This window comes from Vanacampus margaritifer, chromosome 19, assembly GCF_051991255.1.
Source record: "Vanacampus margaritifer isolate UIUO_Vmar chromosome 19, RoL_Vmar_1.0, whole genome shotgun sequence".
Taxonomy (NCBI): Eukaryota; Metazoa; Chordata; class Actinopteri; order Syngnathiformes; family Syngnathidae; genus Vanacampus; species Vanacampus margaritifer.
The window spans coordinates 5865021-6009199 of NC_135450.1; the positions used below are offsets into that span (position 1 = coordinate 5865021).

Below are 144179 nucleotides of genomic sequence, written 5' to 3' on the forward strand. Positions count from 1 at the left end.
GGTCAAGTTATTACACACTGTAAGTCACACTTTAGCATCCCATCATTATTTTGTGAATGAATACCAGTTTGCGTAAAATAGGGATGTTCAAACTTTTTGACAGTAAGGTGGGGCTTTAGGACCCAGATGCGGGAAGGCAGAGCAAGGAGGCAGAGGTGCAGTCCAAAAGAGGTTTTAATATCAAATCAAAAAAAGGCTAACTTCAAAGTACAAAACAAATGGAACTAACAAAACCTGAAGCAAAACATGAAAAAACAACTAAGGCGAGACTAACAACATGACATGGATCCGGATAAGGCAAAGAGGTCAGCGTGACGTGGCGAAAGACTTACGAACGTGGCAACAGCAAAAATGAACCGACACAGACAGGGGGGAGACAACCGACTAAATACACCAACACTAATGACATGACAAGACACACCTGGCTGAGGGCACTGATTGGATGACACATGAGGGTGATGGGGACACAATCAGGGTTGACACAGACACCACACGAGGAAGGGCAAGTGACCAGAAACGAGAGGAGTAGACGTTTCACAATAAAACAGGAAATGACAAGACAAGGGGAACACACAAGGAAAACATGACAGGGAGTAAACAAAACTGAAAATAAACATGACACTTTTTCCTTCGAGGGCCGCATCCACAAGGATTGAAGGATGCAAAGGCTCCTTTAAAATTGTTCCGACTTTATTCAAAACGCTAAAACTAATCAAAAGTACACAAAAATCAGTTATTTGTGCTAAGTACACAATTTGGTATTTTTCATGATTTGGGGGTGGCTCACAGCCCTGCCTGTACAATAACTCACTAGAACAGATCTTCCCCTGCCCTATAAGCAAGTGTCCAGATTCAGAACCCAAGCAAGGCTAATCTATAATAAATTGACGTTTAAATCATGATCTTAATCATTAATGTGATATGTTCACAAATAAGTCATTGACACAAAAGCAGAAAGTGGAGGAAAATATGTTTGCTTCTGAAACTGAAAAAATATTTTAACTTACAAGGCGTTTCAAAGACACATTCTGTTCTATTATACAATAGAGTGTCAAAACTGTTTTTGTTTTGTTTTTTTATACATGCTGAGGGCCGCTAGAAAATGGACGTTGGGCCACAAATGGCCCCGGGCCATAGTTTGGACATCTCTAGGTTACACATTTGCTATTTGTAATTTTTTCCATTTTTGTTTTTGAGTGATCGTAAGCAAGAAAATTCATGAGAAATGTGTCTTGTAGCAAGAGAAACATACTCAACTTAACTGAGGGAGGTCATTACTGTAATTAAGTTAGAAATAGACATAATGTTCTCATGTCAATGTATGATGTTTGGAGAAGAAGCAATGTATTTTTAAAGAAAAAATCATTAACCCCTAGGCGTTATTGTGACCATTTTTTGACTTTTTTTTGGTTCTGACCAAGCCATTTCAAAATAAAATACGTCCAACGGGTTGCATGGTAGCAATATTTGGTTCCCTTTCCACAGCAATGTTTTAAGCCCCATAGACAAAGTTGCCCGTTAAAAGTTTCACCACATACAGTATCCACAGAGTTCCAGAAACTTTTGCTGTTTGTCTGCGTGAGCACTTGTTGCTCGGCAGAATTCATCGGGCTCAAGTATAAAGGCCTTTCGGCTAGTAAAGAAAGTTGTCAAATGCAAGTCATACCCACCAGGCTGAATGTCAAGCTAAGGGCGTATGGAGCCTCACCCCAGGAAAGAGAGCCAGCGGGAAGATTAAGAAAGACAGTTGCACACGAAAGAAACTAATCAGAAAAACCGTAAGGTATATGAGACAAGTTTATATAGCAACTTACATAAGCGAATCAATCTGGTGGGTCAATGACACTCCAATTTAGAATGACAACTAGTATAGCGACATAATGTGGGTGTAACATGTAAACATCATGCATGGTATTTATATTCCCTAAGCAACTTGTGTAAACAATCCAATGCAAGTATGGCGCTATTCATGCCAACAGTTAGGTAATTGCTGTCCGTGTAAACATGGCCCCGTGATGAAACTCATTGCTTTGGGGTGTATTAACTATGTTGTGTTTGGCCTTCAAAACCAGAATGTATGTCAAGTCCGTGCTTGTATATGGTTCCCTCAGGCTCTGTGGGCTCAGACCAAAAATATAGCCTGATTCATAATTTATACACGAAAGGTGCCAGATGAAAAGTTAAGACGACATGAATGCACAGTCCGTTGCAAATGTTATATTATTCCCTTAAACTGATGAATGGGTCAGTAAGCTTGAATAAGCTTCATGGCAGTGAGTCTTGATGAAAGCTTGGAGCTTTCCAGGCAATGTATTTGCGTGCCAATCCTAGATGATAAAGATTTGGGCTTTAGGATTTTTTTTCACCACTTTGAAACAAAAACTCCTGAGATTTTTTCAAGGGTGGGACCGAGTGATTAGAATACGTTTGAGAGACTGCTTTCTGTAACTTTTTTCACTGCTGATAAAAACTGTCTCGAAATGTGCTCTCTGTCTTCACCTCACAACCCTCCAAAAAGAAAGATACAACCGCACAGACTAGCATTTGATGGATGGCTGGAACAAGAAGGCCAATTACACCATGTGAAAGTCTTCCTAATTCAAAGGGTGCTCCAAAAGAAGCACAAAAATGCATGTGATTTTTAGTAGACGCACTATTATCATATTTCACGGACCATTGGGTGCACCATATTATTAGGCGTAATATCGTTAAATTAGTCATTTTTAAACATTTTCATATTTAAGGTGCATCAGGTTATCAGGCACATTATCTTTGAGAAGCATTATATGTAGCAGGCTTTACATGAGCAGGATTTTCCAGGTTTGAAAAAAAAGTATAACCGATCAGTCGACCGCCGCCATTCGCGGGGGATAGCGACTGGCCCGGCCCACGAATAGCGAAAACCCGCGTCAATGGAAATGCATGGGAAGAATAATGTTTTTTAAAAAACGCTAATTCCCTGGAGAACCCACGGGGTCAAATGTGGCCCCTATAAATTCTGCTACTCAAATAACAAATACCTTTTTTTTTTCCAGCAGTGATTTTGTCCCTGTGTTCTTGTTTCCATTGGCCAAAGTGTGTTTGTACATTCAAAATCCAGTTCTAAAATGCAACAAATAAAACTAAAAATATATATTGTTCAATGTAGCTGTGTATTTGATTGATTATTTTCTTAAATTCTAAATAGTTTACTGATAGTTTTTGTTATTCTGATTTTTCGAAATGATACCCCTAAATCCCAAAAGGGTCAAATTTCGCCCTAATCCTAAATTAGGAAAATATAGGGTTAAAATTGAAAAAACATATATTTTGGTGTTCAGTGAATTTATAGCAGTCATTTAATGTATAATTCATAATTTTCCAAAGAAGAAAAGGGTTCTTGGGTTCTCCAGGGTTAAATATAACATGCATCTTATTTTGTGGAGCCGATCAATGACATAATTAATCTATTGGGCAAATTAAGATGATTACAGTTGATCACCGATTTTGCATAAAATGCAAAATATTGTCTGATCCCGATCTAGCCGATCACATCGGTGTTAGGTTTATTAAATAGTTTATTCTAATTGTACTGTATGTTTTTTTTGATAGTTTTTCTTTTGAAGCATAACTAATGCTGTTAGAGACACTGAAAACTCTGAAAACTGAATTTTGAAATGAAATGAAATTGCATTTGTTACATCGTACATTGTTGCCGGGGTGATTGACTCAGGAGCCACACATGTTGTTGCTATTTGGACAAATAACTTTTTGCACCACTGCTATGTTTCAGGAGAGGAAGAATGGCACTCAGGTGACGGCACATATGTGTCTCCACTGGGAGAGTGTTGAGTCTGAAGTCCTAAGAGCTTCTCCTCCTCATTTGTCCCTCATTTATCACTCCTTACAGCAATGGAATGTTCCCCTCTGCGTTCAGACACATTCACCAGCTACATAATCCAACCCTTTGATGGATTGAGAGCTCACTAAGTGTGTGCGTGCGTTTCTGCATGAATTTGTGTGGGCCTTTGCCATCTCCCAGGCTTTGCATTTTTATTTATTTTTTAATTTGTGTCAATGTCTGTGCATTAATCTCCCCGCTCCCTCACTCACATACAAAGGCCTCTCTGTTGCTCTTGGAAAATGTATCACAGTTTCTAGGCGAGGACGTGACAAGACAGGTGTGAAAGGCTGGTGGCACCGTCTGACATAGGGGGATAGTGTAAACAGCCGAGAATGAGATTCTTATATCACAGTAACTGATTTAAGAGAGGGGTTTAGGTGTGAGAGGTCAGTCGCTGTACTGAAACAAAATATATGAAACCGTATCTCTGTGACAATCAAGACCCACTTAGGTTGCCTTTTTTTTAACCAATCGTTATTGTCAACTTGTCATGGAGTAATGGGGCTCTTTCAGTCTACTAGAGGTTCATGTAAACCATCTGTGTCCAAACTTTTTTCTTTGAAGGCCACATCCAGAAAAAATGAAGGATGCAAGGGGCACTTTGACATTGTCTGACTTTATTAAACACACTAAAACCAATTAATCAAGCCATTATGTATTATAGTTATATTATTGTTTTTTATTTTTTTGTTTATTTGCTTGTTTTTATTTATTTTTAACACATGTTAAGGGTGATAAAGCAGATTGGGATTTGTCATGATTTTTTGCCCTGTATCCCACTAGAAAAGATCTGACCCTGTCCTGAGCTGATCTCAACTTTCAGACCAAAAGAAAGAGTAATTAGTAGATACAAAATTCCTACAGAAATTTTGAATGGCATTGCTGACTCTTGCAAGGTGGAAAGCTGCATGTGCCGAACAGTTTAAAGTTGGAATGTTATGAATCGACCAGGTCATGTGGCTATGGGATATACTGTATGCCACGGAGGAGGCGGGACTTCCGACTTCCTGTTTTTCACACATCAGCTTTGTTTCCGTTTCCTGTTTGCGACGTGTGGGCCGCCCAGTTCTTTGGCTTCCGCCTTTGTACCCCTCTGTTGCGAGTGTGTAGTGTGTCTGTCTCAGATGTTAGAAACATTTCAGAAAGTTTTTTTTTTTTTTTTTTTCCTGGAGAGCTCAGTATTGTTCATTCGGTAATTTTACCGATTTGACATGTCATCATCATTGCTCTCCTTTTTTATTTTTGTATGTGTATGTACGTGTGTGTGTGCATTCACTAGTTCACCTAAAACCTATTTAAAAAATCCCATACCGTTCACCTAAACCGAACACTTCCAGCCAGAGTCGTGAGGCCGTCAGGAGACCCGAGGAAGGACCAAAGAAAAGAAAGGAAAGTGAAAATCCAGCACCGACCAGACACCACCCACCAGGCCACCAACCAGAGTCCTTCACCAACCCCAGAGACATCTAAATTCCAACAAATCAGGGAGACCTCAAGAGACCAACATTTCAGAAAGTTGATGGGTGGGAGCGCGCGGTTGGGGAGGCACGAGTGTTGGAACGCGGCCATCAGTGGCTGGAAACGACGTTGATGTGTGAAACCCGGAAAAGTGGGGAGTGCGTGGCATCTACCCGATTGCAGGTAACAAGTCGACCAGGCGATGTAGCAATTAGGCTACAGGTAAAAAGTCCAACTTTATAAATTTGGGGCGTTTTATTCAGTTTAAAAATGTTCATAAAATCATAAAATGTTAAAGAAATTAAATTTTGAAAAAATTATGTATAAATGTGAACAAACTTAACGTTTTAAAATTGGAACGGTTAGAATCGGTCACAAAATGTGGATGTTAGAGGTGTGTCAGCTGTCATTTAATACAAAAACAAATTTATAATGGTTTTCAACTGAGTTATATGAGAGCGCACACCTCAAATAAAAGGCTCTCATGATTGCATAGTTAAAGATACAGATTCCACAAAGGACTCATTGGATAGGGAAGGGTTGGTTGGACGCGAGTATGGTCTCATTGTTTGAATCAGATTTTAAAAAATCAGAGCAGGTTAAAACAGCAAGTTCAACAAAAAAATTCAGAACAAAGCGATGAAATTAACATTGTGGTCAATGGAGGCTTTATGTGACCTCTTATCGCTTTAAGTCAAATCAAAGGTACTAAATAACGCCTTTGCCACACAAAAGTGTTTTTTTCCACAAAAGCGAATTGGGGAAATACTATGGACACTGTAATTAATTACGATAATCTTAGATTTTTAGAACAACTTTTTTGTCACGTCCCACTCTAATTTTAATGAGCCGCACTCTAGAAAATGCAAGATACACTCAAACTCTTTTTTTCCCTCTATTTCACTCACTCTCTTTAATTAAACACAGACAGGTGGGCGAGTGTACATTTCTAGAAAATATTTTTGGCACTGACCTGGATTTGTCGATAGTTCCCTTGCTCTCCATTCACTTGATTTTTGTTTTTGTTTTGGTATGTTTTTGGAGGGGAATTGCATCGCCATGGTGACACAGAATTCAGATTTTTTTTTTATCAAGAATACACTTGAAGATATAATAACTATGTGTGAGAATAAGATGTGACTGCTCTAATTGTTTTGTTGTATTTGAGATTTTAGTTCATATTTAATGTGACATGTTCATAAATCAGACCTTGACAGACAAGAGAAAGCGGAGGAAAATATTTTTGTTGCTAAAACTGAAATATATCAATTCATGAGGCATTATATAGAGATATTGTTGTTACTGTCTTAGTTTTAATAATTTTCTTTGCATATCTCGAATAGCTCTTTAAGTCAAATTATTATAAGTAGTAGTAGTAGTATATGCTGAGAGCCACTAGAAAATGGGCGGCTGTACTCCGACGTAATGGGTATTGACAATAGAACATAAGGTAATGTGTAATTTTGGCTGAACTGCACATTTTGTACTCTTAATTCGATGATGAAATTTCTTTCTGCAGTGCAGCACAATAAATTGTTGTCATAACATGAAACATTGTAACTGGATACTCAGTAGTGCAGACCTCCGCCAAAACAAACATGCCTAATTTGGATTAGTACCAGAAAGTGAACTCCTTACATGAGTGTTGCTAATTTTCATGCGTGACTGCATCCCTCTGGTGGAATCGTTGTCAGTTAACCATCCTCAGAGAGCTGTGACACGAAACAGGTCACACTTTTATTTGGATCACACAAACTGGAATCTTTGGTACAATGTTGTGTTTCAGATTACATTGTTATTGTTTGTCTTGTTGGAAAACCCTCATGGTACATAGGATGTTGATCGTCTGCATAGAAACACATACGTAGAGTGGGACATTTTATTTCATTTCCACTTCCTACATCTTTTGCAGTTTCAGATTCTACCACTCTCTTCGGTCTGCACTTAGCCAATACATTTCATTACTTCCAAAAGGAGACATAGACATATTTTTGACTAACTGTGTGCATGGGTGGGGTTTTCCATTTTTTGGGTATTTTGCTTGACTAGTGCATATACTGTAGAATAAGGGATTTTGCCCATTGTGCGCCATTGTCAGATGGAATTCAGCCAACTTCGGGCCAATCAAATCGGCTCCCCTCATTCTCATTAAAATCAGGGTGGTGAAAGCACATATTTATACATATTTTATACAGGTAAAAGATCCCCCCTTGCTGATGATGTGGTCGGCCGCGTATGTGATGTGGGCAAATGGAGGGGAGTGGGGTGCTTTTAAAATATTTTAATTAAGATGGCAATGAAACAATTCACAGGGATTTGTCTCACGCAGTTGTCCTATTTACAAATGAATCCAATCCAATTCACTTTATTTCTTTTGCACGTTTTATAAACAAGCGTTTCCAAAGTGCTGCACATTGAGATACGCACACTATCGTACATATAAAATCTAGTAAAACCATCTATAAAAATAAAAAACAGTCACTAAAATAGTAAAATACAATAGGTAAAAAAAATCTATACAGTATACATATATATATAGATACATAAAATAATTGAAAATAATGAAATGTGATGACAAAAATCTGCATGTGACTGGTTTAAATCCAAGAAAATCTCGTTACCCCACTTCTTAGACCTGCTTTTCGTGAGTCTAAAATCGAGTTTACTTTTTGTCACCAAATTACAAGATGCGCCAGAACGCCCAGTGAGGTGTAGCGTATATACCAAATTCACAAACACGCTAGACTTGAAGATATGACTGCGCTTGTCAATAGACGGGTTTCCATCCAATTATTATTATTATTTTTTAAAATTATTTTTACATACATTTGATGACCGATTGTTGGTTTTAACACTACTAGTTACAATAGATAGAATGTCAAGACAATTCAGACATTAGAGCCAAATCAAATTTTCACAAGCATAAGCAATATAATTAACAGCAAAAGTTCATTAACAGAAACTACTGAATCTACTTAGTCATTGAAACTTGAAATGCAGTCTTTGTCATTTTAATCTTTAAAAGTAAGAACTTTTTTTAAATTCAAGTCCAAAGAAGTACATAAAGCTATTTTGGAGTTATTTAGGTTGCCGAGGGTCTCGCACACACTTCATCTTCTTTTTAGTATGAAACACAAGATGATTCCGGAGGATTTCTTGTTGAACCAACAAGAAAAAGCAAAGCAATCGCATCTTGATGAATCTCCTGGGCTTACTGGGTCATCTGTTTGGACTGACAGAGCAAAAGGGCACGAGGATTAGTCACTTATTAAGTAGCAGAAGTTGCTCTTTAATCACTCGGCATTGGGGAGGAGATGGAAGATGTTGCCATGCGCTGCTGTTGCTACTTCTAACCTTGTCCTAAATGCGCCTTCAGAAACAGAAAACCAAGGATAATACCGAATGAATAACATATTCGAATTTTGAAGTATTGTTCTAATGTATTCATTATTAAGTGCTTTCTTTAATGAGTATAATCTACCCACCTTATCTGGTCAAAGATTGTATGCAACTCATTATCTTTACAGGGTCACTCACATCTTGGAACTGGGGTGAAAACACGACCTAGAAAAGAGTTATATGACACAAAACAACATGAAAAGAGCTTGTTATTTTTCCCAGTAGAACCTCTATTGTGGCCTCTCGGCATTCATGTGTACTTCCGATTGGTCCTTCTGCGAGTCAGTTCCTCCCACAGATGCTATAACCCTTGTCACATCTGGTGAAAGTCTCAAAACATCTCATTACCAAGAAGAAGATAAACAAAAAATGTGGCAGTTAAAGACATTAAGATACCCTTTCTTTGGAACCACATGGGGTGGCGGATATGTAATATTTTTTTTTAATTGGGTGTAATGGGGATTGTTCAATTGCCACATTCTGTGTTATGACAGAGGGATTGAATTAAGTTCCTGTACATGGCTCTGCAATGGGCCCTCATCTGCAGACATAAAATTTATCTTTTGAAGTGTCATCTATCATCACATATTGCATTGATTGGTTTACAACTCTCCTCACACAACCAAGACAACTAGGCCAAAACTTTACATTGTTCTGTTGTTCACTGTGATAGGGAGGACCCAGTTCTGCGGCAAATACTGCAAAATCCACAAATGTTCATCCTATCTTGCCTACTGTAGTGCAGTGGTGACCCCGGTCCTGGTCTCCAAGGGAACCAAGCTCCACTTTGTAGTAATGACATAAAACTTTATTTTTGCCCTTTTTAGTTTCAAATGACTTCAAACCCTGTGACTCATTCCTCAATGGAAAGGGCGTCCTTCAGCAATCGGCCAGGCTGTGTGGTCTGGCTGATTATCGGCGCCAATATTGGGCATTTTGACGAATATCGTATCAGCCTTTTCTCAAAATCTGATGGCCGATAAACGTCAGGCTAAAACCATTTTAATCAGGAAATTATTTATTTAAATTTTCAGTTAACTTTCTAAGAGATGCTGCTGACCCTGGGAACCTTCTGTACCTTTTGTTTTAGTTCGATATTAAAACTAAGAAATGTGAAAGCTTAAGAATTCAGTTTTTTGTTTTTTAAGGAAAAAAACTGAGCTATTTACTTTTTTAAGTGTCCATTTAACGTTTTAAGACATACTGATAACCTTGGGAGCTTCCTGAACATTTTTTTTTTAGAAAGTTGAAATGAAGTATATTGTTTTAAGATAAAAAAAAATTCTACATTTTGAAAAGTCTGAAAACTTGTTCAATAAGCATTAATGGCAATATTATTTTCCCCTTTTTACTGAAAAATAATATCGGCTTCAAATTCCGTTATAGGCCTCCTCTACTACTAATAATCGGTATCGGCCCTGAAAAAATGGTCTATCTCTAATAGAAAGGGCCAGACATTGGTTCCGGGCATCGCAAATATGGTTTTAAAATGATTAAATATAGTTTTGATGCGTACATTTTTGTGTCGACCAATTTTTTGGGTCACCTTAACCAAGTTATACAACTTTTTTCTCCCAGCCCTAATCTGAATTAAATTGTACAGTTTGGTGGAACCCATTCCTAAATTTTCCACTGCTTTGATGAAAAGAAGTTTCTGTTTACCAGATACATTTAAAATAACTGAATTTTCAAATTTAAGACGATACCGTAAAAGCAGTTCAAAGTGCCCGATTTGTCTATATACAAATATTTTCAAGCGACCCATTTTCCAAATCACATGTTTACTGGAAAAAACAATCTGCACTTAAAAAACTAAATGCGAGTAAACAACAATGCCAATTCAGGAATGAAACAGGATTCTTTTTATCTGAAGATTTCAAACTCTATGCATTATTTTTCTCTTCGCAATGCCTGACCCCAATCTGAATCGGGACACATACTTTTCTTCCTTTTAAGTGATTTCCATGTTTTACTTTGCCTCTAAGATTCAATTCAGCATTTGTACACTCTAAGGATAACCGGGTCAAAAATGTGGTAAAAATGGACTGATCTGCAATTTGGGTCAATTTGACCCAAATTTTATTTTCTTTTTCTTTTCAGTTTTTTGGGTTGTTTAGTTTGATACAAAAGTACCTTTTTTGGGTATTTTTATACAAAACAATCCGGTAAGTATTTTTTACCCGGTTGTTCTTAGAGTGTACAAAGTACCTTGCAGGTGTTCTAATATCAAGTTTTTGTAATACAGAAAAGAAGACCAAGACAAATTATTTCAAAACAATTATTGTGGCCCATAACCTGTACACTAATTTGAAAAACAAATCTTGTTGACAAAAACTGAGATAGTAATCTGATCGCACAAATGCGCACACACTCTTATAATTTCAGATGTGGCTCTGTTCACAATTAATCAATCACATCCAAACTCCACTTCAAGACCCGCCAAGAGGATGTGCACACTTATGCAACCACATTGTTTTCAGTTGGTTAATTTTTACTACTCATCTAAAAATAAATAACAACGTAATATATTGAGTTCTGCAAGTTATAGATCAAATAAAGGGTGGAAAAGTTTTCAAATAAAGTGTAAATGAAATTCTTGATATTTAAATAGAAACCTGGCATTTGATTACGGGTGTGAGCACTTTTTCTATTCACTGTACATTGTGGTACCATTCCAATCATAGCATGTTGTTTTGCTGAATACATACAGCCTACCGTAAAATCATAAAAAACGTGAAAAAAAAGTTTAGAATACGATCCCCCGATTTGCTGGTAGTGAATAATATGAATGAATAAAGATTCAAAACATACCATTAGTGTAAATGTTTTTAAATCCAGGTTAAAAACTATGCCCTTTTCCCACCCATATGAGGTCTTTCAATGTATTTTTTCTGAAACTCTTGCTCTTGCACTGTGTGATCTTTTAGTAAGCTTTTTTTAAATGATTATTATTTATTGGCTTTTAAATCTCTTTCACTTTGTTATCATTATTATTATTATTATTATTATTAATTATTTATTTATTTATTTACAATCCTTAGGTACCGGTAAACGTCTCTAACCAATGTGAATCATTTTTGTATCTTATTAAGACCACTTTGATAATTTTTTCCCCTTTTGAGTATTATTCACAGGATTTTACAGTAACAAAAATAAAATCAACTATTAATAAAAATCAACAGCAATTTCTAACATTACTGAAATTTTATATGATCCATTTATTTTATTTTTTTTACAGATACATAGCAGAATCCAAGTGTAGTATGAGCTTGTTCGACAATTTTTAATAGAAGGCGCCGTGCGTGGCTGGCCTGTCTCCTCTCTCGCCGCATAGTCACTCACTTTGTGTGCAGTTTGGGCATGCACATTAGTGAAATGCTATCCTCGTGGCACTTCAAACCTTCAAAACAGATTTTTTGCGTGAAACTAAAGCCAGAAAGCGAGTACCTGCTTGTCGGCTGATGACTCACTCAAACTCAAGCTCACTTAGCCATCGACCTTGATATTTAATGAGAATCCACTACTCAGGTGAATTAAGAAAGTATTTTGATTTATATATATATATATATATATATATATATATATATATATATATATATACAGGGTGTCCATAAAGCCTCTTTACCATTTAAAAAAAATATTAAAAATGCAATTGATTAGATATTTTATTCAGATTTGTTCTATTGTATTAAGTGTTTTATTAAAGTTTTTTATCACACTGCATTTGTGTGTTTCAGGGATCCTGTTTGTCAAAGAGGTGATGTTGAACGAACCCCTACAAAATTGCTACCCCTCAAGAGAAGGCGCAATGTGTCTCATGGTTTATTGAAACAAAATCGGATAGGCAGACTCAGCGAAACTACAGAACTAAGTATGGAAAAAATCCACCATCACGTCCGTCAATTCGTGCATGGCACAAGAAATTCATGGAGACAGGGACAGTGTTAGATAAAGGAAGGAGTGGGCAACCTTTGACCTTTGACAAACAGGATCCCTGAAACACACAAATACAGTGTGATAAAAAACTTTAATAAACGCTGAATACAATAGAACAAATCTAAATAAAATATCTAATCAATTGCATTAAAGAGACTAAGGTAAGGTAAAGAGACTTTATGGACACCCTGTATATATATATATTTATATCCATAAAAAAAAAAAAAGTATTTTGAGTGTGAGTTGCAAACAAAGCAGGAAGATACGGCTTGAACGCACGTTTGCGTGCCGACGGCGATGTCGCAGCTTCCATTTTCAAGAAGGCACGGCAGCGGTATGGACATCAAAGTGCAGGTGGAGAGTTAGCAACATATGGGCTGGAGGATGAAGGGATCACAACACCAACAAGAAAAAGACCAGGCATCAAACGCAAGCTGAAACAAGACCGTCACATTTCTTAAGGCCCAGATATCTGTCACCTGTTACACTATGACTTTCGAAAGGTCTCGTTTTATCTACAAAGTGTCTGGTGGTTTGAGTCAGGCGTGGAATTGGGAGGCTTGCGTGGTCCGTGATACATCTGTTTGTGTTTTTTTTTTTTTTCAGTGTCTGTGTACAGCGGATAAAAGATAACTCAACAAAGCCGATACGAAAGGTGGCAATGTGCGTTCCATCTAAAATAATCCCAGCATGCTGTCGCTCGGCGGTTATGCATAAGTTGATACCTTCCGCTCACTTTTGCCTGCTCTTGCTCTATATTCTTAGTGACTCGACTACTCAGAAGCTTTTGAGCCTAGACAAAGGCAAGCATCACATAGAAGGGATAAGTGTAGAGCCACGTGTAACCAGAATTGATCCCACCGTATTTTGAGATGTTCTATTTTATAACACAGCCTGAGAGATACGTACAGCTGTTTATGCCTCTGAATTTTTACGTTTTGACGCTGACAAATTGCTGGCCTCCCCCTTGGAATTATTCATGTTTCCGTGCCGGTAGTTCGGTAATAAATAGATTACAGGGAAATTTTTCCCTGCCATTGACAGGATATCCTCGTCATTTATAACTAGTAGCATGCAGAGGGAAAAAGTATTAAGACGAGTGAAATGTGATGAGGCACGACTACTCCCTTTTTTCTTCATTTGTATGTTTGTGTCATGATGATCCGGGTTTTCGTTGACTTCGTTTTGATTTAAATTTAGTTTCCTTCCATGTAATGTCATTTTTCTAGGACGGTGTATTAGGTGTCATTTTTTAGAGGGTGGCGGCAATATTCCAAGAAAAAGCTGCGAGAAAAAAACTCAGAAACTTACTAGAAAGCACTACTCAGTCTACTTTTCGGTAAGGTTTTCAAATAAGGAGATAGATGGTTGGTGCCAGGTGGGTGGTGTCTGGCCGGTGTTGGATTTCACTTTCCTTTCTTTTCTTTGGTCCTTCCTCGGGTCTCCTGACGGCCTCACGACTGGCTGGAAGTGTTCGGTTTAGGTGAACGGTTTGGGATTTTTTTAATAGGTTTTAGGTGAACTAATGAATACACACACACTCACACGCACGCACGCACACACGCACACACGCACATGCACATACTCACCCACATACGAAAAAAAAAGAAAAAAGAGAGCAATGATGATGACATGTCAAATGGGTAAAATTACAGAATGAACAATACTGAGCTCTCCAGAAAGAAAAAAAAGAAGAAGAAAAAAACAAAAAACAAGAAAACAAATGAGGAGATAGTAATTGCTTTAGCAGAGATTACCCATATGATGTTAATCATTCGCTCTTTGAAGCGTTGGGTACGGCCAGCGAAGATCCACACCCTGAAGATTAACCATCAAGGAATTACATCACGGAATTTTAAGACCTTCCACAGTTCACTATAGGCATATAATGATTAATTAAATCTTACCTTCGACACCATGGCAATGTAATTTTTTATGAAATACTAGGCTATTTTTCTAAACGGAAGTAAAACGTACGGTTCAGTAAAACCCCGCCTCTCCCCGTGTCGTTACCATGCCCCTCTCGTCCGAGCCGGCTGCTGTGTGGCCACGCAAGACCGGCCAGCCCATGTAGTACAACCGCGTCTTCTTTCCATGTGGAAATTGGGTGGATGTTTAATTCCTCAATAAACATTTATAACAAAAAGGCTCATTGCCGCAAGAAATTGTAGTAGAAAAAGAAGGGTGAAGAGAAGGAAAGAAAAAAAAGAAGGGGGAAAAAAGATGACCCTGAGTGGGTCGCAAACCACAGACCTGCTGCTTTTAGAGCAAACACGCTAGCCAATACACCATTTGTTCAGTTAGGTTTAACAGCGCAAAAAGTTTAACTTGTAAAAAAAAATATATATATATATATATATATATGTGGCCCGAATATGCCGTCGTATTTTTCCATGTGTTCCTTTTTCAAGGCTTTTTTACTCGTTAGAATTTCGTCTCTCTCTATTCTCGTCAGCTACTTCCAGTCACTCGTCTTGTCCAGGTGCGCCTTATTTTCTCATCAATTTGTTTATATTCAGTTCCCTGGTTTCTGACAATTGATGCCGGGTTGTTGTTGTGGTCCTGCCTTGCCTCCCTGCAGGTTTAAAATGTTCGGTATGTTGCGCCGTGCACAACACAAAGCACCTGTCTGCAATAAGAACCAGCATACTATTACACCACAGCAGCAGCGCAGTATTAAAGTCTAGTACCCTCTTGAGGCAAATGATATTGGACTCAAAGCAAAGATTATGGAAATAAATGCTCTTTTAGATGTAAATGTTGTGTTTGAATGAGCAGTTTCCAGATTATTGCATACTCTTGGGTCCATATTGTAGCTTTAACATTTTTCGAATTGTTCTTGACATAAATTTTACACTTCTGTGCACTTGCTTTGCAGCGGCGGCAGTTTGTCCTTGTATTACTGTGTACGGAAGTATTTGAAGCAGGTGTGATGAAATCCCTTAATGGGGAAATTCAGTTTACGCTTAAAGCTAGCTATGTCAAAGTGAGGGTAATCCACAGAGAGGTTGTAACTGGGATCAGTTAGGGGTTCAACTGCTACCTTCAAAGGAAGAAGGGGAGCTCAAAAAATGTTGCAAAAGCTGTTTTGCTTGTTGTCATCTTAGTTTGACAGTTTAATTCTTCCTACAATGTGCCAGTGGCTCAAAAGAAGCCATTTTTTAAGCTCCATTTATAGCTATACTTATAACTAACTTATACGTAACCATACTTAACGTAACAATACAAGACATAGTTAACATACAAGTTTGAATTGGCATTCTTGTAGACTGAAATATGTTTTAGGCAGACACAACACATGACATGGCAGTTGAATCTGAGGTCAGGAATGTTCTGCCTCTTCTGACTGTGAGTCGCACATTGATAAAACCCGCATTTGTTTGTGCCATGCTTCACATATATTAGTCACTTGGAAAACATTTCTTCTTTCTGCGGCTGCAGAGACTTTATGTGTGGCCATGTGACTAAAATAGATAAATACAAATAAAAGTTAGTGAAGTTCTGGTTCAAGGACTCAAGTGCAATTTATCCAAAAGGTTAGGTAAATAAACGTAATGGAGTATATATAGCATGTTACTACCCACGTCTGAGTAGAAACAGATAGTTGATAAAAGTAAAGGATATCGCTTGTAAAATCCAATTATAGTGTCTCATATGTTACATCTAAAGCTGAGCAAGTCATAAATTGATATAGAATATGATATCATTGTTACACACTTGCATCGACAGTGTCGAGAATAGCACACTAAAAAGTCACACAATTGCAGTATCCCTTTTTGCTGCAACATAATGTAGTATGTACCTTTTACTATAGGACCATTGAATAGTCACAATGTCACCATGTTTTCTTACGTTATTCAATAATCTGAAATAAACTTGAAAATAAGACTATTTGCAACCGATGATATACTGTGATATAAATTTTAAAATAACTGTAACAAGTCAACATTACATTGGTGACAAAAAGTAGATTAGATTTATATATTACATTTTCAAAGTCACTTCAAACCTGTTAGCGCATGCCATTGAAGAATTTACTGTGACTTTATTGGTAATGTGATCAACTGTTAAAACTATTTCAATGTCACCATGTCTATTTTTGCGTGCCTACAAATCCGCAAACTAGACATTTCAATTGAAGACCCCCCAGCTCGCTCCGTTGCTGATACACGGTTCCCATGCATCTTGTTCAGCCCCACTACCTTTTCCATATTGTTGCTTTCATTACATTTCACCCAAATCAGCATAACCTGAAGTGACTTGGAATTTCCCAACGGCCGCTGAAAACACAGCATAGCAAAGGCACTGACAGGTTAACCTGCACTTGACCCATGGGTACATAACTTTGATTGACACAAAACAACCACATGGTGACAGCCTACGCTGCTTTCCTTGCAGCCATTGGATAAAAGCCCGATTGTAGTTGTAGAGAAGCGTCTATCCTGACTTTTTGAAAAAAAAAAAAAAGTAGACCGTGTGGCATCGTCTCTCACAACGTCGTACGAACAATGATGTGCACTCCTGCATATAATGATGCACATGGTCCCTCTGTTTAATGCCTCAGTGTGTTCATTCCTCCCTTTAATCGTTGCAAGCATGCTAACATTCACTAACTGTTAGGTCACACTCAATGAAGGGTGATGGAATTATGTTTTGAAGAATTTCATGAAATGTCATCTATATGTAAGTTAATTTATAGTGATTAATGCTGATGTATTGCAAAAAAATTATAAAAAAAATCTCCAACGCAATGATTAGCTTAATGCCTTTGGGTTTTTTTCTTTTCAGCAAAACGCTACTCAGGATGTTATCGTCTAACAAAGAAAGCCATTTTTAATGAAGCAATCCCCTTCACTCCCGGCTGTATTACTGGATTTTGACTGATTTTGCAAGGCACACAGACTATTGTGTTCTATTGCTATAAAAACATGGAACCTACCAAAAGAAAGATTAGAGTCTTTTCTTTCACCAGAGAAAAAATATATATTTCTATCTGTTTCTGTTTTGCAACAATTAGCATTAGAATATAGCTAGGTTTCATCATTATTCACAAACCTGCTGAAAACACTGGGGGAAAGAGTTTGTTGCAACATGGCCCTGGTTGATCTCTTATACTCTGCTGCCACCTGCTGGACGTTTTTCGTAATAACTACCATTGCGTTAAGCGACCTCTTCAGGTCAGAGGCTGTAGCAAAGCCTTCTGTATGCTCTAGCGTAAAAAAACATAAACAAATATTTACGTTTTTGGGACCACTATAAAATTTAAAATAGAAAAGTTTTTGGGAGCAAATTAGTTAAATATACCAGTCAAGCCAACATTTGAATCCTGTTAGTCACTCTTTTTTTCTGTGTGAGAACAATTGTTTTAGAACCTATGTATTTGTCACTCCTAGGTCCTGTATTTAGGTTTTGTATTGGTCAATCTTAATTTGTCATATAGGTCTTTATTCCCTCATATAGAATGGGACATAGTCCTAGCTGGGCTTTTTAGCCAAGGTTTGGTCAAGGTTTCTTGGGCAAGATTTTTCTTTGAGGCTATTTTCATCCAGCCCTACTCTTCTTGGTAACTTTGTATTTTCGTATAGTGTAGTGTAGACTGTTTTTGGGTCCGAATTCCACACCTCTAGTGACAATTTTAATAGGAAGCCTTGTGAATTATGATCCTTTTTTATTTATTGAATACTACAATTGCCCCACTCGTAGCTAATGCCAAATCAAATTGAGTTCAAATAAAGCTGTTTCAATCTCTAGGTACATCTTGAAGATAGCTTAATGTAGAGTGGTAAAAGTACGGATAAGTATCATTGAGGTCAGCAGGTTGCCACCCTGCTTCGCCCTTCATGTTATAACCTCTGTGTCCCACTATGGACTCCGCATAGCAACGCTCTCTTTTTCCTTGAGTCAGGTTTACGAGTGGCTGCATATCATCTGACTTTATCGTGGTAACCAATTGTTGTCATTGAGTCTGAAGCAAAGCCAGTTGCTATTATTTATTTATGTTTTAAGATTTGCAATAGTTTTTTATATATAGTTTTTTCCCCCCTACAGATTGCTCACATTAGTTGAAAGACAATGTCAGACTGTTGATGGCTACATCAACATGGTATCCAACTATACACAGGCACCAGGGCAGAAATGAACGGCTGGTAGAATTAACCATAAATGATTAGGCCATTCACCTTGCAAGAATAAAGTGCAAGGTAATTGGATCATATTAGCTTTATCTGTAGGCTACAGTGCCACAATGTTGGGGATAACAACAACCTTGTGGGCCATGAATGTGTGAAATGTGAATTGCAAATTATTCTTGATGATGCCTTGAGTAATTCAGACTAGAACACAATGATCTTTAGGCCAACAAACAGCCAGTCTTAATTTATCATCTTTTTTCCAACTGTATGAGGAAATGATGAGAGGGAAGGAACACATAATGAAAACTTGTAATACCCTGAACAATACAATAATAATGAAAACAGTAAAATAATAAACATAATAATTATAATTTGCCAGACAACCATACAAATTATGCATAAACAGTGTTTATTTACTTAATTTTAGAACCCATTAGTATAAGGGCAAATTAAAAAAATATCCTAATGTGCGCATGTATGTGCAAGTCAATACCTCGTGGCTTTATTGGAAAAAAATGCAACATTTTTAGCCTTTAGCCTACAAGTACAGTATATTTGAACGTATTTGCAAATGCATTCCAACATATTTAATTACGGTTAAAAATATTTGCAAATATATTTCAACATACTTGCAAATATGCTTGAACGTATTTAAATCTGTCTAAACGTATTTGCAAATACGTTTGAAGGTATTTACCAATCACAAATAATTACTCCGCATTGGCAATCTCTATGTGTCTCTATGCAATACCTTTAATTTTCTTTGTATTGTGCATAGAAACACTCAATGAATAGTTTTTTTTTTTTTATGTTTTTTTTTCTTTTTTTTTCTTTTGGAAGAATTGTTGTATCTTCAAACATTCATTGAGTAGTTGTTGTATCTGTTTTTTCCTCACCCCAGTTATTTCCCAAAAATAAATTCTTATTTTCATTTACAATCCAGTTGATTATTGTTCTTGGCCTGACAGTGTACAGTTCGCATGTGTCTTCCGCATATGTAATGGTGGAACAGCACATACAGGACGCAGGGCCTGTGTGTGCTAAACGGTGGGTGACTGACCGTAATGGTCCGTAATGATGCTCCTCTCTGTATTGCTCTGTGTGCAGCCTGACATCCCCCCAGCAGCTATGACCTGTCTCAGCACTTATTTGCCATCCGTGATATGGGTAGCTGTGAGTTGTGACTCGGAGGTGATAGGAAATAAGGTCAGGGGAAAAGCATTAGTGGAGGGGTGAACAGTTTAGGGTGAAATATTATAGGATAAAAAGTTGCAAGGATCAGAGGATTTGACACATCGGCCCCCTTTCAGTGGTGTGTATTTTTACTTTTAGCATACTAAAAGGCTTGACAGGAATGGTGTTGGACCTGGCAACATTATATTACAACTAGACAAAGTGCAATTTCTGCAGAAATTGCGTGCTAATGCTGAATGCTATTAGCTGAATGCGAAGATTTGAATGCATGTGCTTATGAAGTAAATTGAATGATAAATTATGGGAATTTTTTTTTTATTATTGTAGTTAAATGGCAAATAAATAAAAAGAAAACTTGAACTGCAATCCGTCTAAGGTTGGCATGTAATCATTTCTGTGAATATTAATATAATCCATTTTCTGATCTGATAATAAGTTGGCAATCAAACCATCAAATGTGGTCCAAGCGGGATTGAACCCAGGTTCTCCATCATAGCAGGGAATTGCTCTAACAACTGAGCTAACTTGACTTGTGTGGCGTATTTATTTTGAAAAGTGTCATCTGATGCTGAAAGCTAACATGCATTTAATCATTCGGTAAAATTATTATCCATTTCCTGATATGATAGTCAGTTGGTGTACATGTATATCACTTAGCATAACGGTATGGATGTATTTTCAATGTTGGAGGTGGGATTCAAACCTGCAACCTCCTGGTTACTGGACAGTGCACTTTACCAACTGCTCCACTGAGTAGGATCAGTCATGTGGCAATGATGATCAGTTGTATGTATGGAAGTGGGCGTGGAAAGTGGGACTTAGAAAAACTTCAATGTCAGTCCCATTGAAAAATGAATAGGGGAAAGTTGATATTTAATGTTAAATTGTGCAAATACTGTAAGAAATGTGGAATCAAACGATACATACCCCGAGAGGCATGAGTTTTTGTTGAAATTTGAATGGTGTAAATGGTTAGTATTATGTGGGAGTTGTTTCACGGCAAAAAAGTGTGGAGAATAAAAATCACAATAATGTATGTGGGAATGCTTCACCCACAATTATACATTTTATCATCGCTCCTACCCCTTTCCTTCCTGAAATGGACTGAAAGAATGGAAAAATCGGTCTCATGCTAGGCACCGGAGGTTGGTAACAAAACGGCAAAATGAGGCCCCCTGAGCTTTCCAGTGTACTCTCTAGTGTTGTTATGTAAATTGGTCACCTTTCTGAGACCAAGACGAAGGAATGCCATGGATGTGAAAAATCTTCTTGACCTGCATTTTTGATGTAATCCCCGTTCAAATCCACCAAAATTGTGTTACGCCACCTGTGCCACTACTTAGACCTGCTTTTTGTGAGTCTAAAATCTAATATACTTTTTGTCACCAAATTGCAAGATGCACATTTACGACGATATGTTCAATGAGTGCCTGGTTATAATGAATTATGATGTTTGAAAATGTTGAAATGCATTGTTGACATCTATCGAAATTCAGACACAATCTGCTTCTTCCTCTGGTCGTTGAATCGGTGGAGGCTGGTGTCTGTGCTCACTCTGCTTCGTCTGTCCTTCCTTCCTTTCCTCAGTCTCACCTTTGGTCTCTTGAGGTCTCCCTGATTTGTTGGAATTTAGATGTTTCTGGGGTTGGTGAAGGGCTCTGGTTGGTGGCCTGGTGGGTGGTGTCTGGTCGGTGCTGGATTTCACTTTCCTTTCTTTTCTTTGGTCCTTCCTCGGGTCTCCTGACGGCCTCAAGACTCTGGCTGGATTCTGAAGTGTTCGGTTTAGGTGAACGGTATGGGATTTTTTAAATAGGTTTTAGGTGAACTAATGAATACACACTCACACGCACGCACACATGCACATACTCACCCACATACAAAATAAAAATTTATAAAAATATATATATATATATATATATATATATATAATAAAATAAAATAAAAAAGAGAGCAATGATGATGACGTCAAATCGGTAAAATTACCGAATGAACAATAATGAGTTCTCCAGGAAAAATAAATAAATAAATGCATTGTTGACAACTGTGTTTTATACTGACTTCCTTAATCTAGACTGTTGCATATGTTGGCTTGTTGAATCTTAATTATGTTAATTGTAATTTATCTTTACTGTAGTGAATGTCTGAAATATTATTAAATAATACCCTGAACAATTGGTCATATTTGTTTATCAGAGTGAAATTAATGGATTGAGAGAAATATCTGGACTTAAATACGACTTATAGTAATCCTATATACCTTTTCCAAATTGTAATCAGAGCTTTCAACTACATTTGTTAATCATGTGCTGTATGCACTACAATGGGAGCCGCAGTATGATAAAGGCACTATTATTCTATTAAAGACCTCAACATTTTTTCAGCAAGAGAGTTCCTTAAATTGTACCTTTCTGTTATGACTAAATTATTTTGGCTCCACTGATATAGTAGTTCCTTCCAAATTCAAATTTATAATGGGTATATGACGGAGGCCAAAAGTGTAACTAATGCAACCCGAGCACACCTTTGCATGTATGTATGATACATTATGATACAGTATGAAACATATTTATTTTTAGTCTGTAGAAATGTTTAAAATATGCAAGTATGCAGTGGCCAACAATTCCCAATGAAAAAAGATGTAAATTAGTTATTAAGACTTTTTTTTTGTGTGGAGGGAAATGATAATGGTAGCTACTATGCTTATCCAAACCATGTCATTGTTGTTTTTATTAGTTTTGTAAATAACATATTCAAGTACAAAAATTCACAAATAGAGTACACATAGGGAAGTTAGAGTGCAAGTAGACAGTGAAGTACGACGATAAATTACCTTCTGATCTTTTAGTCATCCGCTCCTCTCTCAACTTTTTACCTTTTCGTTTGTTTGATATTTGCTTTATATGACCGTGTCTACGTGTGTCACATTGGGTTGAAGGTTATGCTGTGCACGTGCCAAGTATGCAAGATGCTCTCTGTCAGTGTTTGATGTATGAGTGGATGTCCAAACACTGACACTCGAGGTTTATTGTGAGAAGAATGTGGAGGCAGAAAAACCTACGGGGCACTTTCTCATGGTCCCTAATGAGCTTTGCCAGGAGGTAGATGAAGGGGAGTGATGGCAGCAGGGGAGGATGGCTTGTCAAGAGTCACACGGAAAAGGAGGAACTGAAAGGACACACTTCAGATATTCTATTTAAGGCAAGCAATTTAACTAAAGGATCACAACTACAGAAGTACTTAAAGTGTAGTATGTATGTATGGATGTCTAGACTTAAATAACTATCACTTTTTTATCATCTCATTTCATTTAACCAGGAAGAGTCAAGCGGCAGACAGCTGCATAACATTAAATGCTATGCTAATGATTTAATGCAACATTTTTAAGATTACACGCTCCGTGGTTTTCTAATCTGTCACTTTATTGTCTTCTTTATCTAATGACTTCTTCTTTCTTTTTATTCTTTATGACATGCAGTTTTAGTTATATGAACAGCTATTGGTGAGCTAAACTGTGGAGTTAACGTAGCTAACTTAGCTTAACGGGTCACACAGCTACTTTGCCTGCATATAGTTTCAAGATTACACTCTTCGTGATGTCTAACTTTATTGTAGTCATGAGTAAATGTGGAACCAACATCAAGTTTAGTTTGTATTTGACCAGCTATTGGTGAGTTTAAACTGTGGAGCTAAACTAGCTAACTTAGCTTCACAGTTCACACAGCTATCTTACCTGCATCTGTCAGATGAAAGTAAATATTGTAGTAACATTGTTGTGTCGAGTTTCAAACTTTGCATGTTGCGATTGTTTTTTCTCCATTTTTAATCATTTTAAAATAGAAAAACATTGACAGTGTAGATGTCATGGCCAGGTGTCGTAATAAGTACAATCATTAAAATAATTGCTTTTTAGTTGTTCGCGCTACAACAAAGAGTGCGTTTATGTAGGGAGCCATAACTGACACCACCCAGTCATCTTGCCCTGAAGCTTTTGAATTCAGTTCAACTTTTAAGAATTTTTTGCACTGAATGAAGTTCAAACTCTCAACATTAGAGCTACTTCATACATTCTTTAGAATCAATCACTTAATTGGTACTTTGCCCCAATGGGAGGTTAATTCATTTCACATAGCAACATTTGTGTTCAAGTAAAGAAAATAACCATAATAACAGTAATTGCTGCAATAGACTTAATTACTGTGGACATTACTTCACACTCACAGCACCACTTTTGTTGTGTGGCATGAGTTTACGCAATGAGTCAGCAATGCAAAAGGTGAGCTTCCCTCAGGCAGATACTTTGACAGCCTCAACTCTCACTGCTATCAAAATACATCGGCTTTTCCTGAATGTGGCCCGACGGCAAAACATAAGGCAAAGTCTCCCAGGCTCCGGCATGAAACATTATACAATTGCCAATAAAATTTTAACCTAAGCCTTAGCCTTAAAAACTTAACACATAGACGTAAAATGACCTCACTTGTCAGGAAACACCCTTTTAGCACCAGTGGGGTGAAGTGAGTGGGTGGGAATGGGTTGTTGAAGTCAGTCAAATGGCTTTCCAAGGATTAGTTCTTCCTAAGTAGGAAAATACTTGGTCTATTTAGTGCTCATTAATAGGCGGCTGGTCCAAAATGGCATGTGCCATATCATATTGATTTGTCCTACGCAACCATTATACAGTAATACAAATGACATGTAATTTTAAAGAAAGACCTATATATTTTTTCTTAAAATTACATGAAATTAATGGCAATTTTCTATTTTTCTAATTTCTGGTTCCTGGTTGTGAAAGAGCCACAAGTGAGTGGCCGATACTCTTATCGGATGCCGTTGCGAGTATCTGATAACTTAAAATAAGGCTGGACATCGGCCCGACACCGATACTTAGTATCGGTACTTGCCAATCCCTAGTGATTTTACTGTATATGTCAGTTTTCAATCTCTCAATTCTGGATCAAATACTTGTTTTCACATTTTTGCTTTTGAGTTACCAATCATTTAAAGCTTTTTTTAAGCACATTTCTTTAACTGTTTATTATTATTATTATTATTATTATTAACACTTTTCAACCAATCCTTATGAAAGGGCTTTTTATTTCACCAATACTGTTTGGAAATGTCAAGATTTATTTATTTATTATGTAATAGGCATATTCAACTCATAGGGAACAGGGTTATTATAGGTAACAAAAACGGACAAAATAACTAAAACAAAAATTTGAAGAAAAAAAACGATTTGTTAACAAGATGAAATAAAAACAAACCTGCTTTTTTTTCCTTTTTTTAAAAAAAAGAAAATGAACTGAAACTATATATTATGTTTATCAAACTAACTATAATTATAGTATAAATCAAATTTGCAAATTAATATCATACATAACATTTTCGGGTTCCTTTTAAATTTATTTATTTCAATATTGCTGTATACTGTATCTGTAACTAACAAGAGGAAGTTCAAATAATTGTTTGAGAATTGTAGTTTACTTTACGACACAATACTTAGTAACCTTTTTTTTATTATCTTGCACTCGACAAACACTCCATATATTAAAAACAAATAAAAAGCAAAACTAAAACAATACTAAAACTACAAGCTAATCAATAAATAAAGCATTTGGAAAAAAACAAACCTAAAAAAAAATGAATATAATAAAAAATCCAACATTTTTATAAGCTTGATTAGTATTGTGCCAAATTGATTTAAATGCCAGTGCTAAGCAGTGAAACACTTTTAGCGCATACCCCGCCCCCCACCTTGTTTTCCCTTTTTGATGATTTAATTTGTCACAAACTGATCAATAAATAATTTATCAATGAATATATTTTATGTGACCATATTTTAATATGATAAAGTCTATGTCCTTAATTTTCTATAGTGTGTTTGCAACCTCCATCAGAAGTGTGGTAATCCTGAATCCACTAAGTGAAGAAAGTGAACCTGCCTGCTGATTTAACCCTCCGAAGATCTGTGAATGGCACGTGACATAAAATGCCTTCATGCCATATGCTCTCATGAAATTGAGACTTGAAAGCTTATTAGACACAGCCATCTTTCGAGACTAACATGGGTGCGTCACGATGGTGCCGTGGGGGAGCATTCAGTGTGTCAGAGCAAGAACAGTAAATCAGCCCGGACGCTTCTATTCTCTGCACTTAACAGGATTGTTAAATCACAAATTCTGCACTGATCTCATTAGAAGTTATGCTAATCCTTTTATAAAGAGTGGCAATTACATTAGAGTTAGACAGTGACTGACATTTATCGTGACGTATTTGACGACTTGATGGCTGATTGTTGTTTATTGGAAAGATAATCGTTTTTCTATAAATTGAGTTTTCATTTGGAAATATCCCCAGAATAACCTGAAATATGCCAACGCTTAGATGAAGCGATCCAATCCGGTGCCAAGTAAGGCAGGTAGCACAAAATTTTATTCTGTCTGACCTTGCTCGCTTTCACGCCAGCAGCTGCTCGGCTTGTCAGGCTTTTCTGTTGGTGCCATGGCGGCAGCTGAGGAGCCATTTTGGCGCCTGATGCATTCAACAGCTGGTGGTGCCAGGCCCGGGGTGGGCGTAGGGGAAGACGAGGGAGGGGGGGAGTGCGAGGTCGTGTGTCGATCGAGCCGTGAAAACATGGAACGCGGCGCGTTCTGGATGGGCATGCTGCCAAATGGCAAAATGATGTTTGCAACAACAAAAAAACAGCACTTCACAGGCATTACTCTTCAGAGATCTGGATCTGACCTAAAATCACTTTTTAAACTGCAGCTTAAAGAACCCCATCTGCATTCAAGCCACTGTGTAATGCAGCCTCTTTTTTTAGAAGGGAGAGAAGAAAAAGTTGGCTCGAGTTTACAGAGCAGTTCCCCCTCTGGGCCAGGTATGCATGTGCGAGGTGAGGCAATAAACCACTTTTGCATTTTTCAGACATGCCTTTCTGTTCACTGCAGTGTGGAAAATGAATACAAAAAAAAAGAACGGTACCTGATGCACTGCAATCATGTGTTTACTATTAGAGTTCAACATCAGTGGGGTCACCTATATTGGGACCTGTGAAGTCGAATCCATTTATGGACGCTTGTGGACCACTTTGCATTCTTCTTAATGGTCATACAAATGTAAAAATACTCACCACTCACCAATAAGTGAATGTAAAAACTACTGATTTTTGATACTACTTTTTTCATCCGGTACCAGTATAAGTACTCAACTCTTGAGTAATCACCGATTCCAAGTTCTGATGCCATTAGTACTTTTGATACATAAAATTCCCCAAATAAACAATGACAGTTTATTTTAAAGGATATATTCCAATATGCCCTTCCATGAAATTAATGGTGATTCTTTATTATTCTAATTTCTATTTCTAAAACGGCCACAAGATGGTCGATACTGATACTGATACCTTTAAATAAAGCCAATTATCAGCCCGATACCGATACCTGCTATCGGTACTTCCCTTTCCTTAGTAAAAACTATTGTTTTACTTTTTTTACATCCTGCAACTTCTGGTTTACAGTGTAGTAAAACAAAAGAAAAAATCTAATTAAGTCCTAAAAAATTACTTTACAGGCTTGGTTTATGCCTTTACTGCACTCAATTGATTGAAAATGTACTTTTTAATTGATGTATACAAATCGATCTCATGTGACTGGAATTAATCAAATGCATTTAGGAGCCTCATTCCCCCAATAAAGTGAACAAGCTAAAGCTGTAAAACTGCCCCCAAACTGTTTCTATTCCCCCATTATTGACATCTTAAGTAGATATACCATTTTCAAGGGTTACCTGGAATCCAGTCATCTGACTTGACAGAAGCAATATTATGCCAAGGCTAAGGTGCATAGTGCTCCAGTGTTGGCAAACATACATTAGCATTAGCAAACAGCGTTACCTTATAACTTCCACAAGTTTCTTTGTCCATGTGGCCGCCACAAAGAGTCCAGTAACCAAAACTATAGTATAGTTCTTATACACAAGTAAATTTGACTTTATTTAGACTCCGTTTTAGAATAATATTTACACTTGGAAGAGAGTAAAATAAAGAATAAAAAAAAAATAATACAAGTGACTCAAGGGTTGAGGAACGAGCTCACGACCTTCAGCTTGGTAGACAGCCATACTACCACCTTAGCAATGCCACTCCTACTGTTTGCATATATCCAAGAGGAGACCAAAAACGTTTTTGGTCTTGGAGTTACAAAGATTTAAGCTAACACGAGCAATATAATAGCACACAGCAGGAGCTGCGTGGTTCATGGAGTAGATCGACTAACCCTAACCTGAAGGTCATGAGTTCATTCCTCAACCCTTGAGTGACTTCCATCTGTTTTTCAATTCTTTATTTGAAAATATTACTCTAAAACTGAGTCTTTTTAGTCCCACTCTAAATAGAGTCAAATTTACTCTACAAAATTTACTGTGTACAATTCACACCTCCTACTTTTTGTCTTGCTGAAATTAGCCTGTTTTGAGGAAGGTGTCCAGCAAACAGCCAAAGATATTTCCTTGTCATTTCCCCTTTTCATTAGCATGTGTTGAGGATGAAAGTTGAAAATATGCAATTAACTCATTCACTCCCAGACATTTCCACTGAAGCAACCCCCTTTGCTCCCGGCTGTTTTACTGGATTTTGACTGATTTTGCAAGGTCTATAGAATATTGCATTTTATTGCTATAAAAACATGGAACCTACCAAAAGAAAGATTAGAGCCTCTTCTTTCATCAGGAAAGAAAAAGTATATTTGTATTTGTTTCCATTTTGCAGCATTTAGCATTAGAATATAGCTTAGTTTAGTTCAATATTAACAAACCTTTTAAAAACCCTGGGAAAAAAAGAGCTAGTTGCAACATGGCCCTGGCTGATCTCTTATACTCTGCTGCCACCTATTGGTCATTTTTTGTAATAACTACCATTGCTTTAAGTGACCTCTTCAGGTCAGAAGCTGTTTCAAAGCCTTCTGTATGCTCTAGCTTAAAAAAACACATACAAACATATAAATATGTTTTGGGGAGTACAGGACAAAGTATTAAAAAACATAGTTATACGTTTTCGGGTTTGAATAAGTCATATTAACTACAATCAACTACAAGTTTTAGAATTGCCTATAGGTGCCACACTATGGCACCGAAGCAACACTAAATACGTTCATATTTTCATAATTCTGCTGATGAAACATTGATTTACAGCTAAATTAATGAAACCTCTGTCATGGCCTGAGGGGGTCTGTATCATTTTTACTGCCACGTAACAACTTTGAGGTGGATGGTGTGAACTCTGCCACACACAAAATAACTACAAACGTGCAGACTGCTTTACGGCATATGTCCTTTCCTCAGTCGTTCCAGACGGAAGTTGAGTCAAACGTCTACGCGCAATTACTCTTATCATGCAGAAGCTACAAAACACCCCAAGAAACCAAGATTTTTGTCTGAGGCAACAATAATAATGATGATTAAAAAGCCTACCTGGATCTGGTTCAAATCACAGTGCAGGATTTTTACTCGCTGGAAAGGCAGAAAACGGGGACTCTAAGACGCTGCCTTTGCAGGGACTCGGCTCTTTTTAGAAGGTAGCTTTCCATGCTCAAAAAAATAATAATTATGCTAATGTTAGCTATTGGAAAATTGCGTCGTAGAAATAAATAGCCATCAGATTGATAGTTCGCCTTTCCAAACTGACCCGACCAGCCACGCAACACTCAAAAGTTATGTTCTTTATTGTTTGCGAATGCTTGTGAATGCATCAAGGGAAGGGAGGGATGGGGGGAGCGCAGCTGTTTGTGTGTACAATAAAGACGGTAAGATCACAACCACCGTCTGCTGTTAACATACTTGAGAAACATTACAGTGCTGTGTAAAGAAAAATAGAAAATAGCCACTGGAAACAATGTAATTCAGTCCAACTGCGGACGCCTTGGACGTCCGGATTTCACGATGATATGCGCTTGGCCTCATGAGAAATGTGGTTCTTTCAAGGAAAAACAATAGCGCTTTTGTCCAAATGTGCCGCCATAATCAACGAAAACCAAATGCTTAGTTCTACTACTTTAAAGAAAAAAAAAAGAAAATTTCAGGTTTTTGGCCTGACCACAAATGTTGAGGATTACGTCCATAAAAACATCCGCAAATAGGTGAAATTTTGAAATGCACCACTGAGGGGCTTTTGGTTTTAAAGGTTCCGCTAAATAAGGAATGCAGCGGGATTTGAGAGCCAGATATATTCTCAGTGGATAACATTTTAATCCTCACAGCAGCTCATAAAATAACTTGTGCTTGCTTGCTTGTGCAAATTCAGATGCTTCATATGTACATTGATGAAGGGGAATGTTTGTGTAAATTTGTTTTTCCCAGTGTCAGTCATCCTCCCCATTAAAAAAGAATGCACTCCCTTTCTGTTTTGCTCAATCTCACAACCTGATGCGTGCGCTATCAGGGCTTACTTTCCGTTCTGACGAATTATGTGCACTCTACACTGTGCTGCCTTTCGTTTGTGTTTTAAGGAGAGTCTGTAGAGATGACAAGACAGCTGAATAAATGAAGAAAGAGATCAACATTTGAACAGGACGCACCAGGTGGATGGAAGGCATCCAAGCCACGCTGTGATGAATCAGTCTGTCAGCTTTTGATACTGTTTTTCCCCATGCATCTCTGTTTAGTTTCTTCTCTAACCTCTCGGTAAACCCTTATAATTAAGTGATGTCATTTCTCGTCTTTGAATTAAAAATAAATCACGTGATATGAAATCTTTAAGCTCCTCAGGAAAGATACTGAAGAGGCTTTGAGCTGACATCTCTTCTTATTTAGTTTTTTTGTTTGGACACCTGATTAAAGCAATATTTCCTCTCCCTGCCATCTCCTTAGGGAAATAAGAGGCTATTTTGAAACTAAATGCTCCACATGTCAAATGTGTGATAGATGACATAAGATTTAAACCAATAAGGCAATTGAACTGTGGGCGGCAAAACCCAAACTATGACATGGAACTGATAAAATCAACACAACTACAGAGCCGGAAGGCAATTATTTTGTTGTCTTTGATAAACAAAATGCTCCCTTTTAACTTTTCCATATCCTATTTTCGTGTTTTTGGTCAAAGTAATTGCTTAATGGAAGTAACATGAGCTCAACAAGCAGCCAAGAAAAAATAGCAATCAGACAATCAAGGGAGTTGAGGTCAGAAAAGCACGATAATTATAGTCAAACATTATTTCAAAACAAGAAGAAAAAGAATATAATTTATTGTATTGAATTTCTACACCATGTTGGTTAACGCACCTGCAAAGGCACATGCTGTAAAAGCTAACAGATGAATTGATGTTTAGATTCTTATTTGTGTTGTAAACAAATTCCCTACGTGCAATATTATATAATAATGAACAAGCATATTTTCAAGGCGATTGGGGTGCTCGCACCGTGATATGTGTCCTTGTTTATTTGGTTATATATGGAGGTCTACCCAGATTTTCTTGGTTCCACAAAATCGCCTTTATAGATTTAACTGTCATAATGTGATCAGCAATTTATTGATAAAAAAATAAAATAACTCTGACGCTACCATAGGCATAAGGTTTGTTAATTGTTGAGAAGTGAAATTCTGAAATATGTGTAAAATGATACTAAGTAGTTATCGTTCCGGTATGTTGAAAACACGGCCGTTAGCTTTAAGATGTGGATGTATCCATTCCACCTCACTCATGACAGAACCATTAAAGCTTTTAGTATTTTTTTCGAAAAGTTGATATGTGAAGACAGTCAAGAAAGACTATTTTTGCCATGTCTTGGGTATCAAAAAGCCACCCTCTGGTGAACTCCAGGTGTCCTAATGAATATTTTAGCAGGTCAAAATGGATATGATTCCCCAGTCACGCATCGTGCAGTGCACATAGCCCGAGACATTGTGTTGGTGCACTTTACTTTGAACAAGTCTTGGGCCACCATGACCTTATCCACAGCCATTTAACATTGGAAAAACAGTAAACAGAAGGACAGATACTGGTGCTAACAAGACATTCACTGGTGTTTTATTTCACTTTCGGTTCACACTTGTGATTTGGTACTCTGGTCTGGACCAAAGCAGTCGATCAATCATAAAAAAATAAATGCAATCATGCATTTGGTGATTTTGTATAGCTCAGACTTACAAAACACCAATGCTATTTGTTGGGTTACATGTTCTCAATATTCAATATGTTGGTAGTTCTACCAGGTAATATCCAGGGGTGAAAGTGGGCCAGAACGATCCGGAACTGTGTTCCGATAAAAAATTGGTTCCGGTCCGAAAATATGATGGAAACTGTCAAAACCCCATGTTAAATAACTTGCCAGGCTGCCACCCAAGAAGAAAAAAAATCTACTAACGTCAGATTTACATTCACAAGTCACCAAAAGCGGGGGGCGCATGACGGGCATGTGCGTGGGGCGGCGCGGAGGACGCGTTTGGAGACACGATGCGGTATGGCGAAAATTTGCATATTCGTCCTGTCTGTTGTCACCTGCGTGCAACAACACGGGCAGCCATTTAATACCCCCGTAAAAAAATGGATCCCCTCCTGTGGGTACGAAGCATGTTTTTCAATAAATACATAAAGACACACGGGCTTTGTTTTGAAACAAGAAAAAAGTATTTATCGCGGAGAAGCAAAAGAAAAGCAAGCACTCACGCTGCATTCAATAACCACACACGCAGTAGGAAATCTCAGATATACATAGAAAAGCTCAGACGACTGAATGTTACTCTTTTTCTGTTTTGTTCCAGATGTTAGAAGGATTTTTTTTAAGAATCTCCACTTTTCTGTGATAAAAGTTATAATATCCCAATTTTTGTACGGGGGTAAATACTTTTGGCACGACAGCGGAACGCTTCCCCCTATTTTGGTATGAACATAGCATGAAGTGCTTCTGAATTGTTCCCGTGTGCTTGTGTAGCGTAATCCGTTTCCAACTATATCTATTATTTATTTATCCCACGGAGTTCTGTCCACCAGCTCCGATCTCTGTGTATCTGACGAGTCACGTCGATGTGTGCACGTCGGTGTTTTTGTTGTCTGCTATTTTGCACATCTTTTATTTTATTTTTTATTTTTTTTAACATTCTGGCTGTGCAGCCACCTTTATGTCAGGGAGTTCTGGCAAGAAATTCTAGCCACTTTTAATATCTATAAAAGAGCTCCTTCACTGACAGTTACAGAGAATGTCACTAAGGTATGGTGCTACATTGGGGTTAGTGGTGGCTATAATCAAAAATCTGTGTAACTTTTTATTTGATATTGTAAAATAAATGTATAAATTATTTTCTCAGTCTCCCCATGAATCGGTGTGACTTGATGCAAAATATGTCAGTAAGGCTGCCTGGCTGTAAAGCCTAATTGTGATTCTATCTTGGCAAGAGTAACAATGTTAGCAGATCACATGTTAGCATAATCCATGGTCAATAGAGACATCACATAGCATGTCAGAAGGTAATCTCTTCATACAATAATGATATTTCGTTTGAGCCCTCTTCCCGCAATTACAAAGCTGAGCGCAAGAGATGTCTATAGCTAACTAGTCATCACGCTAATGTTTTGACATAAATCACACATGAATGAATTAATCTCCTCGGGTCTCAATGTTCACAATGTTTTATAGCATAATACACATGGTGCAGTATTGTGTGTTTCCAGGAGGCCTTGCATAATGAATTGGAAAACATTTTCAAGATAGCACAAAACTTGTTAAATGACGCGGCTAATTTTAAAGGATGTGCAAGTCACACACCCAAATTTAGATTTGAGGGCCACCATTATCCTCAGTTGCTTCCCGTTTCCAAGCACCACTTTGTCTACAACGACATAGGGGGGCAAGTTTTCCTCATTTCTTTCACTCCTATTCATAGCAAAACGTGTTATCAAGGAGTATCCATCTCCTTTGATCTCCATTCACTTTCCTAAGGCTTTGAATGAGTAGCATACAGTAAATGATATTCCATGCATCTGTCAGTCGGGCTCCTGTGTAATAGGCTGGCACTTGCTGGTAAAGACATTTGCAAAGTAAATAAGGACTCTACAAATGTGTGCTGCTGCGGTGCCCCTTAGAGAATCATCACTGGCTCCGTTATGGTCGTATGGCTGTGGTTATAAGAGTTTGTGGTGATGAAAATGGATGGAAAACCAGGAGCAGGGTTTAGGTAAAGTTAAACCAGCAGCAGTAGATATAATGTAATGTGGTCATTATAGTGCTGGGCAAGTTACTTCCAAAATATAATACATTAGCAGTTACTGTCATTTGAAAGTAATTACACATATTAGTGACACTATATTGTATTATGGCAATCTAAAGTATGACATTTAACTTGACAACAGGGCCGGCCCACAGATTATAAATGATTCATTGTAAAGACCTTCAAGAGTTCATAAGATAAAAGTAATTCTGAAGGACAAGACAAAAAATAAAAATGAATCCTGAAATCCATGGGGAGCCAATGTAGTGATTTTAAAATTAGTGTAATAGGCTTCCACCTTCTGGTCTTAAACAAGACACCTGCTGCTGCATTTTGTCATAATTGTAAACCTGAAATATTATTTCAAAAGAAAAATGAAATAAAAATCAATGTGGCTCTTGATAAAAGCATGCATTAGTCTTTCCGTGCTTGAAAGAAAATGGGGCAGACTCTGGCCATGTTCTTTAATTACAAACCATTTTTTTGGGTATAATTTTATGAGCAACAAAAGGGAGTACATGGTGTAAAATAACACGCCTGTAAAGAAGGACTAAAAGACAGTCCTTGTAATACGGTTTCTCTCTCTGGGTCTCAGGATAAATGACTAAAACTTCAGTTTGTTCCTAGTTAACATGGATGAAGGAGGACCCTTTGGGATGGCGTCATGAAGAGACATGGAGATGTACAAGCGCATGTCATCAGTGTAGCTGTTAATGTTCAATCTATGCCTCCTGATGGCACTGCCCCGTGAGAACAAATTAAAACAGGACAGGGCCTACAATTGATCCCTGCAGCACACCACATTTTACTTTATGGATTTTTAGAGAGCCACACTTACCATGTCGAGGTAAGGTTTATGTACAACACCAGAGAGGCCAACCAGGTGAGGAATGGTGTGGGGTATACTGTATCAAAAGCGGTGCAGCATTGTTAAATTATGCCGATTAAGGCCACATTTTAGATGATAGATATACAGAAACTTCTGTAGAGTAAATTTGACTCTATAGTGGGACCAAATAGACTCAGTTTTAGAGTAATATTTACTTTTGGAAGAGAGTAAAATAAAGAATAGAAAAAATAAATGAAAGTCACTCGAGCAATGAGGTACAAACAACTGATGGACTGAGCCACGCAGGTCCTGCTGTGTGTTAATATAAAGCTCGTGTCAGCTAGAATCTTCCTAACTGAAAAGCAAAAATGATGGTTTTGGTCTCCTCTTGGAGATAAGCAAACAGTAAGAGGGGCATAGCTCAAGTGGTGTGTGTGTTATTCCAAACTGAAGGTCGTAAGTTCATTCCTCAACCCTTGAGTGACTTTTATTTTTATTTTCAGCTCTTGATTTTACTCTCTTCCAAATGTAAACATTAGCCTACTCTAAAACTGAGTCTATTTGGTCCCACTCTAAATAAAGTCAAATTTACTCTACATAATTTACTGTGTAATCAGTCTTTGTACTGTGGTTCACTCTAAAACCAGACTGATGCTTTAAAAGAATGTCACAATTTGATTAAAAAAATAATAAAAGTCAGTGAGATGAAGAAAATCTTCTCTAAAGAGGTTCTAACATTGTATATGTTTTTTTAATGGGTAGTGCTCGCTAATTGTTAAAAATCCATAAATCCCAAATTACTCTTCTTCAGATGCAACTGAAGCAACAACCAGAACAAAGCTGTCCAGTGTTTCCGCAGTTAAAGACAAACACTCAGATGTGTTTAAAGCCATGTTAAGGATAGATAAAATATTACATCTGTCAACTTTTGTTTTCTGAAGTTGTCTCCTTACAGAGAAAGTCAAAAGATGTTAATCTGGGTGTCATATAGGGCCAATGGTGGAAAATAAATCTCCATTGAGGCTCCATTTTTCTCTCTGCCACCTTACAGCTTTTTCTCCTTCTTCTTCTTTTTTTAATCAGTGATGCTGCATAAAACCATCGGCAGTAAGACCATGTAGGAAAGTTGGACTTAAATAAACTAAAATAAACTTAAATAAACTAAAATAAACAAAAAAGTGAGCCATAGCTGAACGCAAGAATTTTATTTTAAAGCCTCCCTGTAAATGTCCATGGATAAGAGAATAGCTCATCACACCGGATTGTATTATTTGTTTGGAATGCTTTAAATGAATGTAGTTGCACTTTGTAACTGTGTAACTTTTAGTTAACATTGGCTAACATAGTCGCCTATGTTTCTTTTGATTTATGATCTAGATAGAGTGATGATTGCTAAGTTTGACAAATCTCCAAACTTTCCATGACATTGTTTTGCTGTTTAGAGTGAAATCACTCAACAGGCACTAAAGGCAGTGCCACAAATGTGACACATATTTATTCCCCCATGCCAAGAATGCTACATTTAGCACGCTATTATCTTGTTCACCATGGTTGTGCAAAAGAACAACCTTGCTTTTCACATGTGTCTTATTTAGTTTAGCTGAATTCAACCAGTTTGTTTGGGCAGGTGTGAACACTGTGATCACGGTCGGGTGCATACCAGAATGAATGGTGCGAGACCTTGAGAGGTGGTCTCTGTCTGACAACAAACAAATGGTCTTATGATATGTCTGTGATCCCGCTTCCATGTATACACTTTAAGTAGTTGTAATTAGTAAAAGAAAATGCATGCAAAGGTTTTATTCTTGAAGGTTCTGTCTAGATCAGTGTTTTTTAAAAGGGAAATCAACCCCACAAAAAAAATATTGTCCGGTATTTTGGTTAATATTGTGTTAGTGGAATACAAGTTAACCAGCAAAATCCAGAATTTATTTATTTTTTAATCAATATCAGAAGGCGGCCATTTTGCCGTAATCTGTAATTGGTCGTTGCTTAAACCCTAAGCAACTGTGATGTCATCTTCAGTCGACAGCAAGTAGCAAAATGGCCGCCACCTGAGATGGATAAAAACGGCTGGATTTTGCTTCATAACTGATGTTTGACAAATGTAATATTAATCAGAATGTCATGTTTAGACTAGTGAGGTCACTTTTATCATATTATTGTCAAGAAATGTTTAACGTTGACTTCCCCTTTAACCTTGTTTGAGGAACTGAACCCCACAAGTTTCCTATGTGCATTCACTCTAGTGTTAATTTAGTTAACGAAAACTAAACATAAACATATTTTCGTCAACGCACATTTTCATCAGATGAAAACTAGACTAGACTAAAACCCTCATGAATAAACAATAACTGGAACTAAATCAGTATGCATTTTCATCGACTAATGAAGACGTGATGGACATAATGGACATTTTAGTTCATGAACAAAGACGAGACAAAATTGATATGATTGTGTAAATATCCTGTCTCTGCTACTCTGTCACTATGACACTGTCATATGACACACAGTGACACACCCTTTTTCAAATCTGCAGCAAGCGAGTGTAACATCATGAAAACATAGGACAAAAATAGGACAGGAAGTGGATTCACAGTGAAAGGTTAAAAAAAGTAAAAAAAATAGTATAACATAACATTAATCCAATGGCTATAACGTTCCAACAATAATATTAATCCGAGCGCTAACTAATGCTGGCTAATTTACTAGCTCGTATCATAGAGCCATAGCAGCCACTTGTTGATATGCTGTAATTGTGTGTGAAGTTATTTTTCATCAAAAAGATGAGAGAAAAATTTATGTGAAATAGTTTTAGATCCGAAATGTTCAAAATAATCTGCTGACAAAAAATATACAGGGGTAAAATGATTGACCTGACTAAAACTAGACTAAAACGTTGACAGTTTTTGTTGACTGAAACTAGATGGAGTATGTTTTCTTGGACTAAATTAAGACCAAAAAAAAAAAAGGTTCAATTTAACCAATCTAGCTGGTAGTTATGTGTCTGACATATCCTTAGGTTAAAACAACCACTCTAGAATGGTAGATGTTTTCAACCAATATATATTGGTGAATGGGCCAACCGATACAAATTGGTCATTCTGTCCAAGATATTGGTAAATCTGTGTTAGAGGCTGACATTTGCCACTGATTGTCACACCCACCTAAATGGGGTGAAACTCATTCTTTGCATTTGACCCATTCCCTGAGGGAGCGGTGAGCAGCAGCGGGGGCCACGCTTGGGAATGATTTGGTGATCTAACACCCAATTCCAACCTGTAAAGCTGAGTGTCAAGCAGGGATACAAATGGGTCTCATTCTTATAGTCTTTGGTATGACCTGGCCAGGGATTGAACCCAAAAACTCAGAGTTTTAGGGTAGACACTCTACCACTAGGCTACTGAGCTGGTCACGCTGTAGTGATCTAGACACACATTTCCATTTTTAAACACTAATTTAGAACTATATATTGTAAACACTTATAATGATAAATACATTTAGAATACAGCAAATTGATACAATAAATATATTTTCAAGTGATCTATTTAGATTTACTTTCTATTGTAACCAATTTCATTGGTTGTTTGGCTAACCAATAAAATTGGTATGCCCGTAACCACCCGAATGGTCAATATCTGACCAATCTATTGGTTAATCAAGCCCAAATGAGCTTAACCAACTAGATTGGTAGTTTTTTTTAACAAATTTTTTTTTTTAGAGTGTATGATAAAAAACTATCAAGCGTGATTGAAACTGGATTAAAACTGAGACAAAATTTTAAAATGTGTGATAAAATTAACACTAATTCACCAAACCGACCCGAAATTGAAAGTGAAGACATACGTTTACTGGGTTTATTGGTGAACAAAAAGAACATGGAGAGTAGCCTTTTCATCAAATCTGGTTCTTTTCACCTTGAATTTTAGAAAGTGTTGTGTTCTTGTATACCCCATATCTATGCGGCTTCATGAAGTGTTCCTTTAGTTTTGCAAGATAGCTTCTTTTTCAACTTGGCATTGCAAATTATGCAGTTAGGATGCTGACTCTCATCACTCAACTCAACTCTGTTTTTATAGAGCACTTTAAAAAAAAACACCACTGTTTTCTTAAGATGGAACCCAGGCTCAGCAGATATAATGAAAACAGCAGAGGCCCCGGAATTAAACCATGTGGAACACCATAGGTTCCGTTATACATGCAAATTCATTACTTTTTTTTATTCAACATAGTTAGTATGAAGTAATATAATAATAAAGAAATCACACTACATACCATCACAACAGTCACAAGTCACGCACCAAATTCCCTGCAGCAATAATAGACCACAACCAGTTCAGGGTGTACCCCGCCTACTGCCCGAAGTCAGCTGGGATAGGCTCCAGCGCCCCCTGCGACCCTTGTGAGGACTAGCGGTTAAGAAAATGGATGGATGGAGTAATAGACCAAGCAATGAAGCAGACGTGAGCATGGAACATATCTGGGACAGAGCAGGAATGGACTGGATTGGGTATGTGTTGATTGGGGTGTTGGGGGTACCTTACATAGTGGAGACCTGGTAATGGAGAGCATCACGACTGTTTTTACTTGTGAGCAGGTTTATGTTGTAGCTGTGCCATAAGCGTGAGCCAGGAAACGGGCTTTATTAATAGGGTTAAGAGCATGCCATGTCTTGGTGACTTATGGTCTATGTAAGCCAATGTGAAGATGCATTGTTGACAGGCTTTCTGCAAATAAAGCTGTAGGAGGGATGGAAAGAAAAACATTCTCAAGGGGCCTCTCAGGAGCAGGGGACCAACTGGTTTTCTGGCCTGGCCGCTTGGGAGGGTTGTATTAAGCAAGACCGTGCATTCCAGGTGTTGTCTTTAATTGGCAATTCCGCGTGCAATAAAGCATTTCACGTCCTTTCCCTTGTAAAGTGCTTTCATTCCAGCTCCAAATGATGTAATTACCCTGCTGTCCCTGGCGAGAGGGCAGGCGAGAGAGTACAGACGTTTGCTCTCAGCGAGAAGTTGTGTGAAGGCTTTGCTGAAATGTGTTTTGACTTAAGAAAGAAAACACTGTAAAGCGACATGTTCACTCACCCAATAAAGGTGCACTTTAATTTTATTTTGTGCCTCCCCTGCTTTAGCAGCGACAACAAAACATAAAAATAAAATGTTGATTTTGATGCACCGTATGACGGCTGTTCCGGAATGTTTTGCTTCCTTTTTGGTTTCATCATAGTTTGAGGTTTGACTTGAAAACTCTTTTAGTAGGTTTAAAATGAGTTGATCCAGTTTTAAATTTATCCAAAGCTCTCTTGCGCCATTTAAAATTAAAATCAGTTTAGTAAAATTCAGTTTAACTCCTTAACTCTTTGTCTTTAACTCTTCATTTTTTTTCATTTTTAACTGATTTGAATCAACAAGGATAATTTTGGATATGGAAATTAAAATTAATTGATGTTACATTGTTCCAAGCTAACAAAAAACGTTATGCCTAACGTTACTTAGTATCTTGATCAGCTACGGCAGAGAAGCTCAAACTTTTCTTCCTTTGAAAGAAACTTGCAGACCGAATTAATAGGACGACATGGGCAAACAATAGAAAATAAGAAAACAGACAACAGCACGGTAAAGAAGAAAGATAACCTACTGCTTGGCAGCTGCATTTCTGTCACTGCCATGTTTTGCAGTTTGTCCAGTCCTGTTCAGCTACAAAACCGTTTCCTTGTTAAACCGGTATCGCACTGTAAATTCTTTTTTAGCATCAAAATGAAGATTGAGCTTGTCTCTCAATTTTCTTAATGAAATTAATTATTTTGCTCTAGCAACATAACATCCATTGTTAACTAGGATGACAAAACAAACCGTTAAATGGGATAGTCCTCGTTTTGAGCCTTGTGTCCGCAGTTCTGGTGGATTTTACCAGTCCCATAGTTTTGTCTCACTTTTATACAGGTCCTATCGCAGTGTCCTGTTATTTTATTTTATTTTTTCAGTCTAGTCAGCAAGCCAGTTTGTTGGGTCAAACACACAGTTGTTATAGCGATTCATATGATAAACCAATTTAAAATAAAGAACTGTTAAATTGCTAGCAGGCATGTTTTCGTCATACCAGAACAAGAACTACTTCCTGCTTCTGTCTAAGAATCATGGGGAATGTAGTTCTGCTATCCGAAAGCTGCGGTCACTGGTCAGAACCAACACGAGCTGAGCTTTTCTGGTAGCATATTTCGAATGTTACAACGTGGGACCGGTGCGAGGTAAACACTGCTGGGACCGAGCAAAAAAGGTTGGGTACTGCTGAGTTCATGGATTTATTTACAGGTGTTGAACTCTCAGCAAAATAGCATTTAGCATTTGCTAAAGTAAGAACATAACCACATTGACTAGCGATAAAATTTGTCACAAATAGTTCCTGGTGAGAATTTATCATATAATTGTGCCGATTTTTAATTTAAAAAAATGAAAATGTGTTATCCTAGTTTATCCCATTAAGGCGGGGAGCGCATTACCGCGTTTCTGCCACTAGATCCAGGAGCGCTCTCGCGCTCTTCTACCTTCAAAGCTAGGAGAGCGGATACGCCATTTTGTTTTAGTTTGACCAATTCTCATGGCTGACGCAGATTCACGGGAGTTATGAAATAAATGACGGCGGCGGGAGGACTTCCAATTAATGTAACCAGTTGACAGTGACATATTGTTAAGAAATATGTTTGTAGACAATGAGGATGTTGAAAATATCAACGGCTTTGTAACGAAATGGATGACAAATAATTACCACTCGATCCCCCGAGGTAAATATACCCACAGATGCAACATTTGTTTGTTGATTTAAAGAAAAAAATATATAGAAAGTTTACAATAATAATAAACAGGTTTGTGTGAATGCCACAGGTGTAAGCTCTGAAATGTTTTTGGAATTATGTTTCTATCTGCTTCAGGAGCTGAGATATCAATTATTTAGTAGGTATTGACAATATTGTTGAATTTACAGGAAAACTTCAGGTTTTCTGGGTTGACTCTAAAGTTTTAGAGACATGTTTTGGCAGGAGCTTTTGGCCTTAATGAGTTAAAGAGAAGTTTAAGTTTAATCTGTTTTAGTTTTTGGCTTTACATTTAAATCTTGGTGCAATCCAGCCTTAGCAAGATAAATGATGGTCAATACTTTCGAATCATTTTGCTCTCATTTGGCGTCGCCATTTCATACATTCACAATGGCACCTTCACAAGTGATTTCCTGTATTTTCAGACTGGATACAATTACAAATATGGTAATGTTGTTAACTATCCCGCAGAAAGATCTTATCATTCAGTATTTTGTGCAAAATTCCTCCGTTTTAGATGGTGTTCACTTCCCCATGAGACGCCAAAGGTCAAAACCAATGGCAAGTGCTGGTTGGCCAACCGTGCGGAGACGTGTAACAGTAACCTGCGGTCGCTCAACCAAAGCGGATCTCATGATCCACCTGAGAGTTTTGGAAACCTCAAGAACAAGTTCAGCCTGTCAGTTTATGGTACGTAACAAGGACCGAAAGAGAGATTCCACAGAAGACATATGAACAAATAACTAGAGGAAGAAAGAGAAAATCTGACTACTTCCTGAGGCCTACCTGGCGAGGATTTAGCATATCAGACCAGCCCATTGTCTGTCACAGTTCCAGCACTGCCAACATTGCCAAAAAGACAACAACACAAAAACAAGCTGTTCACTATTGCCGCTGTTCCCATGGGAACGAGCCTTTAGAGGGTTTGTTAACATACCTGCCTGTACTCATCGCACAAAAACTACACATCATGCTTTTTTTCTTTGGGAACCAAGGCCTCATACAGAATCCTGTTATCAGTGCAAGCGATTAGTTGGCACCAATTGTGAAAAGTGCCACAAGGGGGGAAAAGGATCGGGATTCCTGAGATTGGGCTCGCATGGCTCATTCACACGTTTCCTGTCCTAATAAAGACCACACATGCCCGCCGGCATGAGCGCCGTTATGGAAGAAAAAGTGCGGTTTAAAAGAAGGGGGGGAAGTAGACCAGCATAAAAGTAAACACATTTGAGTTGTGTTTAATAAGACCCTCTTTTTTTGTTTTATTGCAGTGTGCAAGTGGGAATGTCAGTTTAACAATGACAATCGCTCTTTACTTCTCCTTGCCAAGTTGTGTTTTTTGTTTATTTGTTTGTCTGTTACTCTTATTGAACGTGTGTAAGGAAGTGGCATACGCCAAGAAACAAATCCATTAAAATTAGGTACTACAAAAATAGGCAAAATACAGAACGAGAAAGGAAAGGAATTTCTGTAATCATAGTAACAAAATGTTTGTGTGGACGATTTGATGCCAATTCAAGCTACTGAATGTGCCAAGTGTGAATCAATATCCTTCATATTGTGTTTCTTTCCATTGCCACAGTTTCCATATAATTTAAGTGTCAATTTAATTTTTTTAATGAGAGTGAATGTGGATAAACCATTAAATAAGAGGTCAGCAATATTCAAAGGTTTTTGCATTTTACTGGACAAAGCTGTTACTCTTAATACGTTCGATTGTAATGTAATCTTTTATCGTGGCTTTATGTGCCGTGTTTTTGCCAGGTTCATAAGGTGCCGCCCCCCCCCCCTTTCCTATGTTTTTTTCCCTCTCTGTTTTTTTTTTCATTTAAGAAACTTGGGGCGCTGTCAATTGACCCGCCAGGCTTCCCGTTCTGTTTCCCTATGTTGGTTTTTGTTTTCTTCATGTTTCTTGGACAGGTTTTGACTGGGGGAATTGAACTTTTAGTTACCAATATAGTAATCTGATTGTGACCAACAAATATAATAATAATGTAAAATAATTATAGGAAAACATATCAGACAATAAAAAGCCATTTGTGCGTGTGTTTGTGTGCGTGTGTGTGTGTGTGTGTGTGTGTGTATATATATATATATATGTATATATATATATATATATATATATATATATATATATATATATATATATATATATATATATATATATATATATATACTGTATATAAGGTGTTGACAAACCCTTCAAGCAGATGGTTTTCCCTTCCATTCATAAACTTATAAGTACTAATAAAATACTGACTTTTTAAAATTGGTTCAATGTATCAGTGAGATCTTTTTCTTTAATTTTGATTATGTTGTATATATATTTTTTTCATGATAAATGTAATGTCATTGTAAAGATAGTAAGCAGTTTCCCTTGATCTCATGTTATTACTGGAAACCAATGCTATACAAAATAATGGCTTTGCCAAACCAGTGCACACTTATATTAACTGATACCATCTCCGTTTTTTTTCCATGTTGTGATTTGACACTTATTTCAGTTTCACGAATAGCAAAAGTCTGCCCATGTTTGTAAAAGAGATCCTTCTTGTGCTGGATTCAAACCACGCGTAGAGAGAGAGAGTATAATATTGCTTTGCCTGATTCGATAATACAACCCTGCAAAAACAGCCAGATTCATGAGTCAGTTTAAAGTACAGTGGAATTTTTTTCAGTGTCAGTGTAAAAGATTTTCCAGTCACAAAAAGGCTGTTAGCGAAGATCAGGAAAAGACGCACATTTTTGTTTTGCGTCACAACGCTCAACAAAAATATAAAATATTCAAATTTAATGGGAATGTCTGCATAATGGTTTGCTGGACATTGGCGATGCCAGGGTTTTGGACCGTGTGAAGAAAACAATTATAATCACATCGGGCCCCGCCACTTAAATGCTACAAATAGAAAATATAATATTTTCTTGGGCCCCTATCAGTCATGGACACTTAAAATTGTCATCAGTTTTGTCCTCCTTTATGCTCTTTTCGTTGGTCCTCAACCTGGTGAGCAAAAACTGCACCACATTCTTTCGCTTATTCAAATTGCATTGTATTGCTTTTGTTTTGATGACATGACATTATGCACGGAAAATAGAAGGTTGATAAAAAGATGACAAATGCAAAAATGTGTTGTGTTGACAGAGGAAGGAAAAAACAGCGCTGTTACAAATGTGGGACAAAGAACATATGAATCAAGCCAAGTTTTTGTTTTCTCATGTAGAAACTTAAGGTCTGCGAACTAGGCCATTTTAGACATCACCCTAAATGTGAAGGCAAAAAAGAAAGTAAAAAAAAGGTACTTTTTGGGGGGGTCAAAACTTAATTCTTTTTGTCATTCGTTGCTAGATTATATATTCTTTGAATATTAACTATAAGCTAATCATTTTAAAAAGAAGATTTATTTCCTTACCGCCACACACAAGTGTGAAAAACCATCCTCAGCTATTTGCTTAAAAAGCTCACCTATTTGCATATTTTCATGCTCTTTCTGCGACACACTAAAAAAGCCCTGACTAGCAGCAAATGAATAATTGGTTGTTTTTTTATAATTATCAAGGTTGTTTTAGTTAACGAAAACTAATGAAATAAATGGAAATTTAAATAACATGTTCATTCACAAAACCAAATTTAAAAAAATGCTTTTAAAGAGATAGTGTTTAAAATCTAGTGGCTAGTGGTGAACTAATAGAATGCAATGACCAAACTTTGAAGCATGTGCATTTTAGAGCATGTGCACTACGGTGTCTCAGTGAGACTATACTTAGCGAGATTACCACCAATTCCTATTTTCGGACATACAAAAGCTCTTCTCCTTTGGTCATCCGCCGCAGGAAGATGTCGCCGAAACATGTCAGCCACCTACCTGTAAGGCATGGCACGACTAATGTAATATAATTAGAGATGACTAGACTACTGTTATATTTAAAAAAAATGTACATTGATATGATAGAACATATTTTTCTGCATATTATTGAAATAAATAGTGGATTTTGAAATTGAATGAATTATTAGTTCATCGCTAGATGGCACTAAATTCTACACATTCTCTTAAAAAAATAAAAAATAAAAAACAACAGTAACCAAAACTACATTTAGCGTTTACAGAACAAACTAAAACTAATTATGTCTAGCCAAAATGTCCCTCGTTTAAGTCTTTGGCAATTAATTGAGTACATGAGCCTTTGCCGTTTTAAATGGTATTTATTTCGGTGTTACAGCACAGACATTAACATATTTTATTTAAGAATTTTTTTTAGTTTTATCTTGTCCAAAATAAATTCACAAAATTATATATATATATATATGCTAAATAAATAAACTAATACTAAAACTAATGCTCTGAAAACAAAATAATGGTAATTAAAATAAAAAGTCAACATGAAATAAGAAGCTATAGTGAAAATGTAAAAAATATATTATAATCCTGCTAATAAATGCAACATACATTGATAGTTAAAGGTAATGGTGTAAGATGAGTTTGAAGTCAAATTTAAGTGTATAACCATAAAGTTCTGGTTGAAACTATTGATATAGGCAAGTCAAAACATTTGAAGGGTGGGTGTCAATTACTTGGAGTTCATTCATGCGATTCTCGTCAGGACTTGGTCCCGATCTGCCATGACTAGTGGGGGCTTATTCTCCCCTTCTCATGTTCTTCTCATAACATCTCTTGTTGAGACTGGACCTTCTTTTGGAATAACTGTAGCAAAAAAATCCAACAAAAAGGCAAAACAGACGTTCAGAGTTAATCCTTAAATGTTCACTGAACTGAAGTATGTTGAGTTGGGGTACGATTTCTGGCGAAGTCAGCGGCTAATCTTTCGGCATTGTTCATGTTGCAAAAAAATGCAAATAAAAAAGAAAAAGCCTTTTTTTCCCGTGTAAGAATCTCGTATGAATTCAATATGACAATAGGGGGCATTCAACTTGAGAGGTTCCATGGCACACGTTAGTTTGTATATACAGAATAAAGTATATTATATGACTAGTACTCTCTTGACAAAAGACAATTCGTTGAGGCAAACACCCGAAACGCTGAGTGAGCAATAAATCTAGCACTTAGGGGAATTTTAAGTGTCTAACTGCTGCTCAAGTCCACAGCCCCAAGTGCTGTCAAATGTTCTTTGGCCCCACGACATCCGCTGCCTGTGACCCCTTTAACTCCTGTTTTGTTCTCAGCACTGCAGGCCCCTCAGACTACCCCCCCACCACCAACCCCCCACCCTAAGACAGAAAACCGCCCTACAAGGCTGACACCCCATGAGACAGACCCCTCTTGACTGTGTTCCTCCACACTAGCCCGGTAGCCTTTGACCTCGGCAGCACCTCTGCCTCTCTGTGTGGCTGCCCTCGCATTCCAGTGCAGCTCTGAAACCGGAGCCGGCGGTGAGCTCATCGCTGGCCCGCACATTTTCAGGAGTTAAATGATACCAAAAAAAAGTAGAGGAAAGAAAAAAAAAACAAGGAGAGGGAAAAAAGGGAGAGGCATCCACCGGTGTAGGACAGGTCTGGAACTGGTTCTGTTTGTGTCTACTCGCCAAGGCACCTCAGGGGTTAAGTTACATGAGAGACAGCGAGGAGGAAGGGGAAGAAGTCGTCTTTGCTTGTTGTCTGTCTCCTTTTCCTTCCAGGGCCAGACTGACTGCTGCCTTCATTTTCCTCTTGACACGCGCTAGCAAGCCGGCCGCCCTCTCATATGTGCTTAAAATTTAACAACCTCATATGTGGGAGCTGTCCTGGGATGTGAGGGTGACCTGGTGAGCTTGCGTTTGCCACTCTTCTTCTCTGCTATGACCCCAAGTTGTCCAAAGGCGGTAAGTATCCCTCTTTAAAATGTCTTACAGTGTGTATTAAACAAAACGGGCCACATTATGGCCACATGTGCAATCTAGATGAGATGAAATGCAAGAGCTGTCAATGTTTATGGAGTAGTTATTTACAGTAAATATGGTATTGAGATCTTTAACGAATATTTTGACTCCCAAGTGGTAAAATAATTGAACCAAGACATACTGTACCTCACAATATAATTCAGTATATTTCTACATCCATAAAAATATAAAATGAAACCAGATTAAGCCATTTCTAGACATATTAAATGATATTGAATGGTAGTGTTTAAAATGCATGCATCGACTTATGTGGAATTATATTTAATTATATTGGAATTAGGTGCAATTATATTAGTGCCATATGTGAATGAAAATGTGGAATTGTTTGCTTGGAGATTTGAATGAATTTAATTGTATGGGATTAGGTGAAATTATATTGAATGAATTTTGAACAGGAACGATATGAGCCCTAACCCGAACCCATTCCCTCGAAATGCGTGAGGAATTTTGTTGGTCAAAAATATGCAGTATTTAACAAAAAAGTTGGATTTTCTTTGTTGCTCTGTGGGAGTTGGTAGGATGTTGAAATGTATCCCGAGGTGAAATGAATAAGCAGAAGAATTTCGAATGCGTGTAAATTGTTGAATGTGTCATTGGAAATGTATGTTGTTTTTTGTAGTGAAAAAATGTTGAATTGTGGCAAAATTGTTAATGTTAGGAATGAGAAATATAATAGCCCGTGAAGCGTGAATTTTTTGAACATATTGGCGTTGGAATGGTTTGAATTGGTCAAGAAATATAAATGTAGAAAGAGTTGAACAGCAAAAAAATGCGGAATACTAAATTTTTATTGTGTGAATGCTAAAATGGGGATTTTTGGTGTGAGAAATGTTGAATTGTGACCAAACTCTTAATGTTAGGAATGAGAAAAATAATAGCCTGAGAAGCGTGAATTTTTGGAACATGTTGACGTTGGAATGGTTTGAATTGGTCAAGAAATATAAATGTAGAAAGAGTTGAACAGCAAAAAATGGCGGAATACTAAATTTTTATTGTGTGAATCCTAAAATGGGGATTTTTGGTGTGAGAAATGTTGAATTGTGACAAAACTCTTAATGTTAGGAATGAGAAAAATAATAGCCTGAGAAGCGTGAATTTTTGGAACATGTTGACGTTGGAATGGTTTGAATTGGTCAAGAACTGTAAATGCAGAAATAGTTAAAAAGCAAAAAAGGCGGAATACAAAATTATAAATGTGTGAATGCTGACATTTCTCGGATTGTATCAATCAAAATTCTGAATTTCTGCATTATTGATCTTTCCTTTAAATAGGGTCTCATCAGACTCTGCAAATGGCAGTAAGTGTACAACTTGCATGCATGCAAATGGCTTGTGTGTAAATGAAACTTTCCAGTACCCGATAGAGAATCTTTCAAATCCTCATTGTGTTCCATCTCAGGATCTATATTGATGAGTGCTCCCAGTTAATCACAGCACAAGTAATTAAACCAATCAGTCTCACTCTCCTGCTGAGTTTGGAGGATGTCTGAAGAAAGTGAGCAAAGTTGAAAGAGAGAGAGAGGCTGAAAGCTCGAGTGAATGCTTCAAAGCGGGACCTTTTTTTTTCATGCATTATTCATGATTGGCTTGTTTCTTTCCTGCTCCCTGCCTGTTGTTTAGTGACCCGCTGCACTTGTCTTGTCAACCTTCTGCTTGACGTCTCTCTGAAGCTCGCTTTAAAACACTTACTGATGATTTTAATAAATGGCCCGAAATATAAAAGGAGGTGAGCACACACAGTACTACAAGACATAAGATAATTTTCGCATCCTTTCATGGTCGATACAAACAAAACAAAAAATAACAATCTGGAGGGATTTAAAGTTATAAATCTGTCACCGACATTTCCTCTCTATGTGAAAAAAACGTTTAAAGTAATTGCGAGCATTTTCATGCTATAACTTTAAAAAATGTCTGAGGTGAAACAGTGGCAATTATCTTGCAATGGTCTCATTATTTAAATGGGTTTGAAGTGCTCCATTGCTCTTGCAGGTAAACACACAATTCTTCTTGGGAAACAATGACGCGCCTTTGATGAAAAGCTTATATTTTTTTCTTTGCCAGGGAGAGGTGCCCCAATAACCTCCATTTACAAAGCCTATTCACAGTATTCACTTAACACACTACCAGCAAGCCACCCCTGCCAATGAACATGATTAATGAGTAAACATTACAGTGTACAGGGAATAGCAACACATAACATTGTCATCACCAACACATAACCCCAACACCTTAATGAATGCGTTGAGGTCACAGAGTGGCTTTATTGTCACGTGTTTGGCTTTTAGCTGGTTAATACTTACTGGAGCTTTACATTAAAAAAATAACAAGGAAACTAATTGGAAAAACATTATGTTATTACAAAAATATATCATCAGCAAAAAAACAAGCTGGGATGATTCACTGTTTTTCCACTATATTCCAGTTAAATGAGATCAAGCATCCTCTTAGTGGACGAACCTGCCCAGCGTTTGCAAGCGTGTTTGTTTTTATTGACGACGTGACAAGATTGTGTCATTAATCAATGTTTCTGTTGCTTTATTGAAATTTATAAACTGTAATGCAACCAATTGCGGTGGTAGCCAATGTCCAACCTCTCATTTATGTAGTCATTATTTTTCATTAATTAGCCAATTAATTGAAATTGCTAATCTAATTTTAAAGGCTTGTGCCACTGAGAATCTTCGATGCATTGGTTAGAATGTGTATATCTTCAAGTATATGCAATTTGTTTCAAGTGGACATTTTTAAAATCTGTGGTCATTTGAAATCGGATTCTACAAAAAGAGCCTAAAAGATGAGCAGTGCGTACATTGTGTATTATTGAGCTAAATCTTTTATTGTTAGGAAATTGAAATTAACATACTAAAATCAATAAACATAAATTAGAAGAGGGATTGACCGGTTTTCAACTGGGCCGATATTTGACATTTTGACAAATGTCAGCATCTGCCTCTTTTTTTTTTTTTTTTACAAATCTGAAGGCCAATAAAGTGGCAAATGCTTGCGAATGTAGCGAATTTGTGGGTTTTGTCATGGTTCGCGAAATGTTGCAAAAGGTTACATAATTTTGAACATGTTTAAAAAAAAAAAAAAAGAATCACTTTCTGCAATGATCTGTTGAAACCTTTTGCGAACCCTGACAAAACCCCAAAATTACTAGTACATCCGCAAGCATTCATCGTTGAGATACCAGTTTAAGAGATCAATTTAAAACCGGGTTAATTTTTATAAAAGATGCAACTGACACCCTGCACTTTTGATAAGTAGAAGTTGCATATTTCAGCCCTGGTGAAATTTTGGAAAACTTTTGCTGACACTGGGAAGTATTAGTATTTAATTTAGATAATGAGCCTGGAAGGTCCCTGTAATTTTTTGTAAAATTGCCCCTCATCTTTCATCTCCCTGATAGATCGTCTATTAGTAGTTAGTATTTAATAGTTAAAATTCTTCACATTATCTTCAAATCCAATTTTCAAGCTTTTTTTTTTTTTTTTTCAAATCAGAGAGCATGATTTGTGTAACCAATCAGATGGAGTTTCTGTAGTCATTTGAGATGTCATATTAAGCCTTTAGCCTTTTGGAAATTACATTCATACAAAAGATGAAGATGCAAATCATTCCAAAATCTGTATATCCCTTGATGAAAAGCATTTTCATCCATCATGTGCTATTTGATGAGAACTCAAATTGAAATTGTGAAATGTTTCACAGTTCAAGGAGAGCAGACAGCTAGCTAAGCATCACATCAAATAATAGAGAAAACCACTACTGCTGTCATTTCTGATATAGCTTGAATGTGTGTATGCAAAGAGTAGTGAGTTATAATGCATAATTAATAATTGATTTTGTTTTATTTACTATACCCATTTAAGGAGAAACAAAATCTAGACTCTGCTGTATATTATATGTTGCATTCCAGACAGAGAACCAGATCACACATGCAGGCATGCACTGAGAAATTGAAAGAGGCGTGCAAACAGTGCAGCACGACTTGATCTTGCTCAAGGGCACCTTGATAGTAGCTACTCTCCATCTAGATCCCTTTTTGGGGAGGGCAGTAGGATGATATTGATAATGTAGACGTTTAAAGCAAAATATAACAAAAATTGTATTGAGCCCAAAGCTGAAGTAATTTGGACTATGCTGAGGTCTGAATGCATGAATCAGACATTGTCTGGCGCTGGACATGACCCGAAGTCTGAGCTCAGATATGTAGAGAGGGAACAGGAGAGAGGTGAACAAGCAGAGTATTGCGAGGGTGATGAGGGGGGGTGTCTTCGTAGAGTAGCGACTGGTCCCAGGCCAACTGGGGGATCTAGCACAAGGAGAAGCTTGTTCTCGTTTTTTCTCCACTTCTACCACAAGGACCTAAAAAGAAATGATAATTCTGAAATACCAGTAAAAAAATGTAATTATAGGCAAATGAGGGTTAATTGAAGCTAAGTGTCTGTAAAAAAAAAAAAAAGAGTTAATATTTTATGTGCATATATACATATATGTAGGGCAAACATCCATTCTGCCAGCGGTGTAGAAGCCGAATACCTACTGCTGCTTTTAAAACAAACACATAATTCAGTAGTTCCGAAAGAATGCTTTAAGTGTATATTTTCTTGAAGATAATACCTGGCTATTTGAGGTCCAATCATTAGATTATAGTCAACTCTAACTTGAGATGAGAATAACATGTAGAAAACATGAAGCTGCCTTGCAGGGCAGAGAAAAACAACACCCCTTTCCGTGATGAATTCCACCGCCTGCTGTTTTCGTCCAACAATCATAATCTCTCACTTGTGACCGTCCATGCGGTGTTTGTGTGTGTATGTGTGTACAATAATTAGATGGTAATATTTACTGCATTCGTCATTCAATATTTACTGCATTCGTCATTCATCCGATTCTCTGATTTACGTCTCTGACATACAGGTTACATATTATTTTCAGTGATGCCAGTAGCATGTTAGAAGCAATTGCAATTGACCACTTGTGGGATGCAGTAGTGCAAAAGAATTGGTAAAATTTAAAACAATACATAATTCATAACCGCAGTGCCTACCTCACACAGACGTATTGTTCGTAATTACTACAATACTGTACATGAGTACTCCTGATTTTCAACACTATACTACTCACTAAAATCATTACACAAATAACTATATATTATAGAAAAGGAAATTCTGGTATTGAACATGAAAATGTATTGTGGGCGTATTCAAATTCCACATACCCGTCCGTCTGAGGAAGTGGCACTATCATTTCCGTGTACCGTGTCGGTATCTGCTGAATGTAGCTATTAAAACTCATTCAATCCCAAAAACATATAAATGTTTTTTAATACTTTGTCCTTCACTTCCAAAAAACGTAGTTATACATTTTTGTTATGTTTTTGTTTTTTTAAATGCTAGAGCATACAGAAGGCTGTGACCAGCTTCAGACCTGAAAAGGTCGCTTAAAGAAATGGTAGTTATTACAAAAAAATGGTCAGCAGGTGGCAACAGAGTATAAGAGATCAGCTAGGGCCATGTTGCAACAAGTTCTTTTTGCCAGCGTTTTCAACAGATTTGTGAATAATGATGAAACTTAGCTATATTCTAATGCTAACTGCTCCAATACGGAAACAGATACAAGTATACTTTTTTTCCTGATGAAAGAAGAGATTCAAATCTTTGTTTTGGTAGGTTCCATGTTTTATAGCAATTATACACAATATTCTGTGGGCCATGCAAAATCAGTCAAATTCCAGTAAAAGTAAAAGCAAAGGGAAGTGAATGGGTTAAAATAATTTGTAATCTAACTTAGTTGCTTTTTAAATCAAGTAATCAGAGAAGTAATTAAGTTACTTTTTAAATACATAAAGTGACTAAGTTACTTTTTCAAGGTAAACTGTGGCTACACCGATTCAGTGATTTATTCTCGAGAGAAAAAATGCAACCTTGACTTAAGATACCGGGTAGATGCAAATATATGGTGTTACATAATGGCTGTCACCCACCAAGATATGACTAACTAAAATTGTATACATACATACAGTATATGAACTAACCGTTCAATATTTTATTTTATTTTTGTAAATTAGATTACATACGCAAAATGACGTTTAGCACATATGCTTCATAGTCCTGGGCCGCAGGGTTCAAATGTGGGTTCCAGCCTTCTGGTGCTTATGTAGGTTTTTCTTCTGGAAAAACATGCATGATAATGTCATTAATAATAATAATAATTCATAAAATTTATATAGCGCTTATTTGGACACTCTAAGACGGTTTACACGAGAGTATAAATGACAAGAAAAACAATAACAAAAGACAACAAGATTAAAGAAAAGCCATTGGAGACTCTAAATTGCCCATACAGTAAATTCAAATATGTGTGTGAAAAGTTGTTTCCTCTATGTGTGTCCTGCAATTGGCTGGTACCCAAGCCCCGGCATGCCTGCCATTATGCGTTCCACTTTCACTAGCTTCGCAGGGAATCAAACACTGGGTGGCCCCTTTCTGATCTAATGAAACTACAACAAACCTTTGCAAATGACTTCCTCGGCTATTCATGCTGACTTAACCGAGGTATTCTATGCAGTTTTCAAACTCAGAATAAAGCAGCAAGGATTTGGAGGTGGCTTAATGATGAGGAGGCGGAACCCATGCTCAGCTTGACAACTCGTCAATACCCCATAATGAAACAATGCATAATGTGTTACTTTGATTGCTACTGTTCGTATTTTTTTAAACAGGCCCTTAGATTCAAAACACGAGCAGATTGTAATAAGAAAAAAAAAAAAAAAATGAAAAAAAGGGTGATCTGCTAGGTTTCTATGGTAGTTTGAAATAAGCAAACATGATTCACACGGCTATGGAGAGCGAACAGCGACTTGGCTGCAAAAGTCAATAGTGTGTTTTTTCCATAACCGTTAACCTAAGAACATAGAAACAAAATAAACATTTTTTTTTTAAAAAACACAAAATGAGTGAATGAAAGAGCTACTGTTACACTGTCAACAATAATCATCTTAACTGAATTAATCTGTTACATTCGGTCGTTTAACTTTGCAACAGGATGTCATAATCCCTTGATGTCGACTCAGATGTTCTACTTGAAGTGATGCAATTAGATTGAAGTTGAATTTAAATTGTTTGGCCTGTGGCTTATTTCAGTCTCAATGCAAGAGACTTTGCTGACATGATTAACCCATAGGTGAGCACTCAGTCAGTTATTCCTCATGTCTGCGAGGCAGTGGAAATTATGGGGTATTGTATGAACGGCAAGGACTAGCGGTCGGCTCCGAGTTTGAACAATCTGGTCATTTGCCATCACATCTGGACTATGAAAGAGGTCTTATTATGGATCCCACTGCTATTCTTGGCAAGCCACGCCCTGCATACCCTGCAAGTTCTAAGCCTGGCCGGAGACAGATGACTAGCAAGCTTCTTCATTGCCGGCGGATAAATTATATATCAGACAGTAAGCTTATAGTTTAGAATGAGGTAACAAGTGTTGTCTTTTCAAATATCTTTTGGAGTTTTGATTTGGGACTAAACTAGACTGTTGACATCAGATGACACTAGGGTTAATTTTATCCACCATTTTTTAATTTCGTCTCAGTTTTAGTCCAGTTTCAATCACGCTTGTTAGTTTTTAATATAGTGAACCTTATTCCACTTTTATTTAGTCCATTTTTAGTAGACTATAAATCTAGCATTTTAGTCTTTACTTTTTTATTCATCTAGTTTTAGTCAACAAAAACTGTCAAGGTGTTAGTCAGGACAATCATTTTACCCCAGTACATTTTTTATCAGCAGATTGTGTTGAACATTTCGGATCTAAAACCATTTCACATAATTTTTTCTCTCATCTTTTTGATGAAAACAACTTCACACACAATTACAGTATATCAACAAGTGGCTACTAAGGCTCCATGCTATGAGCTAGTAAATTAGTCAGCATCAATTAGCGGTCAGATTAACATTATTGTTGGAACGTTACAGCCATTGGATTAATGTTACGTTATACTATAATTTACTTCTCTTTTTTTCTTCTTTTTTTTTTACTTTTCCCCACAAATCCGCCTCCTGTCTGTCCCATGTGATTGTGCATATTTGTGATTGTGCTGCAGATTTGAAAGGGTGTGTGTCACATGACAGATTAGCAGTGACAAGATTTTACAATATCAAATAATTTTCGGCTTGTTTTAATTGACGGACTAAAATGTCCATAGATTTTAGTCCAGTTTTTATTAAGTGAAGTAAATTTTCATCTCGACGTAAGTGCATAGTCCCAGTTATTGTTTATTAATGAGGGTTTTAGTCTAGTCTAGTCTAGTTTTAGTCCGGTGAAAAATGTGTGTTGATGAAATTATTTTTGTTTAGTTTTCATTGACGATGAAACAACCTTGAATAGAGGCGTAAGTTGTTATTCCACAAATCACTGAAAAATTATTACAGTACATTTTTAGGTGATTTCAACGACAATCCTAAACCATTTTGTGAAGTACTGTGCTTCGTCTGCTGACGTCGGTTTGACATGTAAGTTTTATGGGCTGTGAGCGAGGCCGTTCGTGTTTGCTTTGGAGCTTTCTGAAAGAGGCCCAAAAAGCCCTCCTGAACTCTATCCAGACCAGCTGCCAGCAGGAGTACAGCACACTACTTGGAGCCTTGATTTTCTGCTCCGACCGCACTGAACTTTTAGCCGACTCCACGATGCAGATGCATTTTCGATTCCACGCAGGCCTCCGTCCTCATCTTCCCGCTCTCCTTCACACCTCATAAAAACACAATTTGTCTCTCGAATCTAATCTTTTGCAGTGAGCCCTTTTTTCATATTGTCATTTACAAGCAAAGTTTGAAGCCTATCAGCATTACTTTTGCGCTCCTAATGCATTCGGTGACTCATGTTACATGTTTCCAGAGCAGAACTAACAGAAGACATTGATTGGATTAGAAGAAGATTGAAGATGTATCCTCTCACACACTCACATCAAAGCGAAAGATGCCTCAGAGACTCGGAGGATTAATATGTACAGACATGTTTCATGTGGCAGAAGCAGTGCAAACTGTTTATGTTCAAGTTCTTTACTTCAGGTTTCACTATTTTACTTGTCATGATTTTGCTGGCAGTAGACATTTAGCCAAGAGAGAAGTCATGTAATTTTAAGCAGTCTCAATTTATATGCCAGATTCAAACTGTGCGTTTGTTTGTCTTTCCTTCGATTATAATCCCATCACAGACTCGACTAAAGTGGAACTAAATAAAGCTCAGACCTACACCAAGACCAGATGAGCCTAATTAAGCACCAAATAATACACTTTCCGAGAGGCACACAACCTGCATGTACCTCTATTTTGTCCATCCATGTTGTTTTCTGCAGACTTTGGTCAAAAAGGAGACTCAATTTTGTATTAGTATTCAGATAATTTAAGGAAAATCCTTTGAAATACAGTACACCCTTTATCATAATATATACCCTCTACAAAATTAAAGTAACTATTTTGCCACTAAAAAACAGTTTATTTTTGATCAGTATAATGAAACTACTTTGCATTTTCAATTTTATTTCTTTTGGAGAAATCAGTAAATATCAAGCTACTCCTGTAACGCATCTTTTTGCTCTGCAATATGGATTTCGTATGCAGTACTATCGTTCAAAAGATCACAGCTGCATTGGTTTTCATTACCAATGTATATGGAATAATGGCGCAAAACATCTGTGCTTGGTACAGTTCACAAATTACATAATCCAGATTAACATTTGTGGGACAAATTGCCATAAATTAGGTCAAATATGTTTTGCGGTAAATGGTAGACCTTTGAATACTTCACATTAAACATTACTGAGAAGAACTTTGAAGTTAATTGTCAGAAATATTCATCGGAAATCAATTTATATGTCGTTTCTCATTCTCATTGCTGTAGTAGTTGCCAAAATGAGACAAAAAAGTACTCTTAGTACAAATATTTTCATAGACACAAAAACAAAACTTAAATCACTACTGAGTTTTTCGGGGGGTTCATTTTAGGAGGATTTGGGCTTTTCCTGGTTTAAGTCCCACTGTGGCCAAAAAACGAAAATAAAATGTAAACATGGCAACTAGCTGTCAAGCTGCCCTTGAGCAAGGCACCGTCTTGTCACTCTGAATCTCTCCTTACATGCCTGCATGTGTTCTGCTTCTCCATGTGGTGAAAAACACATACAAAAATTCATAGCGGTAGTTGAGTGTAATTTTAATTTCCCTTGCGAGATTATAATGAGTATAACAAAAGAAAATCAAAAAAAAAGATATTTAAATCTTGATTACAAATATGACCTTCTTGGCAAAGGTAATTATGGTAGCTAAGACACATAAAGACAACAGGGCTGTTTTTGTCCCGATGTATCGATGTCTTATAAGATTTTCCTATAAATTTCTCCTTCATTTCTCAATCACTGCTATTGGCAGTTATACAGGATGACACAAAAAATGGAAACTTTTTAACAATCCAATAAAACCGAGAGTGATGGAAGAAAAATAATGTATTCATAATAACTGAAACCTTAAAACATGCCATTTAAGAAACAATGTTGGAATTTTCTTTTTTTAATTATGTCCTGTAGATGACATCCTCCTGTACAAATCCATTGAGATCCGCTGCTGATATTCCTCATTGACGACTGCAACATCTCACCTGGGATAGCTGGGATTCCATCATTGTTTGATTGTAAATGGCACGTTTTAAGGTTTCAATTGCTATGGATGAAATGTTTTTCTTCGATCACGCTTGATTTTATTGGATTGTTAAAAATGTTCCCGTTTTTTGTGTCACCCTGTATAAGTCCAAAATCAATTTTAACTGGGCTGGCAGTGATTGAGAAGCGAGTACACCCCTAAGTGAAAATGTCCAAGTTGAGCACTTAGTCCTGTTCCCTCCCCAGAAGTTACAGACTGGGAACAAAAATTCGGGCCGGGAAAATATTTGTTGACCCAATGGACGTGTCAAATCCTATTGGGTGACGGGGTTGGGGAGAGACGAGACGACAGACATGGGCCGAATCCTATTCCTCGACAGGTGGGAGATGGCGGCCAACATCTCGCGATTAATTTGTCGTGCGCATAGTGGCCGGCGACATGATCGCCCCAAATCCCTAGTGACTCGGAATGTATCAGGTATGTATCGGGAAAATAGTTCTTAAAGGTATACAAAGACCTAACAGACAACACAAACACTGTTGACATTCAGTAATTACATTAACTTCTTAGTTACTGTTACATTAAGCGCCAAGAGGCCAAAATATTTTACCATCTGATCTGGAGAGCTTTTCTTCATTGTTCAGCAGTTAGCTATGATTTCACTGTCATGTGGTCTGGGTTATATCCTGTGAGTGACGTAAAGGACAGTTAGAAATCAGATTTAGATATGTAGGCTAACTCGGAAATTTGATTTGAATCAGATTTCACACCACCTACAGCACAGCATAACTTGCAGTTATTTCTTGCCATCGCACTTGATTAAAAAGGGTCTGATTCCAATCTTGATCAGCCAAAATCCATTTTGTCAATGTAAACATAAGACATATTAGTCATTTTTGCCTGTTAATCCACTCCGTCTGGCTGTATTTAGCCTTTGTTTGACACTCTTTTCTTCAACCAGACAGTGTGACATCATCTTTTTAGTTATTGTTGCAATCTCCAAACAAAGCGACAGAGCAACTTCTCTTCTAAACTAAACACCACAAAGGCATTATGCAACTCCCCGGACTTCCTCTTTTTGCTCTCTTTAATAAACCTTACCCGTAGGATGATATCAAAAAATGAAATAGTTTTCATATGGGGTAAAACATAATTTTATTTATTATGTAACATTTTAGTACAAAGTGTACTTTATTTATATCTGATAAAACTGCCACAATTTTTTTTTCTTACCATTGTGTGTGTGGCCGTTTTCCATTTCTTGTGCATCAAGACTCTGGCATGTTACTGCACACCCTTATTTTATTACATGTCACTCGCTTATTTGCTTGCTATCAGGTGCACGCTGAATGATGCATTCCTTCTGTCTCTAAAGATTCACGGTAATTATACAGTAATTGCTTGTCCAGCCTCTCCGCCCACCCACTCTCTTTGTACCTACTGAACTTGGCTGAAACAATACAAGTTCAAATCAAAAAATATTCTGCCCGGTGGCAAGACATCGACACATGTTTCAAGACTAAATTATTCAAAATAATCACTACTATATTTATGCAGAAAGGAATAATCTCTCCCAGGTGGTATACAGTTTTCTCTTTGTTTTAGGAAAAATAAGCTTTCTTGACTGAACATAGCCACAGGCAAGTATCCAGCTGAACCACATTCCACTTTCACATGACCTTCGAGCAGACCTGGCCTGGAGCGAGAGCACCATTCATTTTTTGGCCACACCTACTTCCCATCTGACTGGCCTAGATAATTTAAGACCTATTGTTTTCTTCTTCTGCCTCCTCACCATTTACAAGCTCGACTTTATCCTACCAGGAAAGGTATTGGCTTGTCAATTTCATTTATGTGCATTTACGGGTGTATTTACAAGGACCGAAACATATCCAGTCAATGTGGGCCTTTGGAATTTATCATAGCGTCAGGCAATGTGCTTTCTCTCATAAGATGAATATGGTTTGTGCATGAGCATGTCCTGTGTTTGGTCAGGGTTAATGACAGGAATTAATCAGGTCATGCCCAAACTCTGGCAAATACCAATTAATCACTTAAAGCCGCATTAATACGTGCACATTTAGTATGTTTGTATCCATTATGTTAACACTAAGTAATAATTATATTCTTGTTGCAACACTGGGAAATGGAATACGTAATGGGAAAAGTTTCTTGTACATTGTTGACAAGGGCGCAGTAAAACTTGTCACTGTACCCTTTCCATTACATCAATTGACCGGGTGCAATGTACATGGAGTGTGTCAGTTAAATTCCAATTTGTTAAATGATGCCAAAAATGAGACACACTGTCCAAATAGGCATTATTTCTCAAATTAATTCTAGATGTGTTTTGGAGTGTTTTGGGGGTTTAGGTTTATTCCTATTCAATTTAATGACCATATCTGATCCAATACTAGGTACCGTATTGGTACTTGTGATGGCATCCAATAGCCAAATTTACAGTCAGGATCTAGAAATTAGATATAAGAAAAATAGAAAATTGACATTAATTGCATGCGTTTGAAATAAATTGCTTTGATTAAATTATCCGTCATTGTTGTTGTTTTTTGAGGGGGAAATTGGATGCATGAAAAGCACTGTACTCTGTGTCAGAATCAATAACTACTCAAAAGTTGAGTACTTTTAATGGTGTGAAAAAAAAGTGGGGCGTCCCTAATTTTGATGATGTTAAGCAGTGGCGGTCCTAGCTTGAATGGCATACTGTGTTAACTATTTGCCAAGCAATCACTAGGCCAATTTGGCAAGGCAAATCTATTTCTATAGCGCATTTCATACACAAGGCAACTCACTGTGCACCCAACTCAACTTTAAAGCACAACACCTAAAAGCATTAACAAACAGAACAGCAAAGCAAAGAGAACAAAAGCTCATTAGAATTAATAAGAGAACATACATTGTCCACATTTAAACACATCTACAAACAAAAGATGTAAAGACATTTAAAAGCTAAGGAAAGGACCAAACTAGCAGATCTTAACTCTTTGACTGCCAGACGTTTTCAGAAAAGGGATGTCACCAGTGCCAGCCGATTTAAGCATTTTGACTGATCTTTCAAGGTCCACAGAAAATGTTGTGTTTGGACTATGGAAACACACATACTACCAAATGAAATATTGAACTCTCATCTTTCATCAGAAAAAAAAGTTTGTTTCTACCTTATTCCCTTTTTCAGTAATCAACAATAGAAAATGGTTAGTTTAACCGAAATGCTGAGGAAATTTTATTATTATTATTTCATGCACTCTAGTTAATTGTACATTTCTTTTTGTCCATGAATGATGCCACAAACACCTAAATAGTGCTTTACTTCTGCAAAACACTACCACCAACAATGAAAAAGTGTTTTTAGATTGCAAAATATGTTTATTTCCATTCAACAGTGTAACAATTTCACAAAACAATTTTGCAAACTATTTACAAACGTGTGCAACCGTGGTACTATTTACAATTGTGTGGATGTTTCAAATACAGTTTCAATAACAGATTAGTTTCACTGCGATTGCCCCTTTTGCGTGCAGACGTTACACTTTCTTGACGGCCTTTTTTTCCGGGGAATAGCAAGTAGCAGACTATACCCACTCCTCCGATGAATATGCATTGGACTCGGGGCACTCTTCGTCGTCCGATTCAACGTCCGCCTGAGCAGAAGTGCTCGGTTGTGCTCCACGTTTTCCGGTGTTAGCATCGCTAGCCGGTGAGGCTTTATGACGTGGTCATAGCCGCCGCGTCAACGCTTCCAACTTCGGCGTCAACGCTTCCAACTTCAGCGTCAACCTCGGAGCCACCATCATCATCATTGTCGTCATCACTGTGCTCTTTAGCATTGGTCGATGAGCTGCTTGCAACCGGTCGACATTGTTCGCTTCCTCAGCCATCTAGCTCCGCCTCATGTCTTCTACTGCCACGTCAACGCTTCCAACCTCGGAGTCACCATCATCATCATCGAAGATGATCATCGTCGTCATCAATGTGCTCTTTAGCACTGGTCGATGCTTTTCGCCTTTGAAAAAAATGCTCAAGCGTGTGAGCTGCTTGCAACCGGACGCCCTTTTCGCTTCTGAAGGAATTACCATTAATTGTAATCGTTTGCGTGTTCAAATAATTGCAAGATGAGATTCTGGTGGAGAGGGTCCTTGCAAGGTTGGTTTATTACAGAGATCTCCGGTCACACAGTTAGACATCACCCAAGCAGTGTCATCCAATGTGTGTGTCTTCTTTTGCCCACACAGCCTCTTTATTCAAAACATGAGGAAACGCCTCTGTCATCCCGTGACGCACAGAATGAGTTTGCATTTTCCCAGTAAACTAGATGGTCCTTGAACTTTTGACAACCGGATTTCTAATGAACAGCAACTAGACTTCTTAGATAAACATAGAAACATTTTAACTTTCTCATTTCTGGGAAAACAGTAGAAAAGATAGCAAGAATGTCAAAAGCATTACTCACACAGGTTATATCAGGTCAACATAATTGCACCTTCATCAACACATCTATAATGAAATGTAAAACAGGTAAAAAGTAAAATAAACCAATAAAAATGTTAATAATGTCAACACTTCCCATCCCCAGCCATTGTCCCCTCTAGCTCCGCCTCACGTCTTCTACTGACGCCTACCCAATCTTGTCAAAAGAGAGTCATCGCTGCCATCTAGGGGCCAAAAATAGTCATTAGGCTAACTAGATCTGCTTGAAACTTTCACCACAGTTGGCCAAGGCTTTCCTCCACCCCGTTTCCCCCCAAAAAATAAAATAATTGGAGAACGTCTTTTAACGTCCTTGGCGGCCCTCCGTAGGTTTTTACTAAACGTCCTTTAACGTCCTTGGCAGTAAAAGAGTTAAAGTGAAATTTATTTTAAAAAATGCTTAAAAGATCTTATCGAAAAAAGCATTGTTTTTAACCTGGACTTCTCTTGGCAGCATAACAGCTAGAAGCCACTTCACCATGTTTGCTTTGAAACCTGGGCTCCACTAATTGACACTAATTGAAGTCTTAAATCAGCATTTCCTCAATATATTCAGGTTCCAAACCATTTTAGTCATTTATAGACCAGTAGCAGAATTTTTTAATTTTCACATTCACAGCTTCACAATCTCCAATGCTACAATCATGCATGTTTTTGGAGAAAAATAACCAAAACTTGAGTAAAACTGTTTCTTTATTTGACTGGAGGTGGACATGCACATGTTGCAACTGTGATGCCCACATTTCCACAACAGAAGCATTATTTATCTAGATGACACCCCCATCCCCCCATCCCACAAGGTTGGAGCATTGCATTTTTAGATATTTCACAGTATGGTTGGGGTTGATGTTTAAGGCCTGCTAAATTAGCTGAACTGTTTTTGATGAGTAACATGACGATGATTCAATGAAAAATCATTAAGGAACACAGGGTAGGATTAGCTCAAAGATTGTTGACTGTGGTGGTATGTGTTTGTGTTGAGAAGTCAGAAACAGACACGTCGAAATTTAATATCCCCAACAACAATGGGAAGATAGGGCATCTGTTTGAAAACGCCACATCAGACGAAACGACGTGTCAGCCGGGGTGTATGCATATATCTCCCCTTGTACGTCGCGTCCCGTGGGAAAAGACGGGCGCACATAGAGAGCTGATGAGTTGTAGAGGTTTTTGATCAATGCTCCACGTTGAAATAAAAGACGGCAAACAGAACAAAATACGTACACAACTCCGAAATCAATTATTTTATCCTCGCTTGGTGTTCTTTTGTTCACTTGAGGTGCAGCCAGCGATTTTTCTTTTCTTTCTACAAGGGCATCTGGTGCACATTATGGGAGGACCTGACTCGGCTTGGTGAAACATGACTCAGGGATGGACGGAGGCTTTTAGACCACTGACTGCCTTCCCACACGTTGCTCTGCTATTCTTTATTTGTCCGTCACCCAATAAAACATGCACTCTGTTATGTGATAGCCCAAAACTCCCCAAGAAAACAAAATCTTTCAGATCTACTTTTCTGTCTCTTTTGGTTTGTTTTTTTCTACCTTACGAGGCTATCCTTGGAACAAAGTCCACATATTAATATTTTAAATTAGTTTCCACGACTTATAGTGAAATAATAAAATGTTCAAAGTTAGTAAATGTCTTCTAAAGTAAAGTAATGAACTAAAGCAAGACCATTGCAGGATTAGGAACGTGAAGGAATGTAATGAAATAACATTTTTGGCCCAGCAGAGACCGAATTACCTGCAAAAGTGATTACAAACTCGGGCCTGGTTTTGTTGCAGTCAACATTGCTGTGGGTAGGAGTCAGTCTTATTAGATCCTGCCCGTGTTTCCACTTGTGGCCCAGTTGAGCACCCCCCTAATCCCCACCCACCAAGGCAGCCTTTATCCAGTTATGTCTGGTCGCAGCGCTTGCATTTGCTCTTCTGTTGTGGCGCCGAGGGGAACCAATGTCCCTGATGCCACTTGCAGTTTGTACAAACAAGGCTTGTTCTCACTCAGCTGGGTACTAAAGCAAAAAATTCACTAAAAGCAATCCGGATTATTACATCTACTGATTGATAATGTGATAGCATACAGTGGAATATTTGAAGTCAAACGCAATCCATTCTTGGGATGCTGGCCTTCCAATTTGTTCAGATGTTAAACGATTTTACCGATCCTGGCCAAACATTTCAAATTTCATGAGTAAATACGATGATTTTAACACAATATAGTATTACCGAGATAGATGCTTCTTAGCCCTACTAGCTAGTTAGCAACTATAAATTTGTTTGGGGCTCAACTCAACTATATTTATACAGCACTTAAAAACAACCATCACTGCATACAAAGTGCTGTAAAAGCAAAAATACAACATACAACTAGACAACAATAATAACATAAAGTCAGGCTAGCTAGCCAGTGTGGCTAGCTTTGCAACGGAGTCACTCCCAAGTCATTATTCATCGCCACCATGATAATGAGTACTGGTGTCATATAGGGACGACGAGACATAAAGTCAACAGAAGACGGAGAAGCCCTGCTCATTGCTAAGCTAAAATTGACATGAAAATTTGAAACACCCGAATTAAGTGACTTTTATGGAAGTGTGGCTGGAATGGTGTTAAAGCTTAGTTTATCCAACTTTCAACAACAAAATAACAGTCAATTTTATAAGTGTCTGGAGAGAAACTTATGCACAATAGCGGATGTGACAGGACCCAAACCGGAAATGAATTACTGTACATTACTGTGTAATTTAAAAGTACATTAATGTAATATACTGAAAATTTATAATGCCAGTAATACTGTATGTTTGTTTTCACAATACAGTCCTGATTTGATTTTAACTTTTGAGATCTGCATAGATGGTAGGTGTCTAATGTTTTTCAATGTGAGTCAAGTTAAGTGTACTGAATTTGTATTTTATAGTCTGATTCTCATGTTGCTCCTAAGAAGAAAAAAAAAGTCAAAAAGCTAAACTCTCATGCAGAGTTAATCCTTTGATGCTTGCCAACTGAGATTTGCTGGGGCGTTGCGCAATATGTTAACGTCTGGGGTAACATCATGCACAACGTGCTGTATTTCTAGCCTTTGGAGTGTCGTAAAAGAGTCTAAAAAGACAAGAAAAACTTGCTGAGCTGAGGTGCAGTCTTACATGTGGTGACTTTGGGATACATATTTTACCCCAAATTCCAGTTTGAGGGCCTTTGATGATCACCGTGTAGGTCAGACAATGCAAGAACTCCACTTAGGCTTCCATATCTGCATCTATGCAGGATGTTGACACTTGTTTTTGTTTTTTATTTTTTTTGCTAACCGTGAGAAAATATGCGAGATGAGAAAGAGACTTGACACACTGAAGTAGAGACATATCTGGTTGTGCGTGCTCAGCCTGACAAGTCCTCACTGTGGCCCTGAGGACGTGTGAGAAGGGAGAGATACAGAAATAAAACATTGTTTCCATTGCTTTACCTAATCAAATGCAAGGCTACACAATGTCTCTCTTTGAGTGTGTGCCACTATTCCGGCACAGGTTTCCATTTCAACCCTCTGGGCACATCAGCAACGCATTTGCTTCCGACTGCCATTTATTAGCAGCCAATTGGAAGATTCCAAGGCGTGGGTCATTTTGCTTTGGCTCTGTGGGAAGGTTTGTTGTGGGTCTCTTTACACAGGCCTGTGAGCTGGCTTGTGAATGCTAGCATTTGTTGTCTTTTTTTTTTTCCTTTCTTTTTCTTGAGCATTCGTTCTCTTTCTAAAGTAAGGAGGATTGCAATGGTCCTATTGGGCAACCCCCCTCCAGCACGTTCTTTGAAAGTATAACGACCAAAGAAACCATGAATATGGAACAAAGCGCAGCATCGAATAAAGCCGATAGCTTACGGTGACATCATGCTTCACTGTCATTGCTGTATATGGCTTACATCGGGCGGCAACAAAATTATGATTATTTGCACCATGGGCGCAGATGTTAGGAGGTGGTGGGGGTGGGGTGATCATATGTATGTGATTTGTATGCATTTTATTTTGTTGAAAATGTTAGCTGTGGCTACAATCTAAAAATCTGTGCACTGAAAAAATGTTTATTTTAAGAAAATAATGATATGAATAATGAAAAACAGACACCAGTTAAATGCTTGAGACTCTCATCTATCCAATACTAATTTAAGCTAGCATTAATATACCCAAAGTACAGTATGGCACAGTTTAGCATATATATAAAAAAAAAGATTGATCTATTGATTTAGTTTTACAATTTTAAATGACACCGTTAACTTTCAGGTCAGTTTCAGCATTTTTGTGTGACACGAAAATTAACTTGGGTGGGGGTTATCATGAACTATTTAGTCTTAGTACAATTGCATTGATTATCCTAGTTAGAAGTTTCTCCTGTGAAAGTAGTTTAACTGCACTTAAACTGATCAAAACAGACACAAGAACAAAAAAATGGCAGACGCTTGAGCGGCTTTAGGAATACAAAATAGTGAGTCAAAGACAACAAAATCACTCATGCTATTGTAAATCATGTAACTTGTAAAGATCTGTAAAAATAATATTACTATTCAGAATTGTGTCACTTTTAGACAGCCTTGTTCCCTTTTTATTACAAACGTACCATGACTTTCAAACGACCTGTACTGCATTTGTGCTTGTGTGCATAAAACTCTGCCTGTGTTAGCATCAGTGGCTGCACTTTGTAGTTGGGGCCCCAAAAAATAGCAAGTCATTCTATTTTCTTTTCATGCATTTGGTTAAGCATCGATTTTTTTTTTCAAGCTGTGGATTCACTAGCACCTATTCAAACTAGAGAATGTGCAATTTATAAAGAAATTGCGTGTGAATGCTGAAAGATGATTGATGTGGAATGCTTTATTATAACATTGTGAATGGGGATATTATGTGTTCAATTATTTAAGTGAATTGATAATGCATTTCCCCATATGATGCATAGTCGGAGGTGGGATTGGAACCCATGACCTCCTGGTTATTGGACAATGCACTTCACCACTTGTGTCACCTCAGCATTATGAATCGGCTGGGAATGATGATCAGTTGTTTGTATGGAAGTGGGCGTAATGAGTGGCACTTGAAAATTGAAAAAAAAAAAAATGAAAATTTGATATTAAACGTTAAATTGTGTAAAAATTGTAAGTAATGTGGAATCAGACAATATATACCCAAGGTGGTGGGAATTTTTGAAGCAAGTTTGAACAGTGTGAATTGGATGTATTATGTGGGAGTATTTATATATTTTAATTTTTTTATATTTATATATTTTTAGATATATTTTTATATGTTTTTTTAATATATTTTTTAATATATTTTTTAAATATTTTTTTTTAATATATTTAAAAAAATAAGTGAAATAATAAAGGTAAGAAATAACATAAGTGTGAAGGCTTTGTTCAACTTGTATGAAAGCACAGTATAGCTTTTAAAAAATGGCCTTGTTTCTGAGAATATCAGCGCAGCCATAAGGTATTCTGCTGTTTATATCATTTTAATTATTATCAAGGGGAATTTTACACTTGTCGAGATTGGAATGTGTGTCTGTAATGAAAATCCGCTCATGAGCGGAATTTGCTTTCTTGAAATTTCAATGGAGTTGCACTATACAGGGAAGAATGCTGCATTGTGTTTCAATGATGGCGTGTTTTTGTGCGTTGGTTTCCTTTCCGAAAGGATGAGCAGTGTTGATGGAGGTGATGAACACTGTTTAATGACGATTCGTGATGGAGCCAGTTAGAGGTGTTAAAAAGGAGCTGAGCACAGTTTTAAGATTGTGACAAGGGATGTTTTTGCTGGTTTGTGGCCCAACTACCCACTGAGGTAAAATCCCAATTTACTTTTCAGATATTAAAATCTGCCATGACCTTTCTTTTAATTTTGCTCATTTCTCCGTTGCCTCAGCTGCGCTATCCGACATGTAGCCCCAATTGGCATTACTGCACGCTCCGAGGCATGTAGCTTTATATTAATGTTAAAATAATTACTTAAGAAACTTGGCTTTAAAGTGTACTATTCTAGGTCTGATGAAACAAACATGGTATGACAACAGTGCTGTGTGTGAGTGCCCAAAATGTTTTTGTTACTCTTGCGGAGCGTTTATCTTAATGGGAACAGTCACTTGGAACTGTGACCAAAAAGCAGCAGCAGTTTCTTTTGGAATAAACATGAATCCTGTGCAAACAGGACAAGAAGGCAAAACAGAAAAAGATGTCCTTACATCTGTATCAGACGGTCAAATGTGGATACAAATCAGATATGAATCTGATGTTGGCCAATGTGATTGCTGTATAAACATAAATATAATCCATGTCAATGTAAGGTTGATTTTTTAAGAAATATGGTGATCAATTATATTAACATGAGTGTCGAGACATGTACTGCACCCGTGGTAAATTGTAAAACATTTTATTTATTTTGGTTACCGGTGCATTTCTTACCAGGATCGCTAGAAACTGTGTTGAGTCCCTCAATTCATTTTCTACACCACTTATCTTGTTCAAGGTTGTGGGAAAATGGAACCTATCCCAGCTGAATTTATGCAAAAGATTGACTGCACTCTGGACTCCTCACCAGTTGCAGTAAACTATAAAATCCCGTGTATAAATACTGTATGTAGTATGCAATACCGTGCATTATACACAGCGTTATATCGTATGGCATTATTGGAAAAAAAGTTTTTAGTAGTGTTGTTCCGATACTGTTTTTGGCCCCCAATTCCAATACCCAGCTTTGCCGTATCGGCCGATTCCATACCAATACCTACGGGTTTTTTTCTTCTCAACATGCAAAAGCTGTCCTGCCATTGGTTCAGAGCATTCAAGGGCCAATAGGATATCTTAGCTCGGCATGCAGTGAACATGTCACACATCAGTGAAAGTCGTGCAAGACACAAGATGCTGCATCCAAAGTCCTATATTAGCCTCACAATTAATGGTATCGGCATGTTACTTGTTAGTACTCCCCCGATACCACTGTTTTCCATACCAGTATCGGTATCGGAACGACACTAGTTTTTAGCATTTAGCCTATGATTTACCAATGCGTTTGAATAACTTTACCAGATTAAATGCTAAAAACATCAAAAATTTCCCTTTATAATCCCACATGTATAGAGTTGCGCAATTGTGGCATTAACCCATAGCATAATGGAGGAATAACCCGTAGCATTACGGGAAAAAAAATGCTATGTACATGACACATCACCAAACAAAAATGGCAGAAAAAGTTAATATTGTCTGTCTTCTTCTTTTCCTTTGGGCTTTTCCTTTCAGCGAATCAGTTGTCTCCATCTAAGCCTGTCCTCTGCATCCTCCGCCCTCACACCAACTACCTTCATGTCCTCTTTAACTACATCCATAAACCTCCTCTTTGGTCTTCCTCTAGACCTCCTGCCTGCCATTTGGAAACTCAGCATCCTTCTGCCAATATACTCACTATGTCTCCTCTGGACATGTCCAAACCATCTCAGTCTGGCCTCTCTGACTTTACTGACGTACTGATTCTCTTAAACTGACATAGATAAAAAATACAGTATATATTATTTGTCATGAATAAATTATTATTTCTGGACTAATAAAGTGAAACTGGATAATTTCTTAGAGCACACACACTGGTTGGGAATCACTGGTTCTCAAGCCCCACCCGGTTGAATTATTAATTTATGCTGAATCTTTTTTATGAGTGAAGTTGTCGAAAAAGGAATGAAGACATCCCTCTCACTTTGCAAGTAAAAAAAAACATAAAAAATATATGAGGTTGCTTTAAACTGCAGCGACGTTGCCACTAATAACCCAATTATAGGAATAATTAATTAATTGTATTCGTATTATTTTTTTAACTTACTATTCTTTAATGCATTTGCATTATTAAAATACAAACCATGGTCGATTTTTGCAAAAGCTTTTGCTCGGGCCCTCGTACTTTTTAGTTGAACACGTCCTCATAAATATTCATCTTTACACAGCTAGATGATGCGTTTGAAAAAGGAATTAATGCTATAATATTAAAATGATAGAGTGAAAAAAAACAGCCCAAACTCCATCTGCTAACACTTTGCATAGCTGGGCTTCCTGGTCTCCGCGTCTCTCGCCCCAGAATTAGGGTACCGCTTGATAAGTAGTTGCGTCGATTTGGAAGGTCCTTGGCGAGAGGCCTCGGCCACGACTGGAAGACGATCAGAGCGCGGAGTCATTAGAAATCCCTCATTCGCACTCTGCAGTGTAAACGGCTCAGCGGCCTCAATCTAAAGGAAACCAGAGAAAAGATCACCTCAGTCGCACTGAAATTGGAGCATGCACAGATGAAGGGTGCTGCCAAAGCTGAGTTGGGGGGGGGGGGGGGGGGGAGTAATGGTTGAAAAAAGTTATGTGCTCCTATTTATTGACTTGCCCGCACAAGATCACTAAACTGTTTCAAGGGAGGAGAATCTAGTTCGAGGAGTTTTTCCCAGAAGCACCGCACACATTAAAGGGGTGACAATTTGCCTTCATAAAATCCTGAACACACTGTGGAGAGAAGATTTCTATTGCAAATGTACTTAACCCCTCATTATGGTCATTATTTCCCTCTTTAGGTTTTCCTCACTTTGCAATAAGTTATCCAAGCACAGGATGTCCCTGAACATGTCTTAAAAACCAGAACCAAGGATAATTGATTTATTTTTACTCCTGATTTTACCCTGCAGTTAATGGAGTATAGTTTACATTCAAGACGCTAGGGTATTTTTTTAATAGTGAGTAAATTCGATTTTTGATTTAGATCACGTTAGCTTGCATTTTTATGTTTTGAGTGAAGTAGAAGCAAACCTTTACTATGCAATATCCAATATATGTTTGCATGTTTCTTGTACTGGCAGACTGAATTTGTGCATATTGAAATATTTGTGTATGAGAGGCTTGTATTTGATTTACTGTGCCCTTGTGCTATGTGCATGTGTGCACGTGTTCAACATTGGGACGTGGGCATGTCTAGCCCACTAGTTTGAGTTTTTGGGAATTGGATTGACCTTCTCTTTGTCCTTAGATGACTGTAGGCTGATAGGTGAGCCATGAGGTGTTTTTCTTCATCCTAGCTATATTGTGTTCAGTGTATAAAGTTGGATACAAAGGCAGATGTGGTTCTGTGCTCTTTATTTGTTATTCCTGTTGTGGGCCGGATAATTAAATGACCACCGATGGTCACAATCTATTGTTGTTTGGATGTTAGTCCATTTCTCCAGCTTGGATTGTAACAGAGCTCTTCTTATGAACTGAGCAATATGAAAGTACTCGAATGCACAAATTATGTTTGTGATGAGATCAGCCCTGCACATATTTTTTATTTTATTATATGTGATTATTATTTATTTTATGATCAAATGTCATTGTCATTTTCAGACACATGTCTTTGTAGTTACAGTATATATACACTGTAAAATCCTGTTAATAACGAGTTCCGGAAACTCACAAAATTGCAGATGGCCGGTCCGCTCCTAATTGAAATCCAGAGATGCGCGCACCAATGAATTTAGAGCATCTGTCATTCGTCAACAGTCAGGATACCCTTCCGTCATCGTCAATATTTCAAGCCGAGTTACATTGTAACCGCCTACCCGTCATTCGTCATTCCTCAGCGAAATGTGCGTTCGTCAATATTCCTGTCATTCAAAGTGGGCATCCGTCAATGTTTCCGTCATTCTTCAGCAAAATGCGCATTCCGTCATTGATGGACTGACAGTTAAATTGACGGACGAAAACCCACTTAGTCTGTCAATTTTTACAAGTTTCCCGTCGGTTAAAGTTTCACCAGCCAATTACAACAATCACTTAACACAACTGATAAACGTTTGGGGGAAAAAAATCCTATTTACAAGAATACTTAGGTACTACTACTTTCCAAAATGTGTGCTTTTATGTAGTCCTATCCTTCCCTTGTCCTCCTCTTGGCTTAACTTTGCAGGTGAGGGGGGTGTGGGCTGAGGCAAAGAGTCCTCAACAGCTCCATTACTCTCCTACATAATCTCTCCTCCGCTCTGTATAGTGCCATATTCAATAAGCCATGTCCACTTTGGAGCAATCCAACCAAATGTGGAGGATTACATTGAAATCCCACTCATAACTAAATGGAAGGACATCACATCACTGATCCTAAAGATATTCTACCTTCACGATATCAGTAGTTTTAAAGCCTCTTAGCCCAATTATAGGACATTAATCCATGAGCACGGATGTTAGAAGTTGTACACTAATGATGATGTTGATGGCACTGCTCAATGCCGTGCTCATTTATACAACAATTTTCAAACGTCTTCATCTTCTCATTTAAAAAAAGAAAAAGAAAAAAAGAGCTGCGGCTAAGGGCTTAGTTACTTAAGTCACTGAAACTGGGCTGTATGTGTGGACATTTTAATTAGTCATTTTATATTGAAAACCACCTCTCTCTCTCTCTCTCTCTCTTTTGGTTTAGAGGTCTAAAGAGTCACTTTGAGTATTTGTTTCTCTATGTACTTAAAAATGTTTTGCATACTGTAGCCGTCCACAGTATGGCAAATAAAAGCTTAGTTATTCATTTAAAAAAAAAAAAAATGCAAATCAGCTCCCCACAGTATTTATTCTTGAATTACTGCAATGTTTGTGTTTTGTGTTACGGCCAAGCTGACACAGAAACAGATCAGGATAGCAAAAATAGAACATGCCAAAATAGATGAGGCACATTTTTGCTATTAAATGTTTGTGCTCTATAAACGGGTTAACATTTTCAAAATGGTGCGTAATTGGGTGATCAAGCATTTAAATTATTTACATAATTATTTTCTTGGACTAAAAACATGTATAATAGGGGAAAACAACCATTTTCTTTCATTGTTAAGTGATTTCTAATTGGTCAAGTTTTGGTCTATTTCAATTGTACCTTTAACAGGACATTATATTACTACTACTCCAGCAAAATTGGTAAATTTAACATAACGATCAGGGCCCGGTTGTTCAAAACTCGGTTATGTCTTTAACCACCGGTTAAGTTTATTTAACTGACCGCTTACTCTAACGGCACTGTTATCTTGTTGTTCAAAACTCTGTTAACTTTAGCCGGCTGTTAACTTGCTGTTAAAGTTAACACACCTAACTTTTTAACAGTGGTTAACCCAAGTAACTAACTATGTTTGTGGCTAAGGCTGCCTTCATGATGCCCATTGAGCGCAAGAAAAAGAGTCTATGGAGGGCTTGACTTTGACATTATTCTGATGAAGAGTTACGCGCACGCTACCGCTTAGCAGTTATACAATGTCAAGTCTCAAAAGAGAAAGAATAAAAATTTGTTTTTTAAGATGAGTTCTAAAAATGGACAGAGAGGGGGCTTGCCCAACATTTAGTGGGAGATGATTCTAAAGAGAAGTTAACTGTAATGGTTCATGTTTGCTTTCACGTCAATAATCAAACAGACAACACTATGAATAGCGGCTAATTATTTACGGTAAATTAATTCTAATTTATCCATCCATCCATCCATTTTCTTGGCCGCTTTTCCTCACTAGGGTCGCGGGGGATGCTGGAGCCTATCCCAGCTGGCTTCGGGCAGTAGGCGGGGTACACCCTGAACTGGTTGCCAGCCAATCGCAGGGCACACAGAGACGAACAACCACACTCACATTCACACCTAGGGACAATTTGGAGTGTTCAATTAACCTGCCATGCATGTTTTTGGAATGTGGGAGGAAACCGGAGTACCCGGTGAAAACCCACGCAAGCACGGGGAGAACATGCAAACTCCACCCAGGAAGGCCGAAGCCCGGACTCGATCTCACGTCCTCTGCACTGGGAGGCGGACGTGCTATCAGTCAGCCACCGTGCTGCCCTAATTCTAATTTAATATAATAATATTTTTTTAATTAATTGTAATTTAAAAGAGTATTACAAATATTAGTAATCATTATAAGTATTAGATAAAAAAATACACACATATTATAAGTAAATACAAAAAACAAGACAAATAAAAGTAATTCTATCAAAAATATTACACAAAAAATAAAAATCTGTCAAAAATACAATTACCTTAGAAAAAAAAAATGGACAAAAATATGAGAAACAAAATCAAGCAAAACCATGCAATATTCTATGCTACAAAAATATTGGCAAAAAATACAAAAATATTACACAAAATATTCACTGAATATACACACAGTAGAAACAAATAAATTATAATGAATTCAAATCAATAAATACATTATTTCACAAAAACTTCAATCATTGATTGAACAACGTTTGTTTGGTTGGTCGTTTGGATAGTATCCATTCCTTCCGTCGACCCGGAAGTAAACAAAATGAGGAATAGTGGGATATATCTGTGCTAACCAGTGCCGTAAACAGCATGGTTAACTTTTTAACTAACAGCGTGACTAACCATGTTTTGAACAACGCATATTTAACGGTCGGTTAGTTAAAGGTGGGTTAAGAATTTAAGGCTGTTAGGGGTTCAACAGTGGTTAAAATAACCAAGAATTGAACAAGATATCTATAAGGATAAATGCTGCAATTCTGATAAAGTGTGAAAAAATTGCCGATATGTGAGAAAATGATCATAATGCTGGAGCTTTGTGTAAACTGCTACCAGATATAAAGGCATCTTGAACTGAAGGCAAAGAGCAGCGTCTGAGCAAACAGCAAAAACCTCCCGAGTGTTCTGAAGTCATGCTACAAGCTTTTATTCTTTTCCAAGAATAATGATCTCTTTGAAAAAAAACATTAACACCTTGCCTCCGCAGGGACCTGATCTTGTGTAATTATGACACACACCATGAGCAATGCAGCATTTGGCCTCTGTTACTAAAGAGCGGGAGCTGCATTTTCCACAGAACTGTACATAGAATGTTTACTTGGGTAAGAGGATTGCTTCACTATTCATCGCTGTGACTAATATAATCTATTGTGATCATTATTTATCTCTGTGCCTCTGTTTCACCCCCTCTTATTATTCACCCCATATACATACCCAATTAATCTCTCATCCATCCAGAAAATGTTGCATTTGCTACAGATGAGAAGCTTTTATTCTGAGATGACATTTAGTAAGCGCCTCTCTCCATATTAATGCAATGCTGAGACGGGTAGTCTTAAAGATCCACCAATCAATAGGTGGATTAAATAATGCATTGAATATCTAGTTGTAGTCATTTATTTTTCATGATATGCCTATGTAGCTTGAAAATTGGCTTTTGTGATTGAAATGAGCATAGAGAATCTGATTTAATGGTCACATATGTACAAACGCGCATGGAATTTGTCTTCAATCTATAAACTATCTGAGAAACACAAAAAGTAACAATGACCAACAGAGGGTAACAAAACGGGAAGCCTCGCTGTTCGCAAATTAGCGCACCGAGTTTCTTAGATGCCAAAAAAAGATGGAGGCAGGGGAACAAAACAATGCCCATCCTGTGCTCCTCTAAAGGGGAGGGAAAAAAACAAGCATTGTTGATTGTTCTTTTGCATTAAACATTTCTACAATGTTTTTCCTCTTTATGGTTGTGGCCAAGCTGACTATGGGTGAGAGGTGGATACGAAATTCCTAGTATTGCTTGGTCACCAGTCAATCACCGGGCACATATAAACAAACAACTGTTTATAATTACGCTATTGGACAATTTAGTAACACAAGAACCAAGAACCTCTTGACCGAGTGAACATGCTAACCTCTACATGAGCATGATGCACATAAACCCTTTTAAGCCTTTTTCCTACCTTTCTAAGTAAAAATAAAGAACAGCTGAATAATACATCAGACATATACAGAATGTATTTTTGAATTAAGTATGATGTAAAGTGTCTTGAAAAAAAAAACTGATTGCAATACCTGAAAAGGCACAGAACATTAATTTGATCCTTTTAACCTTTCCACTTTTGTACATTTTGAGCTGTAATGACGTTGTATTTTTTCATCTCTGCTGATGCCCTCGTCAAATTATGCACACCTGTTTCTCTTTGACTTCCAACTTCCTTCCTTTTGACACTTTTTGACATGTTTTGTCAATCCCGCTTTGGCATGTTATTTTTTATGTGACGCTCACTGACCCTAATCGGGGGTTTGAAGAACCTATTTGTCTTTTTTTGTTTTTGTATTGTGGGTTGAATCAGATGGTCCCCTGCTTTAGATACCGGACATAGAAAGTCAACCAAGGACAAACAACACAGTGTTTTTACCTTGCAGGCATTACAGAAAAATGTAGAAGCTTAAAATTTTACTCTATTTTACGTATAAAACTGGCTGTATCATATTGTTGTGTTTTTGCGGTCGTTTTCCCTTTTCAGGTACACAACAGCTGTAAAATATAAGAAGGAATTTGTCATATAATGTACTCCAATAAAACAAAGTACCCACTACAAGCTTTGTGATAACCATAAATAAGGTTATTGCCTTGCTGAGAGTGCCAACAATGACCAAAGAAAGGGAAATTATAAGGTTCATAAAAGTCAAACTCATGGCAGAGCTGTTGTACTGAATGTTTACAGCCCATTGAACGGCACCTTTTATTTGCTGTCACCAACACCAACCATCACTTGTGTGGGAAATGTATGAAAAAAAGACAAGTTAGAAAACCGGCTCAGTAATCCCTTGCATGCAAATAATGAACAAACTGGTGACATTTAAGAGCCGGAGGGAGAAGCATGCTGATGGGGAGATAACTTTGTGCTTAAAATAAGCTGCACTGATCTTGCGCAAAACCAGGATCGTAGAGGATCTCAACAACCTCCCTATAAATATTGTGGCTATTTTATGAATTTACAAAAATCCAATACAGCTACAGTAGCTTACTAGCTCCTCATCATTACATGTTATAGAACAGGCACATACACATACTCACCCACATACAAAAAAATAAAAATAATAATAATATTTTTTTTAAAAAAAGGAGAGCAATGATGATGACATGTCAAATTGGTAAAATTACCGAATGAACAATACTGAGCTCTCCAGAAAAAAATGAAAAAAAGAAAAAGAACACAATCTTGAGATTGGAGTTACTCCCACATTAAGTACAGACGTAATACAGTCCTCCCATCCTTCTTCCTCTTCAGCCAAGTGTTTTGGTAGCCACATTGGTATGAGTCCAAAACAATGATGTGACTAATGTCAGAAACCTCCAACCTCCTAATCATAGTCCTGCTTACGTTGAATCAGACATGATTCAGGTTGAGGCATTCGCAAAATGTCGTTTCCATGGCAGTGTTATCTATGTACTGCATATCTGAATGTTGCTGTTGCCAAATGATCACTTTTTCATTGTGAGAGAATAAAATTGTGCAGACAATATAAATCATAGTTTTATTTTCCCACAAATATGGAAATTTTGTCAATTGCCGCGCATCGTAGTCGTGGAGTTTTATATTATCAGGCTCAACAGGTGCAACGTCGTAACTCGTCAGCTGGCACAAGAACACTTGGGCTGTGTTTACGGGTTCAAGGTAAACAATGTCGGTTTCTTCCCTCCAAAGTGGCACAGTTTGTGTATGTGATGTGGATATGATGGCTGCGTAAAGAGAAAAAAATGGATGAGATCCTCTGGGCAGAATCATTGCTCGTCCAAATATGGAAAAAGTCCAAGATGTATCTGATATCTGCCAACGTGGCTGCAGACAGCAGGATCTACCCATCAATTTCAGCCAGTTCCCATCATAATAGCCCCAAACAAAACAAACAACTGTGGAAAAAAAACCAAGAACAAAAAAAATTAAATGTAAACCAAGGTCTCCCAGCTATCATTGAGCCAAGGCACATACATATTTTATGTTAGCAATACAGTGAAAATCCAAGTCTAATTGACACACATTGAAATGCATTGGTGGTGGTTGGGGTGGTGTGACTGAAACAAAACAAATTCTAAAAATAAAAAAATAATAAAAACCCTTTAAAAAAAAGAGGTAAATATTCAATATGTGTTTTTCATGAAAAATGGGGGTAAGAATATTTTTAAATATGACAAAAAAAATGTAGAACATATTTTAACATACACATTGGCGGGTGCTCACACAATATACATACTAAAAAAATATATGATCTCGTCTGAATTTACACACAAATTGACTTTCACTATGTTTAAATGTGGGCCTATTTATTTGAACCCAAATCTCTTCTGTTGAATGGCAGCAGGTGGACACACAGGTTAATTGCACCTTCTGCTCTCTAATGGCTAATTGTTCTTCCTGACACTATACAGTGCACATCTTATATAATTGCAAATTACTGTTCCCTCAAAATCATTCAAAATACAGCAAAAATACTATTCCCCTAAGTGAAAATATCCAAGATGCCAATATTTTGTGAGGCCACAATTAATTCCCAGCACTGCCTTAGTTCTCTTGGGCATGGAGTTCACCAGAGCTTCATGGGTTGCCATTTGATTCTATATAAACCAATAAATATGCCAGTTTTATACTAAAAATACAGTTTTATCCTGAAAGAACTTCTGGATAAAATTCTCAAAATTTTCTCCACGGATTTTGGTATGGGCTCATCAAACACTTTCCAATGACCGCTCAATACAATAGATGTGTATGGATCATTAATTCATGAGAAATAATTACTGCTGCAGAGTAATGCCAAGGTCACCAGTATTTAGTATTACTAGTAGCTATTAGACAATCAGTGGTACTTAAAACTTTAAATGACATGAAGGTTTTTATTTGCTGTGTTCTGTTGTTGATGAGCACATCAACAATTTTTAGATGGAAATATTTCTTCAGTAAAATTATACTCTTGGATCTCTATTTTTGTCTGAGTGAGTGAGTCCGTTTTCGTTAATTAGTGTACAGGGAGTCCAGGTGTTACAAACGAGCTCTGTACCTATGCTGATGATGTAGCCCGAATTTCTGTGTAAGTCGGATTTCACCACTTAAGTCGAAATTTATGTCAAAATACTTTGTACAGTAATTTTAAAAAAACATATTTGCCGCTCCCGGAAGTTGCCTGAACCAATATTTTGTGTTTCCGCATGGACATTTATTGTTGAAGGACGATTGTACATTTGAGGTAAATCTGCCAAAATTTTCAACACATGTACAGTAAAATTCATGCTTGAATCATCATCAGGATGTTAAATTAAATTAAATACAGCAAGAATGTTGAGTCCACATTGTTTGGTTTAGGTTGGAGAGCCTATATGATCATTGTATAGCTTTAAAGCCTCTCAGTAGCTAACTTAGCTTTAGTATGCTGCCTGTGTGTCATCGCTAAGCTCTGAGCAATGAGTGTGAGTGTAAAATGGCGTGATTACTGTGGGAAATGTTAACAAAAAAGAAGGTGCTTGGGACGAGGCACGGGCGTCGTAAAGTCGAAACGTCGTAGGTCGCGTATGTTGCAACTCGAGGGTTCCCTGTATTTCCTGTCGTATGCTCTTATGCTGGTTTGCATTTACCTCTGAGTCAGTTATTTGTAGGCAAGTGTCTGTGACTTGATCGAAATGATGAATATCTTTGTGACCATCGCTGCTCTGTATTTAACCCCTAGGCGTTATTGTGACCATTTTTGGGCTTTTTGTTGGTTCTGACCAAGCCATTTCAAAATAAAATATAGTATAGGGTTAACCCGTGGGCAGTATTTTATTTTGAAATGGCTTGGTCAGAACCAACAAAAAGCCAAAAAATGGTCACAATAACGCCTAGGGGTTAAGCGTGCGTGTGATCGTGTGTGTGTGTGTGTATACAGCAGAAATAAAGCTCCCCGTTGATAAGAACACGTTCTTCTTGTTAACGTATCAGCAAAGCTGGACGTAAGCCAGCGTTGAAGTCTCAGGGGTGTATTTCTACACAACCCATTGCAATGACATGGCACTTACTATACTGCATCTCCAAACACACACACACACACATGGCAAGATAGTCTGGGAACGGAACATGTGTTAACACTCTCCTTCCAAGAGATACATCGAAGAGGACGTTGAGCAATGTTTCATCTTGCATCTCTCTAGCGGCCGACCGATTGCAGGCGTCTAAAATGCTTCCATGTGCATTCCGACTGCCTCTCTGAGGCATTTCAAGACTCCCCTCAAAGATATCAAATACCCAGGAGACAGTTGATAGTCATGGGAAATACGCAATAGCTCTTAGTTGCCATAACAGTTGAATAACAGGACTGGGGAAATTTTGTCATTCCAGTTGCATATTTTTGTTCTCGTGCCCGTGATTGTTTTCCTACTGTTATGCACCAAGGAGATGGAGTCAGGGCTTCTTTATGACAGTCGTAATCACCATCCCTGGCGGCTGCGTAGGGACATCAGCTCCAATGGGCTGTTGCAGGGCACACCTCGCTGTCATATAAAAGTGTCTGGATGAAGGTCGGCGGGAGAACAAAGAGGTTCCCTGTGTGTGAAAAAAAAAAAAGCCACGCTCAGAGGGCGAGATACAAACCCGTCTGTTACAGTGTGTGCATTGTTCTGCCTACCAGTCTATTTGTTTAACCATCACACGTCAGCGAGGATGTCAGTATAAAGCAGCATAACTGGCTCGTGCTCTCGTTCTTTGACGCTTCCACATGCTCCATCCCAAGGTTGTGTCAAGCAAGTGACTTGCTTTGACAAATGGTGTTTAGTGTCAAAATTACATACATCATGATTGCATTTAATAAAAAACAGGACTACCACGTCTTAAATAGGTTGGTAATGTACGGATACGTAACATCTGTTTTCAGGGAAAGATCAGGAAAGGGTATTCGGGATGACAAAACCGCAATATTAGACGAGGTTTTAGTTAGGTTTTAGACGGGAAGTGTCACACCGTATAAAGGCCCATCCAACTAAACTGATCTACTAACCCTCCCCTTAGCGTCAGACATTATATGGTAATTCAAGAAGCAGCATTTAAAGAGCATGTAAGAGAGTGATGACTTCTTGTATTTCAATATGAAAGATAGCATGTGAACCACTGTCCATTACATACTTTAATATTTCAATATTAAATCTAGATGTCATACATGCTTTCCAACTCAAGATATTATAGTCAGGGTTGGAAGGGTCACTTTAAAAATGTACTCCGATACAGTTACTAGTTTCCTGTTAAAAAGTAGTTAGTAATGTAATCCAAGTACCATAATATTGAAGTAATTAGTTAGTTATTTTAAAGTAACTAGTAATTTGATTACTTCCAATTTCTCTTGAATTAATCCAAAACTAAATATACAAATGAAGACAAAATAAATTAATAAATGTACCTGTAATCTGGCTATGTTTTTTTGTTTTGTTTTGTTACTATAATGGTATACTACAAAGCCCCTCTGGTGCCAAGGTATGTTTTTTATTTATTTTTGCTAATCTGTATCCACAGTTTAGCAATCTGTACAGACCCACAGTTATAGCAATCTGTACCCACACTTTACTAATATAAACCCACAGTTTTCAATCTGTACCCACACTTTACTAATCTGTATTTATAGTTTACTAATCTGTTCCCACAGTTTAGTAATCTGTACCCACAGTTCAGCAATCTGTACCCACAGTTTAGCAGGTCAATAAGAAACAAAGAAGAACACTCAAATATATTTTTGTTTTGTTTTATTTTGTTTTTTGTTTCCACCTGTGCTCATCAACCAGATCTCACCATCAGCTCCCTCAGCCACTCATGTTTTGCTCAGGTGCTCCTCATTTGTTTGCATGGTTTTGTTGTCTTTGTCGGTTCATTGTGTTTGCGTCTTCCGTTTCTGTCTCTGTCAGTCGCTTTTTCCTCAACTCATGTCTTGTTTTCTTTTGTAGTCAGTTTTGCCCAGTTTTAGTTTGTTACTTTGAATCTCATTTGTATATATATTTTTTAATCAAAGGATTTTTTTTAGAGCAGTCCTGCCTTGCCACTCTGCTTCCATGCTTTTGGGTCCCAACGATGTAAAATCCGAACACCCACTTATACCCTACCGCTATAGTGCTTTATGCCAAAGAAACTATGTACAGTTGTACTACAGTTTAATTTAATGGACGGTTCATCTGATAGTTTCGTCATTGATTTGAATTGCCCCACTCCTATGGCCTATAAACACAAGTTCAATACAGAATTATTGCAAATAAATATAAATTCTGCGACTTTTGATCGTATGCAGAGTCAATAGATTTCTGGACCATTATTTGAGTTTTTACAGTTTATTTGTTTTTTAAGTGATGTCCAGACCAATACTAGTATGAGTATGCAACTCTTGAGTAGTCACTGATACTAAGGCCTGTCCAGACGGAAGCAAAGCCGGCTTCGTTCCTCAAACAAATCTCGTACACACAGAAGTATTTCAAGACTTGCGTGTGTCCAAAAGAAGACGCTGAGGATGTTTAACGGCTGTAATGTATATGCCAAGTCTGGAGTGGCGCTGTAGGGCATCCCACAGGGAGTTAACGGAAAGCGTAGAAGAAGAATCAGCGAAGAAGACGAACACTTTTTTTTTTTTTTACTTTATTGCAATCTACAGAACAAACATGACTTTGCATGTATCGAAAACAACATCAAAAAGACAAACACAGGAGAAATGACAATGATGGGTGATTCAAGTACAACACCGCTTATTGAATGTGGGAATAAAAAAGCAAAACTACGACACGGCCATCCGCCACTGATGTTAATAGACTGACGGTTAAAATTAATAAATAAATAAAAAGACTGTACACCTGTTTTTCTGCAAATTTGATTAGTATTGTGGGTCAAAGGGTGTACCTCATTCCCAGGTCTCAATAACTTAATAATAATAATAATAATAATAATAATAATAACCCCATCTGGTTTCATGGTCATTTTCACACATTGGTTCATTTGTGCCTGTTTTTAGGTTGGGTCATGGGGTCATTGTGTTGTTGTGATGTTTATGTTGTCAGTTACTATGCAGTTAATATGTCCCTTGTGATGATGAAGTCGTCAGTTGATGTGCAGTTGTTATGTCCCTTGTGATGTTGCCAGTTGCTATGCAGTTGTTATGTTCTGGTAATAGTCACTCTTCCGTCCTGTATTTTAGGTTCTGTGTTTGTGACTCTTATGTCCCTTGTGATGATGATGTTGTCAGTTGCTATGTCACTCATGTTGATGTTGTCATTTGCTATGCCCCTTGTGATCATGGAGTTGTCAGTTGCTATGCAGCTGCTATGTTCTGGTAATTGTCACTCTTAGGTCCTGTTTTTTAGGTTCTGTATTTGTGACTCTTATGTCCTTTGTAATGATGAAGTTGTCAGTTGCTATGTCACTTGCAATGTGCAGATGCTAAGCAGTTGGTAGGTTCCTTGTCATGATGGTTGTCAATTGCTATGTTGCTTTCATGCATCTGCCCTGCTCTCTGTTCATTCTTTCACACCTTTAATTTTGCCACCACTGGTTTTAAAAGGAGCACAAAAAAGGAAAGTTTTTGTCATGGAATCGCTTCTCTGTATTAAATGTAAAATACCTATGGTAAGGAAGAAAAACAATGCCATCTGCAAGTCCAATCTTCAGATTCATCACTAGAGTCCAGGGGGAAGATAATAGCCATATGTGATTCGTTTACAAAAGTGCCTTTCAATGAATCCGCGCACGGTTGCAGATGTCTGTTTTGGGCCTCGTGCCACCTGATCGTGACAGAAAGAGCGGTCTTCTGCTCTTCCGGGAGACGAGCATTGAAAAGAGATGCCTTTTCAATCGATTTGCTTTTACATTGTCACTCACACCGAAGTCATCCCCTTGACTCCCCTCCTCTTCCTCCCACACTCTTTGTTCTTCCTCTTCGCAAGACAAGAGACAAGGCGAGTCGAGGCTAAGCAAGGCGGTCTCGATTCATCTGAGGCACCCTGAGAGGAGCGCTAATTCTCACGCAGGCGTCCACCAAGAGACACCCTTAGGATGTTTTGTCAGACTATTTCCAAACTGGGGCGACGTGCTTTGGTAGTAAGTGAAAACAAAAGTGGGGTGGTGGGCTCAAAGTAACCCCGGTGACCAGATGGAACCGCAGATTGTTGCAAGGAGGCTAACTGCCTCAGCAAAACCATATGGATCAAAATTGCCATTTAGAAAAATCTCATTTGTTTTTTTTTCATATGGTAAGCAAGACTGGAGAATCCTGTATACAAAAGATAAAGTTAAAAGAAAAAGAAGAAATTCCAGCGGCTTCATCCGCATCTGTGTGTCTGCAGGGCATTCCGTTTCACGAGGAGTTATATTTCCACGTGTGAGCACAATTCCAAACGAGCTAATGTACACACGCCAAGTCTTAATACCGCAAAGCATTAAGTTACAGCAAACTTGCCAGGGTTAATGCTGTGGAGCTGATTGTGACTAGAAGAAATAACAAAAGAAATCATGATGATGATGATGAATTAACGACAGGAAGGAAACCAAAGCCGGAGATCAGACATTTGAATTATGACACCCCAAAAGAAAAGACAAGTAGTGCCATCAGCACAGAAAAGGATTAAACACTATAGCTTAGCCGTGTCTGAAAGAATAATTGTATTTGAAGCTGTCTGTTGGGAAGCGCTTTCACCTGGTTGCTGATGTAATCTGGATTCATCCAACTTCCTGTCTCATTTTGCAACAGGGGATTTTTCAATCTGAGCGTCAACGTGGGGACTTAAATAGGTAATACAGCACTGCAACATACTGCTACCTTGACTGGGTTATTGGGTCATGTGTGCCTGTTCTTGGGTTGGGCCAAGGGGTCATTGTGTTGTCATGATGTTGATGTTGTCAGTTACTATGCAGTTAATGTCCCTTGTGGCGATGTTGACGGTTATGCTGTTAGCATGTCCCTTGTGATTATGAAGTTGTCAGTTGATATGTCACTTGTGGTGATGTTTTCAATTGCTATGCAGTTGCTATGTTCTGGTAATAGTCACTCTTAGGTCCTGTATTTTAGGTTCTGTAGTTGTGACTCTTATGTCCACTGTGATGACAAAGTTGTCAGTTGCTATGTCACTTGTGGCGTTGTTGTCAGTTTCTTTGCAGTTTCTATGCTCCTTGTGATCACTAAAGTTGTCAGTTGTTAAGCAGTTGCTATGTTCTGGTAATAGTCCCTCTCAGGTCCTGTATTTTAGGTTCTGTATTTGTGACTCATGGTCCTTGTGATGATGAAGTTGTCAGTTGCTATGTCACTTGTGGTCATGTTGTCACTTGCTAAGCAGTTGCTATGTCCCTTGTGATCATGAAGTTGTCAGTTGCTATGTTATTGTAATTGTCACTCTTAGGCCCTGTATTTTAGGTTCTGTATTTGTGACTTATGTCACTTTTGATGATGTTCGTAGTTGCTATGCAGTTGGTATGTCCTTGTAATGGTTGTCAATTTCTATGTTGCCTCCCCGCACCTAGCCCTGCTCTTTTTATTTTTGTGTATAAGGAATTCCTAGCTCCAGTGTCTTGTCTGCGTTTGCGTCCTAATTCCACACTTCATGTGACAAGTTGAATGTAATAAAGAGAATGACCTCAGAAACCCAATCAGTAATGGATAGTCCACAACCTACAAGCACTAACATCTCTCTTTATATATTCAATGTTCAGAATTAAAAGTAAACAACCAGTTTAAAATCACATTATTTGCACCACTTAATCATTTTTTACGAATTAAAATACAGCAATTAATAAGCCTCTCGAGTCATGTGAGTGTAAATTGCTGTAAGCGGTTCTCCACTCACAACTAATTTGAAAACATACAATAATAAATCAACAGTGAGGAGAAGGTGTCAGAAGAGAAAAGGTTCAAGGGGTTGTGGTGTATGCCTTTCAGGCCTCAGTTAATTAGTTGGAGGGGAAAGCTGATGATAAACATAGATTGACGTTCTAAGAACAGGCTTCGAACAGCTGTCTGCAGATTTAAAGCGCTATGAAATCAGACAGTGGTCTTGCATTGTGTCGCCTGGCCAGACTTCTAACAATTGTTTAATGATAGAAGTGGGGCTTTTTATCTCATTCAGATGTGATCCAGTCATTTGATTTCAGATCCGTTTCTCACATGTCTTGTCTTAATCTGCTGTCTGTCATTTGTTTCAACAAGATGTTACTGTTCCAGGCTGGAATTAGTTACAAACAATGAAATGAGACAGTTGCTTTCTTCATGTATTTATTTGAAATACATCATAAATCTGTTTGGAATGTTGTTTAGCAATGCTAACATTCACATAATTGTATCATTGTTTCCTGCACAAACAATCATCACACACATTTCTTTGCTATAAATGACTGCACCTGCATTTTTTTTTTTTTATCTAGATATTTAACAGAACATTGGCATATGTAATAATGGGTAGTTTGGTCAATGACAATTTATTCTGTTAAGGTAGTCAACCTTCAATTTCGTCAACTTTCAATACAGAAAAGAATCGCCGTTATTAAAAATTGTTTTAATCATCCTTCATTTATAAAATAGTCACCCATTTAAAAAATAAAATCTAAAATATCTTCAGTATTATAATGTCAAATAAAGAAATGAAAAATCCAATAGATGCATATTGTCCACAATGCATATACTGTATTGAGATAAAAGTTTTGCTGTTTTTTTTCTCTTTCCTGACGTACATATTAGTAGCGTAGATGAGGCCAACGTAGACATAGACTGAATAGGTTTAATCTCCACAAATGATACATAAGTTAAGACCCCACCATGCTGCAAAGCTACAATAAAGTAAAACTGTTTATTTAGTGATGTTGTCGAGACTAATCGCTCAGAAGCAAGTTAGCAATTTAACAATAAACTTTGCTAACTTTGAACAGCTATCGGTGCGCTAATCTGTGAAGCTAACCTAGTTTACCTGCATTTGTATGTTTCATGCTAACGGATGAAGTCATACGTGTGTCTCTTAGTGAGTTTCATGCTGCCATTCTATTTTTCACAATATTATTAAAAACATAATCAATAATCTTGGGATCTCCCTCAATGAGTCATCATTATTGCATACTGGTGGCCGAGGTTTTTTTCTTTCTTTCAACTTTAAAATTGCTATCTGTTGTCACCTGTATTAATATAAATTGGGAATTTCCATTTTAAGTTAACACTAATTAGTTTTAATGAAACTACAGTATAAATATACTGTATTTAAGGTGTATATTCTCCCTGACTTTGTGGCTGCCCTGAAGTCACGGCACACTTAAGCATTCGCCTATTTTGCCAAATGGGCGAGCCCTCCTGTCAGTCTTTGGCCCTCACATATCTATTACATTTTTTTTAGTTGATGAATCATACTTTTATTTTCTGTCACATCCTCATTTTGCTCACATGAACATCTGAGCCCTCTTAAACGCCATCATGAACCCACATTGATAAATGCAAGAGAGTCAAGGTCCGGGTGCTGCGTTTATTCAGCTTCTGAGTGAAATGACTCACGGATAACAGTTTTTGTACAGTAAAGCCTGGAAGGCAACAGTCGCCCTTCCACCCACCCAGAAGACTTCCTCTTTGCTCGAGTCAGGAAAGGAAATTGAGCCCAGATGTGACTTCAAACAAAAGAAAAGCTACAGGGATAGGAGGTGGGATCAGGCCCATCTTTCTCGTGACCCAGAGACCTGCTCCTTCCTGGCATCTGTCTATTTACCTCCTCTTCTTCTATATTGTCTATTGTGAGTTACAACCTATCGGGTGCTTCCCTTGCTCTTCAATAACATTGTGTATCATCTGTGCTTTCACCAACTGCCAAACACTCTTCCATTTTTCAGTCTTGTGCGGCAACTTTTTTTTCTTCTGGATTAGCTGCTAAATATAGGGGAAAGTGGCATTCCACATTAGTGCTTGGATTGGACATTTTAAAAATGTTGAGCCATTAAGTATCATCTGACACAGAATGAAAAAGAGATGAAATGAAAAATTGGTCTTTCCGCTCTTAAATTGTATGTTAGTCTTCACAATACAGCTCTTAAGGGACTTTTTGTTTCCAGGTGTTGCCCAATGTTTGAAAATTCCTGTTTTGTTTTACACCAGTTGTTCTGACAGTGTCTTCACTCAGACCCAGAAAAGGCCCATAAATCTTTTTTTAGCAATGGAAATGGAGTACTTTTTCATCCAAGTAGTCAAAACAGACTTTTATTATGAGCGTTTCCATATTTGCATCTTAAGTGTCCAGATTTTGAGCTTCCTTTTTTTTTTTTTTGCAAGGAAAATTACAACCTTCTCTTGCTTAAAATGATGAACGCAACTGCACCACAGGCTCAGTGATGTTTTTCTCACTGATTGCAGTGATTAAAAATGTTTTGTGCACATTTAAAATGGACAAAAAAAAACTGCTTCGAACATAAAATATGCTTTCTAGAACTATATTATTTGGTTACAGTGAGCTGCAAAAAAATAACATTGGATGTTTCAGGGAATAATATCGAATGTAATTAGTTATTGTGGTTCTCAGGGGCGTAGCTAGAATTTTTTTCAGTAGGGTGGCCAGGATCACACGTCTCTCTGAGAGTTGGCCACAAATACACAGCAATGCTCATTTGCATGCTTGTAACACCCCCTTTGTGAAGTTATTGTTTAGCATACCACCTACAGTCAAGGTTTCATGAAATGAAATTCACACATATTCAGAACCTTGGCCAACACATTTGCAGAGATCCGTTGTAAATGTAGTATTTAAATATAACTCATTCACTCCCAGCCATTTTCACCAAAGCAACCCCCTTCACTCCCATCTGTTTTACTGGATTTTGACTGATTTTGCAAGGCCCACAGAATATTGTGTTCTATTGCTATAAAAACATGGAACCTACCAAAAGAAGGATTAGAGAAAAAATATTTCTATCTGTTTCCGTTTTTGCAGCAATTAGAAAAAGAAGATAGCTAAGTTTCATCATATTCACAAATCTATTTAGAACTGTGGGTAAATTAGCTTTTTTTTCAACATGGCCCTGGTTGATCTATTTTGCTCTGCTCTCACCTGCATGTGAAAATAGCAGAAAAGTCACAGGTATCAAAATCTTCCCCTAAATATGAAGTTGACCAAAGAGTGACCAGGGGTGGTCATGGCCACCCCTAGCCACCACATAGGTCCACCCCTGGGAGTTGTTTGATTCACTCTTCTTAAATGATGCTGGAAAAGAACCTGAAAAGAAACCTTGCAGTAGTAAACAGAACCCCCACTGTGAAATCTGTCAAAAGCCATCTTGGCTCTTGGCTAGGAACAAGAATCAAACAGCAATTCCAGACATCTGACCCACCCATCATGCCAACCACCTCTCAAACTATGTTACCAATTTATGTAAGTTTATTTTTTTCCTGGAAGATAAATCAAGATAAATAAGTGCTGAAAATTACTATTGCGAAATATATTGCCCCTTGAGGTTGGTACAAATGTGATGAAAGAGCTGCCTTTAAAATAAATTGCTATTGAGAAATTGGTTCAAAATCTGAACATACAGTCAGGGAGACTCAAACTGAGGCTGTTTATTTTGTTTGCGGCGATGTAAAACTCCACCAAATGGCCAACGTATCCGCGTTGCCTGACAATTACTGTATGTGTTGCTAAGCAGTCATCTTAAGTATTAAATCTTAGGAAGACAAGGATGACTTCAGCGCCTCATGTCAAAAATGCCAGTAATCCACAATCCGCTCTCCCTGTCCTCTTTTAAGCCATTTCAGCTCCATTGCCTTTCCCCCCTAAACTAGCACACCAACACCTCCCCCTGTGTGTTTCCCATCCATCGCCCCTCCTGCTACTGAACTACAGGGGCTTGCTTGTTGTCAAGTGTTTTTACAGGCTGGCTTCGGCATAGGGCAGAATTCAGTCAGGACTTTATCTAGCATTTTAACTCACAGGCTGCCTTCAATATCATTCCAAGCAATGACCCGGATTCAGCTTTCAGACAAAGACCAAAAAATGGTTTAATACAGTTTTTGTATACATAATTTGTCACAAGACAGTTCAATGAGAAATTACAGTTACAGCAAATTTTTAATATTTGGAACATGAACGTCAGTGTCCAGTGTGCACTGGTAGTGTAGAGACGCATGTGGTTGCCTTACCTGCAGATGGTGCAGTTATGATTTCTGGCCAGTGCCCCAATAACCAGCCACTCGGCCACAAGCCCGGATAAATGGGAGGATCAGGAAGAGCATCTCGCGTAAAAACTATGCCAGACAAATCATCCGAGTGACTTGAAGGAAAAAAGTCAATCAGTTAGCATATGTAAACTTAAGCCAAGGTTTATGCATACAATTTCAGAGAAAATAACAGTTTGTATTGTGGGTTATATTTGGTCTAAAATCCTACAAAAATTTGTGTGAGAAACAGATAAAGCTTTTGATGCTACATTGTAGGGATGGGCAAGTACCAAATATGAGGTATCGGTATCAGGCCAATAACCGGCCTTATTTCAAGGTATCAGCATTCACGTTGGCTTGTGGCTGTTATATGATCAGGAACTAAAAATGTTTGATGAAAAGTTATTGAAAGCTTTTGATTTTGTCACACCCTGTTGCCGCGGAGATGCACTGTTTGCACAGATAAATGATGCTGTTTTTGAGGGTCTAACGGCCTAGATTAAAATATGATATATATATATACAATTATTTTTTTTATTATTTTATTTTTTTTACAGTAGCCCAACGTGTTAGTACAGTTTGGCCAAGGCCCTTTTATAGCCGCTTGCAGCTCTAGTTATTGCTATTAATTATTTTGTAGGGATGGATGGGTACCGCTACCTTATTTCAAGGAATCGATACTGGCGATGGTTTGTGGCCGTGTAATGATCAGGAACTAGGAATTAGAAGAATAGAAAATGGCCATTAATTTCATGTCATTTTAAGGACAAATTCTACATTGCAACATATAGGTCCTTTTTTTAAATTATATGTCATTGTTTTTTTCTGGGAAAATGTATGTATCAAAGTACTAGTGGTATTGATACTTCATATCAGTGATTATTCTGGAAAAAAAAAGTGGTATTGATCATCCTGTCACGTTGCCAATATGGAGGCCCACTAATGATCTTGCGCTATATTGAAAGCAAAAGTTGTATTTGTTCAATTGAAAGGACAAATGCCTGCACACTGTATGTACTTTGCACATATAATTAAAGGGTTGTAGTATATTTTTGTAGAAAATATAGCCTTGATTACAAAAATGCAACAAAAATACCAGGTTTGGGTTTTGCTGTTGCAATAAACTGAGTCTGGGCATCTTCCATACATTGCTGCCTTTTGCTGTGACATTAGATGCATGAATATTGATCATCGATGGGGGTAAACATAATTACATCGCCTTAGAAGTTAATGAACACATTGATTGGCAGTCTAAACTTCCATCCATTCCCTATAAATGCCTTAGTTATATATACCGTATCTTCAGCAGTGTGCAATCCTGCCATAATTTCCCACAGTTTGCTCAGTAAAAGATATGCGTAATTCTTGCAGGGTTTCTACTTTTCCTTGTAACACTAATTTGGCTGGCACCTTTTGAAGTGCTCCGCAATGTCCAGATGTAAATGAATGCAGAGAGGAATGTGATAAGCTAATGATGTCCCTCGGGAAGGTAATGAATTTCACCGAGGGATAAACAAATCTGCGGATCTAAGATGACTTTCCCCCCCTTTTTCTCGGCCCTCCGTTAACACTGTTGGGAGCGGCGCAGACGGACATCAGTGCGGAGGGGTCTTGCGTATCTGCAGTTTTATCAAGGTGCAGAAGCGTGCAGAGTAAATATGCCACACCAAAGCTCTCCGGGCGCAGGAAAGAAAGGGAATTTCCACTGAAATTACATCGAGGTTATTGACTGTTTCTTACATATGGTTCTCACACTTAAAAACAACTCAAATGTCAACACCATTATGGAAATAAGGTGTAATACTGGTGCTAACAGTCTGCTAATTGTTGTAAATTTAAATACAACCATTGTCAGGAACATATAAATTAACATAGCCGTGTTAGCGACACTCATTGGGTAATGGCTTTTGCGTGAATGAATGACACACCATAAAAATCATAGAGACCCACTGCAAACACATCCATCAAGACAAAAATAAAAATAGACTGTTTCCTCTGAATTTATGCTATCAATAATTCATGCAGTGAGAAGATGCTCCTTTTTATGAAGGAATTAGATTTAGACTACGGCCTACTGCTGTGCATGACAACTGAAATTAAACACGATAGGCAAACACCGACACTGACCAAAATTGTCACAATATCAAAATTCAGTTCGATACCACATATGCAAAAAGTTGATATCAATACTGAAATGATACAATGAAAAAAACCTTTCTTTTAGTACATTTATGGTCACTTTTTGTAGATTTTGCGGTATTTGTTCAACTTAAAAATTTGGACTCTTATATTTTTTCAAAATATTTAATCATTCATTTTTATTTAATCATGAATTCATTTCAAGAACATTTTGGCAAAAAAATATATAAATAATTATGTAACAAATATATTAATTTCTACAATTATTATTATTATTTTTTAAGAGATTCACATGGAGTCACATGAGAGGGACTAAAGAGCCACATGTTGCCGCAGGTTGCAGACCCCTGATCTAAAACATCAGGACAGGGAAAGTCATAGGGATTTTCCTGCCCAGGGCTGTCAAAGTCTGTGTGAATGAGGGCTAGACAAAGTTTTGGTATTTTCACAGATGCATGTAGCTTAGCTTAAGATTTTTTTAAATGTTGTGGGTGTGAACATGGCCTTTAAAATTGAGAGCCGCATCCCTTGACATGGCGGCAAAAGTAACTGATACGACAAAATCCATGTTTGTTTATAAGGTGCTGCAATCAGACTTCCAGATGATGTAATGTGGTCAGGGAGATCAAATATCTGAGAAATGGGCATTTAGAGACCACCTTCCACCCCAATGGTTTGTGTTTGTGTGTGTGTGACCCCGCCCCGGAGCCAGGGGAGGATTTATTAAAATAAAAAAGATAATTATTGCCCCGATCAAATTAACCAAAATCACATTGGGATACCTGTACCAACACTTAGACATGGTTCTTTTGTCAGGTGGGCCAGCATGGCGCAAAGAGATGAACCAAAATCCCCAAAACGCTTGCACTAGCACGAAAATCAAGATGCGCTAGTTTTTATGCTCCAGTGCAGCTGCACCATCTACGAATATAGCGCCCCACAATGTTGTGTCAGTAGTCTTTCCTAGCTAACAACAAAGATCAGTAGTCTGCACCTGCTGACCTGCAAGTATCATGTGACCACAACCAGCAGTTGTACAGTAGTTGCTCAGGATAACTGAGTGGCTTTTAGTACTGACTGTTCAACACTTAAACACATTAAAAACATTACTCCAGTTAGAACCAAGCAGTCCAAAAATCCACATGGCATATATAGATGTTGAACACCACTAACTGCAAAGAGTTCATCTTTCACATCACAAACACTAAAGAGTTCACCATTAACGTCACTAACAGGGAATCTTTACCAGCTATAATAACATGGGCACGAAAAAGTTTACCATCGTCGACGTCACAGATGTGATAGAATAACGTAAAAGAAGTTTTGAACTTACTCTGAACTTGCTTTCATACTGCGCACAACTTCATTTCTCTCACATCAAAGATGATGAATGACTGAATGGCGCGCACACACACAAGCCACACATGCCCGCAAGTTGACTTTACCACTTTTGGCTGAAAGATTACATGTTGCTTAATTTGTATTCTACTTGAAAAATGTTTTTACAACGTTTTGATGTAGTCAGGTGATAGAAATACTGAGGAAAGTATACAGTTGAAAGAGTTACTGTAGTTCAACATTTTCATACTAAATGGCTACATGAGAAATTGTGCAAATCATATAAAAAAGGATGAGCCTTGTCGTGCAATGTAAAAATCTAGGTAAGCATATCAAATTTAAATATATCACTGGCGTTGGGTGGAATTCTTGTACCTCCAAAATCAGACTACCAAATTGGTAGATTTGTTCAACCCTTAACGTCAAAGAGTTAATTTTCAACACTTTAGAATGGTCAAACTTTTTGTCACCCTCTTAAAACAATTGCCTAAGTCATTTTTTTCCCCAAAATTCATTTTTTTCTTCTTTTTTTAAAATCATCTCATGCAAATCGTTCGATTTGTTGTGTTTCCTGAAAAATCTCAAAAAAAAATGACTCAGGCAATTATTTTAAGGTGTCAATTTGTAAAAACACGTGTGGATTGACAAATTGTGCAGATTTTTGAAAAATTAATTCAATTTACCAAATTGTGACGTGAGAGGTTTTGACTATACTTTGCAAAAGTACGGCTAATTCTGTGTAACCTACTGTGGTTGACCTTTTCAAATAAGAAATTTATGGTCCAATAATAGCAACTTTAAATAACTTTAGAATTATATTATCTTTTAAAGAACCGTGAAGTTTCTGCAAAGTTGACGTTAATTATTTTTATTCAAATGTGTTGCAACAGATTTCACATCTGAATTTTATAGGTTGCCATTTAAATAACTGGTTTATTATGCAGCCACAAATTTGGGTTATTAGGTGTTATTATATCGATGTACATGAAAACAGCGAGTAATAACCAATTTAGGCGATGATGTCAAAATGACGGCTCTGGGATCTGTAGTTGTTGTAAAATGATGGTAGTCCTAATTAATATTGAAATGAGGGGTGTCAAAATGAGTGTGTTAATTTTGAGTTCCTTTATTGCCACCCTTTTTTCTTTTTTCTTTTTTACACGTGATTAATTTGACCTGCCGCCGCTTACTTGGAAAGCCTGTACTGGGGGAATTCCAGTCGCAACGCAGCAGACACGTCCAACGTCAAAATTTTGCAGCAATAAATTTGATAATAATGCATATATTTGTGGAGACTAGAGTCAAGTTGTATTTTATAATTTAAAAAAATGGCAAAATTTCACAAGTTACTTCATGTTAAAGATTTGATAGCTCTTAATATGAAAAGAGAAATGCACTGAGCTGTTACCAACACAATTATGCCATCTAGTGGCAGAGACATGACTACAACACAAATCAATATCACTCGTTTTTTTTTTTTTTTTACTGTGCAGTAAAAACAAATTAATTTTTTTCAAGAATATAGTTAGGTTATAAATAAATTCAGCAACAACAAAAAACAACTATTCAACGTGCCTTGCAAAAGCTCCCACATGTTCTTTCAGTCTAATATTATCATCCTAACGAGGGTGTCATTCTCAGGTTCACCTAATAGGTGCGAAATGTCATTATGTTTGGGCTCCAGTCCCATATTCACATGCAATCTTTTTTTTAATTTTAACTCAGTGTTATGAATTATTATGAATGTATTGTATCAATGACTAAAAGATGCAGCCACATTTCTATTAGTTTAACATTTTTTCCCCACTTTTGTTAAGAGTATGAAAATTTAGAAAAGTAAATATTTTATTGTACATTTTTGTACATTTAGAACAGATATAAAAAAATGTCAATTGATCGTGAGTTAATTGTTGAAGTCATGCGATTAATTACGGTTAAGAATTTTAATCACCTGACACCCCATTTACCAAAACACCATGAAAAACAAATCCTTCCCAAGGCCCTCGAACCTGCACACAATTAGCGCTCCCTGCGTTCATAAATTCAGGATTGAGATTTCCAATCATCATGTTTAACAAGTTGTAGTGGCATCACCGTCTGAAGTTCTGGTGATCAATATGTGAAATATTGATAGGATAGAGACGAGGGGAAATAATATTAGTGTTTCTCTCCTAAGGGGGGAATTAAAAAGACACATAGCATGGGAGAGCAAGGATTTGAAATAGCCTATATAGTTATATTTTCTTGGTCATCAATCAGGCAGGGCCTCAAGTGCCTTCCTGAAAAATGGGTGTTAAACTGAAAAAGTTAGGGAAACCTTATATGGAGGGAAGAGATGCAAAGAAAACTCCTGTCGTGGAGTTTTGTGTCATGAACATAAATTTAAATGCAAATGGTTGCTCACGTGATGGTTAAGGTATAGTATGGGGCAAATTGGCATGAGAGACAAACTATTTTCTGCAGTGTGAGGGCAGCGGGGAGGTGGCTCACAGCTATTACGGGGCTGCTGGGGGATATGCATTCTTTATTCTGAGGAGGGGAGGGACGGACTGGAGAGAGGGAGAGAGAGAGAGAGAGAGAGAGGGCGGAGGGAGAAAGAGAGGAGAGAGAGGCTCAAGGAGCGCACACGTCGCACTATCAACTGGATCCATCTAAGAAAACAACTCCGGGGAAGTCTTGCGCGAGAGACACTGAAGTGGAAGTTGATCCCCACTGAAAGAGCGCACCGGGCGGACGCAGCCAGCCCCGTCATGGCCCGCGACAAAGCGGGCGGCGGACACTTCCACGAGTGGGTCCTTGCAGTTGTGCTTGAGCGGACCGGGAACATTCGGACCTGCGATCGTCGCCCTGCATTCGGCCGCCCTCACTTGGTGTTGAGTTAAAGCGGCTGGTAAAATAGAAAAGAAAGAAAGGCGTGAAATATGCTGCGACGGCGCTCGATCGGAACCTAGCAGCCGGACCTTTACGCGTGAGCATCCAGCAGGACTGCGTGAAGGATACTGTGAGAAGGGAGAAAAGTTGAACGAGCTTGGGGGACGGATAACCACTCGGCAAAAGGTACCGTTGTCATCATCATCATTGCAAGGAAAATAATTGATCATAAATGACGATTAATGTAACTTTATAAATGCACAATAAGGTTACATTCGGATCTATGCAAAAACAAAACAAAAAATAATGTATTTAGTTGTTTTTATTTATTTGTTTTACCCAATTGAAGATTACTACTCCGAAAGCGCACGGGTCCAAATGGAGATTTCACTCTCTATGCACCTCACGCCTTTTCAAGCGCTCTTAGAAATGTTCCATCCGAATGAACAGCGCTCGCCGGGCAACCTTTGAAGTATGCCTGATCCGCCTTCTTATCGCCTCTTAAATACCTTCACCGTTTTCAACTTTTAATTGCGTTTCTCCCAGCAAATCCACTTCTAATCCGATTGTCCTGGCCGCGTATCGGAGCGTTCATCTGGAGGTGGGAATATGTGCTCACTAGCCTGGAAATTTAATAAAAGAGGAATAGACCACTGATTGTTTAATAAAAAAAAAAAATTGGGGGGGGGGGGGGGGGTCAACCAAAAAAAAGTCCTACGTAGGCTATACTAAGAATAGTTAGTATGTTTTGTACTTCTTTTTTTTTTTATGGTTGCAGCAATAATATACGGTTGCAGTTGCCTTGTGCTGCTGTGCGTGCTGCTGTGGTAGCACATTTTATCGACTTCCACGGTTGCTTACTGCTTATTTGATTAAATGTAGCAGCTCTTTCCTTTTAGAAAAGTAGATCACAGATGCATGTCTAAAGATTGTTCTTACATCCGTCACACAAAACAGTCATGCAATTCGGGGAATTTAAACATATAATCGTTTCAACTTCACCTAACAGTCATGTAAAATAAATAAATAAATAAATGGAACGATCATTTCAGGCGGCCAATTGTCTCGCAGATCCTCAAATACGACATAATGCAACTCTCATGTGCTTAACATTCACCCCATATTTCCCTTAATTGTGTGTTATTCATCAACGACTCAGGGTGGAGCTTCAGTAAGGTCTGAAAGTGAACGGATGACAACCAGAATCTTTCAATCATGCACGACGAGAGAGAATGTTTGATAGCTCATAAAACTTAGAATAATGGATCTGTGATCCTCGGTAATGCGGTGGCCTTGTGCTTGACTTGAAACCTCTCAGTTGTGAAAAATAGCTTGTGTTGATCATTCATTGCAGGTGGAAAGACTCAATTATTTTGTAATCTCATTCCATTTGACAATTTGTGTATGTCAACGGAGTGAGAGGTGGATGTCTTATATAAGTGTGTGTGAGCTGCTCTTCACCTGCAATTCCATTATCCATACCCTTATGTTTGGAGTGTGATGAAGGTGGAGTATGGGCTAAGCATAATAATAATAAGAATGTCCTTAGGCCACTGGCAAAACATTCCAACTGTATACTACACGCATGAGTGTGTTTACTCATAATCTGTTCTGGGTATAAAGGCAGTACTGTGAAAAAAAATGCATTTTTTTCATATAAAATTATCCCAAATTGTCCCATCATACACTTATTCATAATATTTTTTTTTTTTACCGAGGCGTTATTGTGACCATTTTTTGGCTTTTTGTTGGTTCTGACCAAGCCATTTCAAAATAAAATACTGCCCACGGGTTAATTAGAAATTAAAATTTTATAGACGTTTACCGATACCTAGATGTTATAGAAAAAGGCACTTACCTTCAAACTTGATATTTAATATATAATGTTAAAATTTTTTGCAAGTACCTCGTTTAAAAAATTGTTCATGTGCATTGACTGAGCAAAACTATTCAAGCTAAAAGCCTCAACAATTATTCATGCTATCCATGACGGACCACACAGCCAGTGGTGAGTCCAACTTCAGAATAAAATCTTGCCAAATACAGTAATACATGACATGACATTAGGTCATTGGCTGCTTTTATTTTGAAATTGTTCCCAGCAGCGTGTCACGGTGTGACCGCTGACTTGTCAATTTTTTTTTTTTGTCACATTGGTTGCGTTGCCTTGCAAACTTTTGCCACCGACGTCAATTAGACATCATCCTAAAATCAAGTTTAATTGCTAATTAAGGATGCTAAAAACCTACTTAATTATGCTGAAAGTGTATTATACAGCGACAGTCGCCAGCATTCAGCACCGGCTCCAGCGTTAGCTAGTTGCTAAACCAGACTGCAGCAAGCAGGATGGCGAAAACCATCTGATTACTAAGGCAGTTGTTTAATAGACAAAAAGACAGAGGTGGGCATTCCATCAATATTAACAGAAGGTCCGTCAAGCCGTCAATGACGGACGCCTGTTTTGTTGATTATTGACGGAAATTTTTGAAAAATAGATGATTTGGCGTAATGATGGGCGTCTCATTTTTTCGGATTGACGGAACATTGAAGGGTGCTCACTTCAAATGATGGAAACATTGACGGACGCTAATTTTGCTGAGCAACCGATAAATGACGGATTGACAGTTCATCTTGAAATATTGACGGACTGATGATGATGACGGCTGTTGATTGCAGAATGACGGGTGCTCAAAATTCATTGACGCGCCCACCTCTGCAAAAATAACTGCCCACATTGATGCAGACAGCCTGGCACAGTCGCCATTCTTACTGATCACTTTTTAACGAACCGGGCTCACTCAAATGTGTTGTTTACGCCTGCAAAATTATTAGTGACGTCACTTTGTTGCATCGATCAAAATCTAGGAGACATTTATCTAAAAGGGGGAAGAAGAAAAAAACGACTGTGAAAATTAGGCTATACTAGCAGAAAACAACAAACTTGTTCCACTTACAGTATATTAGAGAATAAACAACAGGCCAAATCAATTAGTGCTGTCCCTATTGAATATTTTTAGAATCGATTAATCTATTGATTATTTACTCGATTAATCGACTAATTGGATTCATTGAAATTTTGCATTTAAGTTTATTACAAAAGCATTTCCCCCCTAATTACTGTTTATTAACCGGTGATCGGTGTTTACTTCATATTTGTATAGTGATTTTTTTTTTAAAGGGGGGGTGGGTGGGTCATGTTGTACTGTGTTACCAGTTCGGTCATTGTTTTCCAAAAATAGATGTTTACAAATGTCTTATTTTGATTAGACACAGAAGATAATCAGTCTTCTTTGATGAAGGACTACAGAAATCAGTGAACAATTCCTGGTGATATGCTGAAATCAGAGGATTTGGACAATTATATATAAATAAATAAAAACGCTCCAAACGATTACTCAGTTATTAAAATACTTGTCGATTAATTTGATAATTAATTACTTATCGATTAATCAATTAATTTTGACAGCTGTAAAATCAATTATCAATCTATTAACTGCTAAAAAATTCAATCTCTCTAACTTGAGAGCCAATTCAAAGAAATGGATGGACAGACTCAGCATCTCAGAATTACTTTACTAAATCATTAATATGTCCTTGGCACTCGAAAAAAAAACATGTTGGCCTGTATAATGAAGGATGCCAGCAAACCAGTATTATACACGGGTACAGAGAAAAAACAGCTTATTAAGGGTGATTTTTGGGCGGCGTATTATACACGGGTGCGTATTATAGGTGGGATTTTTTGGTATCTATTTTTTGGTCTAACTATAGGCTATGCACTTGTCACTCGTCTTCAATGTCATGTTTTAAAACCAAACAGCACTGATCTCTCTTTCAACTGCCGCAAATCCAAGTGTGTGTGTATGTGTGCGTTGTTGATCTCAGTTCCCTCTCTTGACAGACAAAACCCTCCTTTATGTCTGTGATACCGGATATGCAAGAGCTGTTCTGAATATTTATCAGACTGTTTAACTTTCGTCTCCAATCAGTCAGTGCATAAATTAAAGAATGTGTTTGTCACTTGTGTCGTTCTGTCCACATAACAAAGTGAGTTTGAAAGATACAGTCCGAGTTCTTGTGTGCGTCACTGAGAAGAAGATGGGGAAGTGTGGGGGTGGTTGGGGAGTGACCAGGCCACCCTGAAAATACTATCGTTTCTTTGTTTTCCCACAGGTCTCTGGTTCCAAATGTCACCCTCCTTGGACTCTGCCCCAGTCGGGGAACAGCGGCAGTGTGTGACGGACAGGCGAATGGAGTCTGCGGTGGCTCTCTGCCGCGTGGCTTCAAACGGGCCTTGGATGAGCTCGGCGTGGCGCAACCAGTGAAGAGTCTGGCTACGGTCTGACGTCTCAGCATGGATGGAGTCAGTCAAAGGACCGGCCGCCACTAATGAGACCATTCCTCGACAGTCGAGGACATTTACAGGATTACTCCCACATTTTCCTGATCCTTTCCCAGCAACAGACATCTTTACCAGACTCTCCATGCTGGACTTTTTTTGAATTTTAGTATTTGTTGGATTATTCCATTATATATATGTATTCTCTCTTTGTGTTACTCCCGTCTGGTTGTTTTTTAGTTTCCTTTTTTTAATTTCAACTATGGAGTTTCTGGCTGGACCCTGGAATAAGGATTGGACTTCATTCTTACAATTTTGGTTGACTGTAATCCTAAGCCTTCAAATGCAATTCAGCCCAGGTGCCTCTTGCCCAGAAGAGTGTCGTTGCGACCAATTATTTGTGTACTGCAACGAACGCAGCCTGACATCCGTGCCTCTGGGTATAAAGGAGGGCTACAAGGTCCTTTACCTGCATAACAACCAGATCAACAATGCTGGCTTTCCTATGGAACTGCATAATCTGGCCTCTGTGGAGACTGTGTATCTCTATGGCAACCAGCTCGACGAGTTTCCCATCAATCTGCCCAAAAACACTAGAGTACTGCATCTGCAGGAGAACAATATTCAAACAATCTCCAGGGCAGCTCTAGCGCAGTTGACTCGATTAGAGGAGTTACACCTTGATGACAACTCCATCTCCACAGTGGGGGTGGAAGAAGGGGCCTTTAGGGAGGCACTCAGCCTCAAACTCCTCTTCCTCACCAAGAACCACTTAAGCAGTGTTCCCATTGGCCTTCCAGAGGACTTGAAAGAGCTACGATTGGATGAGAATAGAATCGCTAACATTGCAGAGGAGGCCTTCCAGAACGTGACGCGTCTGCAGCGCCTCCTGCTGGACGGGAACCTGCTGACGGATGAGGGCATCGCGCCGGGGACCTTCCAGGAACTGGCCAGCCTCAGAGAACTGGCACTGGCCCGCAACTCGCTCACCTTCCCCCCTCCCCTTTTACCTAGCCAGTCCCTGGTCAAACTCAGCCTGCAGGAGAACCAGATCGACCAGATCCCAATAGCCGCGTTTGCGGACTTAAATAGACTGGAGAAGTTGGATATTTCCAGCAACCAACTTCAGACTCTCACACAGGGTGTCTTTGATAGCCTGTCAAGCTTAAGGCATCTCATTGTGCGAAATAACCCGTGGCGCTGCGACTGTGCAGTGAAATGGGTGGTGGTGTGGCTCAAGTCATTGCCTTCCTCCATAAACGCCCGAGGGTTCGTGTGTCAGAGTCCCGACAGGGTGCGCGGCATGGCAATCCGTGAGCTCACCTTGGATATTATTGAATGTCCAGTCGATGCTGACCAACCGCCGTGGCCCACGCTTCGCTCCACACCCCCTCCTCCGCCCACGACCGCCCCTCCCACCACCATGATCTCCACCCTTATAACCACATCCATTCCTGACTACTTCGACTCGCCTTCTCCACCCTTACCCCCAATCTATCACAATCCTCCCGGGCCCCTGCCTCCTTACGAGGACCCCCTTCAGATTTCCTTCCACGTGGTCAACTCTTCGAGTATAGAGGTGAGCTGGGCTTCCTATTTCACCGTCACAGCTTATAAAGTCACTTGGGTCAAACGGGGCCAAAGCCAAATAAACGAAGGGATGCAAGAACGGACGGTGAGTGGGGGCCAACGGCGTATCAGCCTCGCCAACCTGGAACCCCGGTCTGTGTACCGGATCTGTGTGCACGTTTTGGACACCCATAACTCCTACAGGCCCGGAGAGGATACAATATGCTCTGAGGCCAGGACCAAGTCAGCCTTGCCGACTAAGTCTCCAGGTTCAGGGCAAACTCCGAAGGAGAGCATTAATTCCACGTTGTTAATGGCTGGCATCATAGGCGGAGCCGTGCTTATCATCTTAGTAACACTACTCAGTCTGTTTTGCTGGCACATGCACCGGAAGAGCCGGTCATCTTCGAACAAGTGGAAATACAACCGAGGACGCAGAAAAGATGACTACTGCGAGGCTGGAACCAAGAAGGATAACTCCATTCTTGAAATGACTGAAACCAGTTTCCAGATAGTGGCGCTGAACAACGAGCAGCTGCTCAAAGGAGATTTCCGCATTCAGCCTATCTACACGCCCAATGGGGGGATTGGATTTAGAGACTGTCACCTCAGTAACAATAGCATAGCCTACTGCAAGAGCAGCAACGTACCGAGTACAGAGTTTTGCCACACGTGATGCCGTGGCAAATATCGCCGTGGAACGCCCACAAACTCCAAAAACCATTGACGATACGTACAAGACAAACATACACTGTTTGTGTAGACAATAACAGAAAAATATAAAAAATTCTAGTGACATATAACTGTACAATATATATATACATATATATATTTCCAAGTTCTGTCTATGATGTAATTTATACTGTGGATAATAACGTGGGATTCTCTGCTATCTTTTTTATTCATAGAAAAAGGAGATCCAAGTGTTTGTTTTTTATAAACAGCAGGGTTTTGAACGTTGTTTTCATGGTCAATACTGTACATGAACACAGATTTGTACAATCATGGCACCCTGGGTGTAGCTTCTGGCAAATGCTGTCAGTCTTGGAAAAATGTTGGGCACCTTGAGGGCTGGGATCCTTTGCTAACCACAGAAGCAAAAAAAAGAAAAACAAATTGCCTTTTTGAGACGCTCCCGAGTATATATAAAAATTCCCGTACACATGTAAATGGCACTAGTACACTCTAAAAACAGTTGGGTTTACCCCAATTATGGATCAAAAATGGATCGATCCACTTTATGAGTCCATTTGACCCAACTTTCTGGGTTATTTTATACAAAATGACCCATTTTTTGACCCAATTAAAGGATCTGACCGATATGTATGATTTGTTTTACACTAAAAAAAACATTTGTTGACTCAAAGTTGAGCCAACTAGACCCAAGTAGAGGATCGAACAGTTGGGCCAAAAATAACCCAACTACCGGTTACCACTTTATGGGTCAATTTGACCTGACTTTCTGGGTTATTTTATACAAAATGACCTTCTTCTTTTTTTTGGGGACCAAATTAAAGGATCAAGGACCAATATTTATGAGTTATTACTCTAAGAGACCCATTTCTTGACCCAAAGTTGGGTCAAATAGACCCAAGTCGAGGACCGGTCCATTTTTGACTCATAGTGTGGTTATTTTTGACCCAACTGCTTACACTCTAAAAACAGTTGGATCAAAAGTAACCCAATTATGGATTAAAAAAAAAAAAGGACCGGTCCACTTTATGGGTCAATTTGACCCAATTTTCTAGGTTATTTTATACAAAATGGCCCATTTTTTGACCCAATTAAAGGATCTGACCGATATCTATGAGTTGTTTTACACTAAAAGACCAATTTCTTGACACAAAGTTGGGTCTAATAGACCCAAGTAGAGGACCGGTCCATTTTTGACCCATAGTTGGGTTATTTTTTTTTTACTTTTATTAGAGTGTAGCACGTTGTTAAAGAAGCTGAAGTGCTCTTTCCTATTCATGGAAACAATAATGGCACTTGCTTGTGAGGCATTGTGAAAGAGGTGCGATTGGATTATTTCCTTGCAGAGAAATCCCAAAAGTGCCTTTAACTCTAAAATCGTCTGTGCTCTTTTTGTTTATAGCCGAGCCAAGACAAGCCCGGGTTAAGAGACACTTTTTGGAAAACTCTGAAATAGGATTTGTCATCTTCTGCGCACTATTATTTGGGAGCATCTTGATTAACATAATATAAAAAGCAACAAAGAATGATTGCTCTTGATGCGGTGCATAAATGGGCTGAGACTCAAGAGAGCGGCCTGTCATACACACCCCCTTCATTTTCTTTAGCCTGTTTGAGCAATTGAGGCCACAAGGGGGCAGTTTCTCTCAGCGTAGTGTGGAACAGAGGGCATGAGGCAGACAAGGAGGGGAAGGGAGGGGGAAACAAAACCACACATCGCCTCTCACTCCGTAACCCAGATGACATTACTCTGCTCAAACAGCATTGTTATAATATTCTTATTGCTCATCGGGTTTCTTTAATGAAGTGGAATCATTTCAAACTAATTGTGTTTTCGTGCATTATGGCGAAAGGGTATGGATTTTCACCATTGTGGCGTGCTATTAGCGGCTGGGCTTTTCCAAAGACAACACACAATAGTTCACCCATTTATGTTGAAATTGTGATCGTCCACAAGGCAAAGTGCTCATTATGCTTCATCAATCACCCTTTTGATTGTGTTAATGAAATGTTTTGTTTGCTTTCCACCTGTGCGATTCATGGTGTCAGGAACGAAATGGCACTTCTTCCCACATCTTCCACTTCTCTGGCCGTCCGACTCCCTGTCCCTGTCCCAATATCTCTGATCGCAGCATGTGCTCAATTAAAGCCGTTTCCCTGCCCTTCAGCTCACGGACTGTGGCGGCGGCGCTTTGCATGCCATGTGCCAGCGAGAGGTCTTCATTATGCACTGCTTAAGAAGACTCTATTTGATTTGACATCATTTTATTTTGAGGGGGCCAAGCTTAAAGAGTTCCCACCCTTGGCCACTGCGCTCCCCCGCCCACTCTCCTCATAATCCTCCACCAAAAAAAGGGAGAAAAATATGGGCGCTTTACTTTCACTCGGCTGCACCCAACTCACGCTGGGCAAGAGTGAGTTAACTCTTTGTGAGGCGCGTACCTTCACCCACTCATGGAAGGAAACAGGCTCATAGTCTATGTATTCCAATATAAAGATAGGTTTGTAGTCTAGCAGTAGAGTACCAAACTGCAAGATGTTTGCCCCCCCATTATTAAATATGTTTAAGATGTAATTTAGTGCTCTTATGTACGGAAATATGGAACTGTCAATATGGACTAAACATTTTTGACTGGCAAATTCGTTTCAACATATTAACAAATACGTATTTGTTCAAAATGCTAAGTTTTAGCATTTAGCCTACAAGTACGTTTGAACATATTTGCAAGTGTGTTCAAATGTATGTGAAGTACGTTTGAATGTACTTGAAAATGTGTTTAAATGTACACTGTAAAAAGAGAATTGCTGAACCAACTTAACCCCTTCGGACCCATAGATGATTACAGTGGACATGACATATTTGCGTGTGTAAACCAATAAAAAGTTGAATTGCGTGATCATGTTCAACCCCCAATTTTCCCCCCCATGTTGTTCTTAGGTGTGAAAAAGAGTCAAAATCTGAAAAAAAAGCGGAAAAAATGTCCAACTTAAAAAATGCAGGTCTGAAGGGGTTAAGATTACAAATTAATTGGTTGGCCAACTTGATTTGTTTGATTTTTAATAATTAATTAATAATTGAATACATTTTTGTATTACCTTTGAATTAACTTAATTCAAGTGAATATATTAAGTTTTATGAACTAATAAATTTAACAATATATTTACTTTGGATTAACTTAATTCACTTGTGTGTTACCAACTGAAGCAATTTTTTTTAAATTGATCAACAATTTAATTTGTAAACTTAAATTGATTAAACAATTCTCTTTTTATAGTGTATTTGCAAGTACGTTCCAATGTTCTTGTAGGCTAAATGCTCAAAACTTTTTCCCCCCACTGCAATGGGTTAATGACTTGCCCATGCGTATACTCCATGGGATTATGGGAAAAAATGTTTACTCCACATTCGCAGTTCCACATTTCCATACTTATTACCAAGTTTATTACACAAAATGTTTTTTTCTCATGAAACCAAACCAAAGCAATGTCTTGTTGTGTTTGCCATGTGATCAATAAGGTTGACTCAAGGCTAATCATTTGAGATTGAATCAAGAACTGTCTCCCATTATGGCCGCCTAGTTTTTGCCAGTGATTTGAGCTGCACTTATTTGTCCAAATCAAGTTTCTATTCACTATTTAAACTAAAAATAGCACAATACACATTTCAATGTACTTGTCTGATTTACAATTTTCTGTTTGTTTCTTCTGTGGTTATCAGAGCATCTCCACTTTATGTTGAACTTTTTCTACTACTCTCAACATATCAGCGCACCCAGAAGATGTACCAAATGTTCCTGACCTGCCCGCTTTAACAATCGTAAAGCATAGCTGAGTAAGCACTGAACCAACAGTTCATTGCTGAACCCATTGATCCATAATATCTTGCGCGGAAGCAACAGAACATTTCCACCTTGGCTTTTTCTTTTGTTTTGAAATCGGGTTGACAATTTCATATATCTGCCTTACATTTTGACGCAGGATTGAATGATTATGAGGAAGCATATAGACAGAACACAGCATGAGACATAAGGAGAGAAAGCCTGAATGAAAGCACATTTACTTCGGCCTTGGTGGCGACATTAAACAGTGCCAATAGGAACAACACACACATACACACACACACACACACAAGATAATGAGACTTTTCATCCAGACTGCCAGACCTTCAGCGCTCTTACACGGTGTGGTTAATGACTCAACCAGGCTGGGAAAGCGTTTTAGTGGTTGTTTTGCAGTACGCATTACTCCTCATTTAATACATGGTTAAAGCATTTAACATAATGCTGAGACTAATGGAATTAAACAAAATGGAATGCAAACTGACTGCCAGTGTCGGATTGTGCTGTTTTCTTTCTTTTTTTAAAAAGTTTTTAGGCCACACTTCCTGTTGGCAAATCCTTCCAAATAAATCAGCAACACAAATTTGTTGATCTTTGCACGTAGTACCATCATGACCTTTCATTTTGTTCATGTTAATTTAAAAGTATATTTTACAGCAATCATCCACTGCATCGAAGAAGAAAAAAAGGAAAAAAAAAAGAAGATTTTCGCTGCAAAATTGACACTGCATGTAAAATGGCGACATATTGCCCACATTAGAAGACCCACCAAGATGTTTCTTCGGAACCAAAGTAAAGATTTCTGTTCTCATAATGAAATGTTGATGTTGTTCCATGTACGTGCCTTGAGGTTGAACTTACAATGTAAAGTCCTTGAAACCTTTAAATGTTTTTGCACAAACTGTACATACTTAAGTGAAGGTTATTTTGTTTTTTGTTTTGTTTTTTTAAAATAAAAGAGCCATTGGATTTGAATACTCACTTCCATCTTTTTTTTAAGAAGATATCAATACACAGAGGTGGCAAATCCAGGTCCAGAAAGTAAAAACCCTGCCACATTTTGGCTTTAGTCACTAGTGCTTGCTAGCGAGCTAGCTCGCTCCCTAGCAGGTAAACGAACACCATGGGTGCTAACTAGCTAGCTCGCTCCCTAGCAGGTAAACAAACACCATGAGAGCTAGCTAGGGAGCTAGCTAACTAGGACCTGAGGCTAAAGCCAAACTGTGGCAGAATTTTTACTTTCAGGACCTGGATTTGGCACCTCTGTAAATACAATAGTTAACATAATATTTTGTATTCTTGTGCTGTTATAAGCCTACCCATTATGGGCCAGAGCGCCATAATTCGGTTCAAAGAATTGTGCTGGAGCACATCGTTTCAAGTGTTTTTCTTTGGTAAGGGATGCTCAAGACACATTAGTGGAGCCACCACAGCTTAGCACAAAGCTGGGGGAAATCCAGGCCACTCCAACATTGTACTCTTATGTCACAACTAAATCTGACAGTAAACCTCTTCTATTCTTCATAAACAATTTTTTTTTTTTAAAGAGAGAGAGAATCCAAAGAAACCACTGAACCCCACTTAATCATGGGAGCGTATTTACTTAAGGTTTACAAACAGGACATTGGTATGATGCCCTAAACACAAATATCCACATGACTTTTGTTTTTTGTGGGTTTGGCAATTATTTAGTGTCACAAGAATCATATAAACCTAAGCATGTGTTAACCACATTTATCAGCATTAGGTGACGTAAGTGTATAAAAAAAAAAAAAAAAGAAGACAAGTAATCCCCTTATTTTTCAGGAAAAAAATATATAAAAATCTTATTTTCCTAGTAATTAAACACTATGTTGGTAAAGTTTTGAAGCTATATTATAGCCATTCAAAATAGTGTAAATTTGTGGGGAAAAAATCAATTTTTTAAAACCCCAGCAAATTTGAACATAGATTTCCACCTGACAATTATAATGTACAGTGGAACTTCTGAGCTCGAAAACAATTCATTCAGGAATAATGTTCAACGTACGAAGGGTTTGTAAAGTTTTCACTCGCTACTCTACTGCTGATTTTCATTTGTGACTATAACTTAATCTATTGCAGTTTTACTTCGATATTTTGCGGCTTTTGATGCGATTTTTCTTGCCTCTAAGTCTGACCAAAGAATTTGGTTGTTGAGGATGTTGTTATTTTATTTTTATTTATTTTTTCTGTGTGTGTGTGTGTGTGTAAGGGTGGGGGTGGGGGGGTGGGGGGGATACAAAAATAAATAAATAACTGCCCAGAATTAGCATGCACTTTGGTGGTGTGATGCAAAGTTGTATCCAATGTTGAGCCCTTATTTCTCCCATCCTCCAATGTTAGCTACATTTTAATTCAGAGCATTCAACTCCAGAGGTTCCACTGTACATTTAACATGTGTTTTGAATGGCCAGTTTCACATTTGTGGCTTCCACCCTTCAGTTTCACTTTAGTTATGAAGTCAAAAATTACAATTCCTCTTGAAATGTATGGCTGAGCAGGGCTGAAATAAAATAAATGTAGAGGTAGAATAAATACAGTACCAATAGTATCCAATAGTAGGGTTGCAAGAAAGCTCACTACGTGTTGTGTATGTGTACCCTAACCCTTAAAATTAGTTAAGTAGGAAGATATTTGTTGTCAAGATTAGGTATGTATGATAAATAGTAACAAACAAGAAAGTAGCATTAATCATTATTGTAACTCTAGTATTCAAAAGTGTCTCTTTGTTTTCATCTTTCTTACTTAATGCATTCATGAATATACTGTATGTGTATGTGTACTGTATGTGTATTTAATGTAAGTATAAGGCATCCTTGGTTGCAATGCAGTTCTATTCCTACAACGCCAATGGAACACGCACAGTCCCGGCCTGGGCCGTCTGCAGCAGCAAAACAATTCCCAGTGGGCCACCAGAGGGTGCTATTTATTTTAGGCCGACATATTTGCACAGATGAATATGGTGCCCACTGACCGTACAGCAGCGATGTAAGTAGTAAGTACCTGGCTTAAATCTCTTACGTGGGATATTGCTTACATTCTACCAGTCAGCACCTTACCAACACTCTATTATCATTACCAGTTCTCATTGTTGCTTAATTTGATTTTATCTCACTGTTTATGTTGTTGGGTATGAGTTAGCAGACAAGTTTAATTTTTTTGTAGCTAGAAAATGTTTCAGGCGGTCAAAGACCTCCTCTGTTTGAATTGGCATGGGAGAAGCTAGCTGTTAGCTGCTATGTCCTGTGCTACTGAGAAATTATTATCATTACCAGTTCTCATTGTTGCTTAATTTAATTTTAGTTTACTGTTTATGTTGTTAGGTATGAGTTAGCTGACAAGTTTCATTTTTTTTGGAGCTAGGAAATGCTTCAGGTGGTCAAAACCTCCTCTGTTTCTTTTGGCATAGGAGAAGCTAGCTGTTAGCTGCTATGTCCTGTGCTACTGAGAAACTACTATCGTTACCACTTGTCATTGTTGCTTCGTTTAATTTTAGCTCACTGTTTATGTTGTTAGGCATGAATTACCTGACAACTTTAATTTTTTGTAGCTAGAAAATGTTTCAGGTGGTCAAAAACCTCTTCTGTATGCAATGGCATGGGAGAAGCTAGCTGTTAGCTGCTATGACCTGTGGTACCGAGAAACTATTATCATTACAAGTTCTCATTGTTGCTTAATTTAATTTTAGCTCACTCTTTATATTGTTATGTATGAGTTAGCTAAGTTCCTTTTTTTTTTAAATTTTTTTGTAGCTAGGAAAAAGACCTCAAATTGGCACGGGGGAAGCTAGCTGTTAGCTGCTATGACCTGTGGTACTGAGAAACTATTATCATTACTAGTTCTCATTGTTGCTTAATTTAATTTTAGCCCACTCTTTATATTGTTATGTATGAGTTAGCTGACAAGTTCCAATTTTTTTTTGTAGCCCGGAAAAATACCTCGAATTGGCACGGGGGAAGCTAGCTGTTAGCTGCTATGTTCTATGCCACTGAGAAACTATTTGGTCGAATGCCCGCCACCAAAAAGCTTATCTTTCATAAATGTAGGAAACAAACTGTGTCAAAATGTACAACGTGCTGTTCATAACCACCAAGCGTAGACCGTTGAGACCATAGTAAACCAAAATGTTTTTTGTTTTGTTTTACGTTTACGTCAGAATGTGTCAACCGTGTTTCATGATCGCACGCAATCTCCTCATTTCCCCAAATATCAAGTGTAATCTCTCAAAGGGACGTGTTCTCTTTTAATTTTGTGATTTAAATCTTTCTGGGCGTATCATGCCGCTGCGCAAATGAGAGTGAATTGATCATGAGCTGCACATCTGTTGGCAGCATAGTAATGCCAGCACACTTTGTATCTTCAGCTTAATGAGTGTTCTTATTTTATCTAAGCGAGAGCGGCTATGTTTGCCATATCCCACATCGCAGCAAGTAATCAAATGTGAATTTTCTGCTTTTGAAATGCTCTATGAACAGGTGTTAGCTCAAACAGGATATCTTTTTATCTCGAACTTTAATATGGAGGGGGAAACTCATCAAACGACGCAATTTAGAGCAATGGTATTGAACATTTGCAAACGTGGACTAAACACTGGAGTGGCTGCTTTAAAAGATTAGCTCTGTTGTTAGGCACATCTTTTAGTGCGCTGAGAAACCTTTAATTACAGCGTGAACACAGGTGAGGCCTCAGCCGCTATTTTCACTGGCAGGCTAATGGATGTCAGGATGGGGTCAGTGCATTTCTCTGTCCATTTGCCGCCAACAGCGAATGCCACGAACATTAAGTCACTCAAGTCAGTATCACCCTGCTCTCAATTTACATAAAAATGAATCTGTTTGGCACGGAGGGAAATTCTGTTCAGTGGGAGATTTCTTTGTAAACATTAAAATACAGTATGAATGTTATCATTAAAGTTGTTTCTAATTGTATATAATAACAATTTATAATTCATTTATCACTATTAAACCTTTTTAATTGCGGGTCGTTCAATATGTGCCTGTTTCCATGTGAACCATTAATATTAGTTATTAAAGTTAATTGTAATAAGTTGAAATAGAGCAAACAAAATAACAGTATTGTAGGTTGTTTTACACATATAAAGCCTATAAAGCCTTAACCATTAAAACACATGAGAAAAATTTGGATTCTTTGTAAATAGAGTATTTATTGGTCCTTTTGTACAGAAACATATCGCATTCACTTGAAAAGGAAAAAAAAACTCCTGTTCCTGTAAATTTTTGTGCATTTTTTTCTCTTTTTCTGAATATTTTTTCCTGTCGTAAAAAATAATTCAGAAAAAAGGGGGGGGGGGGTATAAAAAAATCTGGAGGAAAAATTACTAAGAAAAATAGAAAATATTTAGAAAAACAAGGAAATTTTATAAAAAAAAAAAGAAAAAAAATAATATTCAGAAAAACAGCACCAGCTTCTGTTTTTCCAGAGTATTTAAATTTTTTTTTTTAACCTCTGAACTCCAAATGACTTGTTGCAGACTCCCACTTTCCCGCAATGCAATACGCTTCCAAAGAAACTTAACTGTTAACTTACTAAAATCATGCCGATTTATTGACATGTTTGTACCTTAACTGAGCCAATAAGTGATATAGTTGAAGGTACGTTGGAGGTAAGCGGGGAAGTTTCTGCCATAAGTCACTAATGAGTTCAGAGATTAAAAAAATAAAATAAAATAAATGTTTTTCAGAGTAATTTTTTTCCAGTTTTTTTTTTTTTTTTACAAAAATGCAAATGTGATTTGATTTATTTTATTGTATATAATCATTGGTGGACAGTGAGGCGTCAAAGTTGAAATCTCTTATATATTCTTCTATGTGAACCTTGTGTATTTCAAGTCCTGCCCGACATGCCCCCAAACCACAGTTTTCCTTTTTACAATGTGCAAAAAGTGACTCGCCAGCTGTTGTTAGTTTTAATTGGTGACAAAAAGAGTTTTACACTGAAAGCTGTTGTGTTACCGCCTGAAAGACTTTCACACCTACAAGGCATTTATTTACAAGTGATATTGCAATAAAAACAAATTGTTGCCGCTTAAAATTATACGTTTGTTTGGACATGGACTCACCGCTTGATTGTTACAAACAGGATGAAGTATCAAATGTGTTTTTCGGATGCTTTCAGTTTGTTTCAGAAGAGGTTTTACCCGAACGTGTACTACTTACATCACAAACACATAGAGTAGCCTATAATGCATCCACTAGCCTTTATGAAAACAATATAAAACAAAATATTCATCAAAGTAATTTACCAGCTGATTGACTCTATATTTACCTGCATTAATTTACTTGATCGAAAGACAACATTTAGGACGTAAACACCACGGCTTCAGTGTCTTGCTGTACTCGCATACAATTATTTGTGCTTCTGCAAACAGTTTTGTGAATTTCCATAATGCTAAAATATTAATCTTGCAGAAAGGCAAGTTCGATGAAATGTCTGGTCAATGTTTATGCATGTGCACGGAGATAAAGGCAGCTCAATATAACTTTGAAATCATTCCAAAGCCGTAGCTGCAAGGTATTCTTGAAAAGAGTGTGTAAGTATTTTACATTTAAACAAAAAAATGAGCTGCTTATTTTTCACTAATTAAAGTGCCAGGAAAACTTGCAGCAAATTCCCTTGAAAACTGGCCAGATTAAAGGTTAACTTCCTGTCCCTGGACTTCCGAGAGCTTGGCCATTCCACCATATGTTGAGCCAGTGGGTCAGAGGAGTCACAATTCCTGGTGGGACCGAGCAGCTGTGACCTTGAGCAGGACTGAGCGCCTGGGTAAGACCTATAATGAATGAAGATGCTGATGAATAGTGAAGGCAAGAATGTGAAGCAGGTGACCAGGAACAGCCTGAAAATGGCTTCTTATGTGCCTATGAGAACATTTTTAAAAGTCACATTTGGTGCACCTGCAGCTTCTAAAGACATGGGGGAGGGCGAGGGGGGGATTTAAATTTGACCATACAATGATTGTGACTTGGCTCCGCTCGTATTGGGTCATCACAATATATATATATATAGGTACATATATTATAAATTACAAAAAAATAAAGTAATTAATTGATTTTAATCTCATATCTAATATATATATATATATATGTGTGTGTGTGTGTGTGTATGTATACACATATATGTGTTAAAAGTAGCGCAGGTTGTGTTTGAGCAATAACCATAATCGTATGCATTAAAGTAAAGCATTTACAACTGATTAGAGTGTGCAGTGGATCAAAAAATGTGGAAGACATCCTCATAACATTAAATGTCAAAATAATTAATTTGGAGGGGGGAAAATGTTGATTAAAAGCCTCTTTAATTAAGGGATTGATTATGATTAATCAAAAATGCTAAAACGTGATAGTCAGATTAAAAATTTCATTGTTTGACAGCTCTAATATATATATATATATATATATATATATATGTGTGTGTGTATGTGAAAATGTAATATATATTTTTGTATTTCTTATTTTATAATTTCTTGAAAATGTCAGGTTTTCATTGTCTTTCAAGCGACCAATTAGCATGCGTTGAATCTAAGTGACGTTGCTTCGTCTCCCATTTGTATTGTGACCTGCAATGTGTGTGACATGGACACAAGTGGCAGTCAAAAACCCGGAAATTAAGGAAAGTTGTGAGAGTTAGGACAGCTATAAGCGATAGAATGTTTTATGATACGTAAACTAGTCGCCTTGTTACATTCCCATTTCCATGTCTGTTTGCTCGCGTGTATTTCTGAGCAAGAACATATTTTTTGCCCTAAACAAATATCTGTCTAAATCCGGAGCTCAGTAGTTTTCCCACATCAAAAGCGAGACATTGCAAATTGATTTCTATATTGGACTATGGAAGCTGAGTGCATCAGAGAAGAACATTTGAGATACTTTATGGGTAAGGCTGCCGTTGAATTAAAAGCCTACTGTATGTTCAACAAACTGTTAACAACTCACCTGCTTTCCGTCTCCTGTCACACTCTCTCTCTCTGCTTTTGCTCGAAGCATCAGAGACAAAAAACAGGGTCAGTCTAAATTGGAACAAGATCCTAAGAGACTGCGCTGAGGAAAGGGCCCGTGGTGAAAAGGTGGTGACAGTTTATCGGGCAAAAGAAGAGAAGGCAACCCCTTCGACGCAAAGCAGAAGCCCTTTTGTCTCACGGCTGGGAAAACTGTGGCCCAAAGCTGTTTAAATGTTATGCAGGGAAGACTATTTCTTATGGGGCCCGTGTCCTGAGTGCACATTACATGTTAATGACTTGGAACTCAGACAGCCCAGCAGAGTCTCAAACTGCCAATTAAGCATATGCTGCATACAGCAGTGATGTTCAGACGCAAAGTGTATGATAGTGTTCGGGTTCGGGGTACTCCAGCGGTGGGTCCATCCCAGAGGAACACAAGCAGCTGTTGATTTTTTTTCAATCGCCCATCCAGCTCTGTCATCTGCTCAAGCTTCACTAGATCACTCGTTAGATTTTAGTTTGAATAATTTTGTCAGGAAAATCTTTTTCGATCTTTTGTCTTTGGCATACTGCATTTCTTCATTTAAAATATTTTTCCAATACTTGACTGCAGCCTCTTTCAGTTCTTGTTTGTTTCGGGGGATTTTCCCTTCAGAAAGTAAAATGTATGCTCTAATGTGTCAAGGTCTGGTGACTGACTTTCGGACCTTCAGTTTTTGGTGCACCGATCAACCGGCCTGACAATTATAATCTGCCCCAAATTCCCTAATTTTGGAAGATCAGAGATCGGCCGATCCATTAAAAATAAACTGATCTTTTCCACCAATCTCATCTCTCCCTCCTCAAAGGTCTGAAAAAGTCAGCCACTGTCCTGTTTTGCTGAGATGACTAATAGGATTTTCATTTTTATTTGAGAGAACTATTTCATGTGCAGTTAAAAAAACCCATTTGTATTTTTCACCGACATTGTTCAATGTTTTCCAATAAAACAAGATTGGATCACTGAAGGTATATGTTGCTTGTAATGAAAAAAAAATCTGTATCGGCAAAAATTGGGATTGGCAGGTCAGACTTTTTAAAAGATCAGGGTTTGAACAGAAAATTGTTGGCAGTGTTTTTTGGGTCATTGTTTTGTTGTGTGATGAATTTTCGGCCGATTAGTTTGGATGCATTTTTCTGTAAATGGACGGCCAAAATGTTTTTGTAGACTTCAGAACGCATGCAGCAAAATCTGTGTTTTTCTATTTGTTTAATTGAAGAACCTACCAAAAGAAAGATTAGAGTCTCTTCTTTCATCAGGAAAAAAGTGTAGTTTTATCCGTTTCTGTTTTGCAGCAATTATCATTAGAATATAGCTAGTTTCTACGTTTCATCAATATTCACATTCCTGGTGAAAACTGACAAAAAGAGCTTGTTTCAACATGGCCATGGCTGGTCTCTTAGACTCTGCTGCCACCTGCTGACCGTTTTTTGTAATAACTACCTTTCTTTTAAGCCACCTATTCATGTCAGAAGTGGCATCTAAGCCTTTATGTGTGCTCTTGAATAAAAACAAAACAAAAAACGTTTTCACACATCTTGGGAGTGAATGACAAAGTTATAAAAGACGTTTTTACATGTTTTGGGGTTTGAATGAGTGAAATTTCAAGGACATGATAAAAAAAATTAAAAAACTCCACTCCATTAAATTCCAAATTAAATTTTGCAGAGGCAGTAACTCTTTAAACTATTTAATTATTAATGAAAATAATGTGGAATAATTACTTAAGTGTTACAAACATTGACATCAGCATGGATGAGATGAAAATGTTTTCATAATTCAAAGTCAATAATTGCAAATATAAATTAGAGATAATTAAAGATTGTGAATTGTCATAAAGTGCAATAAGTCTGGTCCTTCATAAATGTAAAAAAATACTTTTACATTAATGTGAAAAGTAAATTTCATGAAAACAGTAAGATTAAAAAAAGGTCTTTTTAATTGTTTTTTTTTTGTTAATTTAAAGGAAAAAGAGATAAAAAGAATAATCAATTCATGGTTTTATGAATAGATATCACGCTCAAAAAGAAAAATCGATTCAATATCGATTATTCGATATTTTAAATCCAGCCCTACTAAGAACACTGGGTTTTTCTTTCTGTGGGAGGCTATAAACTGATCATCTGTTTCAAGCTTGACAACATGAATTTGCATGATTGCATACATGCTTTTAAACTAATCCCATGGTACTGAAGCAAAATAAAACAGCAACACTGGATAATCCCAGAGCTGCTGTTCGGTCATGAATTTGTCAAAGTTTTCCATAATTTCTGACTTGACCAAAGTTTAGAAGCCAGCTGCACAATTTGAGGATTTATGTTTATCATCTCCTTAACCTCGGCGGTGCATACTTGCTCAACTTCATTTGTCTGCATTTTGCTGAATGGATCCAACTCCCTTTTCCCAGAATTTCCACAGGCCTTCCTGCTACATGGAATCATACCAACAACAGCACAGCACAATGTTTCCAGCGTGTTTTTTTTTTTTTTGGCTTACACCATTCATACCAGCGTTTGATATACTCTGGCCACAATTTCCATCTGGACTCATCAGACCCTTAATTAGTGTCTCCATGTACTCACAATATAACTTTGTTAGTTTTGGCCGATAAAAAGGCTGCAACCAGTGAGACTTCAAGCAGAATCTGTTTTATGCACTGGGTGTCTAATTAACCAAAGATGTCCACGTTCTTCTTAAAATTATTTATAAGAATTTAAAATCCTGTTTGTGGGCCATTCATTCGGCTTGATGACGAAGCTGAGTTTTGATTAAAGAAGCCAGACAAGTATTCATTCCATGTAGTGCATTGCTATTGTAGTGACAAGTTTTGAGCTAATATTCATCGGAATTAGTTTCGCCATATGAGGGATGCAAAAATTTCAGAATCCTAAACATTCAACGTATCATCTCCTGAAGGAGTTGAACATTCCTTACTTGAACACTGATGCTGATTTTGACAGAGAGAGAATATATTTCCCAAAAGTAAAGGAAAATAGCCATGTGGTGTCAAACATACGGCCCGCGGGCCAAAATTAGCCCATTGATCGGGACAGAACACAAACTGACGTTTTTGCCTAAATTGCCTAATTTTGTCCACTGGTGCATGCACCGATGACCACTTAAATCACATTCAGGAATTTGTCTCTTACTCTTACTAAAATTGGCACGCTCACTCTTATATATAAATGTATGATTATTCTGCAATAAGATAATAATAAATGGGAATGTTTTCAGAATGTACGCTTTGTCCTGTTGTTATTTAGACCATGGATCTGATGAAAAAAAACTCCACTCTATTAAATTCCAAATTACATTTTGCAGAGGCAGTAATTCGTTAAATGATTTAATTATTAATAAAAAATTATGTGGTATAATTACTTAAGTTACTTAGCAAACATTGAGATCATTGCTAAAAGAGAAAAGAGAAATAAATCCTGAGCCATTGTTGAAAGTTAATTTTCTGGCTGACATGCAAGCAACAAAATTAACAGTGACAATTCAATTTTGCGTGTTCCTCGACCATTCCGATGCCGCTAAACCCAAACCACACACATCTGCTGATAAACGTCTCAACACACTGAGGAAAGTTGGTGCCAAAAGCAGTTTGCACAGCATCTCTTTGACCTTGGCCTGATTGCCTGCAAGGCACTTTAATTTAATCAGCTTCCCCAAGCTTGAAACTGTGTTCATTGTTAAGGAGGGGAGGACCAGAGCGCTCCATACGCACACACAGACGGCGCATGCAAGCACGCTCCGCCGCATGCTAAAGCAAGGTTAGTGACAGAGCAAACCTCCAGGGGCCCGAGCTTCACATCCTCACAGGGGCCAACAGACAGAAGAGTTTGCCAGGCTTCTCCATCAAACAGGCCGTTTCTAATTATGTCATCAATCAGACATGAGATGATGGGCAGGTGCTCAATTAATGGTCATTGGAATGCAGCGCGGGGTCTGACAGACGGGGCGCGGTGCCATCTCTGTCATCTCTCCTCGTTGGAGGACATGCTTACACATCAATGTACTCGCAGAATCCTGCAGGCTCAAGCTCAAGCAAACACATGCTGCCATTGTACGAAACCCAGAAATATGAAGGCTGGGCTGCAGTTGAATTAAACAAGGAATTTGTAAGTGTTTTTTCAAGGTTGTTGCCCCATCAGGAGGGAAGTCTGCTGCATGCTGGGGATCTGTTTTGACACAAAGATGAGAATCAGCTTGCTTGCTCAGTGGGGTTTGCACAGCGTGATGATTTTCCAGAAAAATGCAAAGCAGGGATGGGCAACTCTGGTCCTCGAGAGCCACTGTCCTGCATGTCCTTCTCCAACACACCCAATTTAAATGATCAGCGATCCTGATCATTTGGGTCATGTTTATTTGCATGTTTTAGACAATTCCCTCCTCCAACACACCTGATTCAAATGAACAGTATCATTCTCGGAGCTTATCATTGAAATTAAAACTAATTAAAACAAAAACCTGATTCACCCGATTTGAATGTTTTAGTTGCATGTTTCCCTCCTCCAACACACCTGATTCAAATGATAAGCTCTGACAACAATCCTGATTAATTGAATCAGGTGTGTTGGAGAAGGGAAACATCTGAAACATGCACGGTAGTGGCCCTCATGTGTTTTAGACGTTTTCCTCCTCCAGCATACCTGACTCAAATGATAAGATCTATATCAATCCTAATCATTTGAATCAGGAGTGTTGGAGGAGGGAAACATCTACTACATGCAACTAATACCTGATTCAAATGATGTTTTAGTTGCATGTTTCTGATGTTTCCATCCTCAAACACACCTGATTTAAATGATAATATCTGATAACAATCCTGCTCATTTGATTATCTCTAATAACAATACTGCTCATTTGAATCAGGTGTGTTGGAGAAGGGAAAGATCTAAAACAAGTATAATCTTGGCTCTTGCGTGTTTTAGACATCCCCCTCCTCCAGCACACCTGATTCAAATGATAAGCTTGGATAACAATCCTGATCATTTGAATCAGGACTGTTGGAGGAGGGAAACATCTAAAACATGCAACTGCAACTGCAACACCTGATTCACCTGATTTAAGTGATGTTTTAGTTGCGTGTTTTTTATTTTTCCCTCCTCCGACACATCTGATTCAAATGATAAGCTCCGACAACAATCCTGATTATTTGAATCCGGTGAGTTGGAGAAGGGAAAAATCTAAGACATGTACAATAGTGGCCCTCGCATGTTTTAGTCTTTTACCTCCTCCAGCACACCTGATTCAAATGATATGCTCAGATAACAATCCAGATTCAAATGTGATAACTTGGAAAAATGACCCTCATCATTTGGATCAGGCGTGTTGGAGGAGGGAAGCATCAACAACATGCAGGATGGTGGCCCTTGTGTGTTTTAGATATTTCCTCTTCTCCAACACACCTTATTCAAATGATCACTATGATAAAGATCCTGATCATTTGAATATGGTGTGTGTTGGAGGGAAACGTCTAAAATACTCATGATGGTGGCTCTCGTGTTTTAGATGTTTCCCTCCTCCAGCACGCCTGATTGAAATGATCAGGATCTTTATTGGAGAAGATCATTTAAATTAGGTGTGTTGGAGAATTCAAATCCAGGATTTGAATTAGGTGTGTTTGAGAAGGGGAAACATGATGATCTTCTCTAATAAAGAGCCTGATCATTTCAATCAGGCCTGTTGGAGGAGATAAACGTCTAAAACATGCAGGATAGTGGCCCTCGCATGTTTAAGGTATTTCCTTCCTTCAACACACCTAATTCAAATGATCAGCTCTGATAACTATCCTGACAATTTGAATAAAATAAAATAAAAAGAGCCTTTTCTCTAGAAAGTCTATAAAAAACTGTAATAGTGGGTTTTGCCCATTACAAACTAATGAGCTATCCATCAGAGCATTGGCTTAAAAACATAACCTCTTGACTCGTGCGTTTATGCGTTGACGAGGTAATGTATACAGTGGATATAAAAAGTCTAACCACCACTGTTCAAACGCCATTTTTTTGTGACATAAAAATGAGACCACGATGAATCATTTCTAAACCCTTTCCAACATTAATGTGACCTTTCCGCATCCGCATGTCCGCAGGGTGCGTGGTGGTCCACGGACCACGTAAATATCATCATCCACTCCTGTGAGTGGGAGTTCGTGCAGATCCTTTTGTTGGCGACTCCGATTTTTGTAACCGTGTGGACTGAACGCATGCCAAGTACGCAAGACTGGATGTCTTCGAGGAGTGTTTGTGTGAGTGAATCCGCCAGTATCCCCATCTTTATAATTCAATTCAAATTTAAAAGAATAAAAACACTGCGATTGGCTGGCAACCAGTTCAGGGTGTACCCCGCCTACTGCCCGAAGCCAGCTGGGATAGGCTCCAGCAACCTCCGCGACCTATGTGAGGACAAGCGGTTAAGAAAATGGATGGATGGAACAATAAAAACATGACCATATGGCTCAAAACTCTCCATTCGCCTTCCCTGGTAATAATTCCCATTCATTGTATCTTCTCCATCCGAGCCTTCTTAACGGGGAATGTAGCTGTGTTCAGAATTAACCAGTCACAATGAAACTCATGTTAAACTTGAGTGAACACACACATCTGCCACCATTTAAAGTGCCTCTGATGAACCCCAGTAAGCTTTTCCTGACATTTTTGTAGTCACATCTTCCACAGCAACTCATTGTTCAAATAAAGTTAGGAGAAGGATATATTGTAAATTAATTTATAAAATATTAAATATACTACGGAACACATTGGCAAAAATAGATGTTCCTCCTAAATTGATGAAAAGGCGAGATAAATTTTGTAAGCGAGGCTGCCAAGGGCTTGACGGCGACATTGAAAGTGCTGCAGGAATTTCTGGCAAGTACTGGCAGTTTAGCACATGTGACAACATTCTCTCATTTTCTTCATATGTCTGTCATAGGGTTTGAGGAAAACCAAGGTTGTCCTTTTTTTTATTCTAAAAGGTATTTTTGGCGCAAATACAAGATTGCTCAATGCCAATACAAAAGCACACATAAGTGAAGCTTGGTGGTGACATTTCAGCTGTAACTGAGGCCTTAGTCAAATTGGAGGGATATTAAAACAGCTCTACATACCAGTCAGCGTTAGCGCAAAAAGCCTACTAAATAATCTGAACTTGATTTTCGGTTTAATCAGAAGCATTTTAATTGGCAGCAGATGTGGGCTGACTTCCATTTAAGACAATAAATTGAATCTGAAACTAGCCATATCCTCAGTTTTAAAAGGGTGTGCACACTTTTGCAACCACTTTCTTGTTCCCCACATCATTCTTTTTTCATTTTTTTTTTCAATTGAGTATTACAGATCAAACATCACATGGTAGGAAATGTTTGAAAATGACAATGACTCATCTTGGCCTGGTTTTTATATAAGTATCACAAAAAATGGCTTTTGAGCAGGAGTGTGACGACTTTTTGTGTCGACTGTCGCTGTATATGGTACCCTGCATCACCACAACTGAAATCTACACACTATGCAGCATTGTGTCTTTGGAAAATAAACAAATCATGGGCACAGATAGACCTGTGACGAAAATTAACATTCTTTCCTCTTGGTTTAAACTCGACAAAAACAAAATGTGCAAATGGCATTGTGACTTGACTGAGAATTTCTCAGCATTCAACGTAATTGCTGTATTTTTCTTAGCGACTTCTCAAATAGCAAGTTGTCTGAGATCATACTAAAAATAAATGCATATAGCGTAATCAAATCCAATAATCATCTAAAACAATTTAGGTCCAAAATGAGAGCTAAATGTGAAAAACTCACAAGAAGACTAAATCAACCTCAAATCTCTTAAATGTCACATTCCGGCACAACGACACGGCTCAATTACTTTTGGAAGAAAACATTCTCTCACTGATTAGTCACTGAATATAAACCTTGTGTTGACGAGAACTGGATTTTGGATTGCCTTCAATTATCCCTCCAAGACACTAAAAATCTCAGTAGAACATAAACCAATGCTGATTACGGTATTTTTCATTGGGATTCAAACACCTCAAATATGTTTCAAGCTTTTCAAGCACCTTACTGGTTCCGGTTGATGTGTATAGACCCTTCTCGCTGATGTCACTGCTTAGCTACCGCTCAGCCTCCTGGAGGACAACCCTTCACAAGGAATATATAAAGAGAGCTTTATTTTCGGCGAGCGTTTTTGTTTAATGATGTCATATTTGTCAAGTGTCATAAAAAACGTCCCTATTCGGACTCATTGGAACCAGCCATTCGGAGCTGCTATCTATAAAAACTGGAGTTGGCTGGAGGGCAAGATCCCTATCAAGTAGAAGTGGAAGCCAAGGTATGTTGCTTTTGGTTAAAACAGTATGTCGATCACTACTTTAATGGTGAACATTTTTTATTCAATAAATAGTTTGTGTCCTGATAAACTCATCTTGCTAAGCCTTCAAGCTATCTTAGCTTGCTAGCTGCTAACAAAGAGACCGCAATTCAATGGCATTGACGTCCTCTCCTCCAGCAAGGGGCGGCACCCCGAACGTGACGTCACGCGAGAAGGGTCTATTGGGAAACCCAGACTTCATTTCCCGATCTATCCCTTCTAGTTCCCCAGCCACCCTCTTCCAGTTCCATCATGGATACCTAGCCGTCCCATACCTAGCCAAATAGCTTGACTGTCCTTTCAACTTGGATGGGCAGCACTCTACTTTTAGTCTCTTCGATGGCTGAGCTCATCATTCTTTCAGCTGCTTAGGGTAAACCCAGGTACTCTGCTGGACAAACAAAGTTATTGTATTCATGATCTTGTCATGTCAGTCACTAGCCCAAAGCTTGTTACCAGAGGTGAAGGTGAGAATTAAGATCCTTGTGGCTTAACTCTCTCTTCATCATGGCAGTCTGATGCATCACTGCAGGTGCCTCATCAATCCTTCTGTGAATCTCCCACTCCGTCTGCCCCTCTGTTTTGTGGAAAACACTCGGTCCGGGAAGAACGAGCTGCAAAACGGCTGGGCAATCGTACGTATTCCACAGCTGACTCTGACCGGACCGCGTGCCGCTCCGTCTTTTATTCGTTAGCGTGAGAAACCGGGCTAGCCAAGCCCTTTCTCAGACACTTTCGAAAACATGTTTTGCGAAGCAGGGAAGGCTGTAGTATAAACAAGGAAGAGTTCGCAGGCTGATTCCGCCCTTTATTTACAAATTGTTGGGCACCTGGATTCGTACAACAGTTCAGGACAACATATTCTTATATAAGAGGTTACATGAGGACATATCAAACCATGGTTATTTTCCCTTCACCCTCGCACCACTTGTGACCCGGATCTTAAATCCATCCTTTTTGACCAACAACCAGAGCTTCAAATTTGGAAGTGGTCATTCACACGAGCAAACACTGAAGGTTCCAACTTGATGAAGCTATCATCACATATACCGTACATTGTACCGCATCGTCTGAAAATAGCAGCGATAAGATACAACCGGAATCTTGGTTCTAGTCGTCCAAGTACTACAGCTTATCACATTTCCAAAACATGCATGTTAAACTGATCCACAGCCTTGAAGTGTTTTTAACAAATTGTTTTAGCTAGTGACACTCTTTTTATTATTTGAGACCTTACACCAGGTTTTATCACAGTGCACCAAAGTATCCTCATCTCTCGCCTGGAGCATTATTAGGGCATCAGTCCCACATGTGTCTGATAGAAGTTATTCTACTAGTCTTGGTAAAAATCATTCATCCTGTGCACCTCTTCCAAACGGTGTCCCCCAAGGCTCCATTCTTCGACCTATCATCTTCTCTATATTTTCTCTCATTTGGGTCTATCATTCTATAATATGGCATTCCGTTCCACTTTTATGTGGACAAAACCTAACTACTCATCAAACCAGATGTTCCTAAATTACCATCTAGAACCTTTGTTCGAGTTACTGAAAAAAATTAAAGCTCGGTTGGCTTTGACTTTTTACATTTCAGTGACATTAAAACCGAAATGATCATCTTTGAACCCTTGTTCCTTCGGTCACAAACTGTAGCTAATCTGGGCAAAAAATTGACAGTGACATTAATGATTTTTTTTCTTTCTGTTTTTTAATCTTGAAAATGCAAAATGTTTTCAGTATTTTCTAGAATCCCCAGGAAATGTGTATGTATACATGGGAAAAGGACAGGCCGCTAAATGCAGTCAAGTAATGATGTGATTACAATGTATCTAAAATGACTTAAATACAATGTTATTTCATATCATTCAGCTAGACATTTAAAATAAGGTTCAGGATAAAGTATTTCATATAAGTTTAACGGGAGAGCAGTAGAAAATATTACTCAAGCAGATCAGTTATGATTTTAGTAAGCCTACGCAAACAATTTAGAAACACACACACTGAATCAAAAGGCATGTATTAAGGATGCACTTTTCCCCCCATTAAGCCATTAAAACATGCTCAATTTGACTCTGATCAGTGATTTGGATACAAAATGATTTGCAGTGGAATTAATGGTGTTCAATCATTGAGCTAGCCCACTTGTGAGATGCTAACGGCACCCATTAGCCCCTGAACTGGGCAGGCGTGAAATGGCCGCCTACGCTGGGTCAATGCTAGCCTCTGCTTCGCACAGCAGTATCAGACGTTTCGACCGCGCCAGCTGATAAATGGGAGGAGCGAAATGCTCTTCAACTGAATCATTTGATTTGTATTGGGTGCATTTTTTTCTAGGTGAAGTCAAACCGTGCATCTCTGTGAAGAAGTGGCTTTGCGTCTATTTTGGCTCATTTGCTCTCGCATTCATTCTGACCATGAAAATACTACCCAAACAAATTCATGTGAAGGCGAGATGCTTAAAATTACAAATCTTGCTTGGTTAGTTGTTTACCTTGTTCGAAGTACGGAACTTTACAAGTTTCCTATGCACACTTCTTTATTGAAAAATAAAAAGATTTTTCTTTTCTTTTATTGAAAGAGATTTGCAATATACTAATTTGGAAAAATCACATGCTTCTAGGGCGGATGTAGAAATGGATTCAATCGCTCATATTTCCTTATTAAAGTACCGAATGCAAATATAAATTATCTCTCTCTCTCTTTCTCTCTCTCTCTTCCACTCTCTGTCTGTGTGTCTGTCTCTCTCTTTCTCTCTCTCTCTCTTCCACTCTCTGTGTGTCTGTCTCTCTCTTTCTCTCTCTCTTTCTTCCACTCTCTCGCCCTCTCTCTCTCTCTCTCTCTCTCTCTTCCACTCTCTGTCTGTGTGTCTCTCTCTCTCCCTCTCTCTGTCTCTCTCTCTGTCTCTCTCCCTCCCTTGTCAAGGTCTTCTTTAGTCTTTAGTGTTTGTCAGAGCTTTCTGTACTACAACATATCTGGATAAAGTGACTTTCTCCACTTTTTTTGTTTTGTCAGTCAGCATGTATGACTTTAGGCTAGTTAAATTCTACGTGATAGCTTACAAAGATTGGCCTTTACTTATAGCCAAGTGCTGACAGATTCCACCTTTTGAACCATCAACATTTATGCAGTCAAGTTTTGACTAACCATCATTCTGCACATGAATAAACTAGGGGTGTCAGGCGATTACATTTTTTGATGGTAATTAATCGCATGACTTTAACAGTTAACTCACAATTAATCGCAAATTTTATATTTCATTTGTAAGACGGGGACAGCTCAGTACATTTTTGTTTTTACGTTAAGAGCTATCTTAATCTGTAACATGAAGTAACTTGTGAAATTCTGCACATTTTTAAAATCGTAAAATACAACTTGAACCCAGTCTCCACAAATATATGCATTATTATTAAATTCATTACTGCTAAATTTTGACGTGGACGTGTCTTCTGCTTTGCGACTGGAATTCCCCCAATACAGGCTTTTCAAGTAAGTGGCGGTCATTAATTGCGCATTTAAAAAATTACTGGCGTTAAAGGAACTTTATATTAACGCACTCATTTTTGACACCCTTAATATAAATACATTCTTGTCAATTCCTGTGACTTACTGTTTTTTCCCCCTTGTTACTGGTGGTTGTTCTAAATGTGCATTGTAATGGCCAGGATCGACACTGCACCACAAGTTGACTTTAAGGTTCCGAGGTCCTCATCTATCAGAATGACTGATCACCTGCTTCTGTGCTGAATTAGCACCAACTATTGATGCATGGCATTGACTGATATTGATCAAAACAGCGCACTTCAGGCATACAATGCCTTGTAGAAACACTTACATGCTCAATGAGACCGATCATTGCTGTTCTACTTTTCAGAGGTACAGTACTTCAAATGCAAAACAAAAACAAATGTGAAACCACCAAAAAATCTATTAAGACTTTTATTTTCCTAAAGTGAAAAAATAAAAGTTAAGGTCTGTTAGAGGTGGTGAATCATTAGAATCAAATATAGTAGAACGCTGTATATAACTAATAAATCTACTTATTTTTTCATCTACCCCATATAAAAAATGTGCACAGTGAGTTTTATACATCGCTTTAAACATATGGATATTTTTACAAGGACTTTCATTGTTGTGATGAAACGTTGCAATCCTTGGCACAAACATTTGTTGGCAAGAATCTGGATTGTATTAAATATAAGGGCACCTTTATTAAGGGCACACTTTAAAAATAAACACAATCATCACATTTATTCTGATTATGCCATTTTACAAGAACAATAATTTAGGTTAAATGTTTTTAATACATGGCATATGTAGGATAATCAAAACCTTAACGCCACTAGTGCTGTCACTGGCGACTATTTTTAGAATCAAGTAATCTATCATTATTCTATTATTCAATCGATTAATCGGATTCATTTTAATTTTGCATTTAAGTTTATTAAAAAATATATTAATCCCCCTGATTACTGTTTATTAACCAGTGATTGGTGTTTATTTTGTATTTATTCATATAGTGATTAAAAAAAAGAAGAAGATGTTGTACCATGTTACCGTTCGGTTATTGTTTTCCAAAGTAAAAACAGATGTTTGCAAATGTCTTATTTTGATTAAACACAGAAGATAATCAGCCTTTTTTCATGAAGGACTACAGAAACCAGTGAACAATTTACTGTTCATGTGCTGAAATGAGAGAATTTGGACAATTTTAAATAAATAAAAAATGGCTCCAAACGATTGCTTAATTATTAAAATAGTTGTCAATTAATTTGATAATTAATTACTTGTCGATAAACCCATTAATTTTGACAGCTCTTAACTCCACTCAAGTTTTTTTAGTCATTTGTTTTCAATTTTGCCTTTACGGTGTTGTTTCATTAGAAAATGACATTGCCAGTTTTATAACATTACAAGATCATTTACTTCAAACAATAAATTGCAACAGAATACATTTTGCAGTGCACAAACAAACTGTGGAAAGAGCTGATCAATCTTTTTTGAAAATTGGAATTGAATGGTCATCCGTGGTCTCTTCGAGTCAACTACATGCTGTTACTCGTTCGGATCAAAGAACATGGCAACATGTCTCTCTTTCTGAGTGGAGGAGCCAAAACTTTCTCCAGCTCAATGCAGAAAAAGATGAAGTCAACATTTTTGGCCCTAAAACCAAAAGGTTACTCATCCCCGAACCGTCAACTTACTGTAGAAGTCCTGGTGGGTGGTGTCTGGTCGGTGCTGGATTTCACTTTCCTTTCTTTTCTTTGGTCCTTCCTCGGGTCTCCTGGCGGCCTCACGACTCTGGCTGGAAGTGTTCGGTTTAGGTGAACGGTATGGGATTTTTTAATAGGTTTTAGGTGAACTAATGAATACACACACACTCACACACACGCACACACTCACACACACATACAAAAAAAAAAGAGAGAGAGCAATGATGATGACATGTCAAATGTCAAAACTACCGAATGAACAATACTGAGCTCTCCAGGGGAAAAAAAACAAAACAAACAACTTACTGTAGAAGAGTGGTTTGTGCATCCTATTGATCCCAGGTGGTAAGTTCCTTGTGGCTTTATACCGCTGGTAGGGTGAACGGGTGAAGCATGGTTCTGAAACCCCCTTATGATGAACACTATTTTTGGATGATGAGGCAGGAGTGGACCAAGTTCCATGCCTCCATTGTTGGAGCAGCCGGCAGGATCTGTGGCCATAAGGTGCCTGCCGGGGCGGTAATCCCCGAACACGTTATTGGACACGGGTGTGTGAGGGGTTGCTGTCAAGCCGACGGAGGAGTTCTATCAGGCCTGCGGGACTCCGGAGGCAGCAGCTTTGGTAGTTTTGCTAAATCCTGGGAGGTGAGGTGAGGCCATCAAGAATGACTTTTGTGCAACTTTGCCGAAATTCTGGTCCAACATCCGTCTTCTCAGCGCGGGTAAGTAATAGTAGAAGCTGCTGACCTCCACTTGGGATGCTGTGAATCAGTGGGGAGAATATTTCAAAGATTTCCTCAGTTCCATCCACCTATGAGGAAGGAGAGTCTGTTTAAAAAGATCCGCGGTGATAAAACTGTTGCTAAATTTAGATCTGGCCTGATAACTTTATTGTTCACTGCCACTTCTTCATAAATCAAAAATATTGTTTCACCATCATTTATCCTGCTTTTATGTTAGGATTGTATCTGGATGTTCATCTTTTCATTTAATCTTGCTATTAATCATTCTTTATTTGCCTCGGTATGTATTGCATTACATTAACTTTTCTAACCGTTATTTTTGGTCGTTTAGTTGATATGTCAAAATGGTGATGATTATGATCAATTGGGGCGGCATGGCTCAGTGGTAGAGTGGTCGTCTCCCATCTGTGAGGTTGTGGGTGCGATCCTCATCCCCTGGCGACCATGTCCAAGTGTCCTTGAGCAAGACACTGAACCCCAATTTGCTCCCAATGGAGCTTGGCAGCGCCCTGCATGGAAGTAGTCGAGAATGGGTAAAATTGCAAAGCGCTTTGGGCAACATTTGATGTAGTTAAAGTGTAATATAAAAAGAAGTCCAAATGGCAAAAGGATTATCCACACATTCATTACATTGTTTTAGCTTGCACTAGAAAAACAGTGTAGTTTCTCTTGTTTAAGTAAATCAGGAGAAGAGTAAAATAAAAAAAACTATTTTTGGTTGGTTCATCCATCCACAATCATATTAAAATGGATTTGTTAGCTATTTTCTCAGAAGATTTGATGATTTCTATGGAACCGTATTGCATTCACTTGAAAAAAAAAAAAACTCCTGTTTTTCTGACAATTTTTTTTTAGGGATCTTTGTTTTTTTTGAGTATTTTATTTTAATTTTCTGTTTTTCAGAATATTCTTTTCTGTTTTACTGAATATTTTCTTCTGTCCAAAAAATATTCTGAAAAACAGGCTGAAAAAAATTATTCAAAAAAACAGAAGAAAAATATTCCGAAAAACAGGCTGAAAAAAATTATTTAAAAAAACAGAGAAAAAAAATCTGAAAAACAGAACTGGTGTTCTGTTTTAAAGAGTAATTTTATTTTTATTTTTTTTTACATCTGAACTCCAAGTGACTTGTTGCAAATTCGCTAATAGCGGAAAGGGACACTTTCCCGCATACCTCCATATGCAATAAGATGGTCATGTTTACTTACTGGCTCTCAATAAAGGAATGAATGTGTATACTGTATTGTGGTTTATTCTCTAATCTCTGAGGGAAAACCCCTTCAAAAAAATACTCAGAAAAATGGAAAAATAATTGTTTTATAAAACAGGGGGAAATTACTCAGAACAACTGAAAAAAAAAATTCAGAAAAACAGGAAAAAAAATATTTTTTAAAACTGAAAAAAAAATACAAAAAAAAATGGGGAAAATATTCAATAAAACCGAAAAAATACTCAAAAAAACAAAGCTACCCCCAAAAATAAGTCCGAAAAACAGGACTTTTTTTTTCAAGTGAATGCAATACGCTTCCGTAAATTTCCAGTAAATCCCAAAATGTGCTAGCAGTGGTACCAATATAAAAATTACAATATTCTGTTACCGCTCAGTCATTCTATACACATTATACTAAATTAGTGTTTGTGTACTAAATCTACTAAATTGGGATCGACTACAGCAAAGGGAACGTTACCATGGAGGCTAATGAAGGTTGACTGGATAAAAGAGCAGAATGGCGCCAGGGAGTTTGCCTGGCCTCATCCCCTCCAGGGAATCACAAAAGACCTTCGAGTAGAAGAGATCATGGCCCTGCCAATCCCTGATACCCTTTGAAAAGGACACACATTGTCTGGCCTGCGCTCTGAGGTCTGAAAAATAAGCATTCCATCGGGCAATTTGAGCTGTTGTGGGGAAGAAAAAAGGGATCTGAGGATGCTCGGTTGACACTGGAAGATTATGAAAACCCACCAGCTGTGAAAGCTGGTGTCATTTGTATGGATAAATTCAAGCATTCAGCCCAGTTTTATGGTGAATCACATGTCAATGGAAATAGCTTATTTGAGTCAGCTGCAGTTTCTTCACTATTTAAAAATAATAATAAATTAGACTATTTCTGGAGAAATTGCGTGATGTTTGATGATTGTGCAATCAAGTCCCTCCAATATGCATGAGCAGTCTAGGCCTGGTGGTAAAAAAATTGATGTAGAAGTTAGTCCTAGAATGGCTTGCACTTTGGTCCCTACCAACCCGAAATGAATGAACCCACAAACTGTTAGCCGCAAACAAGGTTTAGCATTGTTACGCCAAACGTTTGTTCCGGATTCCCCTAGAATGGATGTTGTGTTTAGTCCTAGTTTGGCAAAACTATCATGAACCAAACTGACCTGGGTAGGTCCAGTACTAAAGGTTTGTCTGCCTTGCCTTCATGTACTCCTGAAAGGATTCTTCCGGGATCCTCCACTGCTCCGTAATTCCGGCATTCGTGTCTCCACGTCTTCAAACGAGTTAGGCAAAGACGAAAAACTACACAGAAAAACTACTCATTAGAATGAGTCGAGAGGGTACTGTAGCGCGGTAAGGTTCTTCTCTGACAGAAACTGGTGGATGCTCAGTCAGTTACAATGAATGAAGGAAATGCTGCAGGGGGTCCTTATAGACCTGCGGGTTGACGATGACTTTTTTGTTTGCTCGTTTTTTTGTTTTTCAGTATACATTTTTTTTGTGATGAGCCTAACTCGCTGAAGTGACCTTTTCTGATGTACCAAGCTAAATGAGAAAAAAATATTTTTTTTGCTCTTTTGTTGTTAGGATTGTATTTGGTTCTGTCTCATGTTGTGTCTTGTTTTCTTATAGTTCATGTCTTGTCCTGCATGGCAGTTATTGTTTTTGTTTGTTTCCACCTGGTCCTTTCTATCTTCCAATCAGCTCCCACTCAAGCACTCATGACGTGTCCAGGTGCTCCTCGTTGGCTCGTTAGTTCGCTTGTATTAATGCTGCATTCGAGGATGGTCGGAAGTCGGACTTTTCCGAGTTCAAACCAGGAAGTGTGTACGGGAACGCCCCCTTGAACTCGGAAATTCCACTTGAGTAGTTGGGGGGGTTAAAAGCACCCCGGCTTCAATGACGGACTAGAATGTGACGTAATTCTACAATGGCGTGAATGGTAAAACAAAATGTACTCGAGTATAAAACTAGATAGATTTCTTCATTCATAAATATTCAACTTCACTTCTCGTAAGACAACATACTTGACAATATGCCGCTATCTCCCTGCTTTAAATGATACGGTGAACTACTGAACTGTATGGAATGATTATGAAATAAGATAAAAATAATAAATTAAGCAAAATTACGAGATGGTAAGTTTGCTGGAGGTCAAAATGAGTTTTGAGGACCAAAATAAAAAATACATCACTATCCGCCATTTTGGTTGTTTACTTTCACCTCGAACACTTTTAGGTCGGAACTGGGAAAAAACAACTCGGATGTATCCGACTTCCGACCATCCTCGAATGTAGCATTAGATCTCTGGATTCTTTCTGTCTTGGTTGACTCATTGTGTTATCTGCTTCTGTCTCTATCAGTCATGCCTTGTTTTACTGTAGCTAAGTTTGTGACCAATTTTGGTTTGTTACTTTGAATCTCGCTTTGGTGTTTCTTAATTAAGTTTTTGATTCATCCCAGTATCTTGTTTGATTTTTGTTCTTTAAAAATGTAGTTATTTTTTGGAGAGGACTATTGCCTTGCCTCCCTTCCTCCCTACATTTAGGTACTGTTTCAAAATGTAGTGATGATGGTGAATGTCTGCAAATGCCTGAAAATCAGTCCTGGATATACTTTCTTGCCCCAAGTTAGCTGACATGGGCTCTAGCTCATTCGCAACCCTTGTGAGGATAAGCAGATGGATAGTATAAGTTTAAAAACTTTATCATTCAACAACTAAATAAATAATAATTAGGGACTGGATTGGCTGCAGGTCCGTTGTGTATCTCTATAAAAGTAAACGTGGATGCTTTCCACATAATGAAAAAGGAAACATATACTGGTATTGTTCAACTACTGTTCACTAATGGATCTCGGTCTTCCCTGATAATTCACCAAAGCAAAATGGTCATTTGGAGGCAGAATGACACGTTGTTAGTTGCCAGTGCAGCAACATGGACGCGGCCCAAGCTGGCCAGCTGGAGGAAGTGTAAGCACATAGCGAGAGATGATTGCCATAATCACACGAACCGTGTTGCAATCAGTACGAGTAGATATCTCTAAAGGTTGACGGAAAACATTTTCAGGGTTTAACAGCTGGTGCGTTTTTGAATGCTGTAGCTGAAATCATTTGGGAAGTAAAAACCTGCTGCAGGCACCGTTCATATCCATCCCTCCAGTGGGTATTTTCACAACTAATCTTAAACTACATGGATTATCACAGGTGTCGGAGAAAATGTTTAAGGTCAACTCAAAATATCACAGCCGGAAAACACCTTTTAAGGACTATTTTTAACACAATGTGTGCTGCTGGTTGTCTTTTACGGGCGATGGTAAGCATCATCAATCAGAATGAAAGTGTAGCTTTATGAGTTTACCGCTCCCTTTTCTCCTTTCCATTCCCCACCATATTGGGCCATAGATCCACAATGCCTGACACTTGGATGAGCCCATTCCAAGCAAGTGATATTGCTCCATAGATTTCAAGGAAGTGACAGAAACACCAATACAGTAGTGAACAAAGAGGCATTAAGGCAAAGATAAACCTGTGAGAGAAAGACATGAATCTGCAAGGCCGTGATTTTAGAGGAAGCTCAGAATGCTGATGGCAGCTCTTAATCAATAAGAAGCTCATTAGGAAATCTTTCTGTCACACCGGTGCAACTTTGAAAATGAACATCAGGGGATGCGCTTTTAAAGCACGCTTAACTTTTGCCTATCGCAGCGGACTTAAGGGTAGTCACGGGAAATGGATGCCATTGCAGCAGACGAGTCAGCTCTGTGGACCATGTGGACACTACCAACGTAGTAACTTTCAAACTGTTCATGTTAATCTGCGTTGAGATAAGGCGACTTTGCAAATCTCAAGAACCGTATTCAAAAGCTGAAGAGTTACTGCTTATTTATATGAACGAATCAGTTGATGTGGTTGAAGAATAGTTCTGTCACTATTGAATATTTTTCAAACCGATTAATCTATTGATTATTCAGTCAATTAATCAAATTCATTTTAATTTTGAATTCAAGTGTGTTACAAAAGCATTTTTTTCTCTGATTACTGTTTATTAACCAGTGATCGGTGTTCATTTCCTGCTTTGTATTTGTACAGTGATTTAAAAAAAAAAAAAAGGGGGGGGGGGTTGTACTATGCTACCAGTTTGGCCGTTGTTTTCCAAAGTAAAAACAGATGTTTGCAATTGTCTTATTTTGATTAAACACAGAAGATACTCTTCTCTCATAAAGGAATACAGAAATCAGTGAAAAATTACTGTTGATATGCTGAAATCAGTGGATTTGGACAATTTTAAATTTAAGAATGGCTCCAAACCATTACACGATTGTTGAAATAGTTGTTGATTAATTTGATAATCGATTAAATGTTAATCAATTACTTGTCGATTAATTGATTAATTTTGACAGCTCTACTGAAGAATCATATACAGTACATGTCCATCCAGTAGGAGCGCTTAAGTTAGGGGTAGGGAACCCTGGTCCTCGAGATCCACTGTTTTAGATGTCACTCCTCCAACACAGTTGACTCAAATGATCATCTCATGAGCAAGCTCTGTAGAAACCTAATAACAATCCTGTTTCTTAAATCAGGTGTGTTGGTGGAGGGAGATATCAAAAACAGGCTGGACAGTGGCTTTTTTTTTCCGCTGGTTTAAGTCTTTGGGTAGAACTTGGACTAGCGGTGTCAAAATTAGTGCATTAATTTTGAGTTCATTTAAAGTTTCTTTAACGGCAGTAATTTTTTTAAACGCGTAATTAACTCTTTGACTGCCAGATGTTTTCAGAAACGGGATGTCGCCAGTGCCAGCCGATTTAAGCATTTTGACTGATCTTTCAAGGTCCACAGAAAATGTTGTGTTTGGAAACACACATACTACCAAATGAAAGATTGAACTCTCATCTTTCATCAGAAAAAAAAAGTTTGTTTCTACCTTATTCCGTTCTTCAGTAATCAACAATAGAAAATGGTTAGTTTCACCGAAATGCTCTGTTTTGAAACAAAAAGCGGAGAAAAAGAGCTTTTTGTGAAACGATGTTATTTCATGCACTCTAGTGAATTGTACACTTCTTTTTGTCCATGAATGATGCCACAAACACCTAAATAGTGCTTTACTTCTGTAAAACGCTATCACCAACAATGAAAAAGTGTTTTTTGGTTGCAAAATACGTTTATTTCCATTCAACAGTGTAACAATTTGACAAAACAATTTCGCAAACTATTTACAAATGTGTGCAACTGTGGTACTATTTACAATTATGTGGATGTTTCAAATACAGTTTTTTCTTTTTATAACGCTCCCATGCGTGCAAGGAGACGCAGCAGGATTTGCACAACAGATTAGTTTCACTTGCGATGGCTCCTTTCGCGTGCAGACGTTACACTTTCTTGACGGCCTTTTTTTCCGGGGAATAGCAAGTAGCAGACTATACCCACTCCTCCGATGAATATGCATTGGACTCGGGGCACTCTTCGTCGTCCGATTGAACGTCCGCCTGAGCGTGCTCGGTTGTGCTCCGCGTTTTCCGGTGTTAGCATCGCTAGCCCGTGAACCTTTATGACGTCGTCATAGCCGCCGCGTCAGCGCTTCCAACTTCGGCGTCAACCTCGGAGTCACCATCATCATCGTCGATGATGATCATCGTCGTCATCAATGTGCTCTTTAGCGTTGGTCGATGCCTTTCGTCTTTGAAAAAAATTCCCAAGTGTGAGCTGCCTGCAACCGGTCGCCATTGTTCGCTTCTTCAGCCATCTAGCTCCGCCTCACGTCTTCTACTGCCGCGTCAATGCTTCCAACCTCAGAGTCACCATCATCATCATCGATGATGATCATCGTTGTCATCAATGTGCTCTTTAGCGTTGGTCGATGCTTTTCGTCTTTGAAAAAAACTGCTCGAGCGTGAGCCGCTTGCAACCGGTCGCCATGTTCTCTTCCCTTCCCCAGCCATTGTCCCCTCTAGCTCCGCCTCACGTCTTCTACTGACGCCTACCCAATCCTGTCAAAAGAGAGTCATTGCTGCCATCTAGGGGCCAAAAATAGTCATTAGGCTAACTAGATCTGCTTGAAACTTTCAGCACAGCTGGCCAAGGCTTCCCTCCACCCATTTCCAAAAAAAAAAAAAAAATGGGTGGACATCTTTTAACGTCCTTACAGCACACACATCCACGTCAAAATTTAAATTTTGCAGTAATAAGTTTAATAATAATGCATATATTTGTAGAGACTGGAGTTAAGTTGTATTTTACAATTTTAAGAAATTGCTTCATGTTAATGATTAGATAGCTCTTCATATGAAAAGAAAATGCACTGAGCAACAATGTCTTACAAATGCAATTATGCCATCTAGTGGCAGAAAAATGACTAACACAAATCAATATCACACTTGTTTTTTACAGAACAGTACATCTTTTTAATTTTAACTAAATTTTATGAATTATTGGGAAATTACTGTATCAGTGACTAAAACATGCAGCCATATTTCTATTACTTAAAAAAACAACAACACTTTTATGTTAACAAGAGTATGAAAACAAAAAAAAATATTGTACATTTTATTGTACATTCAGAACAGATATAACATTTGTGATTAATCATGAGTTAATTATTGAAGTGTGCTTAATGGTGTTACATCTTATAACCTCCCAGTGGAACTGGTGGAGATGGTCAGAGACGAGAAACTGTCTCACTGCCCTGACAAACCTGGATAAGTGAAGTAAAATGGATGGATGGATGTTTATCTGTCTGAGAAATGAATAATTACTATTTTGAGTGTTCTAAAACTCACATCCACAAAATATCATTGTTAAATGATACCTGTTTACACAGATGCCAAAATGACACAAATCTGTTATTTGCATGTCAGGCCAGAAGAGTTTGTGATGGAATTATGGAGCATACCCTTTAAAAATCACAAGCATTTGCAGCATTTGTTTGACTATCGTTAATTATGTTATCTTCAGCTTATTTAAAAGAGTCAGACATGTCACCGAGTACATATTTCAACAAGCAAAAAACAGATGTCAATATGACTTCAGAGGCAACATCTGCACGCAGCTTCTGTCAAACTAAAGTCCCTGTCGTGCGGTAGATTAAGAAAACCCTTACGGCCAGGTCTGCCTTAACATGCTCTCGGGATTCTTGCCCATCATGCAGCACCCTCCTGTTGGTTTATATGTTTTTGCTCCACATGTGTTCGGCAAGTACATTCCAGGTAACCTTGACTTTGAACCCTCAGTCGCCATAACTCAACAAATCATAATAAGGTAGTATGATGAAGATAAGACATGCGATTGTATTCAGGACAAGCAAAAAGGTTATCTTAACGCTGAACTTGATTTTGCTTTTGGCTTGAAAGGCTTGACTCGGAATATAAATCATGATCGTTGTCCTACAAGAAAGTAAAAGTAAGGTCGTTTTGACTTTTAATCATCATTCAACTCCCAACAAATTTCTCTGACAGATACACTGAAGGTTTGAGGATGAGGGTTTTTATTCTTCTGGTTTTGTTTTAAGGATGAGCAATAACTGTAGAGACAATGTCAGCCCTTAGGACGATTGTGACTCCTGAGTCCACAGCACACAGACAACGGACACTTCACTTCTGAGGTGACCTTAACCGCCGGCATCAAACATCAAGACGTCACATGAGGTCACAACAGCGCATTCAAGCACATTGACAGACGAGACTTAAAAGGAACCCCGACTGTTATGACAAGTTTGTTCTATATTATTTATTTATTTGGTTGTTACTAACATGAGATTCATTTTTTTTAAATCATTTCCAGTTTGATACATTTTGTAGAAATGTTATTCGGACGTACGCTGTCTTTGTTATTGACGTCGCAACACATTCAGTGTGTAATGACGTAAAATGGCGGCGAGCAATGTGAAACGCCTTTCAAGAAAGCATGGTAAGCCTCGTAGCGTTCCTAAAGAAACAACATGTGATCGGGAGTCACCCTCCACATACAAAAAAAAAAAAAAAAAGGGAGCAATAATGAAGACATGTCAAATCGGTAAAATTACCGAATGAACAATACTGAGCTCTCCGGAAAAAGAGAAAAAAAAAATAAGGGAGAGTCACCCTCCCCTCACGCGTGCTCTTGTCATTCACCAGACGCAATCAAGAGTTTTGATCGTCCCTTTAGGAACGCTACATAGGCGTACCTTGCTTTCTTTATAGGCATTTCACATTACTCGGCAGAGAACCAGCCATTCTACGTCATTACGCATTAAATGCGTTGTGACGTAAATAACAATGGCGGCGTACGTCCATATAAAGTTTCTACAAAGTGCATTAAACTGGAAATAATTTTTGACAAATGAATCTCATAGTTATGTTAGTAACAACCAAATAAATAATATAGAGCAAATTTGTCATGACAGTCGGGGTTCCTTTTAACATGTTAAGAAAACCAATTATGAGGATGCATGTTGGTGAGTGTGATTTCTTAACTTGACATGCAGCCTATAACCGTTTCAAAACCCAAATATTGCAAGGACGTGGAAATGTGAAAAACCCAAACAAGACCCCTGGGGTACCATTCTCCAACCAATTGTTTGGTCACATAAACGCGATCGAGTTACCTTTTCTGAATGGAACATTTGTTTGGGTTCAGCGCTGTGCATGCTCTACCCAAAAAGAATCTTGGTCATTTGAGTACAGGAAGTACTTGTATGTGTGTAGTCTGTTGCATAACCCACCAGAAATACACTGACTCGCTTTAATTTTTTACAGGTAACATATAATACTCCCATGTTCTAATAATAATAATAATAATAATAATAATAATATAGATTTTTTTTTTTAAGCAGTTTCTTCAGTTTCATATAGCGCCTCCAAAATGGCGCAATGCTGCATCTGCAGTTAAAATATGTTGCTGCCGAGCTTAATTGATATCAGTCTGTCAGGCTGGAGGTGGCAAGCAAATTGGGTAGAGGTGGCCGCCTCTGGATTTTGTACATCGGAAAAACCCTGGCTGCGTTGCCGTTTAGTTTAGAGACCGGAATATTGACCTTAACCTGAATATTGACAGCACGTAAACGTATTCAGTATTTAACACTGGATATGGTCAACAGCATCAAAAGGTAATTTGTAAACAAAATGTTGATTGATTCAAACTCCAGCTGTGTCCTACTAACCCATCTGTAAGCATTGCTTAGCAGAACAAACTAGGGCTGGGTTTAAAAAATCTAATAATTGATATCAAGTTGATTTTTCCTTTTCAAACGTGATATTGATTCATAAAACCATGAATTGATTATTTTAATATCTCCTTTTTCCCCATGAATTTACAACAAAATATAATTTTAAAGGCCACATTTGTTTGTATCCTATAATGTATTATTGAAATGTACTGTACATGAATTCTTAAGTATTTTCTTACATTTATGAACAACCTGATTTATTGTACTTTAAAACAATTCTGAATCATTTTATTTATATTTACCATTATTTAATTGAAATTATAAAAACATTTTGTCCTCATCCATGTCAATGTTTGTGTAACACATAAGTGACTATAATGTGTTATTTTCATTAATAAATAAATCATTTAACCAGTTACTGCCTCTGCAAAATTAAATTTGGAATTGAATGTTTGTTTTTATCATGTCTTTGATATTTAAGAGTAACTAATGTTCCATAATTAATCAATATAGGATAAATTAAGTGAATCAAATTTTATTGAATCGAACTGAACTCTTGTGAATCGAAATCGAATCGATTGAAGAAATTTGAATTTAAATCGATACCAAACCCGAGGACAAACACTGGAGATCATCTCCCGACTCACATGACACTCAAACTTGTTAACGCTTGACAAGAGTACTTCAACACCCCTTTTTTCTCCGATACAACACAATTTATTTTTCTTCTCATTTGTTTCTGATACTTTGATGCTGGCTGAAATGTTGTCTAGTGGGATGTGCTGACGGTATGTGATACGTGTCATACGTGATGTGATAGCAGTTTGACACACAAGCCATTCAGCTTTTGATGTACCACTGTAGTTTCATCTTTCACACGTCATGCAGCAATGCGGCCCACCTGATGGCTGTCTAGGTAAATATCTGCTGTCAACACCTTTTTTCATCTTGACTTAGTAAACCCCAGTCTGTGGGCGTTTTATTGTCTCACTGGCACGAGTGCAATATCAACTAAGTAACCCCAGAGGAGGAAGCACAAAAGAGCGAAAACTGTGTGATAACTTTGACTGGAGCTAGTGACTATGTTCCAAACTTCTTCTTTTCAGCTGATGGCCCAATTGCCTTTTGTTTCTATCAAATTATTTAATTAATTTGGTCACAAAAAGAATTCGAAATTTGTTTAATGGACTAACTAAAGTCTGAAATATTTCAACATGATCAGAAGTGGCAAATCCAAGTCCAGAAAGTAAAAACCCTGCCACAGTTTGGCTTTAGCCCCTAGTGCTAGCTAGCTCCCTAGCAGGTTAACGAGCACCATTGGTGCTAACTAGCTAGTTTAGGGTGACTATATTCCTATTTCCCCCAAAAAAGAGAACACTTTTGCCACAGCCTTAAAATTGTGGTAGGCCTACCAGTCGCAGTGACACAGTGTACTTCACCTCCTATTAGTCGCGCAATGCCAACCGGACATTTTCATGAATTTATAAAACCCCCAAATGCCAGAAAAGGATGTAAGAAAATGGTCTGTCTTTCCAAATTTACTCCCAAAAGAGGAAGTTTGGTCACCCTAAGCTAGCTAGCTCCCGAACAAGTAAACAAACACTATGGGTGCTAGCTAGCTAGCTCCCAAGCAGGTAAACAAGCACCATGGGTGCTAGCTAGCTAGCTAGTTCCGGAGCAAGTAAACAAGCACCATGGGTGCTAGCTAGCTAGCTAGCTAGCTCCCTAGCAGTTAAACGAGCACCATGGGTGCTAGCTAGCTCCCGAGCAAGTAAACGAGCACCATGGGATCTAGCTATGGAGCTAGCTAACTAGCACCTGAGGCTAAAGCAAACTGTGGCAGGGTTTTTACTTTCTGGACCTGGATTAGCTTGCCACTTCTGATGATAAGGTAGGTTTAGGCATGTTGGTCTTTAAATATCAAGTAATAAAGCTTCTGGCTGTTTTTACTTACAGCATGTAAATAAAACAACAATAAAAACAGACAATGATTACTTTGTTCTTGGCTTGCAATATGAATCCTGTTAAATTAGTTTTGACAAAGCTGCAGAAATGTTCTGTCATCTCTCAAAGCTGCATCCAAAATTTATTAACGTTCCGCTCGTTCTATCCCATGAGGAGTACTATGTGAGGTTGCACACCGTCAATTTTTTATTTTTTTTTATATTCATCAGACATATCCTCATGCCGTTTGAAAGCATATGGTTAGTACATTTTTGCAAAGACCTTGCCATGCAAGACGAAGCAAATTCATTAATAATAATATATTTATCTGCTCCAATTTTTGCAGTAAAAAGTACTGCACTCAAATCCAACAATACAACAACATTCACATCAGAACACCAAACTACTACGTTAAACCAGGAGTGTCCAGACATTTTTCACCACATGCAGAAAATTTGAAGGATGAGAAGGCCATGTTCACATTCTTTAAAATAAATTAATAAAATAAATATTAGGGGTGTCAGGCTACTGCATTTCTGAATCGTAATTAATCGCATGGCTTCAATAGTTAACTCAATTAATCACAAATTTTATATCTATTCTACATGTACAATGAAATATATTTTTTTAATGGAAAAAAATGTTAAACTAATAGAAATTGATACAGTACTTTCATAATAAATCATAAAATTAAGTTAAAATTAAAAATATGCACTGTACTAAAACGAATGTGATAATGATTTGTGTTAAGGTCATTTTTCTGCCCCTAGATGGCATAATAGCATTTGTACGACGTTGGCTAGAGCTCTGTGCATTGTTCTTTTCATATTAAGATCTATCTAATCTAATGATTATTAAATTCATTACTGCTAAGTATTGATTCCTCCAGTACAGGCTTTTCAAGTAAGGGGCGGTCATTGATCACGCGTTAAAAAAAATTGTGGGGTTAAAGTATTTTTAAATTAACTCAAAATGAACACACAAATTTTGACGCCCCTAAAATAAACCCATCAGTGTAGGTCAAGATACTCTTAGCCAATAGACTCTGAGTCCAAACCTTTTCCTACCATTCTGTCCCAATCAGATGGTGTTCCTTGCCTTTACTCCAACAACCTCCCTCCCCCGACCTGTGCAGCAAGATTCACATTCTCCACATTTAGAAATTGTTCACTGTTTAAGTTGTTAAGTATTTGAATGTTGTTTAATTAAGTCACTGAAATTCATTAATATCTAGTTTGTTAAATTACTTTTTTAATGTCATCTATTTTTCTTGTCATTGCCTTTGTGAGACCAGTAAACCCCAACTGAAAAAAGCATTATTTAATTCTTTGTTATACGTGATTAATGATATTTGTTAGTTTAACACATTTTAACTATGCAAACAAAAGTACATTTCAATTAAGTAAATCCAAAAGTTCCTTTTTTTTTTTTTTTTTACTTCAGTGCCGCTATTTACCATTCACCAAATCATTTGTGTTTTTTCTTTGAAACTAACAAATGTTGAACAACTTACCTATCTCTTTGACTGCCAGACGCTTTCAGAAAAGGGATGCCGTGGGTGCCAGCCGATTTAAGCATTTTGACTGATCTTTCAAGGTCCACAGAAAATTATGTGTTTGGACTATGGAAACACACATACTACCAAATGAAAGATTGAACTCTCATCTTTCATCAGAAAAAAAAAGTTTCTACCTTATTCCGTTTTTCAGTAATCAACAATAGAAAATGGTTAGTTTCACCTGTTTTGAAACAAACGTCTTTTAACGTCTTTGGCACTCCTCCATAGGATTTTACTAAACGTTATTTAACGTTTTTGGCAGTCAAAGAGCTATACACCTATATAACTATCTGCATTTTTTTTTTTACTACAGAATGCTACCAAAATGATCTGCTCCTTCTAAAAAATGGGGCTAAATTGACCCAAATAGTGGATCTGTGCCTTTTTGACTCAAACTAAATTATT

The 144179-nt window shown here is 37.9% G+C and overlaps 1 protein-coding gene across 2 annotated transcripts; it reads left to right on the forward strand.

Moving 5' to 3' along the window:
* Window positions 1–47491: 47491 nt before the first annotated feature.
* flrt2 (fibronectin leucine rich transmembrane protein 2) lies at window positions 47492–108545 on the forward strand. 2 transcript variants are annotated; one of them, XM_077553131.1, is made up of 2 exons: window positions 47492–47655; window positions 101304–108545. In XM_077553131.1, exon 2 carries the CDS (start codon window positions 101732–101734, stop codon window positions 103712–103714), a length of 1983 nt encoding a protein of 660 aa, XP_077409257.1. In that variant the 5' UTR covers window positions 47492–47655; window positions 101304–101731; the 3' UTR covers window positions 103715–108545. The 2 variants fall into 2 exon arrangements, with proteins under 2 accessions (XP_077409257.1, XP_077409256.1); XM_077553130.1 differs by lacking the exon at window positions 47492–47655 and adding an exon at window positions 96907–97316.
* The last annotated feature ends 35634 nt before the right edge of the window (window positions 108546–144179 follow it).

Excerpts from the sequence above, each read along its gene's own strand:
- flrt2 (XM_077553131.1), top strand. The coding sequence starts at position 101,732 with ATGGAGTTTCTGGCTGGACCCTGGAATAAGGATTGGACTTCATTCTTA.